At 42.3% G+C, this 144179-nt stretch overlaps 1 protein-coding gene, 1 non-coding gene and 1 pseudogene across 2 annotated transcripts; 1 reads left to right on the top strand and 2 right to left on the bottom strand.

Moving 5' to 3' along the window:
* Positions 1-10266: 10266 nt before the first annotated feature.
* LOC122126821 lies at positions 10267-18460 on the bottom strand (annotated as a pseudogene).
* A 3000-nt stretch (positions 18461-21460) lies between these two features.
* On the bottom strand, positions 21461-21567 carry LOC122126898. The gene has a single exon (XR_006151033.1). It is a non-coding gene; the product is annotated as a U6 spliceosomal RNA (small nuclear RNA).
* A 37995-nt stretch (positions 21568-59562) lies between these two features.
* On the top strand, positions 59563-131261 carry Cacul1 (CDK2 associated cullin domain 1). The gene is made up of 9 exons (XM_042701347.1): positions 59563-60189; positions 86454-86580; positions 87446-87548; positions 109911-110006; positions 111043-111145; positions 116903-116992; positions 121516-121654; positions 126098-126141; positions 126515-131261. The coding sequence occupies exons 1-9, from the start codon at positions 59802-59804 to the stop codon at positions 126553-126555; spliced, it is 1131 nt and encodes a 376-aa protein (XP_042557281.1). The 5' UTR covers positions 59563-59801; the 3' UTR covers positions 126556-131261.
* Positions 131262-144179: the final 12918 nt, after the last annotated feature.

The following is a 144179-nucleotide window of genomic DNA, read 5'->3' as shown; positions in this document are numbered from 1 at the left end:
ATAATATGAAAAGAAATTACCTATACTTGTATCTTCCAGTGTTTTCCCTGTTTTCTTGAGTGGTTTCAAAGTTTCAGATCTTACAATTAAGATCTTGGATCCATTCTGAACTGGTTTTTATGTAGGGTAAAAGGGAATAGTTTCAATCTCTACAGGTAGATATCCAGTTTTCCCAGCACCATTCATTGAAGTGGCTGTTTTTTCTCCAATATGGATTTTTGGCACTTTTGCAAGAATCAAATGGGTGTAGCTCTGTGGGTTAATTTTTGGGCCTTGTATTCTGTTCTACAGGTCTTCATGTCTGTTTTCTCTACCAGTACCATGCTGTTTTTGTTACTATTGATCTGTAGTAGAATTTGAAACCAGACATTGTGATACTTCTAGCATTTATTACTCTTTTTGGTTTGAATTGCATTGGTCATTCTGGGTGTCATATGAATTTTAGGATTGTTTTTTCTAGTTCTGCAATGAATGCCATTGGAGTTTTTATGGGGATTACATTGAACCTGTAGATGGCTTTCATAACTGACCATTTTCAAAATTCTGCCAATGCACCGACATGGAAGTCTTTCTATCGCCTAGTGTCTTAATTTCTTCTTGAAGTTTTTATAGTTTGTATTACAGAGATCTTTCACCTGCTTAGTTTATTGCTAGGTATTTAATTTTATTTTTTGAGGTTGTTTACTAGATTTCTTGCCCAGCCTGGTCACTGTTGGCATGCAGAAAAAATTATTGATTTTTGTATGTTAATTGTATATCCTGTTTCACTACCAAAAGTGAAGAGTGTAAAGCCTTTTAATTATAAGATCATATAATCTGAAAATAAAGATACTTTAACTTCTTCCTTCCTTATTTAAATTTCTTACATTGGAAGTGGAAGTATGGTTCAAATGATTGAGAGTAAGCCTGTAGCAAAAAGCCAAATGAAAGCATGAGGACTTGAGTTCAAGCCCCAGTGTTGGCACACACTCTCACAATAATGCAATTCATCTTTTCTATTTCTTTCTCTTGCTGGATTGCTCTGGCTGGGAATTCTGGTATTACACTGAATAAGTGTAAGTACAGTGGTTACTGTGGTCTCATTTCTCTCATTTAGAGAAAACAATTTCAGTTTTTTTTTCCTTTTTAGTACAATGTTAGTTATGGGTTTGTCATATATAATCTTTATTATGTTGAGGTATGTTCCTTATAGTCTTAGTTTCTTCAGAACTTTTGGTCATGAAAGGTTGCTGAATTTTGTCAAAGTTTTTTTTCCCTGCATCTTTCCAGGTGGTCATGTGATTTTTGCCCTTGATTCTGCTTATGTGCTGTTCATTGAGTTTCAGATATTGAACCATCCTTGCATTTCTAGCATGAAACTGACTTGATCTTGATCATGATATATAATCTTAATATGTTTCTGAATTTGGTTTGCAGTTATTTACTTGAGAATTTTTGTATCTGTTAATCAAAGGTTCTTTCTTTTTTGGTATGTGTCCCTATTAGGACAAGTACATTCACTCTAGAGGTCCCCAGTTTATGTGCCCAGGGAAGGCAAATGTCCAAGTTGAAAGGCACTGGCTCAGTGTTGCTGGAGACTGGAGGAGACTGGAGGGGGCGCACACACCCTGAGTTCTGCCTTGTAGGAGGAGAACTGAGGAAACCTGACTCTAGGTTGGTCTCACTGCTGTCAGACCCCGCCCAGCTAGTGGGAGAAAGCTGTGGAAATGAAGTGATCCGTAGGACATGGGCTTAGAACTAGTTTTTCACCAGACAGAGAACTAAATGTAACAAGAAGCAATCACCACGTACAAATTTGGAGCTCTCAATATTCCTCAAGTGATTGGACTTACTCCTTGTTTCAGAAACTAGACTACTGACCACTATGCCCTCTACAGCCTTAAACTTCACAGCAGGCCTGTGTCTTCTTCTCCCTCTCCATGACTGCCTCTCATGGCCATCTTCCACTTCAACACTGTGGCATGGTGTCCTTAGACTCCTTAACTTGTGATTGTTTTTTGTTTTCAGGTTCCTCTCAGGATAGTGTTTGGCCTTAGCCCTGTAATATGGAGAGCAATGCAGTAGATTTTGTTTCCAATGCCAGTCTCATTACAGGAGAAGTCTCTGCCACAGCAGAATCTCTGCAATGCAGGGAGCATGTGGGTTTGTCCTGCCAGTCTGTGGTTACCCACAGCTGCCTGCTTACTTGGAGTTGCATCTTTGGCTCACCACCTCTCAGATGCTGTTGGAGCTACATACCTTCCTACTTTTTCTCTGTGACACTTTTCTGTTTTTCTTTCTGCTTTGTAGCTCTCCTGTCACTTCTTTCCTAATTACTGATGTTGTTTCTCTCTTTCTTTACAATTTCACCTGTCATTCATTATCTTCTCACCCACAGAGCCACATGGAGGAAACTTCTAGTCCATCAACTCACCCCAGAAGCCTTTGGTTACTCTGGATTGGTTTTGACTGCTTGATTCTTTTTCTTTTCTTTTCTTTTTTAAATAATTTTATTGTAAAGATGCTATACAGAGGGGTTACGGTTATTTAATCTCTTTCTTGACAGTCACAATTGTCTGCTTCTTTGCTTTCTTCATGGTGTTCAGTTTCATGTCAGATGTTATGGCTTTTACAATGCTGTATGTTGGATTTTTTAAATTCTTGAGCTTCACTTTAGGTCATAGTTAAATTTCTCTTTAACCTATTGGGTAAGTAGGAGCAGAGTAGTCCAAAATCTTGGGATGGCTTATCAGAATTCTGTTCAGCATCTGTTTCCCAGACAATCATGTTTTATCAATAGGAAATTACAGACATGAATAGAAACTTTCTCCTTACAAGAAGGCGCTGTAACCCTTCTGTAGACATGAGGTGCTAGTAGGTGCCTATACCTGCACACTATTTATCAAACATACTGCAGCCAGATAGCCAGAGAAAATGGAACAAACACAAAGTGCAGTTAGAGACCTGGCTATTAGCTGTATTCAGCAGCCTCTACTCTCAAAACTCCTTATCTGTATAACGGGGCAATAATAAGACCCACTTGAAAGAATGTCAATAGAGTGCATTATGGACCAGGTATACAGTAAGTGTCTCATAAGGGACAGGGCTTATTATTGTTGATTTGGCTTTCTATGATGTGATGTGGAGGGCTTATTACAAGGCATCCCAGGTCCACTGATACCCCAAGTTTCTGATTCAATGGGCCTGGAGTGGGCCAAGCATTTTCACAAGTTTCTGATAAATGTACCTGGTGCATTTACTTGGAAAACTACTGGCTTTGTCATTGTTTGTATTTAAAAAATTCAATTAGGCCATACATTAGTGTCATCTTGGCAGTCTTGTCAAGCTCTGTGGTAGTCCCCTTTCTCTCTAGGCTATTTAGCTTGAGATCTTTGCAGATTATGGCTCAGGTGTGGGCTTTTTGTTGTTGTTGTTCCAGTGCTGGTGCTTGAACTGAAGGCCTGGATGTTGTTCCTGAGCTTTTATATTCAAGGCTAGTCCTTTCCCACTTGAGCCATAGCTCTACTTTGACTTTTTGATGGCTTATTAGAGATAAGAATCCAATGGAATTTTCTGCCTTGGCAGGCTTTGAATGCAATTCTTAGATCTTTATCTCCTGAGTAGCTAGGATTACAGGCATGAGCTACCAACACCCAGCTTTGGGTGATGTTTTGAAAACTCCCTGGGTGATTTCAAGGAGGGGAGGCAATCTGAGCGCTTGGCTGACAGTCCTTCCCGAGTAGACACATGACATGATGTGGGCTCTGTTGTTTGGAGCTTTAGGACCTAACACCACTGTACATGGCTTCCTCTGATACCTTGTTAACCTGCGGCTGAAGGCCCAGCTTAGTGACTATGTCTTCCATAAGCCCAGCTACATTGCCTTTCCTCCCAGAATTATTTTTTTGTGTAGAGCCAAGGTTGAGCCCCTATCATCGGTTCTTATTTCATTTCACTTTTTCTCAAGGGATCCTTGTTTATGTATCAGCATCCCCCCTTCCTGCCAACCTCTGGGTTCTTCATGCAGGGACTGAATCTTAACTTCATGTTTTCCTAAACAGACCAGTTCATTGCTGACTCAAAGCGGTGACATTTTAGTTTCTGTCGAGATGAAATAAAATTCAGTGAATCACAGTCTTTCCAATCTCTGGTCCCGTATTCTATTTATACCATGAAAAAATGAAGAACTATGAACAAAGAGCTAAGTAATCCAGGCTTCAATACCACTTAATGGAAACACGAACACAGGTTTAATTTGTCTGGAGTTTTGCTTCCAGCCCTTGTTTTGATGTGGAGCCGCACCCCACTGTTAGCTAGGGAGCACAAGCTCTGCATGTCACGGTGGTAACTGAAGCCACTTAGAAATAACTCTACCGTGATATTTAGCAAATTATTTTTAATCTGATGGGTAAACTTACATTAGTGCAGCTGTTCATGTCAAAGAAAAAGGAACAGAGTAAGGGGTGTTTCGGATGCCTGCTGGGCTTGCTTTATAAAAGAAGTCTTGTTATCTTACATTCTGTCTCCGGTCCTGCTATTTCTGCTAGGGTAAGCTGTCACTGACTTGTCGCTGGAGGTAATGCAGTAACAAAATAACTTGAAGAATGGGGAACTGTCCTAATTCATTGAGAAGGCCCTGGCTATACAAGGAGGTGGTTCTCAGGTGAAAGAGCGTCCTGGCTCTGATCTTGTCTTCCAAAACCACATTCGTGGTCCCTTCTCTAGTGTGTTTTCTTTCTTTTGGGCAGCATGGGATGTGATCTCAGGGCCTCAAGCTGGTTACACCTCCAGTCTACATTCTGTTTTTCTTCTGGAAAGCTCTTTTCCAAGGCTGAGAGTATCAGGTACCTCTTTCTTTGGCCAGTTTGGTTCACGTGCCCATGGAACTAACGTCTTCCAACAGGGTTGTTGCAATGGGGTCTAATCAGAATCAGAGCTGTCATGATTGTTTTCTCTCGTCTGGAGACAGGCTACCCCCAGGCACATGCATGTCTGTCATCTCACAGATCAAGCCTCAAAGGTCACCTCTTCAGAGAAGTGCTTCCAGGTTACCCGCCTGAAGCACCACCCCCCAGCCTACAGGCAGTTCCACTGCCAACCACTTGAGGGAGCTATTGAAGATGTCTGGCTCACTCAGCCCTTCGCATGGCTGCCACTGCAGGGGTCACCGACTACTAGGACACCAAGTGAGAGCTGCCTGGCAGAGCTGGTCCTCCTGGAACCATGAGAGATACTGTTGTAGGCTGTTGCAAGTCATGGACTGTTAGCTAATTTTACCATCCCAACAACCTAGGAACAGTCATTTTACATCCTTCAGAGAGGAAGGAGTGAGAGACCCACAGGGAAACGAATTAGTTCCTAGGATGATGCCATGAAGTGTTAATATACCAATTTTACAAATGGTAAGCTGAGATTGTAACAGTGAGAAAATCTGCGTGGTTCTGGATTCCAAGCCAGTGGCTGTGGAGTTGATAGGAGGCCCAAAGGGCCTGAGCTGTTGCCCCCTCCTCGCTGTGGCTTCTGAACACTCTGCCTAGCAAGTGGGCTCTTTCCTAGCTGTGCTTCCCCATTTCCCATCAAACTGGCCCTTTCCAGAGAGTTCCATTCTCCTCAAACTCTGCCAGAGGCTAACATTTTGTCAGCAAAGAACAGTTCTGGCTGAAGATAAATTCCAGATGGAGCAGAGAGTAAAACAAAACAAGAGAACTAGAATAGAATAATATTTGCAGAAAATATAAGAGAGTATTTTTTTTTGTCATCTTGGGGATGTAAGCCTTCTTTAGCAAGGCACAAAACCCAGATGCTAAAAACAATTGCCTAAAAGCAGAAAGACAGAAAGCACTGCAAGCAGAGAGAGGCAAAACCACAGCCTTATGTCTAACAAAGAACTGATGTGTTTAATGAGGAAAAAGTCAAAGTAAAACCTAACTTAAAATAATGAGTAAAAGAGGACACCAGATCTGAGGTCCTAGATCTGCTGTGGCTACAGGGAGAACTTTTTCTCCCACCTGAATGAAGCGAGGAGTTCTGTTTCTTAGAAACCTCGGTTTTGGAAAGCCTGGTTTACCTCCAGAGACATTGTGAGACCAACCAAGAAATTTTAATGAGATGTCTATCACACAAAGTTTATCCAGCCCACTGTCTGCAAGAGTAGCCATAGGACTTGACTTACCAATTCCCAAAGACAGTGTAGGTAGCCTTTTATTTCCAGTTGTAGATGAAAAGTAATGAGAGAAAAGCCAAGAGGTTTTACATTTAAACACAAAACATCTGAGCAAGCTGTTGCAAGACAATGTACCATCCTATGAGAAAATCTTAGGGTGTTTGCCTATTTCAGAAATGTGGCCTAGGAAGAATTCAAGGACCGTGGTGTGGAGGAAATATTCGTGTGATCCTACACATCCAGGGGGCCCTTTGTCTGCACTGCAGACACTATTCTGACACGATATGCTTTAGATACCAGAGGACCCACAAAACTTCTACAAGATCCAGACAGATCTTGCCATCTGCCTTTCAGTTGTGGGGGAGCAGCAGTTTTTCACTTAAAGACCATTGTTCATAGTGTTCAGTGACTAGATAGTCTTTCTCATTTCTTTGTCAGGTTAATTCTTTGTGTTAGCCACTCCTTAGCCCTCTACCCAGTACCAATGTAAAGTCAGTTCCTCCCCATTACCAAAAATCTATCTACTTTCTTTTCATAATGGTCTTCACAGTATGTGGATTATATGTATTCATAAGTGTAAGTCTTTGTGTGTTTATATTTATGAAACCACTGGATCCAAGCCCAAGCAGACAGGAGTTGTACCTGTTTACTCAACATTGTCTTTCTTGCCCAAGACTTGGCATGCAGTAAGTGCTCAGGAAATGTTTGGATGCATGAAAAAACAAATCAAACCTTTTGTGCTTTTATATTGCAGAGGAAGAAAGAGTAGAAAGCCATAAAGAGGAGGGGGAGAAAGAGGTAAGATTAGGAGAGGGAGATAGAAAAGGAGTCTGGCTGAGTAGTGGACAGATGTATCTGTCGTTATTGAGTGTGCTGATTGCCCAGGCCTTAGAAGCACTGATGGCAGATGGATGTGCTTTATCAACTATCCCTTATATGTAATGCAGGCAGAATCTTCCCCATAACAAAATTCTGCCAGCATTAGGTATAATGGCATATATAAAATATATGCCAAGCAGACCTGAATACTCTGAAATTGTAAGTATGTATGTCCATGTGTATGTGTAATGTCTTTGTCCTGGCAGATCCTGATTTGAGCATTTTAAAATGGCAGAAAAGCTACCTGAAAATGGAGTCAAATTGCACTTGAAAGAAAACAATACTGTTTTCCTGCTTGACTTGCGGATCAAGGTGCTCAGGCAATACTTGGTTGCACTGAAGACTGAGTCTGCCCCGAACATACAAGTGGCCCAGTTATGATGTCTACTTGATTGCAGTGAGATGGTTGTGGTTTTAAAGGTATGGGTGTTCATGTAGTCATGACTCAGGCATTAACCTGATTTGATATCTGTATCTATATATGGGTGTGTACACATATGTGCACATACATGCATACACATGTGTGTACCTACATGTGTACTTATGTATATATGCGTGTGTGTCTGTGTGTTACTCCCAGGTGTGAAGCCATATCCCTGTAACTCCAGCACATAGGAGCTAAGACCAAAAGACAGTTTGCCTCCCTCAGAAGATCTTGTCTCAAGAACAATTTCAGTGTTACTACATACAGATAATATGAGTTTTCTTACCTATTCCATTGTGTTTCCTAGCTTGTGATAATACATAAGGTACTCTCTGGTTTGCCTTGCTACACACAATAAAATAAGCCCTTCAATTAAAAAAAAACAACAGGTAAAGGATGTAACTAGCACAATTGGCAAAATAGAGGTTGCCATTGTTAACTGATCTATAAACATGAACTTGGCCATTTCCTTGTGATCAGGAAAAGGCAAACTAAAGCAGAAATTCTATTAGAAACTTAGGTTGACAATTTTTCCTTATGAAAATAAGTTACTTAGAGCTCTTTTGTTTGGGAAATGTTAGAGGTTGAACTCAGAGCTTTGTGTTTGCTACGTATGTCCTTAAGTTGAACCACACCCCAGGCCCTTCTGGCTTTATTTATTTTTAAAAATAGGGCCTGCTATTTGCAGGGAAATGGATGGAGCTAGAAGAAATCATGTTGAGCGAGGTAAGCCAAGAGCAAAGAGACAAACGGTACATGGTCTCCCTGATAAGTGGATGTTAAATCCAAAATGTTAGGTGATACGACAAAATGAACAGGACTTAAGAACAAAGAACTTCCACTTATCTGGTCGAATCACTACTAAATAACCCCATGCTGCTGATCACATGTATAGTATATATGTGTACACCGGAGGGGAACCAGGAAGATGACACAGAACTAGAGGGAATCAGGGAAAAACATATAACAGCAGGACCCATCAGCTGCACTGGACATTGACCAAAATGAACTAGGCAACTCAATGGCAGCGATGGGAGGGAGGGAACAAGTGGGAAAGAGGGAACAGCTGATGCTATGCAAAACAAAAGAAATGTACATACCACCCAATGTGGAAGAAATAACTATCAAAAAGTTCATAGAATTCATAAATGTTATAGACAATTTGCTCCAGGAAAGTTAGAATGTGTGACTTTAACTGAGCATCACTATCACACAATACTGTGAAATTTGGGAAATTATGTAACCACTTAATCACAATAAAAAATTTGAAAAAATAAAAATAAATTCAATTGTAACCAAAAATAGGGCCTGCTGTTCTGTAGTTCTGCAACTGTGGAATACAAGGTCAGAAAACACCTGTAATCCTAGCTACTCAGGAGGCTGAGACTTGAGGATTGTGGTTCAAAACCAGCCAGGGCAGGAAAGTCCATGAGACTCTTCGCTTCAATTTTCCACCAGAAAAGCCAGAAGTGGAGGTATGGCTCAAGTGGTAGAGCGTTCGCCATGAGCAAAAAAAGCTCAGGGACAGCCCTCAAACCCTGAGTTCAAACCTTAATACTGCCCCCCCCCCTCAAAATATAGGACATATAGAACATAGGAGCTCAAGTCAAAAATTCTACTATCCCTTGAGGCAGTGGTACCATTTCCACCAGGTTTATATGACCTGACAAGTTTCTCAGGGCACAAGTTCGTTTGTGGAATGTGGTGGCAGTGGTTGTGTCCTAATTCTTTCTTAGGGTTTGTCAGTGTTTGGTCAGATGCCCTTATTCAGGGCTAGGGGAGGCTAGCGCTGAGCCCTGGGCCTTCCTTAGGTGCTACAGCCACTCCAGTCCTGGACCACTAGGAGATGGCTGGCCTTGCTCAGAGACACTAGCTCAGTAACCTAGGAGTAGAAGTGTGGAAGGACTACCAGCTTCAGAGGATCGAGTCCACAGTTTATCCCACAACTGATATAGTAGATTTTTTTTAGAGCTTTGCCGAGATTCCCAACTTTTAAAAACAAACATATGAAACATTTATTTGCCAGACACTGGTGGCTCATGCCACCTAACCTCACTACTCAGGAAGCTGAGATCTGAGGATTGTGGCTCAACACCAGCCAGGGCTGGAAGTCTCATGGACTCATCTCCAGTGAACCACCAGAAAACCAGAAGTGGAGCTATCGCTCCAAGTGATAAAGCTCTAGCCTTGAGCAGAAAAGCCCAGGAATAGCATCCAGACCCTGAATTCAAGACCCATGACCAACCAAAAAAATTATTGAAAAATGTTTTAAACATTATTTGTAAGTAGTTGTATGAAGTGTTTTTGACTTTTGTTGTTATTGGTGGTGGTGGTGAGGCTTGAACTCTGGGCTTGGGTGCTGTCCCTCAGCTCTTCAGCTCAAGGCTAGTGCTCTACCATTTGAGCCACAGTGCCACTTCCCATTTGGTGGTTTATTGGAGATAAGTGTCTCATGGACTTTCCTGCCCGGGCTAGGTTCGAACCAGGATCCTTATCTCTCAGCCTCCCGAGTAGCTAGGATTACAGGCATGAGCCACTGATGCCCCGCTTGACTTACATTTCTTTTAGATTTCCTTGTGTTTGTCTCAAAAAAAAAGTGACCAAGTAGACAATTATTATATCTGCAGTTGTTCTGGAATTCAAAAGCTGCAGGTAGGTCTTGACACTGAATGCCTTTACACCATCCAGCTGGGGCTTTTGTGTAGACAGACGCATTGCACTGATGATGACAGACTCCAGCTTAGTTGGTGGGCAGCAGCCAGTTCCAGATCCTTAGTCTGAGAAAAACCCTAAGGTGACTTTGAATTTTACCTCCTCTTGATTAGAATGTTACAGACGATCTCAACATTTTGATAATTCCCATTAGGGCCCCAGAGCTCTGCCTTCTTTCAAGAACATCTCTTGCAGCTGCCATTAACTTTTGAGGATCTCTAAATGCTTCTTCAAATGATGCTATTTTTGAAGTAATCAGAGTTGAACTTGAGCCCAGTCTTGGAAACACATCCTTGCTGTTCTGATGTTTTGTCATATGAACGGTCTCTGGGACAGGCCACCTTTCTTCAAGTCTGGTGGGTTGGGGAAGAGGCAAATCCAAGAAAACTATGCTTTCTTGATTATGAAACTTTCTCAAGGTAGTCTCTTCCTGCTCTTATCTTCTGTGCATTCAGGAGAATTTGGCTTCAGTTTTGTCTTGACCTCAGCAGGTGCTTGGGTCAGTTTTTCACTTGAGTGAGGGCCTGTGGAAGAATTGCATCCTAATTTCACAGTGTACTAGAAGCACGTCACAAGCTCTTAGAATCCTGAAGCAGAAATTTCACTGATGTAAAATCCACTTTGTTATTAGTAGTGGGTAGATTTTCATATAGGTGCTAAGTAGTTCAAAGCAACTTTTCCCTAACGAATCCAAATACAGGCAAGCACCAATTTTGTTTTGTTTTTGTGCCTATACTGGGGCTTGACCTCAGTGCCTGGGAACTTTACCTTAGCTTTTCTTCTAAAGGCTGATGCTCTACCACTTGAGCCATGCCTCCACTACCAACTTTTTGGTGGTTAATTGGAGATAAGAGTCTTCTAGACTTTTCTTGCCTGGCCTGTCTTTGAACTATGTTTCTCAGATTTCAGTCTGCTGAGTAGGTAGGCTTATAGTTGAGTCACGGGTACCTGGCTCAACTGCTGTTTTTTAAAGTATTATATGTAATAAATGAGGTAGAGTCGAGGGCAGTTTCAAGTACATCTCCATCCAACTATTTCCCAAAGCAATTTTCATTTCTATTTCTAATACAAAGATGAAACTTCCAAATGTGTACGTGTAGAATGGACAGTCTGGAATCTGCTGACTCTTCTGAGAGTTTTCTTCTATGAGTGTTGCTTCTACTTTACTGTTGCCTAGAAATAGAAGGCTGATAGCACATACCTGTGTTTACAGATGTTTAATAGCTCTGCACTCTTTTTTCCTTTTGTGGTACTAGGGTTTGGACACAGGGTCTTGTGCTTGCTAAGCAAAATGTAGTAACACTTGGGCTACACCTCGGACCTTTGTGCTTTCGTTATTTTTCAGCTAGGGTCTGTGCTTCCTGTTTAGCTTCAATTTACAGGCATAGGCTACATGTCTAGTTTGTTATTTGAGGTAAAATCATGTTAATTTTTTTCTTCTTTTTTTTTGCATGGCCTAGCCCTGAACTGTGATTCTCCTATTTCTGTTTACCAAGTAGCTGGGATTATACCTGTCCCCTTACCTAATCTTTACTGAATAATATCACACTACTTGTTAGGCCTTTGTTTTATTTTTATTTCAGTCCTGGGGCTTGAACTCATGACCTGGGTGCTGTCCCAGAGTTGTTGTTTTTTCTCAAGGCTAGTGCTCTACCACTTGAGCCATTTCTGGCTTTTTGTGGTTAATTGAAGATAATAATCTCATGGACTTTCCTACTATGAGCTGGCTTTGAGGACCTGAGATCCTCAGATCTCAGCTCCTACGTATCTAGGATTACCAGCTCCCAGCTTAAGCCTTTGCATATGTGCACAGTAAAACAAGAGAACAATAAGAATAATTCTTGTTACTAAAGACAGCAGTTTATTCTAGATCATCATTGTTATCAGCACTCTTTACTTGAGATGAAGTTTGTTGATCTGACAGCTTTCTCCCTTGATTTCTGAGATTGTCATTGATGAAGTGAGTTGTTGATATAGCTTTGTGCTAGACATGTCTTCATTGTTTTCCTGCCTTCATACAATCTATCTCTTGTATAAGAAGCCAGGGAATTAACACAAGTCTGACAAAGCCTGGTATTTCTGCTGTCTTCAAGATTCTAACAAAACTTGAAGTGATTCATCAGAATAGTCATGGTAATTACAATCAGAAGTTGTTTGTCTGAAGTAGTACTTGCAGAAGAAAAATGTCACATATCTTCTACCAAGTCCAAGTCTACTCTCATGAACTCTGCAGAGGAGATAAGAGCTGGAACTCCAGGTAAAAACACACCTTTACCCACAGCTGCAGCAGGAAGCTCTTCCACCTCTGTCTCCTGATCGTCATCTGAGCTTCAAAAATGTCCAGGTGACCCTGAGGAAAATGAACTTCAAAATTCTGTAAAGTTTTCCTTTGAATTTGAGCCAGTTTTTCCTCCTCTTCCCCTCCTCCTTCTTCCCCTCCCATCCTCTCATTCCTTCTTCTCCTTCTTCCTCTTCTTCATTTTCTGGGACTGAGATTTGAACTCAAGATCTGATGCTTTTGCTCACAGGCTGGTGCTGAGCCCTGCCTCCAGGCCCTGTGCTGCCTTATTATTATTATTATTTTTATGCTTATTACCATCTTTCTTTTCCGCTCACAGGCAGTGTGCTTATGTGTGGAATCTGAATCCAAGTGTTCTGTTTTGTGCTGGTCAAATGTAATAAAACGGGGGAGGCTTCCAGATATTCTCCCTCCCCTACCTGCCCCACCCCCACCCCCCAGGTTTAGTCTTTTGACTCATTAGACTCTAAATTGAAGACACTGCTTCTGTAGGCTTCTGGTGGGCATTACAGGATTTTATTGGGATTTAGAAGCTCATCTTCCTTCTGGATTCAAAAGTTCCTGTAATTATCTTGTTGAAATCATTATCCTTAGAAGATTGATTTTTTTGGTGCATTCCTCTGAGACACATTCTTTAGCTTTGTCTCAAAATTTATTATTCTTATCTTTCTTGGTTTCTTTCATCTTTTACTCTGAGTGAGTAAATGAAATCTCATACCTGACCTTTGGCTTTTGCTTTGGCATCTTTGGAAGTTTTAGGACTGTTAAGGATTTGAATTCCATAGTCAAGCATACTCCTACCATTTGCCAATTTAATATCTTTACTATCTCTTTGAGTTCCATTTGAAGAAGCACTTTTGAAGTAATTTGATTATCATTTGAGTATGATACTTCTTGGCATTTAATAGGTACTTGGGATGAGGAATTGATTTTTGGTCTCTCTGGGCAAGTCAATTTTTTCACTTGATCATTTTAGGCCTTGCCTTCTTTTTCTATGGCAGTGACAGAATTAGACTAACAATTTTTTAGAGATTGATTTCTAGCAGTGCTGAGAAGGCAGGAGAAAAGACCTTCTCATGCTTGCTGGACTTGGAAGCAGGTGCTGATGGCCATGGAATGCTTTGTTTTTAGGATGTAACATTTTCCCACTGACCTTCTAGTACTTGCCACATGTAGCTACTGAGCATGGAAATGTGGCCAATCTGACTGAGGGTTTCTGTGAGTGCTAAATGTAACTAAAGAATGGATAATCAATCTGGACATTTTATTGAGCAATCAGCCATAGGCATTACAAGAAATCTTCAGAAGTTAGCATTGGGATCCAGGTCCCTGGAAACCAAGGATTGCATGTAGCTTTTTTGATCTTTAGCAACTGAGAACAAGCAGAAGAAGAAAGACATAGAGCCTGAGTTTAGAAATGAGACCAGAGAGTAAAAAGAAAAAGAAGAAGAAAACCAAGTTTATGGTCACCCTCTGAGGAGCCAGGATGCCTTCATGTCACCCGGAAGTACTTCTTCTCCAAAGGTCCAAGGCTAAGGGCTTTGCTCTATTTGCTCAGGTATGGGAGCAAGGAATACATTTGAGGATGATAGCCACTAAAGATGCCCTGTCCTATGTGCAAACAAAAAGGACACTGGAAGTGGGAGTTAGGGTGAGGTTCAGAAGGGCAACTAGTAGCCATGTCTGACCGAAGCTGCCAATGACTCTTTATAGCCCCTAGCCAAGACCATCCACACGGGAGGGGCAGAGCCCTGCTTAACTCTGCATGTTTGGCAAACCTGAGTCTTAATCATCACAGGGACCATCTTTTCAGCTTTTCTCTCATGTCTTGGACCCTTATCTTCTGTGATGGGAGTTGTGGGAAGTTCTCCAAAGTGGAGATTTTTCTCCTCTCCTGTGCCTGAGAAGACATTGCTGGTCATGCCTGAATGTCTGACCTCCCCCATCAGTTGGGTCAAATTTTTCTACAAAATCTGGGATCCACTATTGATTTTTCACCCTGACCATGCAGGGAAATAAAAAGGGAGCAGTGGAATGAGGACATATACTCTGGGCCCTGCCCACCACCACTGCACCCAAGGGCGAATTTCCCATGTCGTCTATATTATTGGAGTCTCCCTGGTGCTCTAGAAAGTAGTCATTTGCTTTCTCCTTCAATCCTTGTACTTAGTTTTGCATTTCAAGGACTTTGGGAGTTTTGTTATCTTAGCCAGCACTAGCTAGAACGTACCATTCTGTAACTCTTAGACTCCTGTGTGACCAAGGGAGGGAAATAGTATGAAAGGGCCTTTTGAGAAAATCCAAACAGCAGTAAAGTACAAAACCCGAAGGAAACAAGAACCTTATAGTTTACCAGTAGGTGGATAGGCAATACAAGTTTGTTTCAGTCTGCCAGATAAGTGTAGTTTAAATTCAGTTCTGTGTGTCTCTCTGTGTTTGTCTCTCACTCTAGTTGTACTAGGCAAACACTCTACCACTTGAACCATGTCTCCAGTCCTTTTTGCTTTAGGTTCCTTTTCATATAGAGCCATATGTTTTTGCCCTGACTGGCCTGTGACCATGATCTTCCTAGTTATGCCTTCCACATAGCAGGGAATTGAAATGTGAACCATCATACCTGGGTTATTTGTTGAGATAGATTCTTGCCGACTGAGTTTTTCTCAGATTAGTTTTAAACTACTTCTTGAGCTCTGCCTTCTGAATAGCTTGAGTTACAGGTATGAACTACTGCACCAGCCAAGATTCGGCTCTCTTTTGATAAGTTTTGACTTTATTTTGTTATGTTGCTCTGTCTTATGATTATATCTTCAGTACAGAGAATATTGTTATCTTAAGGAAGGAAACAAGGTAAAGGAACCAGTAAGTAGGAGATAAAGCTTACTTGCTTTCTTATATATATTCTTATACTTCCCCCTCAAGTCTTTTTCATGCTGCTATTACATTCCCTCCTCCAACTCTCTTTTCTTCTCTTGGACATGTATCAAGGAAAGGACACTTCTAGTTTCTGCCTGTTAATCCTACAGTTAAACAGGCAACAGGTCTCCCAGGGTGATGGCATCTGTGAACTGCAGAGTGAGGGTAGTGTGCTTTATTATTCATCCTGTCCTTACAAATCAAATATTGGTCTGATTTTCAAAACCATTTTCATGACAGTGATGTTCCATTTAATCCCTGGAGCTAACAATATGTGATCAGTTTCCCTTAACAAATGACCTTCTTTAACTCCATTAGCTCGTAATTAATTTGCTAGTATGTAACCAAGATAATTAACACTCCTGATTAGAGACAGGCAAAAGAAGAACTTCTTTTTTCATGGTCAAGGCAAACATTGATTAAAATTGGAGCTGTTTTCTAATTTTCTTTACGATTTTATCCAGTGACAGTGGTGCGTGGTGATTTGTGGTGGTTGTTTAAACAATTAATTTGTAGGTGAGATGGATGTATCTTGCCATCAAGCACTTTATTACTGATATGTTGCATGACTTGGATTTCTTTTCCTCAGAAACAAGATTATAAAGCATAAGAATCATAGCCATGTTTAATGGAGACTTCAAGTACCTAGAGCTGCTTTCAACTTGTGAATAGCAAGATTGGGCTAGGAAGGGGAGAATGAACTCTCTAGTAGCAACCGTTACCATGAGTATTATCTTTTTGGCGGTCTGCCCCATCATAGTTTACAAAACCCTTTCATTCTGTATCTTGTTTAGTCCTCATTGCTCTGTATTGCAGATGGCGATGAAAGACCAACCTATCAGCTTTCAGATGAGAGCGAAGCCCCCAGAGAAGTGTCATAAGTTGAGAGAATTATTGATGATGCCATGCTGACTGAGCCCTGTTTCTAGCTACTTTTTCTAGAGGCTGATGACAATGTCAGATGATTCAGGGCTTCTTGCATCTTTCAAGAACATTTTCACTCATTACAAGAACAGGGTTGAGACTAAAGTAGGCAAGGTACCTTAAGGCACAAAGTTGAAGGAGCCTTGCCTTAGATTTTGTGCCCTGGGAAACCCAGGCCCTGTACCACAGCTGGCTAACATCTACTGGGAGTTAAAGCCTGCCCATCTGCCTGCTAAGCATTTGCTGTATTATCTCATTTCTTTCCTCCCCCACTTCCCTCCACCCCACCCCTCCCCACGCCCGCCACAGTCCGGTGATGTGGGTATTATTAACATCTTCATTTTTTTTCCCTGAGAGGGAGGAGAGGCTTGTCCAGAACCACAAGGCTAAAGGTGGAAGCTTGGTTGGGATGCTTGGCCATCTGGCCCCCGGGACAGTGCTGTGTTCTGGATGATTCTTTCATTTCCCAGATAAAGAAATGCCCTACTTGGTGTTTCTCAGAGAGGGTTTGGGGGAGGCAGAGAAAGCCCAGTGTCTTGTGTGGCCCTGGGAATGTAACTGCTGTGGGGAGTGGGTGGAGAGGACAGAGGACACAGGAGTCTTCCTCCGTCCCTGTCCCCCCTCTTCCCCTGGGGAGAACCCTGCTGATAACTGGCCTTTACAGCCTCCCTATTTTAAAGACAAATTGTTCTTCTCTTCCCACTGTCTTCTGAGGTGGAGGATGAAGCAGGCAAGCTCAGCAGTGGTAAGGGTGGGGCTCAAGTGTAGCTAGGGCTAAGCCTTGGGGGCTTTTAGGAGGATCATTGCCAGGGAGCCCTTCCAGAGAATCTCTTTAACCCCAGCCTGGGAAGCATTTGCTCTTTGGGAGCAGGAGAGAGGCACGGCATGGGGGAAGGGCCCCCAGGACCATGAGCAGCGCCCTGAAGAAAATAGCCTAGATCCCTGCATGCCGGTGGGCAAAATCTAGAATAGCAACTGATTGGAGAGGCTATGATCTATAATTTACACGCAGCTCCTTCCAGAAAGGACTGGAGGCTGTCTTCCAGGGGATTTGTAACTGCCGGTTTTGCTTTGATGAAACTAAAAGGATTTCAGGTGGCCCCTTGTGTGAAGTGTTACAGAATTCAGAGCATCTGTGAAGCAGCTTCTCACGTGGTAACTTCTTTTATCCCTCAGCTCCCATGGACCAGATGGATAAACTGAGGCTCCGAGGGTGAAGTAACTTGTCCAAAAGCCTGTCCTTGGGGAAAGGCAGGATTTAAACCCAAGTCTACTTGGTTGGTGCAGCATCCAAGACTGCGTCCAGGGAGGCAGATGGTGATACCATTGCACAATGGTACCACATCTCCTTGGGGCTACAGCCATTTTAGGCATGACCTAGTTCTGCAAATTACCCAGATGGTGGTAACCACCCACCACATACTGGACCATATTTCTATTCAAAACTTGGGTCTTGGCTACGCCTGAATGGAATGTCCCTGTTATATAGAAGGAGGGGGAAAGGGGTAAAATCTGACCATCTGTACACTTTGTACCGACTTACTCATAGGACACATATTCCCTATCTCTGTAATGAAAGTGTTGACTTGTAGGTGCTGAGGCCCTTAAGAATATGTCTCTGGAGCCTGATTGTTTGGTTCAAATACTGGTTGTGCCATTGGGCAATGGAGTAGTCAGTTTGGGCTGTTATGATAAATACCACAGACTGGGTGGCTTGAATGATAGACATTTTCACCTCACAGTTTTGGAAGCTGGATATCTAAGATCCCGACTGGTTCCTTCTGAGGTCTCACCTTGGTTTACAGATGGCTGCCTTCTTGTTGTGATCTTTATGAGGATAGCTTGCTGTCTCTTCCACTTTTAATAAGGACACCAGTCATATTGGAGTTCCACCCTTATGCTCTTATTTAACCATGATTAGGTCCTAAAGATCCTGTCTTGAATTGCAGTCACGTTGGAACTTGGAGCAATAACATAAATTTTGAGCAGTGAGTGGCAGGGGCCCCCGCCACTCACTTAGCTTAGCCAAGAGCGTCCCTAACTCTCAGTTGCGTCATCTCTTCCAGGAGGATGATAAAAATAACTGGCTTATAGTTTTAAGTGGAATTAAGAGAGATAATACTTGAATACCAACATACGGCAAGGATGGTGTGATAGCCATCGCCATCGTTGCTGTCAGTCTCCTCTTCCTCATCACTCCCACCATGAGGTTATTTTTTCAGTTTGAAGAGAAATAACCAGGACCCAGATAGCTGCTGGCTTTTTATTTATTTCTAATCTCTGTAGTCACAAATCAAAGCTGCAAAGATCTTGACCTTGACACACAATACTGATTTTGAAAATGAAGAATCTGAGGCCCAGAGCTAGTGTCTCAGCTGGAGTCAGAGTCTCTCATCTTCCTGTTCCATTGTTTCATGCCATGTTTGGCTTTTTTGAGCCATTTTAATGATCAGTAAGGCCCAGGAGATGGTTCCCCTCTCTAGCAGGACCACACATGGACTCCGTGGAGAATTTGTTTTTTCCCTTCATGTTTTATGGGCTGCTTTTCTTGTGTCTTAGCAGAGTTCCTGTCACATAGTGAATGATTCAGTCATTAATTACAAATTCCCTATCCATGGGGTCCCAGCCTACCTCCTCTCCACAGACAGCCTCCCAGCTCTGGCTGAGATGATAGCATACCCTTCCAAGGGCAGCCTAACATTTCCTTGCCTTATCCCATCCGTGCATCTGTGTCTCCCTGGGAATTTGGACAGAAGCATTAATCCACCAAGCTTCACTCAGAAGGGCACAATGACTCACTTGTTTTGACAGTGCAATATCTAGTTAAAAATATGCAGAAGCTAAGAAACCAAAAATCCCAATGTAACTCAATTGTTTCCCACTCTAATAGCATTCCCACCATCTTCCTTCCAACTATGCTTAGTGGGGTGGGCACAGTGTGTTTGGAGAAGGGGTGTGGACTTCTGGCTCATATGTCTTCTCTCTACCAAAGATGGCTTTTGCGATGGGCATGTCACCTAGTTCTGGCCAGTAGGAATTGAGGGAAGATTTCCTGGGATTTTATCTAGATGACAAGATCTCCTCCACCCTCATATTAAGGATGTAAGACTTTGGGGCGGGGAGACATTTGCAGCACCAATCTTAACACCAGGAGGGGTAGGCCAACATGAGATACTTCTGGAGGATATGCCCCAAAGCTCCACCTCAAACCTCCTACCTGCAGACTTTTTGTTCTACAAGATGACAGCCTGTACTTTTTTGTTTTTTTGATAGGTCGTGGGGCTTGAGCTCTGGGCCTGGGCACTGTCCTTGAGTTCTTCAGCTCAAGGTGAGCACTCTATCACTTGAGCCACAGCACCACTTCCGGTTTTCTGGTGGTTAATTGGTGATCAGAGTCCCACAGACTTTCCTGCCTGGGGTGGCTTTGAACTGAGATCCTCAGATTTCAACACTCAGATTTTTCCTCAGATTTTCACACTCCTAGCTCCTAAGTAGCTAAGAATGTGAGCCACTGGTGCCTGGCTGACAGCCTCCACTATTTAAGCTAGGTTTTTGTGGTGTTACTTGCAGTGAAATGCCATCTCAACTAGAACTATCCAAACAAAGACAACCAAGTGTAATATCTACTAGTTATGCCTGGAATCCCAGAAATTCAGGACAATGGACAGATTCAGAAGGGACCGAGGGCTGGTCTCATGGTTCTGTACTAATCTGATCACTCCTTTTGAAGACCATGGAAAGAATGGTCCTTGGGTTCTCTTGATCTGAATTTTTTTTAAAAACAAGTCTCAAAGTTTAAAAAAAAATTCTCTTTTTTTATTATTATGAAAATACCGTACAGAGGAGTTACAATTACACGGGCAAGATAACGAGTACATTTCTGATCAAGCATTGTTGCCTTCTCCTTTGTTTCCCCTTCCCATCCCTTCCCATCTCTCTCCCCCGCCCCACCATTGTTGCTATGGGTCCACCTGTATTCCCATTTAAACGATTTGTTTTTTCCCTTCCCCTCCACAAATTATACCAACATCAAATACAATGAAAGCAGGGGTTATATTGTGGGGCAGGGACATACAAAGCAACAAGGAAATAATCTTTTTTTTTTTTGTTTTGTTTTGTTTTTTTGTCGGTCGTGGGGCTTGAAGGAAATAATCTTATAACTATGTTAGAAACAATGGCATGAAAGAAAAAAAACATTTGAATCCTTATCTTGGGGTTCATTTCACCTAACATCAACTTATCCGACGTTTTCTGCTTGTCTCAGACATATACTAGTTATTGCAAATAAGGGAAACCATGAGGCCTATGTTTCTTTGGGCCTGGCTTACTTCACTTAATATAATTTTTTCCAAGTCTTTCCATTTCCTAACAAATGGAGCAATGTCATTCTTTCTGATGGAGACATAGAATTCCATTGTGTATATATACCACCTTTTCTTGATCCATTCATCTACTGAGGGGTATCTGAGTTGGTTCCATATCTTAGCTATGGTAAATAATGCTGCAATAAACATAGTTGTGCTGGTAGCTTTAGTATGGTCTTGTTTGTGATCATTTGGGTAAATGCCCAAAAGTGGGATTGCTGGGTCATAGGAAAACGCTATGTGGAGTCTTTTGAGGAACCTCCATACTACTTTCCAAAGTGGTTGAACAAGTTTACACTCCCACCAACAATGCAGTAAGGTTCCCTTCTTTCCACATCCCCTCCAGCATCTGTTGTTATTAGAGTTCTTGATTATAGCCATTCTAACTGGGGTGAGGTGGTATCTCAATGTTGTTTTGATTTGCATTTCTTTTATGGCTAGGGAGGTTGAGCATTTCTTCATGTGTCTATTGGCCATCCTTCTTTCCTCTTCAGAGAAGTTTATCTGTAAGTCTTTAGCCAACTTATTTATTGGGCAGTTGTTTCTTTGACAATTTGTTGTTGGGGGATTTAATTTTTTGAGTTCCAAGTATATTTTAGATATGAGGCACTTGTCTGTTGTATGGCTAGTGAAGATCTTCTCCCAATCCCTGGGCTTTCTATTGATCTTGCTAGCTAAGTTCTTTGCCATGCAGAAGCTCTGTAATTTCATGCAATCCCATTTGTCCAACCTTTCTTTGATTCGTTGTGTTTCTGGGTCTCTATTAAGAAAATTTCGCCTGTGCCAAGGAGACCTAGGGTTTAAAAAATAAGGGAAGCTTCACGAATTTGCGTGTCATCCTTGTGCAGGGGCCATGCTAATCTTCTCGGTATGGTTCCAATTTTTGTATATGTGCTGCTGAAGCGGATACTTGTTTTTGTTTTTGAGAATAACATATTGTTGAGGTCTAACGAAGTGAACTTTGGGAGAAAAGTGCTCAGATTAAGTGTACAGCTAGGTTCATCTTTACGTACCCAAAGGACTCCCTGCTGTTAGCAGTGTTCCCAGCAGGCCAACCCTGCCTCTTTCTAGCCAGTACGCCACAGTAGCTCCATCCGCATCTATCCCTTTGCCCCACTGATGAGTCTTAACCTCCTTTTATGCTGGTGAGATTTATCCCTGCTGTTCTATATATCAGTGATTCTTTCTTAGCTCTGAGTAGCATTCCACGATGGAATTATTCCATGAGTGTATCCCACTGTTGATGGACATTTGGGTTGTATCCAGCTTTGGCCATTCTAAGTGACCTGCTAAGAACATTCTCATATAGGTTTTTCAGTGGAAGGTTTTTTGAAATACTACTTTGAACCTAGACTTTACTGAGACAACTGAATTGGTTAAGAATGGATGGATCCATGTTGGAGAATCAAATATGTTCACAGCATTAACTCAATTCTGTCACAGGAGTTTTAACTGACAACAAGTATGTCTCCATAAGGTCTTGCATTTAGTCACTGACTCTTCCTGCCAGGTTGGTGGTGAGGTTCTTGGCAGGTGCAGCAATGGGAAGGCATCTTATTTCCAGTCAGGGTGGAGATTGTAAGATCACTTGGATATAGTTCTCAGGCTTGTTTCACTCTGTGACATGAGTCAGATGGTTTTTCCATATCACTTTCCTTTCTGGGGACCCTTGCCTTTGTGTCACTGACCCGGGGGTGCAGCCTGAGAAACAAGGTGCTGTGGCTTGGATCCAGCCTTCTCAAGAGTTCCCTCCTCATCGGCTCTGACCATTGCCAATCTCTGCCTACCCCACAGCTGTTTCTCCACACCCATCTCCATCTCTCAGCTGGATTCTTCATTTCCATTTCAGGTGCAGATCCTGTAAATGGCCACTGAAGACTAAAATGGGCCATGCCACAGATGTGCTGCCTCGGATGTTTCCATGGTCATGACCAACATGTGACATATGGTACCAGCTGGGTATGTGGCCGACATGTTTCCCAGGTGAGGAAGGTAGAGCTGTGGGAGGTACATGACTGGCTCCAAGGCCATGTGACCAGGTTTCTAGCCAGGCTGCCTCTTCCATCTAGTTTGTCCAAGGTGAGGACAGACTGGGAAATACTGAGTAGGCAGTGTGGGGCTATGGCTTGACCTAGGCCCCAGAGCCCACCTAGTACTTGCTCATGGCCTGCGTCACACTAGGGAGTGACTAGAGCCTAGTACAAACCAGGGGACAGGGGACAGGTACTGAGTTGATCACAGCTGGGAGCTTCAGATGCAGTCCCCCTTTGGACTCTTTTCTGCAAACAATTAGTGTAGGAGATGCTGAGTGATACCCTGAGATATCAGGATGGCCACAGAGCAGCTTGGGGCCTGGGAAGACCAAGTAGGGTCCTGAGAATGGGGAGGAGACTTAGCATGGCTCAAGTTGGCAGTGGGAATCTGTCCAAGACTGATCCTTTCCAGGCCTCTTTTGCTAGGCCAGTTCTGGGAAGTGGTACGCACGGGCAGGTCCAGGCTCCATATAAGATGTCATGACTTAGCCCTTCCCTAACATTTTCATGGAGCCTGCATTTTGTGGGCTCTGCTCTGGAGGAAGCCACCAGTGGCTTCTCTGCTGCCTTCCTTACCCAGGAGATTGAAGTCCAGGCCTCAACAAACTACCCTCCGCCATTTGCTTTTGTATTGCGTATGGACCGAGAAAGGTTTTCACATCGTTAAATGACTGCATGTGAAATACTTGCACAAATACACAATATAACACATTTTGGCTTTTGTCCTGAAAGCCTGAAATATTTATTACCAAGTTCTTGGTGTGTTTTTTTTCAGAGACTAGTCAAGGGGCAGCAGACAAGCTGTGGAGAGACCTGGCTTTGTCCACATCTTGTCTGCTCTCTTGGATATCTTCTGTAGGGTGGGCAGGTTGTGGGGTTACCTGATCTCAGGCTCTCTCATGAGATCCCTCACACAGAGAGGGCCTCTGAAGTCTGAATCTCACCCCCTTAGAGCAAGCCCACCATTTTGGCCTCTCCACCAGTCTTCCCAGGGCCACTGGCACTTCTGTGGTCACTCCTGTTGGTAGCAGGTGTGTTCCTGTCAACCCAGCAGCATCTTGTGGATGAAATCTAATGAGCTGCATTTAACAACAACACGGGCCTGCCATGTGGCTTCCTCTCGGGGCGGCCCATCTGTCAGGCCGGGGAGGCCACTCTCCGTGCAGCTGGAAGCCTCCCTAGCCATCGAATCAGGGAAGGGCTGAGCTCCCTCAAGCCAGGCCCAGCACACAGGCCCCGCAGTCTCCATGCTCAGCCAGCGCCAGCTCCTGGCGACCCTCCAGGCTTCCAGTGATACTACCAGATGGTGCCTAACGGAGGGTGAAAACGTTCTCAAGAAGGGCTGGGCACAGGGCTGTGGGGAGAGGCCTGCCAGGCAGAAGGCACCCTTATCGTGGCTGTGGGGGGGACTCCAGGTGTGCTCTGCCTTGACTTGGGCCAACCAGCTTTTAATCTTGACTCCTTGCCAACTGCCCTTCCTTTCCTCTCCTGTCACTGTCCCTAGAGACCTGCCAGCTAGATTCTTACTATTGCAGGAGACCAATAAAGGTGAGTTGTTGGTAGGGAGTTTGGCTGCACTTTGGCCATCTTGCCTGCACATATCCAGAAGAGGCATCTCTAGCTCAGGTCAACCTTCAGCCTTTTTCCTTTCCTGGTATTAGAAGTGGTTCACAGCCTAGGCTCAGTGGTCCATAGTCCAGGCTGGGCTGTGGGCCACAGGTAGGCTGTTCAGGTTCACTGTTCACCCTCACGTGAGAACTGTGATGGATGATCTCTTAGTCATTAATGGCTTCAAGCACATTGAGAGGTCAGCTTTACAAATGATGGCTAGCCTTCTTCTCCTCCTCCAGCCTCTGAGCTCCACTCAGGTAGAGGAGCAGGAGGACAGGGTAGTTGAGAGAGTCCAGCAGGACCAGGGCAGATCCAGCTTCACTCCCTGGCTAGGCAATCATTGTCTAAGTCGATTGGAATGTGCCAGTCTGTTTAGGGACAATGGGTGGCTTGCTTCATGTCTGAATGAGGAAATCTTTGTGTGTGTGTGTGTGTGTGTGTGTGTGTGTGTGCATCTGTATGTGTTCATGTGTGAGCACATGTTCATGTGTGTTGGTAGACTGCACAAATGGTGCACCGTAAAGAAAGTGCCATTGTGCAAGCAAAGAGACCTCCGACTTTCTGATGGTTGGAGTTGGAGAGCGTGCAGTGACTCGACATAATGAAATGGGTACTTGAGGTTGTGAGGGGCCCACAACCAAAGAGAAGGTAGAAGCTTGGTGCACACAGGCACTGGTGGGCACTGGTGGAGGTACTGTTTTGAAAGCAGATGCCCCTGAGATTTAATTTTAAACTCGTCTAAGATCCCTCTGCCTTCCTGATAAGGCCTGGCATGGGTTTTGCCAGCCCAGGGGCAGCCTGCACACAGGCGAGGGCCAGGTAAACACAAACTGGGGACTGTAAAAATGTAATGTTGAGACAAAGCCTGGGTTGGTCTGTGGGAGGAGGTCAGAGGCCTCCTTGTCTAAATCTTCAGGGCAGGGAGATGATACCTCAGGGCATGGTTGGGTTTATCTATTCTAGACAGGAGCCTTGGGCCCCTTGAGCTAGCTGTGGCTGGGGATGAAGGCTTGCCTGCAGAGGTTGACCCATGTTCCTGCTGGGTTCTTGGCTAACTCCAGTGTCTGTCTCACTGGCATTTAAAGCGATGAGCCCACAGACTGGGTCTCTCTCTGTCTCTGATGAGGCAGAGAGCTTTCAGAAAAGCATTCTCCTAGGTTCCAGAGAAGGAGCTGAGCATGGGAATGTGTCTTTTGTTCTGGTTATAACATCTCAGCAGAAGGGGAGTGAGGGCAGGAAATTTTAAATAATTGCTGTAGCTTTGGTTCATGTAAGCTTTCTCCCACGGTGGTGCCTTCTTGTTTGGGAATTCTTGCCCAGCTCTGTTAGGAAATGACTGGCCACCTGGGACATGCCTTCTTCTCTCCACAGTGGAAAAATAGATTCCAGCACTTACTTTGCACTATGGCTTTCTCTTTGGCTTCCTGAGACTGGCCCCTATGAGCCTGTAGACTTATGTGAAGATGAGATACATCCCCAAGCATAAGAGAGAACCGTGGCAGTGGGACGAAACTGTGCTGTAGAGCATGGAGCTTTTGGAGGTGATGGAAGCTGAGAAATAACATCAACATCTTTATAGTTTTAGCCTTCATCATGTACCAGGCACAATCCTACAGGGTTGACAAATTTTACTATATTGGTTAAAGCAGCTCTATAGGAAGAGTATCATGTTCCAGAGATTCAGAAGAGTCCAAAGGATTTATGGGCTGGGTGTGTGTGTGGGTGTGCGTGTGCATGTGTGTGTGTGTGTGTGTGTGTGTGTACCCAAGTCCTTGGGCTTTAACTCAGGGCTTGGGCACTATCCCTGAGCTTTTTTGCTCACAGCTAGTGCTGTACCATAACTCTGCTTCTGGCTTTTTGTTGGTTAATTGAAGATAAAAGTCTCATGGCCTTTCCTGCCTGCATTGGCTTTGAATTGCAATCCTCAGATCTCAGCTCCTGAGTAGCTAGGATTACAGGTGTAAGCCATCAGCACCCAGCTTAGATGTGGTTGTAAACAAATGAACCTAACTCCAAGGTTTGACCTGGGATTATTGGAAGAGGGGCCTTGACAATTATGTTATGGGGGGAGCCCAATAGGGAAGAAAGTTTAATGGGTGGTGGCATCTCCAGAAGATTCACCCCACTTACTTCTCAGGACCCCTCTTTCCCTGGGCACCATACTCAACTGGACTGTTGCAGCCTGGGACCCACCCCGCGGTTCCCCGGGGAGCTGTATCATTCTCAACCCTGTAGGTACCACTTGTAGAATGGGCACAGGGATAAAGAGCTGAGGCAATGTTGATGTGGAAATGATGCTTGGCTCCACACAGACAAGGACATGGAGCGTTCTCTGCCTTGCTGACTCCTGCAGGTGGGTTCTTCAAGGGGCTGGTCCGGCTTGATTCTGCACCACATTTTCTCTCCTCTCTGCATCCACTGTGTGCTGACAGTGGAAAAGAGGTAGAAAAGGGGTAGACGGGTGGCTAGTGAAGAAGAAAATGGGTATTGTGGGGCTTCTCTCTGGTTGGGGTCACATCCTGTGAGGAGCCTGCATTCCTCACTGAGGGGAAAGCTCTGAAATGCTCCCAGTAAGCAGACTCCCATTAGAGCAGGCTCAGAATCTCTGCAGTTCCTGTTGCCATGGCAATCAGCCATTCATGAAGAGCCAAGCAGATCATTCCAGAATTCCGCCCCACAGCTTACCCTGTGACCCAGCACAACAAAGAAGCTGAGCCTCTAACTTAAACCTGAGCGGTACTGGCCTCACCTTTGAAGGGTGCGTGGCCCATAGTTCTGTTTCCTATCTGGAAATAGCTGTGCCCTCATCTCCTTGTTCTGAAAGAATGCGCAGTGTTGGAGGCTGTCAGTCCCGCAGCCCCAGAAAGAATGCATCTTCTTCCTGCCCACAAGCCTGATTCCTTTGAACTGACATTGAACACCACTCATGGTGATTTGGCTAGGGGCTTCCCTCTGAGCCTGACAGGTCCCCAGCAACTGTGCTCCAGTAATTGTTTTGTTGGCCATCCAGAATGCCTGTTTCCTGGCTACTGGGTAGATAGAATGAGGTATAGTATATATCAAGGGTCTAGCACAGGGAGGGCCTGGTCCAGGTAGGTGCAAAATGCATACCTCTTCCTGTTCCTTATCTCTGTTTCCCTCTCCCAAGCGCACCTCTCTCTGTTGTTTTCACTCCTCAAAATGAATCAGAAATGTGAAAGCCGAGCAGGCTTCCTGGAGAGTGTGTTCTTTTACTCAAAGTAGGATGGCTCTATTTCTGAACTGTTTACTGCATGCCAGGCACAGTTTGCTTGCTGGGTTACTCTTGCATAGCAGTGACCAAATACCAGACAGAAACAACTTCAGGGAGGAAGGATTTCTTTTCATGGTTTTAGAGGATTCAGTTTCTGGTCACTTAGCCCCGCTGATTCTGAACCCTTTGTAAAGCAGTACAACACATTGGTGGGAGCATGTAATGGAGGAGGCTGCTCCCTTCTGGTGAGCAGGAAGCTAAAGGAGGGAATATGGGAAGGGCCAGAGCAAGACGCAGCCCCCAAGTGACCTACTTCCTCTAACCAGGCCTCTGTAATGCCATCAGATTACGAATCCATCAGAGGATTAATCCATTCATTAAGTCAGAGTCCTCAGGATCTAATTATCTCTGAAAAAGGCCCCTACCAACACAACCAGAGGTATGTTTTACTAATCCCCTAGGCATTTCTCAATCCAATAAAGTTGACAAGATTAACCATCACTAGTCCGTCCCTCATCTTCTATACCTGCCAACTCATCTCTGTAAACCACATATCCCGCCCCTTCCACAAAGCTCCTGTCCATCTCACAGCACAGAAGATGTTTAGTGCTTCGCCACATTCCCCACGGTTCCAACAGTGTTTGAAAGTCTAAATTAACATCTCCTCAGAGGCTCTGGGCAAACTCAATGACACAGAGTAAACATTCCCACTTCAAAAGGGAGAAACAGGAGCATATCAAGATCAGACCAGAGCAAGACCGAAACCCAGCAGTGCAAACACTAAATGTGATGACTCCACATCTAGATCTGGGTGGGGGGATTTTCTGATGGGCTTGAGCGGCCTCACCCCCATGACCTTGACAGTGGCTGCCCATACATCCTGCCTAGTGATCTGCCTCCACTTGTCTGTAGCTTTCCTGGGCAGGCAGGCCACAATCCTGGCTTCTCCTGCATCCTAGCTTCTTCACTGCAGCTGAGCCTTCGTGCTCACTGCTCCATGGGTCACCCTCTCAGGGGCTGCCTGCAAGGATCAGTCCCTACCTCAAGCCCAAGTTGGGAGCACCAGTTCATGGCTCTCCAGTGCTACCCAGATACACGCAGTATGTCCAGCCTCCCACAGGGGACCGCTGCAGGGTAGGAGGGACAGAGGAGGAAGCGACATCATCTGCATGGTTTCTTGAGAGCTGAGAAGCTCCTCTTCCTGATCTGTCCTCCTAAGCAAGAGGTGGTGGCTCCGCCCTAGAAACAGGAAGGCTCAGAGTGGCCAGCTCCCCTGCCCCTGTACCTCAGAAGCCTGCTCCCTACACCCTACCACAGCCTGATGTGAATGCCTATGCATGATGTGTCGCTTTCAAATGGAGAGACTGACCAGTAGGAACAAAACAAAACAAAAAACACTTGGGGATGGGGAGGTCCTAACGCTGGTGGCTCTGCCTGGCTCCTGCCTGCCATTATTCCCTGTAGTCACTTGTTTTCATCTTCTGGCTTCATCATATCTAATGACCACTGGCTGCCTGCACTGGCAGAGAGAAGATGGCAGTCACCCAGGCAGGTGCACGATGCAGCGGTGTCAACCGTGGCCAACAGGGGCAAGCATGGCAGTTGCAGAGCTGAGAGCCAGTCCACGTGCTGAGGGGGGATGGGCACCCCGTCCAGTCCTCTCATGGTGCAGCTGCCACCCAGGTCTCCTTGTCTTTTCCTCATCACCTGGTGCCTGGAAGCCAGGACCACCTGCTGCTGAAGGAGGGGCACTGTAGCCTCTCCTACAGCAATGCTGATTCCTCAGTTACAGCCCCTGTGGGTGTGAGGCCAGGCCCCCCCAGCCTTGGGTGACCCTGTGTGCTTGGTCCTCACCTTCTGCTGTAGCCACCAGCTTTGGAGGAGGGAGAGCAGGTGACTGTGTGAAGAGTCACTGACTCCCCTGGGACCTTGGAGAGGGAGAACTCCTCCGCGTGGAGTGGAGGAGCAAAGCGCTGAGCAGAGGGGGCTCCTGCGCGTGGGCCTGAGCCTGAGGCTGCCAGCCTCCTACTCCGAGCCTCTCCAGGAAGGCAGCTTGGCAGTGGGTCAAGGGTGGCTCCTGGGGACAAGGAACTGTTTTTCACTGTCCCCCTACTTGGAGTCCCACTGTGAAGGGCCACATTCTTAGAACCAGTATGCTTGGAACCTGGGCTTGGCCCTGGGAATAGCATTTCCTCTATCCCGTGAGATGCTGGCAGAGACGGAAGAGCTAAACTGAGCAACACTGTCAAGTTCAAGAGTGGGGATGAGGCGCCAGGAGGGAGGTCAGGGGCTCAGAAAGTGAAAAAGTCAGGCTGTGGGGGCCAGGAGAATGGGACAGGAAAGGCCAGGTGCACGGCCTGGCTGGTCATGACAATCGCCTCTTCACATACAACGGCACACTGGACTTGCTAGAACACAGATAACCAGCCACTGACGTGTCACCTGCCCTGTCCCCTCAGTCAGGCAGAGTGAAGAGAAGGATCAGGTGGGCCGGCAGCAGGAGGCAGAGCAGTGCTATCACGAAACTCCACAAACTGGGTGACTTTATAAGCCACACAAGTTTATTTCTCATACTGTGGAGGTGGGGGCAGCCAACAGCAAGGTACTGGCAGATCCGTACCTGTACTACTTCCTGTTCACAGATGGCTGTCTTTTCTGTGTCCTTCCATGCAGCAAGAGACAAGGTGTCTTTCTTCGACCTGTTTTCACAGGACAATAATCCTGTTCATGAGTGCTTGGCCTCTCAATCGAATCGTTTCCCTAAGGCCCACCTCTCACTGCCAGCATACAATTACTGAGGGGGCACACGCATCTAGACCAGAGTGTCTGCTCCTCATTTTCACTTTGGTTTCCCTGGTATTGGGCAACAGTAGTATGAAGCACTTATTTAGTGCTTAGTATATAGCAGACATTGTTCTAAGAAGTTCGAAACAGCTTTATCGAGATAAAATTCACATGCTATTCAACTGACCAATTTGAAGTGTATGATTCAATGACTTTTAGTCTATTTACAGAATGATACAGACAGCACAATGAATTTTACAATGTTCTCTCCCCCCAACCCCCCCCACCCCCCACAAGGGACATGCAGCTGACTCCATCCCTGTTGCTCCAGTCCCATCCATCACTAATTTACTTCCTGTCTCTAGCTTTCCCTGTTCCAGACATTTCCCACAAATGATTCATACTCGAGTGGTCCTCTGTGAGTGGCGGCCTTCACTTAGCGTAATGTTTTCAAGGCTCATCCATGCAGCATGTATCATTACTTTGTTTACTTTTATTGCCCAATAACATTCTACTGTGTGGACATATCACATTTTATTTATCCATCCATGAGCTGATAGCATTTGGGTTGTTTTGATTTTTTTGGCTATGATAAATATCCATGAGTTTTTGTATGGATATATGTTTTCATTTCTTATTCTCAGAAATGTGGATTTATGAGCTACTTAATCCTCAGAAACTGTAGGAGGTAGGCAAAGGTATTGCCATGAAGGCTCGGGGAGATGCCCGAGAGTACAGAGCTTGTAAGTGGTAGAGCTAAGCAGGAAGCCAGGCACTCGTGCTGGTCTGTTGCCCTCCTGTATCCCTGGGAAGGTTTCCTGGCACATTAGAAGGGCCATGCTCTCGAGAGACCTAGAACATGGGGGCCTTCTTGGGGACAGGCTCCTCTAATGAACGGCCACCCTACTGTGTGTATGGCTGGAAACAGGGAGAAGTGAAGGTTGACAGGGAGAGGCTATTCGAGAGTTGGATGTGGGTGGTGCTGGCTGTGGCAATGAGCACTTTCAGCTGGGAATGAGACCGTAGGGGAGAGAAGAGTCAGTACTGGGGCTTAAGACATTGGAGAAGTTACAGAAAATCTCTGCAGGGAGGAGTCTTGGAGTTGGAGCTCAAGGTTTTTAGTTTGATAAGCAAATGCTTATCAAACTCCTGCTTGAGTGATGCCCCTCCAGCCCTGTTTTGCTCTTATTTTTCTTTCATTATTTTAGGCTTCCTATGGATGTTTCCGCGGGAGTTGGAATGACAGGCATGTGCCATTATGCCCAGCCTTCTCTATTGAGATGGGATCTCCTGAGTTTTCCTTCCCAAGCTTGCCTGGAACCACTGTCCTCCTGACCTCAGCTTCCAAGTAGCTAGAATTATAGACACAAGCCACTGTTCTATTTTATTATTATTTTTTAATCTAGTGACATTGAAGCTGCTTTGTCTGCCTGGACTGCCTACCCTTTGTACTGTCCTTTCAATGTTATCGTCATTTGATGACGTGGACGGCCAATTCAGAGGGCTGGGACTCTGGGGGCAGCTGATCTTCTTCATCTGGAGAAATATCTAGAGTGGCAGTCACCAAGCTAGGAGGCCAGGGAATGAGGGGGGGGGGTGTTGGAGCTGATGCTCAGTGATGAGCGAGGCCCCTGTCAGATGCCAATAAACTATCTCAAGTCCAACCTATAGGCCTGCTGGTGACAAGGGATCATGTGGATGCTTTTGTCTGCCCTTCACAATGGCTCACCAATGGCCAGGTGGCCTAGTGGACTTTGTGATTAATTGGGTGCAAATACAAGTTCACGATGGGGGAAATTTCCAATACAAAGACTTCCCAACTTGAGCTAACAATAAGGAGGGTCCTGAAGTGATGAGAGATGCAGGGTTAGGGAGGACCTAATCCTACCAGCAGAGGTTGGTGTGTCTCTTTTCTTCATCCCTCCCTCCCTTGCTTCCTTCCCTTTCTCCCTGCCTTCCTTCTTTCCTTCTAGTCCTCTGGGGTTCAAACTAGAATTTTAGTTGTGAGCCATTGGTGGTCAATGCTTCCTATTACTTCTTTAAAAGCAATACCTGCACACATGATTATAAGAATAAGAACAATATAGAAAGATCTAGTAAAAAGACCAGAAGTGTCCCTCCCGCTCCAGATTCCTAATTGCCTGCCACTGGGAAAGTTACAGGAAGTATGTTCTCAGTCTGCAGAGCTCTGATCCTTGTTTTGATCTCTGCAGAGTGGTCTTACAGGTTATGGACAAAAGTTAATTTGGCCAATTGAAAGTCACTTAAATTGTTCCCAGCCCTTTGATGTTACAGACACTTGATACTTTTTTCTCTTCCTCCTCTTCCTCCTCCTCTTCCCTTCCTCTTTTTGTAATACTGGTTTACCCTTTTTGCTTTGCTTTTCAGATAGGGTCTCACACTTTTTGTCCTTAGACTGAGATCCTGCTAGCCCTGGCTCTCATGCAGCTTGGATCACAGACAGGCACCACCACACCCTGCTTATTTGTGTGGCTTATTTGTTGTCTACTTTCCCCACTCCTGAGACTTCTCCTCCACATTCTGTCCTTCAGCTTACAACCTTAGGCAGTCACACAGTCCATCTTTGTGGGATAAATGACAGCATCTGGAATGAAGGCCAAACCAAGGGAAAGGAAGTCGTTGGTGGAGACTTTTAGTGAAAGTGAATCCCTTCACCAACCAGCACCAGAGAGGAATGTCTTCTTCTGGGGTTGGGGGAAGAGGCCACACCACTGCTGCCATCTCACAGGGGGCCAAGGGAGCTCCAAGCCTCTCTTAGCAGCTGAGAAGGGAAAAGGCACTGCCTGGGGTGAGGTTGCCAGGAAATGATAGCACAGAGCAGAAGTCCACCTAGTTGGGTGAGTCAGCTCTCTGCCGCTGTAACACATGACTGAGACAATCATTTTATAAAAAAGAAAGGTTAGAGGTTCCTGTCCATGATGGATTGGCCCCAGTGCTTTTGGGCCTGTGATGAAGCAGCACACCACAGCGAGGAGTGTGATGAAAAAGGTCACTCGCTTTGTAGCCAGGAAGCAAAAAAGAAAAAGTGAAAAGGGTTCTATGATCCCCTCCAAGGACTCACTCCCAATGACCCAAAGACCTCTCACAAGGTCCTTCTTAAAATTTCCATCACTTCCAAAGTTTTTTAAAAAAAACACATCACTTGGAAAAAATTTCTATCACTTCCCAGTTGCTCCATGGGCTGGGACTAAGTCTTTCACATGTAGACCTTTGGGGGACACTTATCCAAATATATTAGCCCCTAATGTTTGGTTGCAAGCATGGGATACGTCCTCGCTGCTATCCCTAAATCTGCGTTTCCTATGTTCTTACAGTTGTCCTGCACCTGCTCTGCCTTCATCTCAGTCAGGAGTTCATCTTCCTGTGGCCAGCAGCTTGACCAGCATTGGCTCTTGGGGTGAAGAAAAGAAATTCATAATTGAAGGATAAAACTTACAAGTTATTTCCAATCAGCCATTGCTTTGAACAGTGATTCTTATTCAACTCCACTAAGCAGACTCTTCTGGGTTGCTTTTCTCAGTAAATTTCTAGGTCTCCTTAGGTACAGAAAAGCTCCTCTCAGGCTTCATGCTCCTTGGTGTTAGATATTCACAAGGAGACAGTGTCATTTCAAGTCTGGCTAGTTTAGATGTGGACCTGGGACCAGTGGTCTCCACACACTCTGGAACTAGTAAGAAAAGCAAAACAAAAAACGAAACAGAAACCTCTCAGGTGCCTCTGAATGTCTAAGTCACAGCCTGCATATTGAACACACTGAACCCCAGTGGTCCCTTTGTACGTGGAAGGGGAAGCAGAGCCATGAATGCAGTCCCTCTGGCTACAAGTGCTCTGGACCTGTGGCAAAGTGTCCCAGCCAGCACAGGCCTGAGGCCTCTGCTCTATGCCAGGATCTCGTACATGAGCTCATACCTGCCTCCGTGCAAGCCCGAGGCAGGGCAATCATGACCCCTATTTCTAGATTCACATGTTATAGGTGAGCTGAGCATTTGCTTAACAAGCAGAGCTCCATGGCTGAGGGCTCCCAGCTCCCTGGAGACAGAACTTGATGGCTCATCAGGTTGGCCTGACGTCAGCCCCTCTCCTGCAGCAGTGCCTCAGGGAGTACAAGGCAGAATTGGAGAGGAATGGACTTTTGAACTAGGCACTGCTGGGTGAGAATGTTTCCAGGCTGTTAGCCAGAGAGAGATGTTTCAGGAGATAAAGGAGTCCTGGAGGTGGCCCCAACGTGGGAGAAAGTTGGGCAAGTCGGAAGGGTGGCCTGAGATTTAGTTGTCTTTAAACATCTTGCTAGGAACTATTGGCTCAAGTCTTCTCATCCTAGCTACTGAGGAGGTGGAGATGGGGAAGATAACAGTTTGAGGTCAATCCAGGCCCAAAGTCAACAAGACCTTCTCTTAACCAAAAGCTCAATATGGTAGCACATGTCTGTCCTTTCAGCTACACAGGAGGTGTAAATAGGAGAACCACGATCCAGGCCAACCTGAACATGACACACTATCCTAAAAACAATGAAAGCCAAAAAGGGCTGGGAGCATGATTCAGTTGGTAAATACCTGCCTGGCAGGACAAAGTCTCGAGTGTAATTCCCAGTACTACAATAACACAACACACACATACACATACACACATCCCCTAGGTTTCATTTCTTTGTTCTATTGAAGATGCACTCTAGCAAAATGTAACGAGCTTGGCATGAGCTTGTTTCTGCTGAGCACAGGGTAGGGGGTTAATCAAGTTAGTAAATGATCAGTAAGTTTAGATGAAATCTAATGGTATTTTAATGTGTTTTCTAAAGGTGCTGGTTACTGAAGTGAGATGTAGAACACCAGGGAAAGATGTTCATTGTGCTGAAGAAATAGTCTTATTGAAGACTGAATTTGCTTTTTTATTGGGTAGTACTAAGCTTTAGACTCTGGGCCTTCTGTTTGCTAGGCAGGTGATCTGCTGCTGGGCCATGCCACTAGTCCTTTTTTGCACTGGTTACTTTTGAGATAGTTTTTCTTTTTTTCTTTTTGTCGGTGGTGAGGCTTGAACTCTGGGCCTGGGCACTGTCCTTCAGCTCTTCATCTCAAGGTGAGTACTCTACCACTTGAGTCATAGCATCACTTTTGGTTTTCTGGTAGTTAATTGGAGATAAGAGTCTCATGGGGACTTTCCTGCCCAGGCTGGCTTTGAACCGCAATGCTCAGGTCTCAGCTTCCTGAGTAGTTAGGATTACTACAGGTGTGAACCACTGGCTCCTGGCTGAGGATTTGCTTCTTGCCCATGCCTGTGCATAGACCACAATCCTCCTAGTTTATGGTTTTCACTATAACTGGGACGACAGATGTGTGCCACTATGCCCAACTTCTTTTGTTGCTTTTTAAAAACTATAATGGGCACTGGTGGCTCATGCCTATAGTCTTAGCTACTCAGGAAGCTGAGATCTGAGGATCACAGTTCTAAGCCAGCCTGAGCAGGAAAGTCTGAGAGAGTCTTATCACCCAAAAACCAGATGTGGCTCTGTGGCTCAAAGTGGTAGAGTGTCCTGAGCCCAAAAGCTCAGGGACAGCGCCCAGGCACCAAGATCAACAACAAACAAACAAACAAACAAACAAAAACCCCAAACCCACCAAACTGCATTTTAACTATTCAAAGCCCTTCTTTAGTATATAAAAGAATCTGAGTATACACACACACACATGCACACACACATGTGTGTGTATGTGTGTGTGTGCACATGCACGTGTGTGTATAGATTGCAGAGGGTCTTAGAAGCAGACTTTCCTGGCTCTCTGTGCCCCCACATCTGCTGTTGAGTTAACATCATATAGGGGTGGCAGTTTCCGCAGAGCTAATTACTCCCGTTTCCCTTCTCCCCTTCTTGCAAATCAATGTGTATGGTCTGTATTGAGGAAATGAAAGAAAATCTCTCAAACGAGAGCAGACACACTGTTCCTTTAGAGCAGGACTCAAAGGCGTGGGGGTGGGGAAGCTTGTGTGGGAAGAGGACTTCCTTGGGGGAGCTCCAATGGAGGTGGGGCAGGGCCCAGGAAAGCTGCATGTGAGAAAACCAGAAGCGGGTCAGGTCCTGTGCTGGGTCTCAAGTTGGAAAAAGGGGTAAAAAAAGTCACTAGCCACAGACTGTGGCCTTCCTGGCAGGCTGCTATGGATAAGAGATCTCTGTCCGCTCAGGTCTGGCAATGGTCTGTTTGCCTTTCAAGAAATACCAGAGAGGGCTGGGAAGGTGGCTCAGTGGTAGAGCGCTTGCCTTGCATGCTCAAGGCCCTGGGTTCGATTCCTCAGCACCACATAAGCAAAAAGCCGGAAGTGGTGCTGTGGCTCAAGTGGTCCGTGCTAGCCTTGAGCTGAAGAGCTGAGGGACAGCGTCCAGGCCCAGAGTTAAGGCCCCACGACTGGACCCAAAAAAAAAAAATGTTCCTAATCTATAACTTCAGAAAAGAAATACCAGAGAAAGCCCTGGTCCCTGGAGTAGCAGTGTTCCTGACCCGCCTCCTCTCACCACCATCTAGGGTGGAGGGCAGGAAGAAGCCCCTTCAATGGCCTTTAGAAGGCCCCTTCAAAGCCCCAAGCATTCCCTTCTCCCCTAGAACAGGTGTACGGCGAATACTCTGCCTCAGCAAGCCTTCTGAGAGGAAGCATGATGTGCAGAGAAGCTCGCATGGTCTGGGGAGAGGAGTCCAGGCTGGCCCCACCTCACACGTGAAAACTGCAGGAACTACGTGTGCAGTGCATGGAAAGGTGACCTTCCAAACCTTTGAAGGTGACCCGAGGTAGAAATACTGTTTTGGTAGATGCAATTGAAGATTATGATATGAGGTGATCATCCTGGTCACCCAGGTGGGACTGAAGTCCAATGACAGGTGTCACGGTAAAGGGCACACAGGAAGACCACAGGCAAATGGAGGGACAGGCAACGCGAGGGCAGGCGGAGCATCCTAAACCAAGGGCCGCTGACAGCAGTGGAGGCAGGGAGGCCAGGAACTTCCTTCTTTGGAGCCTGAGGGGGGAGCAGAGCACTGCCTTGCCCTGCCCTGCCATGTTTTAACCTCAGACTTCTGGTTTGAGGTTTTATTCTGTGACAGAATACCATTTTGATAGTCTTATACTGCCCAATTTATGGTAATTTGCTAGGGCAGCTATAGGAAGATAACAGAATATAAGACCAAAATACTAAAAGCCATTCCATGGTTGGGGGTGAAGGAGGGAGAGAGAACTGAGAAAGTTCTCCTCAAGGGTCACCAGCAAACAGCCACTATATCATAAACTTCCACTTTTACATAAGACCAAATCCTGCGGAGCAGACAATTATAAATAACACAGGACAGAAGGGATTGCTTTACATTTTGGGGGGGCGGGGGTCGGTCGTGGGGCTTGAACTCTGGGTTTGGGCGCTGTCCCTGCGCTCTTCAGGGTAAGGTGAGTGCTCTACCGCTTGAGCCACAGCGCCAATTCCAGTTTTCTAGTGGTTTATTGGAGATAAGAGTCTCATGGACTTTCCTGCCTGGGCTGGCTTTGAACCGTGATCCTCAGATCTTAGCTTCCTGAGTAGCCAGGATTACAGGCGTGAGCCAACAGCTTTGCTTTACATTTTGATATGTGCATAATCTATTTGCCAGTCCTGGGGCTTGAACTCAGGGCCTGGGTGCTGTCCCTGAGCTTCTTTTTGCACAAGGCTAGGCATTCTACCACTTCAGCCACAGTGCCACTTCCAGCGTTTTCTGTGTATGTGGTGCTGGGGAATCTAACCCAGGGCTTCATGCATGCTAGGCAAGCACTCTACCACTGAGCTACCTTCCCAGCCCCAAACTGCATAAGTTTTTAAAAATCAGTTGTGGGGCTTGAACTTAGGGAGCCATCCCTGAGCATTTTTGCTCAAGGCTAGCACTCTACCACTTTGAACCACAGCGCCACTTCCATAAACGGCATAATTGTTGACAAAGACAGTCTGTGGTCACCTGCGCTTGTTATTTTGTGACAGGGTCTCACTTCTTCCCTCCATTGCTGGGATGACAGGTGTGCTCCACCTCACCTTGCTTCTTCCTTTGAGATGGAGTCTTGTTAAACACAATCCATAGGGCTGTGAGAAAAGTATTGAAACCTTGGGGCTAAACAATAAGGAAGCAATTATGCTTTCCTAATCCTTTAAGATTCCGATTGGTACTAGCAACTTCCTACAGTGCACCGTGGAGCGGGCTCTCAGTTACCTGTGGTACGCGCGTGCCATGGACTGCTCTGTGGTGTTGGATAAGGGCGGCAAACTTTCTCCTCAGCCCTTGCCTCAATGCCCAAGAGAATTTGAATACTGCTCTCCAAATGCGCTGCTCTCCAGAAATCAGATTTACAAACACACAATCTAGGTTTAACTAAGCTGATCATTATGCATTGGAAAAAACAAAAAAAAAAAGTTTTATAAAAACAGGTCTTCATAAGCCAGGCGCTGGTGGCTCACGCCTGTAATCCTAGCTACTCAGGAGGCTGAGATCTGAGGATTGCAGTTCAAAGCCAGCCCAGGCAGGAAAGTCCATGAAACTCTTATCTCCAATAAACTACCCGAAAACCAGAAGTGGTGCTGTAGCTCAAGTGGTAGAGCGCTTGCTTTGAGCTGAAGAGTGCAGGGAAAGCGCTCAGGCCCAGTGTTCAAGCCCCACAACCGACAAAAAAACAAAAACAAACCCCCCCCCCCAAAAAAAAAAAACAGGTCTTCACAAAGAACTGAAGATTAAATACAGTAGGATAAGTCTCAGAAAACAACAAGAAATGAGCAGAGCAGAGGTGTTTGATAGGAGCTGTGTGTGTGAGGTACTACCCAGTTCTGGCCAGCCTGAAGAAGGCTGTAAGAATGATCCAGACTGTCCATAGAGTTGTAAGGAAAGTAGGAACATACATTGCTTGAAGCCAATAACTCCGTCTAAGATTAGACAGTCTAAGATCTAAGGCCACGTTTAAATGTGCTGGAGCTTATACAGTGGACAGTAGTCAGGTGGGAGAACTTTCTAGTGAGCCCAGCTTTGTTACTTGTTCTTGCTGAGCTTAGAAAGGCATCTAGCATGTGGTAGATGTTTAAAGACATTTGAACGAGGGCTGGTAGAGTGCTTGCCTACCATGCACGAAGCCCTGGGTTTGATTCCTTAGTGCCACCTTAAACAGAAAAAGGCGGAAATGGCACTGTGGTTCAAGTGGTAGAGTGCTAGCCTTGAACAAAAGAAGCTTAGGGACAGTGCTCAGGCCCTGAGTTCAAGCCCCAGGACTAGCAAAAAAAAAGAAAAAGGCATTTGAACAAAAAAGATAAATCATAGCAAAACACACATTGAACAAGTGCTTTTACAGCAATTATTTTAGCTGACCTTTGAGGTAAGTACTATGATTATCAGAGGGCAACTGTGGCTTAGGGAAATTATTTGCCAAACATAACCACTGCAAACTGCCGAGTGGGGATTTGATCCTTCCCATACTTCCTTGAAGTCGCTTGGGAACACCGCCACACCTATTCTAGCCCGGCTGTCATTCCATATGAGATCAAATTCTACACACAGAATGTTGCTCCCGTTGTCCTTGGCCACCAGTCCCTCCGTGGTCAGAGTGGTGGTTGGGGTTTGCGCTCCTCATTCCTGGATCTGGGGTCCTCATGGTGGTAGCAGCTGTGGACCCAGCTTGATCGGGAAGAGGTCACCAATGGAGGTCGTCAGGATGAAAATGCCCAGCCAGAAGCTGATTGCTTCAGATGCCAGTACCTGGGAGGAGAGCCAGGGTGCTGCTCCAGTTTGGGCTCAGTGAGAACTAATTGATGCCAGTTGTAGTCCCTGGGACCCAGGTGGTGCCCATTACGCAAAGGAACAAAGCCAGCACGGTGGAGGGCTTGTGCCAGGCAGGACCTCTGTGGCCAATTGCTTTGTTGGTACTAGTGTGAGTGTGAGTGTGTGTGTGTGTGTGTGTGTGTGTGTGTGTGTGTGTGTGTGAGAGAGAGAGAGAGAGAGAGAGAGATCCTGCCGTCTGTTCATGCTCAGGTGGACGGAGGCAGCTGGACAGAATGAATCTATATACAAGCTGCATGTTGGGCCACTGGGTGTGGTGAATGGTGAGCTCCTGTCAGAGCTGGCTGCTTAGAGAGGAGGGCTGACGCTCCTGGCAATGAGGGGTGTGCCTGGAGCTTTACATGAGGTTACCCTCTCAGTCCTCCTCGCTCCCAGTACCTCTCACTGTTCGCCATTCCATTGTGCTTTGTGTTGTCTCCCTCCTTCCATCCCCCTCCCTCCCTTCCTTCTTTCCTTTCTTTCTTTCTCTCCTTCCTTCTTCCTTTTTCTTTCTTCTTTTCTTTTCTTTTCCTTTCCTTTTCTTTCTTCCTTCCTTTCTTCCTGTCTTTCTCTTTCTTTTCTTCCTACCTTCCTTCCTTCCTTCCTTCCTTTCTCTCCTCGTTCTCCCTCTCTATCCCTCCCTACTTCCTTCCTTCCTTTCTTTCTTTCCTTCCTTCTCTTTTCTTTCCTTCTCTTTTTTCTCCCTCTCTCTCCTTCCTTCCTTCTTTCCTTTCCTTCTTTCCTTCTTTCTCTTTATTTCCTTCTCTTTCTTTCTCCCTCTCTCTCCTTCCTTCCTTCCTTTCTTTCCTTCTTTCTTTCTTTTTTCTTTCCTTCTCTTTCTCCTTCCCTCCCTCCTTCCTTCCTTCCTTTCTTTCTTTCATTCTTTCTTTCTTTCCTTCTCTTCCTTCCTTCCTTTCTTCCTGTCTTTCTCTTTCTTTTCTTCCTACCTTCCTTCCTTCCTTCCTTCCTTCCTTCCTTTCTCTCCTCGTTCTCCCTCTCTATCCCTCCCTACTTCCTTCCTTCCTTTCTTTCCTTCCTTCTCTTTTCTTTCCTTCTCTTTTTTCTCCCTCTCTCTCCTTCCTTCCTTCTTTCCTTCCTTTCCTTCTTTCCTTCTTTCTCTTTCTTTATTTCCTTCTCTTTCTTTCTCCCTCTCTCTCCTTCCTTCCTTCCTTCCTTTCTTTCCTTCTTTCTTTCTTTTTTCTTTCCTTCTCTTTCTCCTTCCCTCCCTCCTTCCTTCCTTCCTTTCTTTCTTTCATTCTTTCTTTCTTTCCTTCTCTTTCTTTCTCCCTCTCCCTCCTTTCTTTCCCTCCCTCCCTCCCTCCCTTCCTTCCTTCTCTGGAGGGCTTGAGGTACCTACAGGAAGAGCTGGCACTCTACTTTGATCAGCTAGGTCTTAGGCCCTGGGTACACTCCATGATGATCATCACAGAGCTAGGGGTGAGAGGGATGGGGCAAAAAGAAGAAAAGGCAAGGTGGATGTGGGGGCAGGCCACTGCCCCAGGTCTCCAGGCTCCATGGTGGGAGGCTGTTGACTCCAGGTGAAAGAACTCCTAGGACCAACAGTCCCAGTAGATGGAGCAGCTGGGTGGGGGCTGGGGGTGGAGGGAATGAAAGATAGCTCAGGTGGGTGAGACCATTCACATCAGGGGAGGAGGTGAGGGAGACCCCTTCGATCCAGGTGAATTTATGTCTTCTGCCCACAAGATGCCAACATCTGGAAGGGTTAGCAGGCAAGCATATCCCAGGAGACCCCGTTTTTCCCAGCCCCCATGGCCAAGAAGCTGGAAAAGAGAGAATAGCCACAAAGGCAAAGACCCCTGTATTCCCAGGTCAGAAAGGAGCAAAGTGGACCACCTGACTCCATGTAAGTCCTTGGAGCCCCAAGCCAACTGTGGGTGATTGCGGTCCCCTTGGCCCCAGGTAGAGATGGATTCTAGCCCAGGTGGGCTGTTTCTGAGAGGAAAGAAGCCAGTAGCTCTGCCCAGGCTCTGCTGAGATGGCTGGAAGGGGAGAGCTGAGACAGGGTCCTCTGCTGTTCACTCCGTGTGCTCTCCACCCCTGTATGTCAGGCACCAGCGGGTGCACAGTAGTGCACTTAGTGAGAAAGACCAAAAATGCAAAGCAAACAACTCAGGGTATAGTAAAAGAGCTGTGGAGGACTGGTGGGGGAGGGGTTGGTGGAGGAGATTGCCTCCTCTCTGGGGAGGATCATTGAGCAAGGGGTGTGTGTGTGTGTGATTCCTAGGACCACTCGGGGAAGACTATTTTAGGAGAGGATTGGTAGTTTCTCTCCCCCTTCTCTCCTCCTGAGGTGGCTCTAGAGGTCTCCCTGAGGATGCCAAAACCCAGTGATCATGAGAATCTCAGATTCTAAGCTCAGACACCTGAGATTCTGGTCCTGTGGCCTGGCAGAGGGGCCAGGAACCTTCCCTAAAACAAGTTATCTGGGCCTGACGACCTCAATGTCTGAGATCTGTAGACTGACCCATCAATCATATCTAGTACTACTCACCAAGCACCTGCTAGACCAAGATGGGGTCAGAGCACAGGGATTGAGTGCTCACTCAATGTCTCAGGGGCCCACTTTGCCTGTGTTTTTGAAAATTTAATTTATCTAGGTCCTGGGGCTTGAACTCAGGGCCTGAGCACTGTTCCTGTGCTTCCCCCTCAATGCTAATGCTCTACCTCTTGAGCTACACCTCCACTTTCAGATTTTTGGTAGTTTATTGGAGATAGAGTGTCTCACAGACATTCCTGCCTGGGCTGGCTTCAAACTGCAATCCTCAGAGCTCCACCTCCTGAGTGGCTAGGATTATGGATTATAGGGGTGAGTCACTAGTGCCCAGCAAGCCTGTGCTATCTTTTCAAAAAATATATAATCCTTACAAGAATAGAGTTGCTGAGGTGGGATACTGTTATTCCACCCATGTTATAGGGGAGGAAATAGAGGCTCAGTGACATTAACTTGCTTACGATGACAAGGTGCCACGTGGGGGAACCTCTTTGCACTGAGACAAGCCACATGGGACAAGGGGGTATAGGAGTCAAATGGAGAAGGACTTGTGCCCAAGTTAGGCTTTCAGAGAAAGGTGACTGAGGTCTGGAGATGGGGTGTGAGAGCTGGGCTGTGTGTAGTGGAGAAACAGGCCCAGCAGGGAGAAGCTTGGAGAAGATGATGGCTTCATGCAGAACATGAATCCATTGTCCAGGCAGAAGCGGACATGAGAGATCGCATAGACCTGAATCAGGGAGTGGAGCTCTCTGGCTCTCTGTGGCAGGACAGGAGAATTATTCCATGGCAGAGAAAAGGACATGGAACCTGAGGACCAGAATTTGTACGGACATAGCAGACCAGAGATTTCAAGTTTAGCATAACTAAAGATAGCAGCTTAAGCAAAACTAAAATAGTAAAGGTTCTCTCCTTCTGTCTTTGTGGCACCCCATTGACTGGCACTTGTGTCTCCTCCACCTTCCCTCTTTGCTCTGCCTGGTAGCTTGCAGGAGGCTCAGAAGGACTTCCTTTGCTGTCACAAAGGTTATTGAGATCTTGGAAGCCTTAAACACCTTTTTGGCTTTGGCTAGTTTATTTCTGCTTCTGGTAACCCACAGATCCTGTCTAAAGTGGAAACGATGAACCTCCTTTTGGTTGTAAGTAAGTGGATATGTGTGGGTGGACCGCACACATAAAACAATACGAAGAAGCTGGGAATTCAGAGGGAAGGTAAGGGTTGTAGTAGTTAATACCTGTGGTTGGGACCTCAGTGGCTTAACACAGTATGCACAGGCTTATGTCTTGTTTACACCATGGTGCCTGGCAGCTCTTGGTTGGACAGTCCTCATCTAAGTGGACACCAATCTCCCACTTCATGGCTCCTCCCTCCTGTGCATCCTTGGGGTGCTCAGCAGTCTAATATGAGTAGTCTGTGAATGCCACTTACCTGCCACTTGGGAGAGCTAGTTATGCCAAAGGACATTGGGGAAAACAGTATAGTTATTCTTGGCAGTTTTGAACCAGCAGGGCACAGGGGTACATGCCTAAAACTTGAGCAGGTTCAGAGGTTGAGGTAGGAGGATCTCAAGTGTGAATCCAGTATGAGCTAGTCCTTATCTCAGAAAGTCAGTTACTATCTGACCCAGCAATCCTACTTCTAGACATGTATCCCCAAGTGTAAAGACAGCTATTCAAACAAATCTTTGGACATAGATTTTTGTAATGGCATTATCTACCAATAGCGCCGCCCCCCCCCCCGCCCCTCCCCCCCAAGCAGCAATAGTCCAAATGCACTGCCATGGATAAGTGAATAAACCAGTTGTAATATATCCATTCAATACAGTGTTATTCAGCCATCAAAAGGAATGAAATGTGGATTCAAGCTACAATGTGGGCAAACACAGAAGACATGGTTAGTGAAAAAATTCAGACTCTGCAGGACAGAAGCCACATGAGGAATGAGAAATATGCAGAAAAGATAAATTCATAGAGATGGAAAGCAGGAGCTGGTTGGAGGGAGGAAAGGGGAGTAATTGTAATAGATAGAGGATCTTTCTCCTGGTGTGTTGTGTTTTAGAACTTGATGTAGGGAATGTCTGGCTACCTAATGTTGTGAATGTAAGACATATTCCTTAATGATACACTTTAAAATGGTACTTCTATGTGGTGTGAATTACTGGTAGGAAAAAATGCAAGGGAGCTGGTACTTGATTAGTAGATACAACCATATACTATGGAACTGGGACTGTGTGCGCACATGTGTGTGTGTGTGTGTGTGTGTGTGTGAGAGAGAGAGAGAGAGAGAGAGAGAGAGAGAGAGAGAGAATCGTATGTGGTCCCTGGGGCTTGAACTCAAGACTAGCACTTCACCACTTGAGCCACAGCTCCACTTCCAGCGTTTTGGTTAATTAGAGGAGCTAGGAGCTAGGATTACAGGAGTAAGCCGCCAGCGTTTAGGACATGTGCACACTTTTGCTAGCTCTCCCTCCACTCCCCCGGTATACACACCCCTCCCCCATCCACCTCCCTATCAGTGGACGTGCAGTCCACTCTAGAGTTTGGATGCAGCTTCTCTTGCTTTGATGACATAAACTACATCTGTCTCACACATCCCAGTACCCAGAGGAGGAGCAGAAACTGTAGGACAACAACAGAAACTACTGAGAAGGGAAGAAGAGCCAGCAGAAGCCACGAAGGCCAGCAGTCTAAGATCCTGCTGGGCAGAAGCACAAAAGGTGTGTACACACCCTCCAGCCCTCCAGGAGATGCCTCCTCTGACTTCTGGGAGGAGTTCACAGGGTTCATTCGTCTTTAAGGCCCCGACTCCACTGGTTGGGTTGTTCCCATCTTGCTCAGCATCTCCATCTAAAGCAAGCACTGAGGAGCTGGCCTTACTTAGAGGCTGTGTGAGCTGACTTGCGCAAGCCAACTTCCCCCTTGCACAATCTTGGGGCCCAGGGTTGTTTAATGCATGAGTAGTTGATATCTTCCCCGGGTTAGGCTCCTTAATTCTCTGGCTATGAAATTCCCTCAGAAATGTAGTGAGCTACTTACTCGACACCAAAACACAGGTACTGCATTATTTAGTTATATGACCAGGAACAGGCAAAATGATCCATGATTCTACTTTGTATAATGTCAAGTACTTTTCTCCCCAAATCCTTCTGGTTTGGAATCTGACAGATAAGAAGACACTCCAAAGGACTAAGTGATTGGCTTAAAGTGACTCGCACAGCCAGTGTGAGCAGAGGCAGGACTAGAACCTAGATCTCCAACTTTGTAGTCCCAGGAGCACTCATCCAGTTCCAAGAGGGAAGCAACAGATCCAGCAGTTACCAGCATAGCTTTTCCTTTCTATGCTTTCAATTAGCATATATGAAATACACTGCCAATCTAATTTAATTATAATTAGGTAACCAGAAGGCTGATTATGTTGTAAATTTAGATTAAAGAGCTGTTGTTTTCAATTAGTCTTGATTGTAAAGTGCTTTGACACTTCTCCCAGCCTCCAGGAAAGTTCCTTATATGTGTAACTTCCTGCTTTCTTACTTTCATTTTGCTCATAGCCCTGGGATGGCAGTTACTGGACTTACCTCTGTCTGGTGCTGAGTTGAACTTGGTAGGGATCCTTTTGTTAGCAAAGGCTGCTGGGGTTTTCAGCTGTCTACTAGAGGGTCCAGATGAAAATGACTCAGATCCTAAGAGGGCTTGAACTCTCACACAATAGGAAGCTCAAGAGGTCAGGCAGTCCCACTGTGAGTTCATTTGGTATCAGCACATCCATAGGTATTCAGACTCATTCTGTCTCCCTGCCAACTTAGATTACTGACTTTGGACCTCAGGCCTGTCCCTAACTGGTTGTATAATGGTTGCTGGGGGGCCCAAGCTTTCTTATTCCTCCAGAAGAGAACAATTCTTCCTCAAATCCCTTGGCCACCAGTAGACTTCTCATGACTGTTTGGCCAGGATCACATACCAGACTGTAAGTCAATGTTCCTAAGGAAGCACCCATTGGCTTTGGGCAAGCCAACATTCATCCTACAGGGCTCTCCTTAGAGACCACGGTTACCTGCCAGCAAATGTGTACAGGCTATAGAAACAGTGTGGTGCTGACTCAGCTATCAATAGTCCCCTCTTGGCCTCAGTGTGGTCACATCTAGCTGGCCCTAAGCTGAAATATGACCACCAAAGAAATCCAGTTACTTCCTCACTCTCTACTGAATATGTGCCATCTCTATATTTGTCCCCTCTCCCCTTTGGCAGCACTAGGGCTTGAACTCAGGGCTTTGTACTTTCTAGGAAGCTGCTCTATCCCTTGGGCCACACCCTCTAACCCTTTATGCTTTAGTTATTTTTACGACAGGGTCTCACTTAGATCTCGATCTCCATATTTGTAACTCTTGCATAGATACAGTAACAGACATACGTCACCATAAACAGCTTTTGTGCCTTTTTTTTTTTTTTTTTTTAATGAAGCACAGTTAGGTAGGGAAAGGAGGATGAAAAAGGGGGGGAGAGAACCTTCTAGATGATGATGGAGGAGAGCTGACTAGAAGGAAAGTATTATGATGTGGGAGTGGCCAGGTCATCTTGTTATCCCTGGGGAGAATGGGAAGACTGCTTCTTGGAATGAAGGTGTTGGAAAAGAAGGGACTGGCTCTAAGTACCTTAAGTAACTCAGATGTCTCTGAGGTCAGAAGCTTCTATCTGACTTGAAGCGTTATTCCGTTGCATAAGGCTGCCTTCTACAGTGACGGTCTTCTGCTGGCCAGCTACTCAAGACTTCCCCAGAGCTTTGGCCAGCCCAGCTTCCCTCTGCTGCCAGGATGGCCCACTTCTGGAATGGAGCATGGTGAACAAGTGCATGGGGTCAGGCTTCCTGTGCTTATACTCCAGCTCCTCTCCGGACCTTGGAGATTTCATCATACTCTCTCAGCCTCAGTGTCACCAGCCATGTGCACTATACCTGTCCCTGGGGTGCTTTTTTGTGTGCTAGTCCTGGGGTGTGGATGCTGTCCTGGGCTTTGTTGCTCAAGGTTAGCCCTCTACCACTTGAACCACAGCTCCTCTTCTGGATTTTTTTTCTAGTGCTTACTTGGAGATAAGCGTCTCATGGACTTTCCTGCCCAGAGTGTCTTTGAACTGCTGTAATCCTCAGATCTCAGCCTCCTAAGTAGCTAGGAATACAGGCTTGAGCCATTGGTACCTGGCTACCTCTGATGGTTTTTGTGAGGATTAAATAAGATAATGAACAGAAAGTACTTACTTAGCACAGTGAGGCATGGCATTAGCACACAATGGATGTTTGCTATTATTATTGTTGTTATTATTATTACCTTTAGTAGCCTTGACATTGTTAATGTGTTATCTTTGGTATTCTGGAGATGCTGGCTAATGTTCCCACTATCATAACCCCAAGGTTTCCCCTTCCTCCTCCCTTCCCTCTCCCTATCTGACTTGATAGGTCCTTGGGCTTAAACTCTGGCTTGGATGTCGTCCCTGAGTTTTTGCTTAAGGCTGGTGTTCTACCACTTGAACCACATCTCCACTTCTGGCTCTTGGGTGGTTAATTGCATTTGAGTCTCATGGACTTTCCTGGTCAGGCTGGTTTTGAACTGCAATCCTCAGATCTCAGCTTCCTGAGTAGCTAGGGTTACAGGCAGGAGCCACCATTGCCTGACTTGAACTTAATTTTTATTCTTTGCAATTAGACACAAGCTACTGGCTAAATTCCAGTGAATAAGTAAGGGATTAAGTCCCTGCTTGCCACATTTCTAGTGGTCCCTGTATCTAGAGTATCTAAAATTAATCACTAGCATCAGCTCATCCAATTTTCCATTTTCTGCACATTTTTACAAAATCCATGAAGTAGAATAGGCAATGTTTATGAACATATACTAACATGCAGATAACAGAAGATAACAGGGAAGCTGCCCAAGCTGACCCATGGTAGCAGGAAGCAGCATTGCCAGATCTGTAACATGGGAGTTAGAATGTATGGTGCTATTTGAGATAGGATGTATAAACTACCATTTGTGTATGAAACAGACTTAAGTTAATATTCATTTGTATCTACCTCTTCTTAAGTATGATCAGATATAAACCAACTCTTCTGATAACCGGTAAAACTATAAAAGGCATGTTGGCCCCTACGTTCGTGAAGCATTGGTCCAATCATCTGGTGTGCCAGTGAGAATTGCTTGGATTGAATGGCCATGAAAAACCAGGTGTCTTGCTCTCACTGATGCCAACATGGATACCATGGCACCTGCTGACTCTGGCTGATGGTGGCAAGCCAGTTCTGAGTCTCAGCTCTAGCATGTCCTTGCAGGCTACAGCTGAACGGTGTTAGGCCCATTTATCCTCTTCCTTGGGAAGGCGCCATTGGGACTGAATGCACTGGATCCCACAATGGTGTTTCAGCACCCCAAGTACAAGCAATGACTTTTACTAAATCTCTGAACTTCTCTGTAATTATCTGCCACAGTCTGTTGTCTTCTCTTGATTCATGATCAGCATATTTTCTCTCTTTTTCCCCCCAATATTCCATCCAGGTCCTTGCTTCAATCTGAACTTATTTGTGTGGCAGACTTAGTTTTCATACCCCATGTTTCTCCAACAGAGAGATGGTGATGGTGTGGCTCTGTTCCTGTGACTGTCTCCATTCCATTGCATCCCATCCCAGGCGCAGACCACTGGGTTTCCAAGCTACCTCCTCAGAGTTACTGTCTCCTGGTCTCCTGGTCATTGCCACCCCTCTCTCTTTCGTGGCTGGGTTACCATTTGCTTTATATCAACCCTTGCTTCCATTCTCACGAGCGAAATTGCAATACCCATGCAGACAGTCTTTCTGATCCTATGGCCTCTTATTTCCCCGGTTGCCTCACCAGGTCTAATTCTAACAATGAAAGCAAGAATTCCTGAGGATCATCATCTGGATGTCCAAAGTTTTCCATATTATACATTTGGACACATCCTATTCTCCTTCCTTGATCAATATACTTGTAGATTATGACAGAATAAAAACGTGGTATTTATGGTAAAATACTAAAGATGACTGGATTTAACTATTATTGAGTATGTCTGAGTGCTCTTTTGATGGGCTAGATAAGTAATAAAAAGTCATACATAATTCATAAATTATATTTACCTCATGAAAGTTAATTTTCTTGCCTTCTCTTAAGTAAATTACTAATTATGTTGTTATAATCAAGACTTTCATATAATTTGTGTTCTATTGAGAGTAATGACAAATTAGACAACCTTTCTCAGGACATCATGGTTCTTAGGGTGTTTTTTACTAATCTCAAAAATGGAGAAACTATGTTTTGCTGAGATCGGAGTGACTGGAATTGCCAATTAAATTATTAAAGCAAGACCGAGATTGGAAATGAACCATAAATTTAATAATCATGCTTGTTTTAGCCCATTTTCTGTTACTATAATAAACTACCGGAGGCTGAGTACTTTATGAAGAATAAGGAGTTGTTTTAGGTGATAATTTTAGAGTCTAAGATTTTTGCTGTAGCTGCTGTTCAGCTTTGGCGAAGTTCCCAGGGTGCATCATGATGTGGTGAATGGCACCATAATAGGGATGTGTGTGTGCACGGGTGCATGTGTATGTGCATGGGGGGGGGCAGAAGAGAGAGAACATGGAGAGATGGGTTCAGCCTTTCTCTTTTGATAATGACTCATTCTTTAGAGATGGGGTCCTGTGAGAACCCCTTTAATCCTGTCAGATGGCTGTGTCTTATGTCCAGCTTAGGACAGCTAAACTTCCAGCCCATGAAGCTCTGGAGGACAGACCTACACCACTCCCAAGCCATATAGCATTCCTCAGACAGTTTGTTTGATGGGGTGAGGTTGCATATGATCAATTATTGTTACAGAAAATAATACAAAACATCTTAATGTAATTTATAAGTCCCTATGTAAGTTACACAGTGAGTTCCACCATCTCTTTAATCAACTCACATTAATTGAACGGATTAATGGGTTTCTCTGTGATACATATCAGTGATTTTTAGAGCCACTTTGACATACATATACTTAAATGTATTTCCTTTAAGGCTCTAAGAAGAAAGGTGATAGGTTATTTATTTCTGAAGTTATTTAATTTGTTAAAAATTTCTCTGAACATTGCCGGGCACTGGTGGCTCATGCCTGTAATCCTAGCTACTCAGGAGGCTGAGATCTGAGGATTGCAGTTCAAAGCCAGCCCAGGCAGGAAAGTCTGTGAGACTCTTATCTCCAATAAACCACTAGAAAACCGAAGTGGCGCTGTGGCTCAAGCAATATAGCGCTTGCCTTGAGCTGAAGAGTGCAGGGACAGCGCCCAAGCCCTGAGTTCAAGCCCCATAACCGACCAAAAAAAAAAAAAAAACCCAAAAATTTCTCTGAACATCACATCTCAATGTATAGTGCCCCAAAAATGGTATCCACAGAAATTCAAGACAAATTTGAGAAAATTGTATAGGTATCTTCTTCAGTAGTGCAAATTTGTTTTTTTTTTGAAAATTAAAATTTTAATCCTTTAAAAGATGAACTAAACAAAACTTACCTTTTTTTTTTTTGGTAAGAAATAGTTCACACCAAATAACTGTGGGCCGTGTAAGTACTAAAGTAATTTCCTTTTTCACTAAAGACCACAATCTATTCACATGAAAGGATCTTCTATTGTTTTTGCTTAACTTTTCCAGTATATCTCATCTATCTTGTCTAAATTAAATCGAATTGCTTTAACACACTGAGTAGTTCCAGGACCATGAATTAGAACACAAAATTGGACACTTGGCACAACTGGGAAATATTTCGTTATGCAAAAATCTATCACATTAATGCCAAGTGGAAAGGATTTGAAAAGTTAATTAATTTGTTTGCTCTCTTCGTTAAGTGCTTCTGTTGCTTAGCTCCTTCCTGGACGCTCAGTCTTTGTCTCTGGGGTAGTCACCACCCAGAAGCCTGTCTGGTGTCTGGATGTGCCTGCTTTATGTTGGGGTGTAGAAAGGCACTGACGAGGAGCTGAGTGGTGTTGCTTGCGAAAGCAGCTGTGGAGTGTTGTGCTTCGGTCCAGCTGAGCATTGGATTCTAAGTGCACAAGTGCCTGTCAGGCCTCTGTAAATTTTATGTGCAACGCTGCACATGCTCATGTATGAGTGTGTGTGATACAGAGCTCTTGAAACTCTGAGGCCCAGAGCAATGGACTCTTTTAGGGTGAGGTTTCCTCACTTTCTAGGGACTTATGCTTCCTTTCCATGCTGGTTAATCCCACAGCCTTGCTGCACGTGTATTTTTGGTTAAACAGATAGAAACTAACTGTTTAACTAAGGTAGAAGAGGAATTGATTAGAAGGGCACTGAGTTGCTCAAAGAAGCAATAAGAAAGCTAGGGAACATGCAAGCAAACACCAAGTAAAATTGGAAGCTGGGCACAAACAATACTGGGTCACGCCCACAGGGCAGGTGGTTAAATATATGGCCTCTAGTGCTGCCTTTGCTGCGAGTCTTGGATTTGCAGATGTTGTGAATCATGTCCAGTGATTTCTTTGGCTTGTGCTGCTGTCTCCAGGCCCTTGGTAGAAGGTTCCACTTGGCCAAGCAGTTTTTGTGCTCTTGCTCTGGAGGAAAGTGTGTGGGGAGAGGGAATGTCTCCTTTGGCTTCCTGCACAGCAGAAAGTAGGGCCTTGCCTCTCACTAAGCATTTAAAATGTCAATGCATATGCAGGAAGGAAATCAAGTATTTGAAAGCGAAACAACAAAGAACAATGACAAATGTCTATGTACGCAGTAGACCTGTTTGCCAGGAGCTTCTTGCTTACATCCCTCGCAACAGTTCTTCACTATTATGGAGTGAAGAGAGAGCTTTCTTAGGAGAGCTCTTCACTCTCATCCATAGACAACTCCACCTTCTCTCTAGTCCTCTGCTCCATCTACCTTTACTTTCTGGCCCAGTTCAGAGTCCATGTAAACTTTCACCACTCATGGAGCTCTCCTCTATTGCCTGCAGCTAGTGAGACACCAGTCAGTTTTGGGTAGAATGTGAGCATTTATCCAGGTCCACTGCAGAGAACAAACACTGCTGAGTGAACTATCCTTGAAACCTTTCTTTCCCTTACCCTCATTACTTGACCCATCAAGACTTGTCCATTCTCATGTTAAAATAAATCTGCAGTCTACGTTTTTCTTTGTCCACAACCACCCTCCCTGTACATACCAGCCATCATCTGTTACCTAGAGTTTTGTCATGGCTCCCTGATTGGTCCAGGTTCACTCTTTTCCTTTCATATAGGCCACTCCCCTCAGGACAGTTACATACATATGCCTTCTATTTTTCATTCCCATTCAAATGGAGACAGGTTTTTCAATAGGACTTCCAAGAATTTGCCACAATCCAGCCCTACCCATCTTTCTGCTATATGCCCTGACCCTTTCCCTCTTTTTTTTTTTTGCTGTCATGGGGCCTGAACTCAGGGCCTGGGCTCTGTCCCTCAGCTCTTCAGCTCAAGGCTAGCACTCTACCACTTGAGCCATAGCGCCACTTCTGGCTTTTTCTGCTTATGTGGTGCTGAGGAATCGAACCCAGGGCCTCATGCATTCAAGGCAAGCGCTCTACCACTGAGCTACCTTCCCAGCCCCTCTCTTTCCCTCTCTTCCCTCTATGTGGTTCTACTGCTTTTCTTCAATGCCTACACAGTGCCAGAAGTTTTCTGCCATTCTTCTACCTGGAATATTCGCTTCCTGACTTATTATGCAGCTAACTTTTCGTTCATCCTTAATGCCCGTTTTTGTTTGTTTTTGTGCTACTCTGGGGGTCTTGAACGTAAGTGCCTATCATTTATTAGCCTTTTCTGTTCAAGTCTGGCACTCTTCCACTTAACATCTCTACTTTGATATTTTACTGGTTAATTGGAGATAAGAATCTTATAAACTTTCCTGCCTGGGCTGGCTTTGAACCACAATCTTCAGATCTCAACCTCCTTCTACTCCTAGCTAGGATTAGAAGCGTGAGCCACTGGTGTCCAGCTCCTGATGTGCTAAATTTAACCTTAGCAGAAATATTTTCAGAGAGGTAAGTTTTCTTTGATTCCCTAAAGCAACATGATTTTCTCTGTGGCACCCTCTTGTAATGTTTTCCTCCCTAGTGCCTGTCATGTTTTGGCTTCTGACACCTGGATGGAAGCTCTGGAAGGGGCAGTGCACTTTTTTTTTTTAATAGCCCCTTGTTTTTATAGCCTCAGCACAATTCTGAGCCCAGAAATATTCATGTATAACCAAGTGCAACAGGCCCACAGCAGGGTGCTGAAGAGAACTCTTGTGTTTGCTATAGCCTAAAGTCACTGTCATCCATTCCTAAATCCATCAGGTCACAAGAGAACATGCATTATTACCTCGATTCCTCTGCTATGATGGAGTTCAGGACTTTTGTAAAAGGAAAAAAATCCAACATAAAAATAGGAGCAGAGAGGACTCCCCCGAGTGGCTCTACATCTGCACTGTAAGTAGTCATCTCAGTGAGCAGCTAGAGACTTGAATTATTTATGTGTCTCTGATCCACTTTCATTTTTTTTAAGTGAAAGTGATAGGAAAGTTTATTAGGAAGGAATACATTTTCAATAGAGGGAAAGCAGGTCATATCTAGGGTAAGAAAGACTTCGAATCCTCTTACCTTTTAATCAAGATCATTCCAGTTAGCTTTGCACTGTACTGCACTGTACATCACAAATTATTTGTCAACACTGTATTGTTACAATAATCACCACCTAGGGATTAAAGCAATATTCATTCTTTATGCTAATATAGTTTTATCTCTGCCAAAATTACATTTTAAGTTCTCCATGCTAATTCCTTCATATAATTTATAGTAGACCCAGAATGGCAATGAAAAGAAATCATTAAGCTGGGCGCCGGTGGCTCACATCTGTAATCCTAGCTACTCAGCAGGCGGAGGTCTCTGTTCAAAGTCAATCCAGGCAGGAAAATCTATGAGACTCTTATCTTCAATTAACCACCAAAAAGCTTGAAGTGGAGTTGTGGCTCAAGTGGTAGAGCACTAGCCTTGAGCACAAAAGCTTAGGGACAGTGCCTAGGCCCTGAGTGAACCACCCTCCCCCCCCAGCACACAAACACACACACACACACACACACACACACACACACACAATCAAGATGTATGTTGTATATAGTCTTCTCCGCCTCAGTTTTAACTTCACTACGTAGAATAAGCCTTTACACTGGTGGGTTTTTTTTCATAATTTTTTTTCTACTCATCTTTCTTCTTACTGATAACTTCTGAGCAATTTCATCCTTCACTAACAATGCAGGAATTAGGTTGATAGGACAGATAAAAAAGATGTAAAAATGGTAATACCAAGCTTTACTTTCACATAGGAAAACGTTCCCCATTATACAGTTGACTAAAGAAAAATGAATGGCACTGTCATTCATGTACTTATGAGGCCTGGGTTATGGCAGGCATTTAAAATTTTTTTTATTGTTATTATAAATGTGATAGACAAAGGGACTATAGTTACAGCAGTCAGGAAAGAGTACACTTCTTTTTGAACAATGTCACCCATTCCCCCACTCTCTCTGTTCCCCTGCCCCCCATCTCTACCCGTAAGTTGTATAGTTTATTTTCAGCCTAGTGTCTAATGAGTACCACTGGTGCATTTGTTCACCCTTTGTCCTTCCATTTCTGGCCCCCACTTAACTCCCCAAAGACAGATAAGTGAACAAAGAGAAGAAAACAAAACAACAAAGAAAAAAAAGCCCTTATTTCCATTTCCTGGAGTTCAATAAACACTATTTTATATGATCAGATGCATCTAGGCATTGTGCCTTTGTGTTCCTCTCCTGAGTATTCCCTTGGGTCTCACTGTGTGTGAATGCAGTCATTTTTGTGATACTTGGAGGATGGAGCTTGTAAAATAAAGAGGGGGACCAAGGCCACAGCAGGGAGCAGAGCTCTAGGCCTTGCTTTTGCTATTCCAGGCTTGATCTGTTAGCTAAATAAGTATTTTGTTTTCTTTCTTTTTTTTTCTTCTTTCTTTTGGTCGGTCGTGGAGCCTGAACTCTGGGCCTGGGTGCTGTCCATCAGCTCTTCAGTTCAAGGCTAGTGCTCTTACCACTTGAACCATAGTGCCATTTCTGGCTTTTTCTGCTTATGTGGTGCTGAGGAATCAAACCCAGGGCCTCATGCATGCAAGGCAAGCACTCTACCACTGAGCCACCTTCCTAGCACCAGTATTTTGTTTTCTAAGTAATTTTTGCGCTCTTGCTTGGCTTTTCTGTTCAAGGCTGGTGTCCTACCACTTGAGCCATACATCCACTTTTAGCTTTTTGGTGGTTAACTGGAGATGAGTCTCTGGGATTTATCTGCCGGGGCTGACTTTAAACCATGATCCTCAGAGATCATAGCCTCTTGAGTAGCTAGGATTACAGGTCTGAGCTACCAGCACCTGACTTGACATATTTTTCTGATCATAAAAAACAAAACACATTCATTGCACAGAGCAAAGAAACTGAAAGACACAAAAAAGATTAAAACCCTCTATAATCCTATTGTCCCTGGAGAATTGCCATGGATGATGTTAATGTATACAAATTTACAAATATATTTTACATGTATATAAGGCAATACAAACAACCCAAATAGATGAATATCTTGAAGTATGTATTAATTAATAACCTGGGTCAACTGTTGGTTTAGAATCACTAACAATGTTTTTCTCTCCAAATACCAGAACAGATCATCAAAAATTTTAAGTTTATAAAGCATAATGCATTCTAACGTATAATCTAATAATGTCGCATAATGTCCATAAAGGCAAGCATTTATTAACAGGTTCATGTGGTTCCCTTTCATTAAGCATTCCTTATCCATAAGTTGTACTCTTTCAGTGACTTCTTTGGCCCAACTAGATTTTGCTATAATTTTTTTTTTTTTTTGTTTAATCGATGAAAGTGAAACAGCTGTCTTACATGGGTTTTGACAGTATGCACATGAAACTCTTCATGTTCACCATGTTGCTGGGGAAAGCTGGGGAACACTCCAGGAGCTGGGCCTTCTTAGACCAATCTCTTCGGTTCTAAATGCTATCTAATTTTCATTATGATTTTCTTTTTTTTGTTTTTGTTTTTGGGTCCGGTCGTGGGGCCTGAACTCTGGGCCTAGACGCCGTCGCTCAGCTCTTCAGCTCAAGGCTAGCGCTCTACCACTTGAGCCACAGCACCACTTCCGGCTTTTTTCTTATGTGGTGCTGAGGAATCAAACCCAGGGCCTCATGCATGCAAGGCAAGCACTCTACCACTGAGCCACTTTCCCAGCCCCTTCATTATGATTTTCTGACCCATGAGTTGATTCAAATTGAGATATGGAGCTTACTAGCTATCATGTATCAGTTTCTAACTTAGCTACCACGTAGTGGTCAGAGAATGTGGTTGCTATGATACTAATCTTTAGATATGTAGAGACTTGCTTTAGGGCTCAAGATGCTTGATTTTTGTAGGTATTTCACTTATTTTTTGTAAGGAATGCATATGCTGCAGCATTGAAGCAATCTTCTGTACTTACTTAACTTGGTAATTCTTGTTTTTCAACCCTAGTCCCTTAAAGACTTAAAAAAAATCCCTTTGATCAATGTATGAGTTCCTGCTGTAACAAATTATCATGGGCGACTGGCCTAAAACAATGGAAATATGTATTCTCTTACAAGTTTCAGAAGTTAGAAGTCTGAAATGTTGTCCAGAGGTTCCGCCTTTTCCAGTGTAGTATGACTGTCCACATTCCTTAACTTGTTGCCACATCACTCTGATCTGTTTTTATGGTTGCATTATGTTTTCCTCTTCATTATGTTCTGTCTCAGATCTCCTTTTTTAAAATAAATTTAAACAAGGACATTTGTCATTGGATTTATGGTCCACTTGAAAAGTCTTAGGTGACTGTCTCATCTTTGTATCTTCTACTACATGTACAAAGACTCTTTTTCCAAGTAATGGTCACATTCATAGCTCTAGGGATTAGGGCATGGGAGACCATGTCTAACTCATTGCAATCAATAAGATATGTGTATGTGACAAATCACCAAAGTTTTTGCTTCCTGCATTTTGTATTACATTTTTAGGTAGTCTACCTAGAGTATTTTGGTAATAAATTATCAATTGTCTGACAAAAAAATTGTCTTCTTTCCATCTTTTTTGATGGACTTGGGATTCTAAGGTTATATATACTTTCCCCTTTATTAGTTCATGTAATTATTTTAGGTAAAAATAAAATTTGTATTCCCAAACATCCTAGAGTTGAAAATTAAAGTTAAGTGTGCTGATTAAAAAACAAAAACAAAAACTTCTTATTATGGGGTATCATTGTCTGAAGTTAAAATTATTCCAAGTGACTAGTAAAATGTCCACAGAACAATTGCGAAAATATGTAAGAGAAATAGAAATAAATATGGGTACTGAAGTCAATCAGAAGTTAACAATTTCCCAGTGCCTGAAAACATTTTTTCCTTTATGCTAATTACTGTTTATTTATTGTCAGTCATAAGGCTTGAACTCTGGACCTGGGCATTGTCCCTGAGCTCTTCGGCTCAAGGCTAGCACTCTACCACTTTGAGCCACAATGCCACTTCTAGTTTTGAGGTGGTTAATTGGAGATAAGAATCTCACAGACCCTTTCCCTGCCTGGGCTGGCTTTGAACTGCAATCTTCAGATCTCAGCCTCCTGAGTAGCTAGGATTACAGGCGTGAGCCACTGGTGCCTGGCTTAATTACTTATGGGAATAAAAGTTCATTATCTGCTAGGTGCTGGTGGCTCATGTCTGTGAATAGCAACTCAGGAGGCTTAGATGGCAGAAAAGTCTGTGAGATTCTTATTCCCAGTTAACCAGCAAAAAGCTAGAAGTGGAGATATGGCTCAAGTGGTAGAGTGCCAGCCTTGAGTGAAAAGCTAAGCCCTAGTTCTGGCACACATACACACAATTCATTATCACCTTACTTAAATGAACAGTTTTTCTAGACAAATTCATCACTGTTAGCCAGATTGAGTTCCAAAGAAACAAAAACTATTAGAACACATTCGATTACATGATTGCTAGAACTTAAGAATGTAAATTTCTCTGAGGAATAAAAAGAACTAGAATGACTTCTTTTTATCCTAGGCGCCCCCCCCCCCCCACACCTTCAACTTGTTGGCAGATTTTGAAATTGTTGGCAGCTTGACTTAAGCATGTCAAATAGTTAAACTTAAGAAAATATCCACAGGAGGCAGAGGCCGTAGTTCCGTTGCAAAAGCGCTGGCTTAGCATAGGCACGGCCTGCGTTCAATCTCCAGGAACGTTTAAAAGAAATCCCAAGAATATCTCAGACGTATTCATCTTTTTCGGCTAACCTGTTATTATTCCAAGAGCGGAGGAACGGACCACCAGCAGTTAGTGGAGGGCGATCGACCCACTTATAATCTGCCACCCCCAGGCCTTCTGCGGGCCCCATGCCTGGCAAGGCGAAGGCCGGGGCAGTGAGGTGTCCCGAGACTCCGGGACACTGCGATCTGTGGGGGGCGGGTAAAAAAAATCAAGTCCCGAGAGACAACCCGGATCACAGCATCCTCTGTCCGGCTTTAGCGCCATCCTCAGGCACCGCCCAGCGCCTGCCCAGCTCCCCGTCGTCATAGTAACCTGCGTGCGCAGCCCAAACTCCCTTATCACGTGAGGCTGGGAGGGGCGGGGCAGGCACGCGTCGCTCCACCCCTCTCAGCATCTGGCCAGCGGAGGCGGGGCGAACCTCTGCCCTTAGGAGCAGAGGGCGGATCACAACTCCCGCCCCCTTTTCTCGGAGCCTCTCCGGGCGCTCCCTTCGTACCACGTGCTTCCCTGGCCGGGCCCCTCAGCACCCTTTTCAACCGCTTGCTGGGAACTGCCGTAAAGTGTCGTGACGTGACCTGCCGCTTTCCGGCCGTCTCTCAGAACGAGATCCCGGGAGCACCCTCCTCAGTCAGCTGTGTCTGTCGGACAGCCGGCCGGACAGGAGTCGGAAGCTCGGCGCGCCGCCGCCCTCCTCGCCGCGTCCGTCCCGGGCCTCGGCGATGTGAGCCCGAGGAGGCCGCGGTGCCCCCCTGGCCCGGGGGTTGAGGCGGTGAGCAGGTGCCTGCCCGTGAGGCGGGCGGGCGCCGGGAGCCGGCAGGATGGAGGAATGCATGGAAGAGGAGGAGGCGCTCACCTACGAGGCGATGATGGACGACCAGAACCACAACAACTGGGAGGCCGCGGTGGACGGCTTCCGGCCGCCCCCGGCGCCCCCCTTGTCGGCCTCGGTCGGGGCCCGGGAGCCCCCGGGGGGCCAGCTGCTGGCGGTGCCCGCGCTCTCGGTGGACAGGAAAGGCCCCAAGGAGGGGCCGCCGGGGCCTCCGCCGCCGCCGCCGCCACCGCCGCCGCCGCCGCCGCCGCTGCCGGAGACCAACGGGGTGATCATGATGCTGAAGAGCTGCGACGCGGCGGCCGCCGCCGTCAAGGCCGCCCCGGCCCCCGCCCCCAGCTCCGCCATCAACATCAACACCTCCACCTCCAAGTTCCGTGAGTCCCGCCGCCCCGGCCCCCTTCGCGGGCCCCTCCCCGCTCGGAGCTAGCCCCGCCGCCTTTGTTTTCAGGCCCGGGGCTCTCCCTTCGCTTCTCTCCCGCTCCTTCCCTCCCGCCGTCGCCGCTCCCGCTTCTCCCCGCCCCTCCCCTCCCCCTCGCTCGGTGTCGGCGGCCAGCGCCCGAGCGGCCCAGGCTTCTTGGGTTACCTGGCCCCGGGAAGCAGCCTGGTACGCACGCCGCCCCGAGCGCCTCCACCCGCCCGATCCTTATCGCCACTGGCTGTTTCTCAGCCCCAGGAAGTTCTTTTCTCGTCTGTCCCCCACTGAGTTCTCACTCGCCCAGGGTGAGGGGAAAATAAAGACTTGAGTTTCTCTACGGGAGAAACCGTTTGTGTTTTTACGTCTTTGTATGTTTGCAGCCAGAGGGGGAGGGGTGGGTGGGAAGGAATTTGGCGATTGGTGTTCCTGTGCCTTTTAGTCTAGTGAAACAAGTCAAGAATCGGAAAGTTGGCGTGTTCTTTTCACCTCCGTATACTTTTGCCTCCCGTAAGGGAAATGTGATTTGTTTCCTCGTGCAGCGGTAGCTGCGACAGCCTTTTTGTTTAAAGTCACTTTTCAGACAAGCGCGCTCAGCATGTGTCCAAACACGAGCCTGTTGCGTGTTGAACTTTTTTTTTGCTAGTGATCTGCCCCATTCAGTGGCAAGCTGAAAGATTTTAGGCCAAAAGGAATCCAAACAGTCCCCAGCCAGGATGTATATTTACTTCTATAGCTAGGGAGAAAAATGTGTTTTTGCTTTGCTCACTTTCTTGGTGTGGTGTAGCTGTGGTGTTTTTACAGGTTCTGGAAAATAAGGGATAGGGTGAGAATGAGCAAAATCTTGGTCCTAAAACTGGATAAATAATAACGAACAAATAACAAATAAAAATGGATAAGAAGACACTAGATATCTTTTTCACTTATTAGAGGGTTTTCTCCTGTTAATTCATTCCAAGTTTAAAATGGCATTAGTAAAGTAACTGGATATTTCACTTCTAGTCAATTTTACCATGTTGTACTGTTACTAGTCTGCTTAGATATGCCCAGATACAGATAACTAGTCACATCCTTACACGTGTGTGTGTGTGTGTGTGAAAATAGCACAGAACCTTATTTGCCTGTAAATACTGCTCTAGCTAAAGATGATGTGTAGGTGTGCTTGGTAAGATTTGTATATGCTTCCCCCCCCATTATCTGTTCCGGAGAATAGAATTTATATGGTGTGGTTTGGCATTGTATTTATATTATGTATTGAGGGTTACATTGTGAAACTAGACCTTGTAAAAAGTGGCAGGGTGATTTATCTAAGTGGGGAAGCACCTGGCTTTAGAGCTCAAGTTCCTTTGATGATTTCACAGATCAGTGCACAGAGCAGAAATCAGTGAAGTTGAGAACAAGGGGAAGATTTACCAAACCAAAAGATTGTTCCTTGCAAAGGTGAATAAGCTAGGTGGCTTTTTGATAAGATTGAACAAGAAAAAGAAAGATGCAGAGATATTAAAAATGAAAAATGGAAAACCTATCAGATTTAAACACTTTAAATTACTGTTTGGCAATGAATTTGGAAACTTACATGAAAGTATAATTATTAGGAAATAGTTAACAGTGAAAGTATCAGAAGAAAGTTTAAACTGACATTTAATAAATTGAAGTAGTGATGTAAGACCTTACCTTTCAAAAACTTTGGATCCAAATGTCCTTGTAAGTGAACTCCTCAAACTTAAATACCACATAATTTTCTTTACAAGTTCTGAAAAATAAGAAGAAAAAAAGCCAAGTCATTTTATGGGCTAGTAAAATCTTGGTTCTAACACTAGAGAAGACTATAGGTCTGTTTCACTGAGTAGCATAGAAATAAGTCCTGTACTAGCTCATCAGATCCATTCATGTATTTTTTTTTAAAAAACCCATGATTAATACGCTTTGTCCTAGGAATGTTAACATGCCTCAGCATCTGTATGTCAATATTATTTATCTTACTAATTGAATAAAGAAAGACAGTTGTTGACATAAAACCATTTGATTAGATCCAGTATCTATTTATGATGAAAACCTATCAGCAAGCTAAGAGTACAAGATAAAGTTATTACCAAAAACCCTCAGCAAATAATGACAGGATAAAATGTCTTGGTGAGCAGGCGCCAGCGGCTCATGCCTGTAATCCTAGCTATTCAGGAGCCTTGATCTGAGCGAGCATTGAAGTTCCAAGCTAGGCTGAGCAGAAAAGTTTATCTCCAATACACTAAAAAAAAGTTGAAGGGGTGGGCTTAAGTGATAGAGCACTAGCCTTAAACACAAAGAGATTCAGGGATAGAGCTCAGGCCCTGAATTCAAATTCCAGAGCTGGCAAAAAAAAAAAAAAATGTCATGGAGACATTTTAGATACAGTCACTCCCAAGGTGGTAACAAGATTAGGATGGCCTCTCTGTTACTGTTTAAACAAGTTCCTGGCTAACAGTGTAAGAGGGAAAAAGGTATAAAGACAGGAAGGGAAGAAATAATGCTAAAAATTTACAGACACATGGCTACTTAACCAAGAACCATTGAACCAAGAAAGAAACTCTTAAACTAGTATGAACAACGTAAAAAGTTTAACAACAGGGCTGGGAAGGTGGTTCAGTGGTAGAGCAGTTGCCTTGCATGCATGAGGCCCTGGGTTCGATTCCTCAGCACCACATAAGCAAAAAGAAAAAAAGCTAGAAGTGGCGCTGTGGCTCAAGTGGTAGAGTGCTAGCCTTGAGCTGAAGAGCTGAGGGACAGGGACCAGGCCCAGAGTTCAGGCCCCACAACCGGACCCCCCCCCAAAAAAAAAAAAAGTTTAACAACAGCATCAAATTTATTTTAACAAACTTAGTAACCTAAATCTAAAATTTATATGGTAGGTAGAATGACGTTTGTGAGTCTTAATTTGTTTTGGGAATGGCTTGCTTTATTAGAAGTTAACATTTCATGTCTGTGGTATTAATGGGTATGAATGGAAGTACAAAAAACAAAGTTAAGGGCAAATTAGAGCAGGGAATTACTTACATCTGTTTGGGAACTTAAAGGTGATTCTGATCCCTGAAAACATCATAGGTAGAGTGGCTTACAAATATGACACTATAAACAGAATAGACTGAATGAACTAAAGACTTAACTTTGAAACAAAACAAAGTTAGCAGAAAAGGTTAAAAGTTTTTTCCATAGAAGACTTTCCCCATCTCACCTCCCCCATACTGAGGCCTGAACTCAGAATTTTGTGCTCCTGCTTGTTTATTCACTCATTCATAGCTAGTGTTTGACCCCTTGAGCCACACCTCCACTTCCGATTTTTAACTGTTTGGAGATGAGAGTAGGTAGCCATGAGATACTGACACCCAGTGGGAATAACTTCTTAAAGAGAAAAGCTTTAATTATATAAAATTTGATTTATAAAAATTAAGAATTTCCATTCATCAAAACAGATTGAAGAATGAAGGAAGGTATTTTATAGTGTTTAAACTGACCAGGAATTTTATTATTATTTTTTAATGCTGGATCTGAGGCATGTTGCTGTCCCTGAGCTTTTTTGCTCAAGGCGAGCACTCTTACCACTTGTCTCACAGCTCTCTTCTTCTGGCTTTTGTGTGGTTAATTGGAGATAAGAGTCTTAAAAGACTTTGCTGCTTGGGCGGCCTTCAAACCACAATCCTCAGAATCTCAGCCTCCTGAATATCAGTAGGATTACAGGTGTGAGCCTCTGGTACCTGGCTTCACCAGAAACTTTTGGCTAGAATAGAGGCCTACACAACAACAATAAAGGGACAGCAGCTTTTTTAGAAAAATAGGCAAAAAATAGTTTACCACAAAACAGTAAATTTATAACTAGATGTTATTAATTAGAGTCGTATGGATTAAAACTATTGGAATGACTTTTTTTGTTCTTGCCTGGGGCTTGAACTCAGGGCCTGGGCACTGTCTCTAAGCTGCGTTTGCTCAAGGCTGCCACTCTACCACTTGAACCATAGCGCCACTTCCCGCTTTTTATGTTTATGTGATACTGAGAATCGAACCCAGGACTTCGTGCATGCTAGGCAAGCACTCTACCACTCAGCCACATTCTCAGCCCCTGGAATATCTTTTTGTGTTTAGATTGATAATAATTATTATTATTAGAAAGCTGATTAGTGCTAGTGTAGGTGAGAATATGTAGAGATAAGAATCATTTGTTGGTGGGAATTGCAGGGCAGTGGATTGGAGTGTTGTTGAAATGCTCAAAGTCTGTGGAGCAGATAATGAAATAGAGCTAGAGTGCTGCTGCGTCCTGAGCCAAGACAGTAAAGGTATGTTCTAAGGTAAAGAAGCTTTTTGGTAGTCTGCTTTTGAGGGAGAGAAAACTTGTTGGATCTTAGTAACCAGATATATTTTTCTATATCTGGAACAGCAGCTATAATCAGTCACCACAAATACAATTTACGAACATCCAGTCATTCTCTTAAGACCTATGGTCTCTTTTCTTTGAAGCCGGTAGCATTCTTTGTAATTCTAGCTAGAGTTGTGCTATTCATTGCACTGGGTTTGATATTTTGGTAGAGACTTTTAGGGGGACTTCACTTGGTTCTCCTAAGTTACAGCCATGCTTCCATTGGTCAGGGAACTACTTCCTTTGTGTTCAGGAAAGTGGTAAATATTAAGGTGGGATCTTGGATTTTCTGGACTCACTGTGAGAGCGATTGGGGATAAAGCACCATTTATCATGAGATCCCGAAGCCTGTTATCTGACTGGTTTCCCTCAGTGACATTCTGGTCTCTAATAGTATCAGTTTAAGAGCCAGTGTTGGGTAATGATAAAAAAAAATCTCATTTCCCACTTTCTCAAATGAGCTATCTAGAGCTGCATGTTTTATTGGACAAGGCTAATAGGAAGACTTTTTATTGGTGGTACTGAGGTTTTAACTTATGGTCTTGTGCTTGTGCACTAGCACCCAAAGCCATGTCCCCAGCCTTTTAAGTATGTTCCTGAAGCAGTTTTTGAACCCATCTTCTGTGTCCTGGCAATACTGTGTCTGAACAGACTCAATTTGGGTATTAGGTGGGGATTTGTGGCCTCTGGTATAAAAAGATTTTTTCATTCTTATTCTTCCCTGCTCCCATTATACAGGTCAAGTACTATGTTTAGTATCTTGCTAGTCTTTTTTTCTGAGGACATCATAACTAGCCACCACCAGAGATCTAAGCCCATCCTGATCATGGCCCGCTGCTGGCCCTCCTGTCTAATAGTCATGCTTACTTATATCTCACAATTGTCACTCTGGAAATTGAACTATCCCATTGAAGTCAGCCCCTTTTAATGGCAGTGTTACCTATCTTTAATGCAGAACCACACAGAACAACTGCCATAGCATTTTTTTTCTAGGGTAATAGTGCATCCCTTACCAAAAACTTCTTGCTTGGCAAAGGGCCTTCTTAGAGCACACAGTTTAAGGGCCTTCTCAGTGCACAGTTTAGGGTGTGTGTGTATGTATGTGTGTGTATACACAGGCATACGCATGCATGTATCTGTGCCTGTGGGTTGTTGGTTTAAGTATGCTAAACTCTTATCTTTTCTGCTGTCATAAATCTAGATTCATTCTTCTACATACTAAGGAGTCCCAACTTCCTCCTCTTTCTTTCCTCTTTAGCTCTTCCTCATCCATTTCCTTCTTTCTTTTATACTTCTTGTTTTCTTTCTTCTCCATATTTTAGGTGTACAGTGTGATAAGTTTTCATCATGTAACTGGTCTGAGGTCTGATTTTCCCATGTTTGCATGATAAAAGCCTAGCCTTGTACTGTTACTTTTGGGTGTTGATAGAGCTAGGGGTACTCCTGGGTCAGAAACAAAGGAATGAATTACTTTATAGCACAACAAACAATGTAAGAGTCACTATAGTTAAAAAAGTGAACTATGAAGCTTGAGGGGAAGCCAAGAGGGGAAAATGAGGGAGAAGGAAGGAGTGACATTGACTAAGAAGCATTGTACTCATAACCTGACTTACGGAATTGTAACCCCTTTGTATAACTATGTGATAATGACAGTAAAAAAATCACCATAGTTTTGTAAGTTCCTGTTCCTCTCAAATCCTACAAGAGAAGGCATGCTGTGGTAAGATGGATGTTTACTTAGTGGTGTGTGTTGCAGGTGAAGGATGGTGAGTTGGAGAATCTGCTACCTTTTTTTTTTTTTTGGCCAGTTGTGAGGTTTGAACTCTGGACCTGAGTGCTGTCCCTGAGCTCTTCAGCTCAAGGCTAGCACTCTACCACTTGAGCCACAGCACCACTTCAGGTTTTCTGATAGTTTATTGGAGTTAAGAGTTTCACAGACTTTACTGCTTGGGCTGATTTTGAACTGCTGTCCTCAGATCTCAGTCTCCTGAGTAGCTAGGATTACAGGCATTAGCCACGAGTACCTGGCTAAGGGAATCTGCTACTTTTATAGACTATAATAAGCCATTCTGCTCTTTCTTAATAATGTCTTCTGAAGAGCAGATGTTTTGAATTTTGATATAATTAGTTTTTTCTTTTTTTTCAGATAGGAAACTGAATATTTAAATTGGAAATGAAATCAAATCAATGATTTTTTTTATTGTGAAAATAATGTATAGAGGGGTTACAATTACATGGGCAAGATAATGAGTACATTTCTTATCAAGCATTCTTGCCTCCTCCTTTGTTTCCCTTTCCCATCCCTTCTCATCTCCTATCCACCCCCCACAATCAGTTTTGTCTTATGCTTTTTGTATTCTAAGAATACAGAGATTTTTGTCTGTATTTTGATTTGAATTCTGTGTTGCTACTTGTGCACAGTGTTGAGCTAAGATTGGTAGTTCCTTTTTCTGTGTAGATGTCCAGCTGTGCCAGCACTGTGTGTTGAAAGACTTCCGTCCTTACTGAAGTCTTTTGGAAACTTGGTAAGAAAATAACTAACCATATGGATTTAAATTCTGTTCCATAAATCCCTTACTTTGTATATCATATTTAGAATTGTTGTTTGTTGATGGTCTGTTTTATTATGATGGAATGTCTAGTCTTTACCCTGAAGACTACTTTCCAGGATTTTCAGGATTATTATCTGTGTGATATTTCTTTTCAGATTAGGGTGCATTTCTTTTTGTGTGTATGCTGGTCCTGGGACTTGAACTCAAGATCTTGGCCCTGTCGCTGAGCATTTTTGCTCAAGGCTAGTGCTCTACTACTTGAGACACAGTTCTATTTTTTGGTAGTTAATTGGAGATAAGACTCTCTCGGACTTTGCTGCCTGGGCTGGCTTTGAACAGTGATCCTCATCTCTCAGCCTCCTGAGTAGCTAGGATTACAACTGTGAGCACTGGTGCTCATTAGGACACATCTTGGAGACAGCATATAATTAGAGCCAGTCTGGCAACTTCTGCCTATTATTGGGGTTTGATCTCAAGGCCTCATACTGCTAGGCAAGTGTTCTACCACTTTAGCCATGTCCTCAGCCGTTTTTGCTTTGGCTATTTTGAGAGAGGGACTTTTTTCCTTGGACCAGCCTCTTAATGCTTCCTGTGTAGTTAGGTGCCACCACACTCAATTTTTTTGTTAATTTAGGAGAAGGGAATATCATGAACTTTTTGCCTAAGCTGGTTTTTTGTTTTTTGTTTTGGTCTGGTTGTGGGGCCTGAACTCTGGGCCTGGGCCCTGTCCCTCAACTCTTCAGCTCAAGGCTAGCGCTCTACCACTTGAGCTACAGCGCCACTTCCGGCTTTTTTCTTTTTCTTTTTTGCTTATGTGGTGCTGAGGAATCGAACCCAGGGCCTCAGGCATGCAAGGCAAGCGCTCTACCACTGAGCCATCTTCCCAGCCTCCTAAGCTGGTTTTGAGTTCTGCCTCTGGACTAGATGGCTTAGGTATGGCACTACTAATTTTTTTTGCCTTTTTTTTTTGCTAGGACTAGAGTGAATTAGCTAAGGGTCTTGAACTCACTCAGCTTGCTTATATTCAGCTGGTGCTTTACTACTTGAACAAAGCCTTCAGCCCAGGCTTTTTGGTGGTTGTTTTGGAGTTGAAGTCTTTTACCTTTGGCTGGCTTTGACCTATGATTTTTTGGATCTAAGCATCCTGGGTAGCTAGATTATAGTTGTGAGCCACCAGTGTGCCTAGCTTAATTTCTGCCTTTTAATAGTCATATTGAGACCTTTCATATTTAATGTATTTTTTTTAGTTAATCAGTTTTGCCATTTATTTTTCCCTTCAATTATTATTTATAATTTTATTGTGTGTCAGATTTGACTTATTAGCATGTTCTCTTGCCCTTTGGCAGTTATTCTAGAATTTGCACTATAAAACTTTGAACAGTCTGCTTTCAAATAGTGTAAAAAAGTGTAATAGCTACATGCTTCCTTTCGTTCTGTCCTTTGTGCTGTTTTTGCCACACATAGGTCTCATATACTTTACTTCTGTTTGGGCATAACTTTCAATATACACGTTTTTATTTATTTTTGTTGGTTGTGGGCTAGAACTCAGGGCCTAGGTGCTGTCCCTGAGCTTTTTTTCTTAAGGCTAGCGTTCTCCCATTTTTTAGCCACAGTTATACTTCTGGTGTTTTGGATGGCTAATTGGAGCATCTCATGGACTTTACTGCCCTCCTGGCTTCAAACCAGGATCCTCAGATTTAGCCTCCTGAGTAGCTAGGATTACAGGTATGAGCTACCAGCCCCTGGCCAATGTCATTTATTAATCTTGCTTTAAACAGCTCTTTATCTTTTTCCATGTGAAGTGACATTCATGGAACAGAAAAATTAACCATTTTAGAATGAATACTTCAGTGACATTTAGTACATTCAGTATTGTACAATTAGTCTACCTCATTCCAGAACATTTTTATTATCCCATAAGCATTTGTGCCCATTAGGCATTTATTCTCCATTCCTTTCTCCTTCAGTTCCTAGAATCATCCAGTCTGCTTTGTGTCTATGGGCTTACCCATTTTTTTTTTTTTATAAGAATGGATCAAAAGATAAGAAATTTAAGGTTGAGCATGGTGACTCATAATCCTAACTACTCTGGAGGTAGAGGTAGGGAGGATCACAATTCAAGGCTACCCTGGGCAAAAAAGTTAGCAATCAATCAGAAAGCCCAGTGTGGTGGCCTGTACCTGTGATTCCAGCTACTCAGTAGGCAAAAGCTAGGAGAATCATGGTCTGAGGCCACGCTGGGAAAAACCCTAAAAATAACTAAAATAAAAAAAGGTTTGGGTATGGTGTATATAATAGAATGCCTACATGGCATCTGTGATAATAAAAAACTGTAGATAGGCACCAGTGGCTTACACCTGTAATCTTAACTACTCACGAGGCTGAGATCTGAGGATCATAGTTTGAAGTCCACACTTCAGCCTTGACTTGCCTGTTTTACTCTTCCCATTGGAGCTGGGGTGATGGATGGCATATGCCACAGTATCCAGTTTCTGTTGAGTTGTGTCTCCTGGACTTTTCTGCCAAGAGGGCTGGAACTGTGATCCCCCTGATCTCAGCCTCCTACGTAGTGGGGGTGACAGGCACATGCCACTGCACTCAGCTAACACTAATTGAGAGATGGGTCTTGTATGAATGTCTGGGCTGGCCTAGAACTGCTATCCTTCCATTCTCAGCCTTCCAGGTAGCCAAGCTTACAGACTTGAGCTCCCATGCCCAGCAAAGAGGGATTTAATAATGGGAATTAGATGTCTTATAAATCTTTGGAAAAATTGGAAGGCTGGAGGATAGTAAGGATTTGTCTCTATAATTGTGTTCCAGAGATCAAGCAGGGTGTTGTTCTGTTTCCACTTCCACACTGCTGCCATTTCCCTCCTTCCCCCCTTCCTTGAGATTAATGACTTGGCAACAGAACTTGGAGTTCTCTACAGAACTACCAGCAACAATAATGGGTCCTTTACTTCAGTTTGGCCTTCCAAATCTCAGATGCCTTTCCTTATTGGAACATAATTTACAAAGTATAAGTTTTGCTCAACTTTCCATTCACCATTAGCCTTGTATGAAAATAACCTCCAAATTTTAGGAGCTTATATAGCAGCAAGGGTTAAGTTAGTGGCTGTGGCTCTTTATATGCCATCTCTTTGTGAAGATCAGGAAGCTCTTTGGATTCTGAAAGAGATGAAAAATACACATTGACTTTTTAAAGTTTCTGCTCAGATGAGCAGATCAGTGCATCAAAATTTCACATCTGCTCATACTCCAAGAGTACTAAGTAGGATAGTTTTCTGAATGTGGTAAAGAGGGCGTGCAGCACTGTGGCAATGAGAATAAAATAACAATGAATGAATGAATGAATGATGGTAATAAACCACAACTTGAGGAGACCTAGTATCCCAGTGTATTTTTTATTAATTAATAAAAAATTTTTAGTATTAATTTTTTTTCATCCCAGATTAAAAAAACTTCACAGTATTTTAAGTTGAACTAAATAAAATCCTGTTTTTAACATTGATGCAAAAATTTGTTAAAAATTGACTTTTGCATTGACTAAAGTTAACTGATTTTGTAAGACCTGAATTGTCCTTCAGTTAACCAAGGCCTACTTGCCGTTTTGCAGATGGGCTGACTCTTCCAGGTGGATCCCTTAATGTAAGATACCTACTGTGATGCTTCTGTGATGGTGGTCTTCCAGCTTTGTTGGGAGCTGTGCTGCAGCACACACTCCTCCAGTACTCATCCATGGGCCTAACCTCAGGCCCTTACTGGAACTCTTACTTTGCCTCTTTTTTAAAAAAAAAATTAATTTACTTTATTGACATTATAGTGGTGATGTACAGAGGGATTACAACTACATGAGTTAGGTAATGAGTACATTTCCTTTCCTATAGGATCTTCTGTTTTCTCACTGTCTCCCAGTCCCTTTCTCCCATCTACACTTGAGATGTTCAGTTCACTTTCATTAATGTCTAATGAGCTCCACTGCTGCCCTTTTCCCCTTGCATTCTGTGCCCTCCCCCCACCTACCCGAAGATACACATGTGGACATACCATATATAAGGTAAAGAAGACAGAATCATCAAAAAAGTTGTTTCCATATGTTGGAGTTTTTTTCAGTATGTATATCACTTTATATAAATATGAAGAGGCATTTAGGCATTGTACCTTTGTGTTTCTCTCCTAAGAATATTCTCTTAGTCTCACTGTGAGTATCTAGAATCCTGTATAATTTGTCATATTCCAGTACACGTTAGATCTAACTTCCACATATCAGAGAATGTGTGCTATTTGTCTCTCTGTGCTTGGCTTACCTCACTTAACACGATTTGTTCTAGTTCCAACCATTTCCCTGAAAATGGCAACATTTTATTCTTTCTAATGGCTGTGTAACATTCATATGTATAGGTACCACCTTTTTTGGATCCACTCATCTGTCGTGGGGCATCACACTATTGTGAATAATGTGGCAGCAAACATGGATGTGCAGGTGTCCTTATCATATCCTGGTTCATGATGCTAAGGGTAGATCCCTAGGAGTGGTATGGCTGGGTTGTAGGGAAGGTCTATGTTTAGGTTTTGAGGAACTTCCAGAATGCTGTCTAGAATGGTTGTACTAGTTTACAGGTAATGCTGTTTTTTGTTATACCTCTTTAGTAGAGTTTCTGGCCTGGCATTGTGATACTACCTACATGTTTTTTTTTTTTTTCCTAGGATGGCTTTGCCTATTCTAGGTCTTTTGTTATTCCAAGTGAGTTTTTGGATTGTTTTCTCTAACTCAGTAAAGACCATCATTGAGATTTTGATGTGGATTACTTTGAATTTGTATGTCATTTTTGGCAGTATGGCCATTTTCACAGTATTGATTCTACCTATCTATGAACATGGAAGGTCTTTCCATTTCCGATGTCCTCTTTGATTTCTGTCTTCAGATTTTTATAGTTTTTGCTAAAAGATCTTTTGAATCTTTGGTTAATTCCTAGGATTTTTTGTTTTTGAGACTATTGCAAATGGAGTTGTTTTCATGATTTCCCTTTCTGCTTGTATATTGTAGGCACACAGAAAGGCTACTGATTTTTGTGGGTTAATTTTTTATCCTACTTTGCCATAGATGATCAGTTCTAGGAGCTTGTGGATAGAGTTTATTAGGTCTTTTAGGTATAAAATTATGTCATCTGTAAATAGGGATAGTTTGATTTCTTCTTTCTCTATGTGAATCCCTTTTATGTCTTTTTCTCTGGATTGGAATTCTAGAACTATATTGAAGAAGAGTGGAGAGAGTGGACATCCTTACCTTGTTCCTAATTTTAGGGGAAATGATTCCCCCATTCAGTATGATATTGGCTGTTGGTCGGTCATATATAGCCTTTATTATTTTAAGGAAGGTTCCTTCTGTTTCTAGCTTCTCCAAAGCTTTTAACATGAATGGATGTTGTATTTTGTTGAAGGCTTTTTTTTGCAATTATTGAAAGGTAGTACTTGTAGTACTTGTCTTTGGCTCTATTGATGTGGTGAATTACATTTATTGATTTTCGTATGTTAAACCATTCTTAAATCTGTGGTATGAGGCCTACTTGGTCATAATATCTGATTTTTTTTTTTTAAATTTGTTTCTGGATTCATTGGCTAGTATTTTATTGAAGAGTTTGAAAATTGTCCTCAGAGAAATTTGACTCTAATTCTCTTTTCTTGTTTCTATTTCAGTGAAAGGCTTGAAAAGTATTGATGTTAGTTCATCTTTAAAAGTCTTATAGAATTCTGTAGTGAATCCATCCAGGCCTGGGCTTTTCCTGTTGAAAGCCTCCTGATTGCTTCTTCAGTTTCACTGCATAGTTATTGGCCTGTTTAACTGGTTTATTATATCTTCTTGATTGAGTTTAGACAGTTTGTGTGTCTTTAGAAATTTGTCAATTTCTGTTATGTTTTCCTTCTTTTTTGTAGTCCTTTATAATTGTTTGGATTTCTTGAACATTGTAATGTCTATGGCATCTCTGATTTTATTGACTTGAATCTCATTTCTTCTTCATCAATCTCGCAAGTGGTCTGTCAATTTTATTATTTTGTCTTAGAAAACTAGCCTTTTGTTTCATTGATTTTATGTATAGCTTTTTAAAAATTTCATTAATTTCTGTCCTAATCTTTGCTAACTCTGTCCATCTAGTATTGAGTTTGGTTTGTTCCTGTTTTTGTTTGTTTGTCTGTTTGTTTTAGCAGTTTTAGTTGCTTCATGAAGTTTTTTTACTTGGACTGTTTGATGTATACGCGTAGAGCTATAAACCTTTCTCTCAGCACTGCTTTTATTGTATCCCAAAGGTGATGTTTTCATTTTTATTGAATTGTAAAAATTTCCTAATTTTCTTATTTCTTCTGTGACCGAGGTGTTATTCAGTAGTGTGTTATTCAATCTCCATGTGTTTCTGCAGTATGTTTTTGTTGTTGAGAACTAGTTTGATTCTACTGTGGTCAGATAGGATGCAAGGAGTTATCTCAGTCCTCTTGTATTTGATTTAGGTTCTTTGTGTGTCCTATGATATGATTAATTTTGGAGAATGTGCCGTGGGCTGCTGAGAAGAAGGGTGGAATACTGTAGATCAGGTAAGTCCATTTGGGTTATGGTGTCATTTAATTCAGAGGCTTCTTTGCTTATCTTTTGTTTGGTTGACTGGTCCTTTGCTCAGTGTGAAGTATTAAAATCTCCTGCTATTATTGTGTTGGGGTCTATCGTGTTCTGTAAGTCCAAAAGTGTTTCTTTAACATATTTAGGTGCTCCATTGTTTAGTCTATAAATATTGGCCAGCGTGATTTCCTTTTCATGGATCATTCTCTTTAATTCTTTTTTTTTTTGGGTCCAGTTGTGGGGCTTGAACTCTGGGCCTGGGCGCTGTCCCTCAGCTTTTCAGCTCAAGGCTAGCGCTCTACCATTTGAGCCACCTTCCCAGCCCCAGATCATTCTCTTTATTAATATGTAATAACCTTCTTTTTCTCTTCATACTGATTTTAATGAAAAATCTATTTTATTAAGTACCAATATGACTGCCTTCTTGCATTATATATTTGTATGAAAGATCTTTTCCAATCCTTTCATTCAGAATTTGTTTTTATCATTGGCTGTGAGATGGGTCTCTTGGAAACAGCAAATGGATGGATCTTGTTTTTTGATCTAGTCTGTTGCTCTACTTCTTTTGATTAGGGAATTGAGTTATTACAGGAATTTGTGTCATGTTTCCTGCCATCTTCTTGTTTTCCTGTATTTTGCTTCTTTCCTGTGTTTAACTAGACTAGTCTTAAGAGTGATTTTTGTCCAATGCGTTCCCTTGGTTTTGATTTTTTTCTTCAGATTTTGTGCTTCCCTTTAGTATTCTTTGTGTAATGCTGGTTTAGTGTTCATGAATTCCTTTAATTTTTATTTGTCATGGAAGGTTTTAGTTTTCACCCTCAAATGTAAATAATAGCTTTGTTGAGTACACCAGTTTGAGTTGGCAGTTGTTGATCTTCAGGACTTGAATTATACCATTCCAGGCTCTCTTTGCCTTGAGAGTTTGTGTGAGAGATCTGCAGTGATTCTGATCTTCTTTCTGTTGTAATATAGCTTCTTCTTTGATTTTGCTACATTTAAAATTAATTCCTTTTCTTTTCTTTTTTTTTTTTGGTCAGTCGTGGGGTCTGAATGCTGGGCCTAGGCGATGCTCAAGGCTATTACTCTACCACTTGAGCCACAGTGCCACTTCCAGCTTTTTTTCTGCTTATGTGGTGCTGAGGAATCAAACCCAGGGCCTCATGCATGCAAGGCAAGCAATCTACCACTGAGCCACCTTTCCAGCCCTAATTACTTGTTTTTAAGTCCAGTGTTTTCACTATGATGTGTTTAGAAGTGTTTGTTCATATCTACTGGGAGTTCTGTATGCATCTGTCTGGTGGGTGAGATCTCGGTGAAGATTGGGGAAGTTTTCTGTTATTTTCATTGAATAGGTTTTCAGTATCTTTAGTTTTGAATTCTTACCTCTTATTGATCCTAACTGTGGAAATTCAATCTTTCAGCCAAGTGCCAATTCTTGGATTTCCCTTTGTTATGTTCTGAGTGTTTTTTCCATGCTCTTCACTTCTTTTGGTCTGGTCCCCTGTTTTATCCTCAACTCTTTATACTGTTTTCCAGTTCATTTATTCTGCTGCCTGGGCATTCCAGCTGTGGTTTGCAATAGAGAAATTGAACCTTTTATGTTTCCACGTTCTTTGTTGAGGTCAGTTTTGATGGTGTTATTTCATCTTTACTATTTTTCTGTATGTTCTTTGTCATTTCCTCCTTGCATTCCTCTGTTTTTGGATATCCCTTTTTATTTCATCAGCCAGTTCTCTCATCATTTCTTTGATGGTTCTTTTGTCCTTCATTTCTTCTCCACGTTCACTAGGGTCCTTCCCTGGATTGTTGCTGGCTTTGGGACTTGGTTTGTTGTCTTGGATGTTAGGAAATTTGTAATCTCTTGTTGTGATTTATACATTTGGCTTCAGGTTGTGGTAAGGGTGGTGGGTGAAGTGGGGTTCTCTGGATATGGCTCTGTGGTGGGCAGGGTGGTCTGGCCTAGGTTTAGGCTCGGTGGTGTGTTCCCATTATGTGGTACACAACAGTCTAGTGTCTAGGCCCAGTCTGTGTCTGGGGTAGGTAGATTCCTGCTAGTCATAGTGGGGGCTCGGTCTGGCCCGAGGCCTGGACTGGTGTCTACATTAGAGGAGCTGGGAGCAGTGTTCCAGCACTTGGATCTTCTTTGAGCCCTGTGGGGGCCGGAGAGGGAATGCAGGTTCCCACTGTGTGCTTTAATGTTAGGTTGTCTCTGCCTGGGTCCTGGATTGGGACAAATGTGGGCCTTGGAGGGGGTTCCCACAGGGCAGCGCTAGAGACTACCCCCACTTGTATCCTAGGCTGGCACCTTCTTGGTCCTGGACTGGTGTCTACTTCTCATGGAATGAGGGGCGATAGCCTTGTACTGGTGAGGTTCTTGCCCTGGGTTGGCTTGCTGGCACCCAGAGGGTTGCCTACACTTGGCCCTGGGCTAGCTCGCAATGGGTGGACAGACCACACTGCCCCCCAGGCTGGTAAGCTTTCCTCAGTTGGCAGGTGCTTGATCTGGTCTGGGGTGGGGGCTGGGGATTCAGACCTCTGGGGTGGGTGGATGTGAGCTTCGGAAGGAATGGGCTCCCACAAATTGTCCCACTGTCTTTTAGTAGATCAGGTTTTTCATTTTGTCGGTCGTGGGGCTTGAACTCTGGGCCTGGATGCTGTCCCTGAGCTCTTCCGCTCAAGGTGCCACTTCGTTTTCTGGTGATTAATTAGAGCTAAGAGTCTCATGGACTTTCCTTCCTTTGAACTGTGATTCTCAGCTCTCAGCCTCCTGAGTAGCTAGGATTACAGGCTTGAGCCACTGGTGCCCTAGATCGGGTTTTTCTGCAGTGGTTGCAGAGCCCAACCAGTGTGAGTCCTTGTAGTCTTCCCACTGGAAGCGGACTGCAGGGGTGGGTGAGGGGGAGAGGGGGGCAATGAGGGAGGGCTCTGGCCTCCTTGCCCTCTTTAAGTGTGATGTCCCTTCTTGGGCAGAAGGGTGGTCTGAGCCAAGCACTGTGGGTCACCACCAGTGCTGGTCTACTGCGGGAGGGGTCCCCAGCAGGTAAAGTTGATGGCCTTGGTTCTGGGCTGACTGGGGGTGTTGTGAAAGCCTTCTGCATATGGATGCCGTGGTCTTGTGTTGCTGCTGTGTGCTGCTGTGTGCGCTGGTTAGGTGCTGGTGCAGCCATGGGACCTCTCGAGGCTTAGCCACACTGCAGGTGCCAGATGGGGGGCAGGGGGAAGATACTTTGCAGTTTTCCATCCTTGTGTGTTAGGTATAAGTTCCTCTTCATTCCTGTGATTCTCTGTTCATATTTTTCTTGTTGTTGATCTCTTAGGGTGAAGTGTGTTAGGACCCTAAATCTCTGATTAGAGAGAGTTAGGGTTGATTCCCTATTGCTTTACCACCATTTGACCAGACACCCTGCCCTTTAAAAAAATTACATCATATGTCACTGATGAAGCTGTCAAAGCCATTATGATATTTATTATAGGGCCAATCCTAGATCTCTAATGAAAATCAGTGCTATTTACTTGTTTTAAACTGCAACAGGATGCTGTAGACCATATGTGGTCATTCTATGAACTGTTAGGCACTAGGCAAAAATTTGTTCATCTGCCTTTGTGGCATATCTTGGCAGGGAAAATTGGACTTCTATAGTTCTTCCTATGTTGTTGAACATTGACTTAACCTCTGCAGATAGGTAGGTTAGGCAGTAGGTGTGTTGATTAGGTTACCTGAGTGGCATTTTATTTAAGTGATAATTTATTTAGTGTACATCAAGGTGGTATTTTGGCATCTGATAATGAATGAGACAGAAGGTTAGCAATATAGAATGGTGGTACATGATTAGATGCTATAATAAAGTATGTATATATTTAGTCACAATCTTGATAGCATATCCTTATGAATTGGAAGAAAAGTTTCCCAGGATGGTGGGATTTGGGGAAGAATAGTCTACAGTTGTGCTTGCTAGGTTTTACCATGTGTGCCCCTCCTCCTGTGTGTGTGTGTGTGTATGTGTGTGCGTGCACGCGTGCGCTCGCACGCCACGCTGTCCCTGAGCTTTTTTGCTTAAGGCTGATGTTCCCCCACTTGAGTTACAACTCCACTATTAGCTTTTTAGTGTGATCACAAACTTTTCCTGCCTGCCCTGGCTTTGAAAAGGATTTCTTAGATCTCTTCAATACTGTTACAGATGTGAGCCACTGCCTTCCAGCTTCCTCTAGTCCTCTTTGATTTCAGTTATTGTTCAGATAACTAGGGCGGATCTTGAACTGTGATCCTCCTGTCTTCCCTTCAGTCTAGCTGGAATTATAGGCATGTACAACCATGCCTAGATAGTGCCTGGGAGCTTATAAAGTGATAACTCCGTTGACTTAGAACTTGCGTGGTACAATTCACTGAATGGAGAAGTCAAATGCTATTTTAATTCTCTTTCTTTGCCTTGAGAAAGCTTCTGGGATACTTTCTTATATTAATGTGTTAGCATTCCCCTTTCTTTGCAATTTCTCTGTTATTCCTCTTTTCTTGAATTATTGGTAGTCAATCATACATTGAATTTCCTGTTTAGATAAGCTAAGTCTGTTAACTGTATTTTGCTATATTCTATTTCTCTTAATTTTCTGGAGAGTTTCTTGGTGTGTCCTTCATTTTTCTATTGCGTTTTTAACATTGGCTATATTTTTAATTTTTAGAGCACTTGGATTGCTTTTCTCAAGACTGTTTTTCAATCTGGATGGTAATAGTTTTTTCAATTCTCTTGAAGCTGCTATTCTCTTACCTTTGTTTTTAGCTCATCAATTTTTGTTTGTTTTGATTTTCACTGAGATTTTTTGCAAATTTTGGTAATCCTTAGCTGTGGTAGTCATATTTAAAATGGAAAAGACAATTTGGTAGTTCTGTTTATAGGAGCCTTTGTCAAATTTTAAGTTATTGGGCCTCAGTTTAAACTAATTGGATGCAGAGTGGCTATTTTCTTGAGGAACTGCCAAATGTAGTGTGTGAATATCTTCTCTGGGACTGTTCTGTGTCTGTAGAGAAGGCTTTTTCATTAAGAAAAGGTAGGGGTGGGTAAATGGAGCAGGAAACAAGTGTATTTCTCTTAGTCAGTGGCACTAAATTAAAGAGAAGGAGCCAGGGTAGTTAGGCATTTATGATACTGACTTTTAACTTTTGTTTAATATATGAGTCCTGAGCTTTTTCTAGGACTCTTAAGTCCTGAAAATTTGTCTTTGTGTTTGTCCAGGGACGTAATCTTTTGCAACTAGTCTCCACCCTCTTCCCCCCATTTCTAGCTCTCTACCTGTAACTCACATGTTCGTTCTATCCTCAATTCTTAAACTTCTCCAGGTCTTGTAGGGCAGGATTAATTTCCTGATTGTTGGGATGCATTTCAGCATCTGCATTTCACTACTGCTACTACAGAGTTCAAATGTCCTTGGGCTTACTGCCAAGGAGAGACCAATCTATTTAAATCTTGGAAGACAGTGAAGATTTTGTTTCTTTGTTTTATTTGCTGGTCTAGGGCTTGAAATCGGCCTGAGAGCCTCTCTGTGCTCAATGATAGCACTCTATCACTTGAGCTGCAGTGCCATTTCTGGTTTTTTCTGTTTATGTGGTATTGAGGAATTGGACCCAGGGCTTCATGTATGCTAGGCAAGCACTCTACCACTAAGCCACATTTCCAGCCCCCAGTGAAGAAATTTTAAACTATTGTAGGTCTGTAATTAGGATAGTTTATATAAGTATAATCTCAGTTGAGCAAATACTTTCTATTTTGAATTTTGGATTTTGTGAGAGTTTGGATTTGGTGGAATTAGTACCATAACTCATGTCTTGATTCCTCTCATATTCCAGATGAGATCTCTCACTTGTAGTTGTAGAATGGTGTTGTGCAGTAACTTTATAAGGAAATAGAAATGTCAGTTGTGCTAGTAGCCACCACACTAGAATTTGTTTTTTTCTTTTCTTTTTTCTCTACCACTTGAGCCACAGCACCACTTCCTAGAATTTTTTTTTTTTAAGATAGTACTGATGGAAGAAACTTCCTTTTTCTGTTGTATTTCCTCAAGTTACAACTTTTATAAAGTTTTTGGACACTTCATGTGAAGTAAGACAAAGTAGCCTGTGTAGCTTCTGATGGTTGGTATGTTACAACTTTATCTGGCCCAAGGTGTTTTTTTGGGGGATGGGTAGCAGCATAGAACCCTTAAAGAATATATTACTGATAGCTGGGCGCTGGTGGCTCATGCCTGTAATCCTAGCTACTCAGGAGGCTGAGATATGAGGATAGTGGTTCAAAGCCAGCTCGGGCAGGAAAGTCCATGAGACTCTTATCTCCAATAAACCATCAGAAAACTGGAAGTGGCACTGTAGCTCAAGCGGTAGAGCACTTGCCTTGAGCTCAAGAGCTGAGGGACAGTACCCAAGCCCAGAGTTCAAGCCCCATGACTGACCAAAAAAAAAAAAAAAAGTATGTTACTGAGGCTAGATGCTGGTGGCTTTCACCTACAATCAGAGCTACTCAGGAGGCTGAGATCTGAGGATGACAGTTTAAAGCCAGCCACTGCAGACAAATTTGAGAGACCATTATTTCTAACTAACCAGCAAAAGCTAGAAGTGGAGGTATGGCTAAAGTGGTAATGTGCTAGCCATGAATGCTTGTTTAGCCATAAAGCTAAACAAGAGCCACAGGGCCAAAGTTCAAGTCCCAATACCTCAGGGAAAAAGTGTTACTGAGGACTTAAATTAAAACAGAACATCGATGGTTATGTGTTTGAATGTAAATTCATGTTTACCTTCATGTACTCTTAGGAAGGATAACTTCCTAATATGCACAGAGACATTTTCAATGTCCATAGTGCTTACATTGAATTCTGAAAACCAGGAAACTTCAAACTTAGAAACTTCCCCCAGACACCATTTAAAAGAATTTAGTTTACTGTAGAAAGTTACTTCTTTAGAACTTAACCTTAACTTCTCTCTTCTGGCAAATAGAAACAAACCTGAGTAGGAGGTATAGCTTTTGTTTTTTCTCCTCATAAAGCAGAGTATTTAATGTATTTGCTTATTACTTTTTAATACTTTTTAAACTGATTTAACTTAGTTGTTCCTAAAAGAGCAACTCAGTACCATTGTTGACTTCATAGCAAGTTATTTTTCTTTTGAAAAAACAGCTGGGATTTTCTTTTTAAAACACTGATGATCCTTCTTACCTCCCACCTAGTTCTGATTCTGAGTATCCTCCTCCACTTCCAAGGGCTTCCTCCCTCCCATTCCTAAGGTTTTGTTCTTGGCCTTCAGCTCCTCTTTGTCTAATACTTGAGAGTGTAGTCATCCCTTGTGCTAGAAGGAGCAGGACATTCTGCCCAGTGCTGATGTTTTGTATAACATAGATTAACTACATTGTTACTGATAGAAGAACAGGAATACTGATAGCAACCTAAATTCCTCCTTTAGAAAACACACATTAGGTAGGCTTAGGTAATTTTGCTCTTTTCTCCTAGTTCCTTCTTGACTAATTGGTTGTAATTACAGTTAATCCACACAGTTATATCTCAGATATAATTTAGCCTGTTAAACTTGGATTATTTTATAATTGACGTGATCATAGTGCTAATGCTTTTTTATTTTTATTTTTTGCTAGTGTGAGAGTTTGAGTTCAGGCCCTTGCCACTCAGGCTCAGTTGGTGCTCTACTACTTGACGCATACCTCTAGCTAACTTTCTGCTGGTTATTTTGAATATAGAGTCTCTTGAACTTTACCACCCAGGCTGGCATTGAATCACAGTCTTCTGGGAACTAGAATTACAGGCCTGAGCCACAGGTACCCAGCTAGGGAGTCAGTTCCAAGTAAGGGGTTCTTGAGGATACATAGTAAAATGTGAATCCTCGATATAAAAATAATTCCTAGATATAATCTTAACATTTTCTTATATTTACTCCTTTATTTGACTCTCCACGTTGTTGATGACAGAGAACCCCTTACTAGCAATTGTAATAAGATGGATATAGTTGCCTTGCTGTCCACACAGTAGCATTAGGCAGTGGCTTTCAAACTCAGCAGCCTTGAGGATCACTGGAGGTGGGTATGTTAAACAGATTCCAAGGTCCCACCCATCTACCCACCCATCACAGATGGTTCCCAACCAGTCTATTTGGGTTGGGTTCTGACAGTTTGCATTTGCAATAATTTTGAAGATGCTCTCTGGCTGTCAGTTTTACAGCCACTGATAGAAGGTAATGATTAGTTTGTGCAGTAGACCAAAGTAGTGCCTGCTGTGTAGACCTTGCATTTGAGTTTGTAGTATTCTCCCACCTCCCTTTCTTTCCTCCCTACCCTCCCTTTCTCCCTCCCTCCTTCCTGAAATGATTTTGCTAGGTTATCTAGACTGGTCTCCTCACTTCTGGGCTCAGGTCTTAGTCTCCCAAGGTAGCTGGGACTACAGACATGTGATATTGTGTCCAGCTTCAATAGTGCCTGGTCTTTCTAAAATAGCTTAAAAAGTAGTTCTTTATTTTCAATTGGAAAATTTAACCTAGATAACAATTAGTAATTTAGTAGTGAGTTCATTTGTTTAGATACCATTCTTTATTTGCTTCTATTTAATGATACTGCATTAAAAGTTCCACAAAAGAATTGTAAAAGGTAGACTGCTTTAACTTTCTAGAAATCTGTATTTAACCACATGTAATGTCTATTGAAAAAGAGACTGATGTTATATACCAGTGTATTGGTGGTAGAATTATGAATGAATTTTACATTTTCTACTTGCAGCCTTTCTCTTAAACTGTCAGCCTATACCATCCCATGTCCCATGTAGCCTTTATAAGTTGGTAATCTATTTCCTATACATTGCATGAATTTTGGTTACTGTTTCTTGTGGTCAGTTTGAACCTTTGAATGGTCAGAGAGTTAAAGTGATTTCATTTCTGTAGCAAAAGGCTATAATTCAGAATTACCACCCCTCCACACACACTCATTTGTTAAAATTGCTAGTAAACTGAACAGACTACTAATTTTTTTAACCAGGGATTGGATTGGGATAAGGAAATAACACTGAAAAAATTTCCTGGGCTGGGAAGGTGGCTCAGTGGTAGAGCGCTTGCCTTGCATGCCTGAGTCCCTGGGTTTGATTCCTCAGCACCACATAAGCAAAAAGAAAAAGCCGGAAATGGCGCTGTGGCTCAAGTGGTAGAGCGCTAGCCTTGAGCTGAAGAGCTGAGGGACAGCGCCCAGGCCCAGAGTTCAGGCCCCATGACCGGACCCCCTCCCCCCAAAAAAAAAAAAAAATTCCTGGCTTGTCATTGTAAGTGTGGGCTGCAGGCAATGTGAAGAGACTTTGCACCAACTCTTGATTGTTCCTCAGGCTGTCTCTGGCTTTGTAGATGCTTGTCTGAGCTCTGTTCTCTTATTCTGTGGTGGGATTGGCCAGTCTTCTAAGAAGAGGTAACAGTTTTTAAAAATCTTTCTGATTACATAAGAGAAGGTAGTATTTCACAAGCTTGTAACACTTTTTATAACATTTGCCAATCTCCCTTTTTAACAGGGCAAGTAAATTTCAGGCTCAAGATATTTAGCAGGCAGCAGAATTTTTCTTTTTTTCTCTCTCTCTCAAGGCTAGCCACAGCTCTGCTTCTGGCTTTTGGGTGGTTAATTGGAGATAAGAGTCTCATGGAATTTCCTCCCTGGGCTGGCTTCTAACAGAAATTCTCAGATCTCAGGATTCCAGGTTTGAGCCATCAGCACCAGCTATATTTTTTTAGTCATTTTTTCACACACAAATAGTTTCAAGCATAAGGGAGTGGCCCTTGGAAGCACCTGTAGAGAAGTTGGGGAAATGAGACAGAAGGAAAGGAAGCAGATGAGTTATTACCACAGTAGAAATTTGGGAAACTGGGGCTTCAATGTAGCATATGTGCCTCTCACTGACAGCAGCGGAAGCTACTGGGGTAATCACCCTGATTCTGCAGTAGTCATGGTTGCAGGCAGCTCTGGGAGTGCCTACGACTCTCTATCCTGAAGAAAAGGCATATAGTTGTAGATATTGATGGGGTGAGTGGGTTGGGACACCAACAATATTTGCTATGTCCTTAGACCAGTATAGTAATTGTATTGTAGTAATTGTTAGCTCCTGTTTCTAGGGTGTTTTTTTTTTTTTTTTTAATCATCTGGGAATACAGCCAATCCCATCTTTTGTTGTTCAGGTAAAACGATTTTGGAGTCATTGACCCACTTCTCATATATCTGATCCATCCCATTAGTCAATCTTACTTGGTTCTACCTTAATACATTCAGAATCGGACTTCCCCCTATCCTCAAGGCTCCCCCTGCCCCAGTACACCAGTATACCTCCCGTAACTCACAGCCTTCTAGTTAGTTTGCTCTCAACACTGTTCTTGTGTCACTACTGTGTTTCAAACTCTCCAAGGGCCCATCTCACAGTTAACAGCACCTTTAGAGCAGCATAAAGCAGGCCTCATAGGCCCCATGTGCTCTTGTCTTCCTTGTGTGTGTGGAAATGGTTTGCACATAGTATGCATGTACATGTTGAATTCTTTATGTATTTAGCTTTCTATCCAGTCAAAACATTCTTCTTATTTTATATATTGTAGATTCTGTGATTTGTTTTAAAAGTAGATACCCTTGTCATAGTTTGCATCCCATCTTTTCCACGATAGCCTTGTTAATTTTAACTTGATATACTGTAAATTCACTTTATTATGTACAGTTCCATTGTTTTTCATAAATGTGTACAATGGCATATCCACTATCCCAGTCCCACAAAAAGCATCTCATTGCCCTAAACATCCCCATATTAGCTCTTAAATTTCATCTTAACTAACCAACCAAACAAAAATTTATCCATTTTTTTGCTAGACTAAAGTTGGAACCTGGGCCTTCTTTTTGCTAGATTAGCTCTCTCTACCGTCAAGTTACATCACCAGCCTTAGCATAAGGCTGTATTTAAGATTATGCCATGTTTTGTGAATCTTTAAATCATTCCTCTTATGCCCTTTATTTTACCATAAGGGTGATGTACAGAGAAGTTACAGTTATGTAAGTAAGGTGGTAATGAGTAAATTTCTTGTTCAATATTGTTACCCCCTCCCTCATTTTTCCCACTTTCCTTCCCCAACTCCCCACTCCCCTCACATGCCCTTTAAAATTAAGTAAAGATGAAAATGCGTTGATTTCAACAAAATACTGAATAAAAACAGTAGATGGTATACTCTGAAAAATACCTGGAATTTCAATGACTATGTTTAGAAGTTAATAGTGACAATACTCAGGCAAATACCTTTTCCTGGTACTTCTGCTAGTGGTTAGCCATGTATTCTGGAGGAAGCCACTTTACTCCTCCCCCTCCCCTTCTGGTAGCATAAACATTATTATTATTATTATTTAGTAGTTGTTAGCTCCTGTCTCCATGGTAAAGATATTGTTTGGGCAACTTTCCTCCCCCCCCCCATTCTCTTTTGTTTGTTTGTTTCTTTTAATGATACTGGGGTTTAAACTTAGAGCCTTATGCTTGCCAGGCAAATTCTTTTACTTTTTGCCCAGGGACATGCCTGGGTGCGGTTTGACTATATTAGGTTTCTCTCGGTATCTAGGATAACAGGTGCATACCACCATGTCCAGCTCTCCATTGAGGAGGAGGCTTGGAAACTTATCTTCCTAGGCTGGCCTCAAACCTTGTCTTCCATGTCTAAGCCTCCCAAGTAGGATTATAGGCATGCTCTTCCAGCCTTCCCTCCCCACCCCCCACCTTTTTTTTTTTTTTAAAGAAAACAGTACTTCATTGTTGTGAAGTAACTGTCACCCTAGATTTCAAAGTTGTAGGGAAACTTTAAATAATTATAAGATGCATAGTGAAAGAATGAACCTGTCAGTAGGAAAGATCCAGGCCATTGGCTTGTTTTGGGTTAGAATAATCTAATTCCAGATAGAGCCTGAGTTAGAGCTGTGGTGGTGTAGTGGTGATATCCAAGAGCTTGGCAGGTTTTCTGGAAACCTGTTTTGAGACTATAGCCACCTAGACTTTAGTCCTTATAGTCCTGTCATTAGGTAGATTTTCCCAGGAATGTTTCCAGGGTTGACTGTTGCTGTCCATAGTTTCCTAGAACCTTTTTGTGGTGTGTTGGTAGGCCATTTTGCCACATTACTGACACTGTATTGAGGGTCATGTCATGTTTGAGAATAACTCTGCTAGTGAGCAAAGCTTATAAAAAAACTGGAAAGGATGGGCTGGGAAGGTGGCTCAGTGGTAGAGCGCTTGCCTTGCAAGCCAGAGGCCCTGGGTTCGATTCTTCAGCACTACATAAGCAAAAAGATAAAAGCCGGAAGTGGCACTATGGCTCAAGTGGTAGAGCACTAGCCTTGAGCTGAAGAGCTGAGGGACAGCGCCCAGGCCCAGAGTTCAGGGCCCACGACCGGACCCCCCCAAAAAAAAAAAAACTGGAAAGGAAACCAATGATATTTGCTTGTTTTGTTATTCTTAAAGATGGACAGTCTCATGATAGTTTCTGTTAAATTCATGATTAGCATCACTGACCAGGATCTCTCTTTGCCCCTCCCCTTAATTACAATGGGATAAGAAATGGAAGGAAGAATTTGGCTGAGAGTACACAGTTGCTATGAGTTGCATTTACTATACATGTGGCACATAGTAACATTCACTTTACTTTTTACTTGTAGTAATGAATGTTATAACTATTGAAGATTATAAGAGCACATACTGGCCAAAATTGGACGGTGCCATAGATCAGCTTTTAACCCAGAGTCCTGGTGACTATATCCCCATATCCTATGAACAGATATACAGGTAAGTCAAGATTTAATTTGCCTGAGTTTGAAATGACATACTGAGGTTTAGGTCAGTTTGAGTTATGACAGTGTGCATACATGTATGTAAAATATGAAATTCTAGGTATGTCTTTGGATTCAAAAGTGGTTTTCAAATCAAGAGAGGGAAAATTGGGTCCCTAAAAGATTTCCATGTCAGCTTGCCACTATGAGTAGCACAGAAACTGCTCTGGGCTGTGAAAAAAAGCAAGAATGATGGACGTATGTCATGTAAAACTAGGATTTGTAGTCCCACAAGAAGGCCTTGGTTTAATCCTTTCATATTTGACACAATTCAAACTTATTTCCCAGCTTCTGGTAAATGGAAGCAACAAATTAGGAACTAGGTTGGGATATGAGATGAACACAGTGACAGGAGGAAGAAGTAGCAGCTTTGTCCATACAGCTGATATACAGAGATGGTATTGTAAACATTTTTGTGAATTAGAAACTTTTTCTTTACTGATTATCACACACTTCCTTATTTTGGCATTTATGAAACAAAGGTTTATAAGGAGTTGTCATATTCAGACCCCAGACCTCAATAATAGATTGTCTAGATTAATAGATTTTTATTTATTTTATTTTTATTGTAAAGATGCTATTTTATTTATTAATAGATTTTCTAGTGCTGACCAAATGTATACTGTACTGCTGAGATTATTTGTAGCTAGTGGTGATACTTTTCCTGTCTGAACACTGACTAGGGGAGGGGAGATTTTTATTAGAAGTTTTGGTTCGTCCTTTGCGTTAATGATGAATTATTTGATCAGTGATTGAAAGTATGCTTTAGCTTTACACCGAACTAAGTGCTTCTTTAACTTGGTTTTTCTTTCTTTTTGCAGTTGTGTGTATAAGTGTGTATGCCAGCAGCACTCAGAACAGATGTATAGTGACCTGATTAAGAAGATAACTAATCACTTAGAGAGAGTTTCAAAGGAGCTGCAGGTAAACAACCAATTGTATTGATTTTTGTCTCTTTAGGTTTCTCCATGTGGTTGGAATTTGGTTGTTTAATATACGTTTGGAATCCTGTTCATTTGATTATGATACAAAGTTATGAATATTTTCTAGATGAATATTGATCAAATTATCTGATTTTGTTAGTTTGAAATTTGACATAAACTATGAAAAATTTAATTGAATATATTTTATATCTCAGCTAATTTACTACCTTGTCAACATTTATTTAAAACCCTATGTTTTTCTGTTACCCTAAATACTCATTTTGTAATACAAAAACAGATACACAATGTACTTTAGTTTTGTATTATTTAGTTTTGTATTGTCATCTCTAAAGAGCAGTTTGTCCACTAGTTTCTAACATTTCCCAGTATGCGTATTAGAAGTCAACAGTTAAATCTGGGCAAATGGTAGGAAATCCTCCGCTTAAGGGGGAATTTGGTTACTGGTTCCCAGCTCTCCCTTACAGGCCTGCCTCAGTGAAGTAACCAGTGCCTAGATGTCAGATACTAGCTTTATGCCAGGGCTAGATGTCAATTGAGTTCTGGTGTCAGAAAACTCACCCAGAAAGAGATGACCAGGGCTACCATTCTGGAATAACCACACTTCCTAGAAAGTGCTGAGGCATGCCTTATGCTTGGACCTTGCTCCTCATTTGCCTTGTGGCTTGAGATGTCTTATTCTTGTTCATACCAGATAGTTGTTGCACTAAGTAGCTTTTTAAAACAATTAATTTAACCAGAGTTAAATTTTATCAGTATATATTTACCTTTCCTTTTTTTTTTTTTTGTCGGTCGTGGGGCTTGAACTCTGGGCCTGGGCGCTGTCCCTCAGCTCTTCAGCTCAAGGCGAGCGCTCTACCACTTGAGCTACAGCGTCACTTCCGGTTTTCTGGTGGTTTATTGGAGATAGGAGTCTCACGGTCTCTCCTGCCCAGGCTGGCTTTGAACCACAATCCTCAGATCTCAGCCTCCTGAGTAGCTAGGATTACAGGCGTGAGCCACCAGCTCCCGGCACTATATATTTACCTTTTCTATTGTTAGGACAAATTGTTTTCTTTGTCTTTTTGCTTTTAAACACAAAACACTGATTTAAAACACTGATTTAGTGCTTGGGCACTAAATATACGTTGTAGATAAAATCCAAGAACCATGCCTTGTAGCTTTTAGTGATTTCCCCCCCCTAATTCTTTATGTGTGTGTGTATGTCTGTGTGTGTGTCTGTGTGTACATGTGTGTACGTATGTACGCACACATGACAGTACTAAAGCTTGAAGCCAGAGCCTCCTGCTCTCATTTAGCTATTTCTCTCAAGGCTGGCACCCTACCACTTGAGTCACACCTTCACTCCTGGCCTTTTGCTGGTTAAAGAGTCTCTTGTGTTTGCTGAGACTGGCTTTGGACTGTGAGTCTTAGATCTCAAGTCTCCTGAGGAGCTAGGATTATAGGTATGAGCCAACCAGCTCCCAACTTTTTAATTTTCAACTCCATTCTTTCCCTGAATTTTCACCGGAGTACAACTTATTGCCAAATCCCATTTACTTCCTGCCCCTCTCTAGCCCTTCTGTACACTCACCAGTTCCCTGATTTCTGTCCCACTATCTCTCACATATCATTTCTTAAATCCTCATCTCCCTGGGTTGCTCTACTTACTTTACTGTTGTGTCTTTGATTGGTGGGTATTTAGGTTGCTTTTTTTAATTTTTAATTTTAATTTGTCAAGGTGATATACATAGGGTTACAGTTACATGAGTAAGGTAGTGAGTACATTTCTTGTAGAACTTGTTACCTCCTCCCTCATTTTTCTCCCATTTTCCTTACCCACCAATCCCTCCCCCAGGTTGTACAGATCATTTCCAACATATTGTTGTGTATCACTGTTGTATCACTTTGTCCTTTATCTCATTTAGATTGCTTTTAATCTTTGTTACTTATAATACCGCAGTGAATCATCAGTCTTGTAAGTAATGTCTTGCAATTCAATTTGGCTGTGCCAAATTACAAGCCAGGTGAAATAAATTTTACTGGAATGATTCTTTACAGGAATGATTCTTGATAAAATTAAAGCTAGATTAAGAAGAGTGTCTCAGGGCTGGGAAGGTAGCTCAGTGGTAGAGTGCTTGCCTTGCATGCATGAGACCTTGGGTTCGATTCCTCAGCACCACATAAGCAGAAAAATCTGGAAGTGGCGCTGTGGCTCAAGTGCTGGGTCCTAGCCTTGAGCTGAAGAGCTGAGGGACAGCACCCAGGCCTAGAGTTCAGGCCCCACAACCAGCAAAAAACAAAAAACAGTGTCTCTTTTAATGTTAGTATGTCAAAAACTATCAGTAATTGTAAAGAATGTATAAAGATAGATATAAAACCAGAGACTTTTATTTATTTTTTATTTTTTTATTTTTGGTCGGTTGTGGGGCTTGAACTCTGGGCTTGGGTGCTATCCCTTTGCTCTTCAGCTCAAGGCGAGCGTTGTACTGCTTGAGCCACAGCACCATTTCCAGTTTTCTAGTGGCTAATTGGAGATAAGAGTCTCATGGACTTTTCTGCCCTGGCTGGCTTTGAACCATGATCCTCAGATCTCAGCCTCCTGAGTAGCTAGGATTACAGGCATGAGTCACTGGTACCCGGTGAAAGTTTATTTTTATAGTCAGTACATGTCCCACTTTGAGTTTAGCACTATGGTCCTATAAAAAACAATAACTATCTTGTTTCTTTAAAAAAAATGCCTTGCTTCAGAATGATCTCTATTTCTGTCTTGATTGCTTGCTTTTTTCTTTTTTTTTCCTGTGATTCTCAGAGCTGAACTCAGACCCTTTATGCTTTAGGCAAGTACTCTGCTACTGAACTACAACTTCCTCAGCCCTAGTTTTTGTTTTTTTTTTTTTTGTTTGTTTGTTGAGACAGGATCTCAAGACTAGCCTTGAACTTTTGAATCTCCTGTTTCTACCTTCTAAATGGTGGGATTACAGGTGTGTATCATTTCTTTTTTCTTTTTGGGGGGGGGGGGGTCCAGTCATGGGGCTTGTATTCTGGGCCTGGGCGCTGTCCCTCAGCTCTTCAGCTCAAGGCTAGTGCTCTACCACTTGAGCCACAGCGCCATTTCCGGCTTTTTTCTTTTTGCTTATGTGGTGCTGAGGAATCGAACCCAGGGCCTCAGTCATGCATGGCAAGCGCTCTACCACTGAGCCACCTTCCCAGCCCAAGGTGTGTATCATTTCAACCAGCTTCAAATGGTTATATTTTAGAAGAGTGCTATTTAATAATAGCTATAAACTTTACAGTGAAGAGTGACAAAATAATTAAGAGCGAAGGAATCTATTGTCTCAGCTTTGCCATTCCGCAGTTATATGCCTCTTGACTAAATATTTTGACATCACTTTTTAGAGTTGTACAACATTCTCATGGATTGGCTTTCCTGTAATATCTGTGAGCTGGGTGGCTGGCTCACACTTGTAATCTAGCTACACAGGAGGCTGAGATCTGAGGATTGAGGTTTGAAGAAGTCAACCCATTCAGGAAACACGAGGGGACTCTTATTTCTTTTTTTTTTTTCAGCTTAAAAATGAGTGGTTTATTTTTTTTAAATCTGTCTTCCAGAAGATAAAATACTTATAAAATATAATCCTGAAAGTGCTGCTTCTTTTTTTTTAATTTAATTTAATTTTATTTGTGAACATACTGTACAGAGGAGTTACAGTTACATGGGCAGGATAATGCGTACATTTCTTACCAAGCATTGCAGCCTCCTCCTTTGTTTACCCTTCACATCCCTTCCCAGCCTCCCCCCTCCCCCCCTAATCCCAATCCTTCCCCCCCCCCCCCCCCCCCCCCCCCCCCCGGGGACTCTTATTTCTAGTTAAGCAGCAAAAAAGCTAGAAATGGAGCTATGGCTCAAGTGGTAGAGTGCTAGTCTTGAGCAGAAAAGCTCAGGGACAGTGTCCAGGCCCTGCATTCAAACATCAGTATGCGTGCACATGCGCATGCGTAAAATATATGTGATTCTTTTACATCAAGTTTTTTCTTTCTTCCCTCTTCTTCTTCCTGCTTGGCAAAAACCTCTTCCTTCTTTCTCTCTTAGTATTAAACCTATGTCCACCTGTGGAAAGCTTTCCTGGAACTTCTGTACTCTCTTCATGATAGAACAGAATGAAACAGAACAAACTGTTGGCATTCTTTTGTTTATGGATCCATAGTCTCTTGGCAGTAACACCTATTAAGGCAATAGTTGTGTTAACTGTTTTTGTGTTAATATCTTCACTGGACCTCCTTTGAGGACTGTGACTTGTCTTTTTATTCTAAATGTCTTATGCATCTGTAACTGAGTGAATGCCGAGTTATCTTGAGTGAATGCTCAGCAGCTAAATCTGTACCATTGAAAGAGTAGCATCAGTGGCATCGTATGACTGCTTTATTTTTTAAATGCTTAGGCATTTTGTTTGTGTAATCTTTACTTTGTAGAGTTCTCAAGGAAGTTGTCATGGAGGACAGAACAAGAGTATATGCTAACTCGTGAGCCAGAATAGAGCATTTGAACGGAGCATTTTGTTTGCATCCTGATTTTTCATAATACATTTTTTGAAATTATCTTTAGTTGTATTAAATGGTTATCATTTAACATGTTAGTTTATGTGTACTGCATCTTGATTAATATCACCCTTTTCATCATTCTTCCCTATACCAACCCTACCTTGCCCCTCAGTTTTTGTAGTTTCATAGGATATGCATTGAATGTTATGACTGCATTCTTCCTCCCTCTTTCCTCTCTTTGTAGAAATTTTTGACCCAAAATATCAGCTTGGGTTAAGTTTCATTTGGCAGATAATCAGAGATTATGTGCTGGACTTGATAAATCAATGAGATGGATCTACAGGGCATCAGCTTCTATCAAGGGCATCTTAAGATAGCTCGTAGCTTGTGTAGTTTGTCATATCCTGTTGGAAACTTTGAAAAGTACTGTATGAAATAATGTTCTGTATTCCCCAGTGTTTTTCAGAATTGCCTTTTACTGTTTAATTATTTTCACTTATTGAACCTAAATATTTTTATATAAAAGCACAATCTTGTATAGCTTTAAAAAAGCATTTTTTTTCATTTTGGAAACAATTTTCTACCCCTTTTATAACTTTTTGTTGTTGTTTTTGAATTAGCAAAACTACCTAATAACTAGCTAAACCCACTCGATCATATTTTACTGAGTGCCTGCCTATCAGTACTCTTTTATTCCCTGATGAATTATGTAAAATTGTGATGGTATATTTTGCCTTTATTTTAAAATACACCCTCCTCAACATCTCTCCTTTTTTTTTTTTTTTTTTTTTTGGTCGGTCGTGGGGCTTGAACTCTGGGCTTGGGCGCTGTCCCTGTGCTCTTCAGCTCAAGGCGAGCGCTCTACTGCTTGAACCACAGCGCCACTTCCCGTTTTCTGGTGGTTTATTGGAGATAAGAGTCTCATGGACTTTCCTGCCTGGCCTGGCTTTGAACCGAGATCCTCAGATCTCAGCCTCCTGAGTAGCTAGGATTACAGGTGTGAGCCACCGGCACCCAGCTTTTGATGTTTTATTATACAAATGGAGTAGTTAACTTTACCAATTGGTTTACCAATTTAGTACATAATATTTGATTAGTTTTGGAAAGTTCTGTTGAGGTTGTTCAGTATTAGACCAGGACCTCCACTTGCCTATTGAACTTGTTTTACTTCTAATAGATACCTCATATTTGTGACTAAATCTAAATTCTTCTTCACCCAAATCAGTTACTTTTCAGACTTGAGGGTTCATATTCCTCTCTGATTCCTTTGTTATTATTATTATTTTTTTGGGTCCAGTCGTGGGGCCTAAACTCTGGGCTTGGGAGCTGTACCTCAGCTCTTCAGCTCAAGGCTAGCACTCTACCACTTGAGCCACAGTGCCACTTCCGGCTTTTTTCTTTTTGTTTATGTGGTGCTGAGGAATCGAACCCAGGGCCTCATGTATGCAAGGCAAGCGCTCTACCACTGAGCCACCTTCCCAGCCCTCCTTTGTTATTTTTGACTACTTGTTTGCAGGTGATTGAGAGAGGTGGTATGATACTGTTCTGCTTCATGTTCCAAGTGAGAAAGATGATGTGATACTATACTGCCTCTCACACCTCTTTTATTGCTATTACCATCCTTTTCTTTGTCTTTACTGGCTGATGTTGCATTAATGCAGTATTCTCTTAATTGCTTGCCTCTTTAGTCTCTTCCTTTGGGCAAATGGCCTCCTAAAATACCTAATTTTATGGGCATATAATCTTGTTCAGAATCCTACAGTCTCCCTATTATACATCTGAATTAATCACAGTTGATTTCTTGGTTGTCTTCTCTCAGGATCCTAATTTATTCTGGAAGAGGAGGAGATTAATAGACAAGTTTATTAGAGCTTTGATACAGTAGTTGAGGGTACAGGGATTAACATTGAAAGCAAAGTCCATCCAACAGAAGGACTGTATTCCAAGACTAGTAAGAATAGAAGGGCTTGCCTTCTTGGTAACAAAAGCTATATTCTGCTTTGATTAAATTGGTCTAGATTTGCTAGCATGTCTGCTTACTTACCTGACTGAATTTTTTTCTGAAGAAAGATAATATCCTGGGTATGTAATTATTGTATTTTTTTCATAAACTCTCTGGCACTGAATCAGAAATAACTAACCATAGTAGGATATTTAGATGATCATAAAGTCAGAAGAAATGGTAAAATACAGTTTTAGACAAGGATTGAGAAAATTCATCATCTTAAAAAAATATCAACTTAAAAAATATTCTTTAAGTAGATATTTCTAGGTGAAAACTGACATTCAGGAAGAAATGAAGAACAACAAAACAGCGTGAGTATAGATCATTAATGGTAATTTCTTAGGAGGTATAAAAATATATAATCGGGGTTGGGAAGGTGGCTCAGTGGTAGAGTGCTTGCCTTACTTGCATGAAGCCCTGGGTTCGATTCCTCAGCATCACATAAGCAGGAAAAGTTGAAAGTGGTGCTGTGGCTCAACTGGTAGAGCACTAGCCTTGAGCTAAAGAGCTGAGGGACAGCGCTCAGGCCCAGAGTTTAGGCACCATGACTGGCAAAAAAAATACATAAATAAAATAAAAAATATATATAAAAGAATCAGAATTCATAATAATAGAGTGTGCATGCTTGGGAACTAATTTATTATGTTCTCAGGCCTTTTTGGAAACCTCTACTTTTCATTGACTGCCCATGGCCTCAGCCTGTATTGATAATTTTGATGGCTCTCAAGTGATGGTACAAATATCCAAATGGCCTTTGACAGAAAAAAGGTTTTCTACCCCTGTTTTAGAGGGGTGGTAGGGGCTGGGAAGGTGGCTCAGTGGTAGAGCGCTTGTCTTGCATGCATGAGGCCCTGGGTTTAATTCCTTAGCACCACATAAGCAAAAAGAAAAAAAGCCGGAAGTGGTACTGTGGCTCAAGTGATAGAGCGCTAGCTTTGAGCTGAAGAGCTGAGGTACAGCACCCAAGCCCAGAGTTCAGGCCCCAGGACCGGACCCCCAAAAAATAAATAAATAAAAAATAAAAATAAAGGGATGGTAAAGGACCATGAATAAAATGAGAAAATTTTTAAAAGTAACCAAATAAAAAAGGATGGAAAAAGATATAGACAAATAGAAAGCAAATCATAGGATGATAATCTAAACATCAATACATCTATGACATGAAATGCTGAAGAATTACTGTATTTATAAAAAGTAAAATGGAACTTGGATAGTGGATCACAACTGTTATCCTAGCTACGTGGGAGGTAGATATCAGAAGGATCACGCTTTGATATCAGCCTCTGAAAAAAAGTTACTAGAAAACAGAAATGTGAGATCTCAGTACTTAAGAAGACAGAACAAGTGAACAACAACAGAGATAGAGAATATTTGAATAATCAAGTAAACATGACTTATTTAATTGTAGAGGGAGCACACCTTGGTGTTCAAGGTAGCCTAGATTATTTACAAAAATGATTATATATGCTCCTCATAATGTGGTGCCTAACATTTGAAAGACCTTAAATCATAAAAGTATGTTCTGTGATTTAAATTACAAGTCAATAGCAAAAAGATAACTAAAGCACATTTTGTATGTTTGAAATTTTAAGACTGTGCTCTCATAAATTCCTGGAAATGAGCAATTTGGAACCAAATGTTAGTGAATAGTAATGTTAATACTACATTATCATGCCTTGGATTTAAACCAAAATCTTTTAAGGAAAATTTAACTTTTAAAATATATGTTAGAAAATAATAAAGTTATAAAATCACTGGCTTTAGCATTTATCTCAGAGAATTAGAAAGAATAACAAGTGGAAGCCAAAGACAAGTAAATCCCACCCTCTGCCCATAAACCCTGGAAGGATAGGAACTATCAAGGGAGCTGTGGTACAGAGCAGTATGAGGGAAGTGCTGAATGTGGCGGATGATCCAGCCAGGTGGAGTAGGGAAGAGAGGACCTGACTGATCACCACAAGCAGAGGCTGCTTCCTTGGGTGGTGAGCAGAGTTGAAGATAGAGTGGACCATAGTAAAGTAGGATTGGGAGAGCAAGGCTGGAGAGGGCAGATTGCACCCAAATTTTTAAAGCTCTTAAACCCCAGGAACTGCATCTTGGTGTGGGTAGAATAAAGATGTGAGATGGATTAGAATAAGAAGGAATGAACTGTGGGGAAATGGTGATTGTGCTGTAGGGTAAGTGAATTACACGTCATCTATTATTCTAAGATTAAAAAGAAAATCTTTCAAACAGTATCTTCATAAATTTGAATCCAAAACTCATGTGGTAGTAAAACTTGATCTAAGCTCATGTGAGAAACCTAATGGGAACAATCCTATATTTTTTCCCAGAAATCGTCCCAGTCTCTACTGGGTCTCCCATGATATATGATATATGTTCTATAATACCTTCTAAATTTGAAAGGTTATAAATTCTGGTGCACATCTGGCCCCAGGAAGCTTGAGCAGAACCTGTACCTGTTGGTAATGAAAAGGAAGAAAGATATGTCAGGGACACATGATAGGGTTAAGAGAAACAATATGAGACTCACTTCCTCAGTAGTAACCTACCTTCTATGGTTGGAAGAGAGGTGGAGCAAGTTACAGAATTCAAAGATCATACTGGTTTCGAAAAATACTGAGTTCATTAGAGGGGACTTGAAAGAGCAGAATAATATGGATGTTAGAATGTTTAATTCTGTGTACAGAAAAATTGTCAATTTGGCTTATAAGGGAAATGTGCAGTGATTTTTCAGTACACTGGAATATAATGAATGATATTCTAAGAGTATAAGATGTTTAGTTACAAGTCTTGCTGATTTCTTCACTGTGAAGTGTCTAATTTACTCCTGCCACCTCTCAAAAGTTCAAGTTCTCATGAGTGCTTGCTGAAACAATAGATTACACCTTTACCTTTTACGTTTATCTTTATACCCTGGACCTTTCCCCAGTCTGTTTTGTTTATTTTTCCCTAGGGTGACTTACCATGTCATGCATTTTCTTGACCTTTTGACTCTTCATTTATCTAAAGAGCAAAGGCATGCTCCCCTAACAAATTTTTCACACCTGGAACTCACCAAAGTAACACCACAACGGTATGACTGTCTTTTCATCTTTGTGTTTTCCCATTTGGTTTCTTTTCTAGTACTTTTCCTCTGTCCTTTTTGCAACCTAGACCTTCTATTTGCCTGTTAAATGTTTGCTCAGCTGTTAATTTCAGTGTCTGGGGATTATGTCTCTTCTTCTATAGCACTTAATGCTACTGCTGTAGCTCTTAGTTTAGCAGTTTGTAGTGTATTTAATTACCAGTTGGGATATCACCTTTGTAATAGTGGGAGCTACTTGACAACAGGATGCTGATTAAGCATAGTCTTGAATTAAGTTTCAGTATTCATTAGATAAATGTGCCTGTCATGCTGCTGTTGACCAGATGGTTCCAGTTCCCTGACTTCTGGATACATGGTAGAATTGTATTTGTCCATCCTATTGAAGTTAGATTTGGCCAAGTGAATTTCTTTGGCACACAAATTGTTAGTGAAAATAGTATGTACACTACTTTTACACTGCAAGTAAAACCCTTAAGATTGGCTTTGCAAACAATGCTCGATAGGAAATGTACTCATTACTCATATAACTGTAACCCTTCTGTACAATGTTTTTAACGATAAAAAACATAAGAAAAAAAAGATTGGCTTTCTAGTTCCCCAGTGTTGCCCTAGAGGGATACCACAGAGTTCAGATGATGGAGGCTTACTTAATCTGGTCCCCTGGTGAGGATAATATGATACAGATGGTATGTAACATGAGCAAGAAAGAAAACTTTGCTGTGTCTTGGTTATGTTAGCTTTTTGTTGTTAATTTTTTTCTAAACAGTCTTTAAGTAGTGCAGGTTGTCCTTGAACTTGTGATCCTCCTGCCTCTGCTTACCCCGGTACTGGAATTATAAGCATGTCTTACTTTAATCTATTTTAAAATTTATTTCTTTTGGAGTAGGCAGTCCTGGGACTTGAATTCAGGGCCTGGGTGCTGTCCCCTGAGCTTTTTTCAAAGCTGGTGCTCTGCCACTTGGGTCACAGCTCCACTTCTGGCCTTTTGGTGGGTATTTTGGAGATTAGAACTTTTCTGCCTGGGCTGACTTCAAACTGTGATCTTAGATCTCAGCCTCCTGAGTAGCTAGGATTACAGGCATGAGCCACCAACACCTGGCTAAAGTTTATTTTTTATTGAAATGAAATCCATGTACCCTAATATCTACCCTTTTAACAGTTTAGTCATTTTTTTTAGTGTAGTCATATACTTGTACAGACATTACCATTGATCTTAGAACATTTTTAGTCACACAAAAAAAGAAATCTAGTACCCATTAGGAATCAATCCTCCTCTTTTCCCTTAGTCCCAGGTGACCATTAATCTGCTTGTGGATTTGCCTGTTCTGGACAGTTTGTACAAATGGGATAACTTAGAAGTGTTTTCAATGTTCAGTCATGCTGTTGCATAGTTAACACTTAATTTCTTTGTTGCTGAATGCTGTTCCACCATGTGGATGTACCACTGTAGTTTAAACTTCATTTAAAATTTTTAGGTTTCAAAGCCGGGCGCTGGTAGCTCACGCCTATAATCCTAGCTACTCAGGAGGCTGAGATCTGAGGATCTCGGTTCAAAGCCAGCCCGGGCAGAAAAGACCGTGAGATTCCTATCTCCAATAAACCACCAGAAAACTGGAAATGCGCTGTAGCTCAAGTGGTAGAGGGCTCGCCTTAAGCTGAAGAGCTGAGGGACAGCACCTATGCCCAGAGTTCAAGCCCCATGACAGACCAAAAAAAAAAAAAAAAAAAATTAGGTTTTGAGCTTTATTCTTTTTCTTTGGATCTTTGGATGTATTATGTTATTTATTGTATCTATTTATTTATGTTGGTTGTGGGGCTTGAACTTAGGGCCTGGGTGCTGTCCCCGAGCTTTTTTTCCACTCAAGGCTAGCGCTTTATCACTTTGAACCACAGCATCACTTCTAGTTTTCTTGGTTATTTGGAAATAGAAGTCTCACAGGCACTCATGGACTTTCCTACCCAGGTTGGCTTTGAACCATAACCCTCAGACCTCAGCCTCCTGGGTAGCTAGGATTACAAGCACCTGGCATCTAGCTTGGATATATTATATTAAATGAAGTTTTGAAAGAATGTTTTTCCTTTTCACCAAATAAATATTGGGATTTTTGATAAAAGTAGTGTTATAGTCAGTAATGATTAGTTAATTGGTATCTTTTTCAGTGAATCTTATCCCCAGTAAACTGTGTGACAGAATTGGTTCCTGAGCCAGGCCATGACAGTAAGTTCCAGTGTTAATATCAGCATAGAGAATACTTTAGGAGGAAGGGTGAAAATGTTGCTGGTTTTTAATTCTTGAATAGGATGGGTTTACAGTAGTTTAAAAAGTGGTATACATCAACTGTTTTGCTTTTTTTTGAGACACTGTTTGAATGCCCTGACAGGCCTCCAAGTTGTAATCTTCTTGCCTGCCTCTGCCTCCCCCAGTGTTATCAGCTGTTTAAAAGGAAGTTAACTAATTACATTTAAACTATCTTAATATTTAGAGTAATTTTCATGTCTTTTAAGGTAAATATAGTTTGGTTTTCAAGCTAAATATGATTTGACTAAGTCAATAATGGAAATTAATACAAAGTAAGCCAGAATTTAGTCAACATTGCTTAACTGATTCCATGTAAAGGTTTTTTTGCTATCCTGCTTATAAATGGAGCCAAGTTTTCTGGTGTTTAAAATCAGGGTAATGGTTGCTTTGCTATTTGTTGTCCAGTGGGTGGCAGTATAGTTCAGTTGGTTGTTTTATGGGCTTTGAAATTTTATGGCTTTTTAAAGGCTTTACTGTTTGAACTACAAAGTTTTTGTTTTTGTTTTTTAATCACATTTCTTCCCAAAATACACTATATTTTTCACTAGAGTGAAGAAGCGTTTAGATAAGAAAATTGCCAGGTACCCTTTTTTCATAGATTGCAAATAAAACTACTACTGCCAGTTAGTAATACTAGTCATTACTAGATAGTAATTACTTATCAGTAATAATATATAAGTGTTCCACTGAATGTTTTTCTAAGTTACTTAAAGATCTGTTTTTAAATCCAAATCCAAAATGGAATGTTGACCGTTGTTATAACAAAGTTCTTATCCTAGAGAAGTTGACTTTGTGTAGTTGGAGTCCTAAGTGAAATGATAAATGTATTCTTTCTTATGTAGAAGACTATGTTAGACTCAGTTGTACTTTATTGTAACTGTTAGTTAAAAACAATTCTTTCAGCTTAATTAGAAGCATGTTATGTCTCTTGTAAGTTGAAGTTTCGTTTTGTTCTTTAAATAGTATTGGGTTTGAAATAAGGACCTTATTCTTGGCTGGAGCTCTACCACTTGATCCATGCCTTCATTCCTGCTTTTTTGCTGGAGATAGAGTCTCACGGGCTTTTCTTCTTGGGCTGACTTGGAACCACAATGTGCAGATCTCAGCTTCCTGAGTAGCTACAAGCTAGAGCAGAGCTATCAGCATCTGGCTCAGTTGTAAGCTTTTAATTGCTTCTAAAGTTCACTCATTTTTCATCTGTAACTTTTATGTTCTATGTTGTTCTTTGGAAATATTATCTGTAAGGTATCGTTGGTACTAATGGTGTTGCCTCTGGAGCTTTAACTCATCTGCCTATGGTAGTATGTTACTGTTCTAGAAAGTCATAGAATAAATTAAACTAAGAGTACATTGCATAAAGGTTGGAGGCTTGGCTTAATTGGTAGAGTGCTAGCCAATGAGTAAGTGGCAGGTACCAGGTTTGAATCCCAGTCTAGGACCTAAAAAAAAAAAAAAGTATATTACATACTAGTTGTCTTTGTCAAAAGTAGTCATGTAGAAGCAGATACATTTTTTAAAAGAAATTCCTATTGCTTTAAAAATAATAATATGGGTATTTGAGATTACATTCAGGTCCTTCTGTTAAGGTATTCAAAATACCGAAGCTGTTCTTGGTAATGTAGACAGCAATAGCAAGAGATGATGAAGAAACAGTCCAACAAAAGTTTACCCAGCCTAGAGGTGTGGCTTAAGTGGTAGAGCACCACGGCCCTAGAAAGAAGCTGAGAGAGAGTGCATGGCAGAGTTCAAAATTCCTAGGACAAAATAAAAGAGGAAAAGGAAATAATTTCCACTTGTTTCCTAAATCTCTAACATTTTGTGCATGTTGTTTAGAGTAAGTCATTGTGTCCATGAATAAATCATAGTTACTTTAAAGGCTTTATACAGAAGTTTGTCATATAGGCCCTGTCTGCATCTGGGCTGTTGAATGTTTAATTCTTAAGGGTGGTTAATTTTTTTTTTTTTTGGTATTTGTTAGGATTTGATTGAATGTGAGACATTGTATATAAAAAAGCAGAGATGATGTTTTCTTCTGTCCTTCCTTGTCCTCTTTGGAGTTGTTCGTGTGGTTGGACATAGCAGATGGGAGACAAGAAAACCTTAGGTGTGATTATTGCTGGGTGCTGGTGGCTCATGCCTGTAATCCTAGCTACTCAGGAGGCTGAGATCTGAGGATCGTGGTTCAAAGCCAGCCCAGGCAAGAAAGTCCATGAGACTCTTATCTCCCAATTAACCACAGAAAACCAGAAGTGATGCTGTGGCTCAAGTGGTAGAGTGCTATTCTTGAGCTGAAGACTTCAGGGACAGTGCCCAGGCCCAGAGTTTAAGCCTCATGACTGACACCCCCCCAAAAAAAATTATGTTAACCAACTTTTTCTGATTAAAAATCAAGTGGGATGATGTTCTCTTGGTACTTTAAGCTGAGATAAAACTTAAAGGTTTCATGGTAGTATTTGTTATCTCTGAATTTGATACTAGTTAAGAAGCTGTTACATTTAAAAGAAAATTGACCTGTAGTGTAACTCTAGTGTTTTTTTTTTTGTTTTCTGATCATAGTTGCAGTGCAGTCTTCTCTTCTGGTATAGTAGCTGTTGTGTTGCATGGATAGTCGCTACTCAGCCCTCCCTTGAATCCCAAACTTCTGTCCTGAACAGTCCTGTTACTCCTTTGAAGAGGTCTAAGGTCGAGGTTTCTAAATGTTTATTAACAGCTGCTGACTTAGCTGTTTATTGAACCTCCGGAACCCCCTGAGATTCTTATTACAAATGTGTACTTTTAGAAAGTTTCTGAGTCAAGGCCTAGAAAAGAATCAGCTGCTTCTAAGCCCTTCAGCTGATTTGGTGAGCCACTTCCCACTGGTGTGTGGAACTGTTTTTTGTTCCTAAACTTGGTCTTCTCTTGTGAAGCAGAAAGTGCAAAGTACCTCTTGTTGAAGTGCCAAGATTGTGTTGTTTTGAGGCCAGAAATACCTTCTGGAATGTTCGTCTAAATCCCTGCAGACTTTGGTAACAAACTGGAAAGCCCAGCGTAGGTGTCCAGCAGAAAGAAACTGATGACATGTCCAAGTCATTATTACAGTTGTGCTGCAGAAAGGAATTTGACCTGAGTGACATGATAAATAGTGATCAAAGCAGGCTATGAAGTACCTACCCATGTTTGTTGAAACAGACAAGGTAGACACATGTGCAAGAGAAAAACAGGGAAAGATTCCAAAATGTCAATGGTAGTATCTCCAGTGTGGACAACTGAGTATTTTTCTATAACTGCATTTTTTAATTTTTAGAAAAATTTTAGTACTATCTTCTTGAAGATTTTTTATTAGTGGCCTTGTTAGGTTTTGTTAGTTCTTTCCCCTTTATCCTTTCTTCTTTCTTTTTAACTTGGAAAAGTCATTTATTTGAAGACTGGTTTGTGAAGATAAAAAACACTAGCACAGTAATTTTTTAATGTTTCACTTTAGTGGGAAGTGGATGGGGGGGTAGTTAGGAGGAAGATAAATATGATTATTTAGAATTTTACATCCACAGTATCTAGTCAATCACTATTAAAATCGTATTAAAAAAAAAGTTTGGGCACTGGGAAGGTGGCTCTGTGGTAGAGTGCTTGCCTTGCATGCATGAGGCCCTGGGTTCGATTCCTCAGTACCACATAAGCAGAAAAAGCTGGAAGTGGGGCTTAGGCTCAAGTGGTAGAGCGTTGGTCTACAGCTGAAGAACTGGGGGACAGCGCACTGGCCCAGATTTCAGACCCCACAACCAAAAAAAAAAAAAGTTTGTTCCCTCAGTTTCATTAAATACATTTCAAGTGCTTAGCAATCACACGTGACTAGTGACCACTAGACTGAACAATGGGCGGTACTGACCTAGATCATAGTAAGTCTATTGGCTAGTAAAATTGTTTAAACAAATCCGCTTCAAACTAATATACATTTAAATAGAGGATTTGACCCCCTCCTAACTTTCTTATTTAATTCTATTAAAGATGATAAGTTTTAACATTTACCTTCCTGTAAATGTACATTGATCAATCTTGCTTTAAGATGTTTCTCACATTTACTGTAGATGTATATATTTTTAGAGGTCATTGATTGAGTAAAAGTAGACACCCAAATTACTTTCTTTTTATATAATGAGGGTATGAGATTATCATTCTTTCCTTAAGGTATGAGACTGGGACTTGAACTGGGTAACTGACGCTTTCACTCATTGGCTTGTACTCTACCAACTGAGCCATGCCTCCACCCCTAGTACTAATTTTTTAATTTAAATTTTTTTTGAAAATTGCTATTTACATGCTAACATCTGTATGAAATTTTTCATTGTTATATTACCCATGGTAATGAAAATTGAGCTATCAATACATGAACTGATTAAATAGTACACTCAGATACTGTTTTCAAGAGTCGACATTGTTAAATGTTGTCCTAGGATCCTTTAAAGCCTTTTCAGAGGATCTTCATAATCAAAACTGGCTTTCTACTCCTATTAGGACGTCTACTGACCCCTTTCACTGTGTTGACATTGACTCTGGGGTACAGAAGCATCAGTTGATGAAACTGAAGAGTCTTAGTATAAATCTTAATTATCACATATATGATTAAAGAATGAGAATGTCCTAGGAGCAGTGAAAGTTAATTTTGTTCACCTGTGATTTCCAGCTGTGACTTATTTTTTGTGAGGAAGTTTTAAGTTGTACCCCAAAGTACAGTGGTAGTTTTGAGAATGAGCACTGAGGGTGTGTATGAGTTTTGAGAAAGCCAGCTTTTGACCCCCCTACAGAGCTCCATTTGTACTTGAAAGAGTGAGTATGTGGGTACTGGCAACTCACTTTTATAATCTTAGCTTCTCAGAAGGTTGCTATCTAGAGAGGATCATGGCTTGAAGGTAGTAGCCCAGACAGAGAAGTCTGGGAGATTCCATTTAATCAGCAAAAGCCAGACTGGAGGTGTTGTGCAAGTGTAAAGTGACAGGCTGTGCAAGCTCAAGATTCAAATCCTAGCGGCAAAGAAAGAAAGAAGTGACTGAGCTTAGCTGTTCAGAGTTAGGCATTTGATCAACATTTTCTCAAAAATGAGTAAAGTCCATACAGGGGAAAGAACTGGCAGTATTTGTTTGCCAGTGTTAGAACTGTGGGAAATAGAGCTACCACTGTGACTTTAATAGCTTCCCATTTCTTTTTATTTTTATTTTTTTGGTCGGTTGTGGGGCTTGAACTCTGGGCCTGGGCGTTGTCTCTGTGCTGTTCAGCTCAAGGCAAGTGCTCTGCTGCTTGAGCTACAATGCCACTTGCGGTTTTCTAGTGGTTTATTGGAGGTAAGAGTCTCATGGACTTTCCTGCCTGGGCTGGCTTTGAACTGTGATCCTCAGATCTCAGCCTCCTGAGTAGCTTGGATTACAGGTGTGACCCACTGGCACCCTGCTGCTTCCCATTTCTTAACACAAGACTCTTTGGACCAGATAGGTGGCTTTACTAAAAATGTATTTTCTTTTAGTGTACAGTGAGGATGTGACTTGGTGAATTAGTATTTTCCAGATGATCAGTATGAGATGTTAGAAATATATGCTTTAAAGTAGAAGATAAACCAGAGGATTGTAATATAATTGGGAATAAAATACATTGGTAGCTTCAGAGTTCAGAATTCACTTTGCAACTAACCTTTAAGAAACTACTTGTCAAGTTTCAGGGGAAAATATCTGTAATTGCCTGAAAAGGCTAATAAATATACTTCCTTTACCATCTACATATCTTGTGTGAAGGTAATTTTTTTTCATTTACTTCAAAACATGTCACAGTTGCTGCAGTACTGAAGTAGATATGAGAATCCAGCTGTCTTCTATTAAGCCAGGCTCGAAAGCGACTTGCAGAAATGTCAAAATAATGCCACTCTTGCTAAATTTTCATTTTATGTAGGAAAACGTAGTTGTTGGGATTTTTTTCATAAAAAATGTTAAGATCTTTTCCTTTTTCATCCTCTTTCTTTCAGATAATCTCTTGCTATTTCCTGGGCTGGTATTGAATTCCTAAGCTCAAGTGATCCTCTCTTCAGTCTCAGATGTGTGTGTGTGTGTGTGTGCATACACGTGTGCGTGCATGCGTGCACGCACACTTGAGCGCATGAGCGCACACGTGTGCATGCATGTGTATGTGCTTGTAAGCTTTTTGGAATATTTATTTTTAATAGTAAAAAGTGGTGTCAGAGACCAAATGTTTGCTAATCATCAGACTAAAACCAATCTCAAGATACATGTTAGGAAAAATGAAGATCATAGTGTTTATATGGAGGCATTTGTGCAAAACCAGCTATAAATGCTTTATATGCAAATTTTTTCTGGAAAGATATAAGTGAATTAAGTGCTAGTTGCTTCAAAGAAAGAGTAAAAGTGGGACTCTAAACACATTTGAACTCATTTGAATTCTAAAGCACAGAATGCATTTATTCATCACATACACACAAATAGTGAGTGAGACGGGGAGGGAGAGAGGATTTTAGAGAACAGTGTATTATGAAAGCCACAAGTGTGGTGCAGTGGTAGTGATGTCTTGCAGAGCCAGGGGAAATTGTCATTGAGGTAATCAACATACATAGCTTGCATAGCTTGCGTAAGGTCTGGGGCTCCATGCCAGCATTACCAAAAATAAGTAAATCAGTCAATAAATAAATAGAGGTTGGAATGAGTTTCTGGTGATTGCTATTGTTTTTCTGGCTTCTGGCCAGAGAAAAATTTTGTTTAATGTGGAAGCCAAATAGGATAAAATAATATAAATCAACTAGATAGCATTTTCCCAATGGAGCCCAAAGTATTCTGAATGTGAGTTCTTCAGAAAGAACATTTGATTAGATTTTTCAAAATGGCATTTGTTTCCAGCTTCCTAGAAAAGACTGTGTTTATTTTAGAAGACTGTTTATAACTTATAGTCTTGTCATTTAAAAGGTTTTGAGTAAGTGCTGTATGAAAGTAAAAAAGTTAAGCGTTCTGACATTTGATTCAGTACAAAAAGTACTCTTAATACTTACAATCTTTGAGGGCTTGGGTATACTTGAAAGGCGTAATAAAGGAATGCAATTTTATTTATTCTCTTTGCTGTTAAATGTACCTTTTGATCAGCATTCACATTTTTAACTTGGATAAAGTGTTTTTTTATGAAAAGAGAAAATTATTTTAATGCAGCAGCTTTTAAGGTTTTCTTTACTCACAATACCTGTACAACTTGTTTGAATGCTGATATATCATTTCCAGAGTTCTTTGAAGCAGCTTAAAAGATGATATTGTATGTGATTGTGTTTATTAATGGTAGTTAAAAGTTTGCCTGTGATGTGGAACCATTTTCTCCATGTTCTTGAGAATGCTTTAAAAAATGTTGGAGTTTTCTAGATTAAATGAAATGTAGCTAATTCAAAAAGAAAACTCTGACTAATTCTACACATATGAAAAACATGATGTTTTTCACAACACTTCTACATTATTTTCTTTGACTCTCAGCACATCCTCATAGTAGCACAGTTGGGTATTTTTTCCTAATTTAGTATAGAGATTGAAATTCACAGTGATAAATGAATTGGCCATTGCATATAGCTTTATTAATAGTAAGATAGAAATTTACATTAAAAGATAGATTAGATTTAGATTGAACATTTAGGTTTCAAAAATACTTCATCCTTAGAGAATATATTTATCCCTCTGTCTGTCCTGTGTTACAGGAGCTCTGGTTAGATTGGAGGTGAACAGGAGAGACAGCTCTTGTCCTCTAAGGATTTGCAGTCAGTGGCAGAGCCCACTCACTGAGAGCAGTGAGTGAGTTGCTCCCTTGAAGGGCCCAGGGGCTTCAGATAGTTTTGAAGAAGTGGCATAAATTGTAAAGAAGGTCTGAGGGCAAGTGGAGTGGTGTTAGGCAGAAAGAATAGTCCAGGCCTGAAGCTGCACATGGATGTTGTTTGCAGCCTGTTAGTAGTTCCATGTTGTAAGCTGCTCTTGAAGAGAGCCAGAGTTTTAACAGAACTGAAAACTGTGAACTTAAGATGCAAAAAAGGAAGGGAATACTTGAAAAGGGTGGGGTGGGGTCAAGGAGAAAAGAGTAGATGAATGAAGAGGAGGAGAGGAGGAGAATGCAGTCAAGAATTCAATGTATAGCCATCAAAATTCAGAGGAGGGAAGGGGTGAGTGGTGAGTCGGGAAGCATGATTGAGCATGTTGAAGGTAGTGGCGCGGATCAAGGTGCATTGCATTCATAAACTATTAAGTGGCAACTCCTTCGTAAATACTTAAGGATAATAAAAAAATAAAATCTGAAAAAAGAGGGGTTCAGGGTAACAAAACGGAATTTTAATACTGTAGGGCTCAGTTTGACCAAGGAAGAAAAATGGAACTGGTGTACTTAGCATGCATCAGACTTGTAGTTGCTCGTTAATAGAAGATAAATTTGAGCCATGAAGACAGCTCCCCAGACAAATTCTAAGCTTCTAAGTAGAACTGAAAAAAAAATGTAATTTTACTTTAAAATAGTAGGAGACTATTCAGATATTTCTAAAGTAGCTTGGGAATGGCTTCATAATTTTGCATTATTAAACCTAATTAGGTTTAATAATGTTAAACATGATCTATTTTCTATAGAGTCTTAACATAATTAGATTTAATAATGCAAAGTTAGGATTTAGTGTGGCATTTCTTAATGTCTTGTTTAAATGCAAGACATTGTGTTTAAGATATGGTGGTCAGATCCTGAGTCTTTCACATGAATACATTTTGTTTGGTGTTTTGTATCATGCCCATTCCACCACATCCTGACCCACGAATGAATTTTCAGTTGAATACCTAGATCTATCATTTGTTAATTCCTTAAGCAAATTACTGTCCTGCTTAAGTTTCTTCAACATTAAAATTAATTAGAGCTGGGCACCAGTGTCTCATGCCTGTAATCCTAGCTATTCAGGAGGCTGAGATCTGAGGATCGCGGTTCAAAGCCAGCCTGGGCAGGAATGTCTGAGACTCTTATCTCCAATAAATCACCAGTAAACTGGAAATGTTGCTGTGGCTGACATGGTAGAGTGCTAGCCTCGAGCTGAAGAGCTCAGGGCCAGTTCCCAGGGCTCGAGTTCAAACCCCATGACCGACAAAAACAAAACAAACAAAAATAATTAGTAAAATAAAATGACATATCGATCGATGTGCTTTTGTGGAAATACAATGTCTCGGCTTGGTCTGCTACCAAAAAATAATCAAGTAAAAATACTAGAGTGAGTGACTTAAAACAAGGTCAGTTGTTTTTATAGTTCTGAAGGTTGAGAGGCCCAAGATGAAGAGGGCAGCTGTTTCAGTTCTGATGAGAGCTGTCCTCCTGACTTAGAGGTGCTGCTATGAGCTGCTCACTGGAGCCCTCATACAGCCTTTATTCCCTGAGCCGCATTGTGAGGGTAAGGGTTGGGGTGTGTATATGAGTAAGCTCTTTGGATCTCTTTATAAGCACAGTATCCTTATGGATCAGAACCCTACCCTTTATGACATCATACTTCCTCCAAATATAGCTGCACTAGAGATTGGGACTTTAGTTTTAGGAGGACAAATACATTAAATCAGCAGCACACAATAAAACTGAAGTTGTTTTCTTGATAGCTTTGTGATCTAGTATTTTGATATTTTGTAGTGGATTTATTATATAGGAGGTGCATTATTCTAAACTCTAGAGCTGCCAATATTTGTGGATTATTTGTGTCCTTGATTTCTAGCTAGCATTGTTTGTATTGTTTAGCCACAAAGCTATTTATAACCAAGCTCACTTAGAACTCTATATGTTACTGAATCTAAGATGATTGTAAAAAATCATTAGCCATTCTAATAGTATGTTTGACTTGTACCACTTCCTTGAATCCTCCCAATATAGTCTGGTTCTTATAGAAAGTATCTGCAAACATCAGTGATTTTTTTTTTTAATCATACTTGCTGTCTTTTTTTTGCCAGTCCTGGGGCTTGAACTCAGGGCCTGGGTGCTATTCTGAAGCTTTTTTTATTCTACTAATTGAGCCACTGCTCCACTTCCATCTTTTTAGTGATTAATTGGAGATGAGTCTCAAGGACTTTCCTGTGCTAGCTGACTTTGAAACATGATCCTCCAATCTCAGCCTTCTGAGTAGCTACCATTACAGGCATGAGCCACCAGCACCCCACCTCTTACCTTTATTTTTAATGTTCATCTTTACTCATTAGGAGAACAAGCCTTTTAATTAATACATTCAGGTTGTACAGTTTTTAAAATGGCTAAACCAAAACTTTGAAACAAAGAAGTCTTCAGAGTATAAATCTCTTTTCTTTAATGTAAACTTTCACATGAATTTTGTGTTACTTCTAAATCTGTTTGCATTTCAGTTTGTGCTGGAAGGACTTGCATTTCAGTTTGTGCTGGTTTCCCCAAATGATCACATTTATGTTCTGTCTCACAGGCCAGCCCGCCAGATCTCTATATTGAAAGATTTAATATAGCTCTTGGACAGTATATGGGAGCACTGCAGAGCATTGTGCCTCTTTTCATATATATGGTGAGTTAGAACTGTTGGCTCTTTTTCAAAAAATTATAAGCATGTTCTATTTTCCATAGGTCAAAATATAATCAGCTAATTGTAAAAAATAAAGCAGGAGAGATTCAAAGTGATCTAAATAAATAAGGAAAAATACTATGTCCTGTAACAGAACACAGGAGGGAGGCAGTCTCCATGATGGTTTGAATCTCTGGTTCTTTTTTAATGACCACATTGTTCACCTTGTCCTCAGTTATGAAATGCCCGAAAAAGCTTGCTCTTAGTTGATTAGGTTGTGATGGGTGTCAACCTTAGAGCAAAGATGGTCCCTGTGCAATGCCACAAGCCAAAAGAGTCAACTGAGTGTTGAATAGAGTGTGTATTGACTAGTGATCAGTACATATGCATAGCCTACACTTAGCCCAAATAGTGAAAAATGGTACCTTTCACAAGTGTGTCCCAGAGTTGTCTTTAGGTGCTGATATATTTAAAAGTTATATCACCCATGTGGTGCCATACTGTCTCTACATTCCTATCAGGTTAATATTTAAGATCTTGCAGTGTTCTTTTTTTTTCTTTCTTTCTTTTTTTTTTGTTTTGTTTTGTCAGTCGTGGGGCTTGAGCTCTGGGCCTGGGCACTATCCCAGAGCTCTTCAGCTCAAGGCAAGGGCTCTACCACTTGAGTCACAGCACCACTTCCAGTTTTCTGAGTGGTTTATTGGAGAGTCTCAGGGACTGGCTTTGAACAGCAATCCTCAGATCTCAGCCTTCTGAGTAGCTAGGATTACAGGTGTGAGCCATCGGCACTTGACTCTTGGCATTGTTCTTTTGGAGATAGTATGCCTCATAGTTTTTTTTTTTTGTTTTTTGTTTTAATTCTTCAACTTTATGCAGAAAGACATGCAACATAGTAGTGGGACTTTTGTTTGATAATATATGTTTTTAAAATTGGTGTCTTTATTAATTGATGCTTAACACTGTATTTAATGTTTTAGTTCATGAGATGAATTATTTTTCCTAATTGGTACACTGGAAATAATCTTCTTCCCTTTTTCAGAATAAGTTTTACATTGAAACCAAGCTTAACAGAGACTTAAAAGATGACCTTATAAAGCTGTTTACTGAACACGTTGCAGAAAAGCACATTTACAGCCTAATGCGTAAGTAATTGAATTTATTATAGGGTGTGAGACCACTGGCCATAATGTCCGTTTCTCTTCTCCACTCCCTTGTCTGAAAGTATTGTGGTATAAACTCCAAAGTTGACATATTTTGAGCCAGGTAGCAAGAAGTCTTGAGGCCCACTTTATTCTATAGAGATAAATGCTGGGAAGTTGGAAAATGTGGTTTGAAGATCACTCAGTGAGCTGGTTTGCTAGATCATTGGACAGTATTTTTTGCCTAGCATGATACTTGCTGCCTTTTGCCCTTTCCCCCTTCCCCCTACATGCAACTAAGGGGAAATATTCTTAGGAATTTCTCTCCTCACTTAATGCCACTGGCTCTGAAAGGAGTGCATGTTACACCTGTGAAGTGGCAGCATGGAATTCTCTAGTTTTTTACTTGTTAATTCAGAAACACTTCTTCACTGTGGTATAACTTTGTGCTAAGCTTCTTAGCTTCTTGTGGCTGTGAATTTTTCTCTTTTCTGACCTAAGATTTGTGAACTGTTTAATATGCCCATGTAGATGGTTGAATAAGGAGATCAAAAACTTAGTTGTCAGCTTTTCCTCTCTCCCCGTTCCCAGGTTGCCTGCTCTTTGCAGAATGTAGCATACCATCCTATCTTCCCTGGAAGAATAACCTCTCCTCTCCAAGTGGAGTTCAGGGCCCTGGCTCTCTGCTACCTTTAAGAGCTCCTACTTTATGCAGCTCCTAGCAAGACATGTTTTAACAAATGGCATATATTTGGATTTGCAATATGTATTTTCTTGTTTTACTGTTACTGTTCATTACTGTCACAATGAACTTCTACCAGAATATACAGGAGGATTGTTCCAAATTTGACCAAGAACTTTTCCATTTGAAATTTAAAAAAGGAATTGTTAAACTTGGGGTCACTTTTAGAAAAGGTCACATTTTCAAACAGTAGTGGATGGAGAGGATCTATGCTTCCTTACTATGTTCACAGAGATTTCAGAGTCTAGAATGGAGGTCCAGACATACATTTAAAAAAAAAGACTACAAAGTTGTTTACAAACATTTCTGAACATTATCTCATGAGGTTTTTCAGTTACTGATTTTGACCATCTAAGTATTTCTTCTGATGTTGACATTGTCTTGGTCTTTTGTTGTAAAATGCAGCACATTTTTTCCTTGTGAAAATTCTATAGAGGAATGTTAACACTCTGGTAAAAATGCCTATTTCCTTTTTTTGATTTTTTTTTTTATTGTGAAAATACTGTACAGAGGGGTTACAATTACATGGGCAAGATAGTGAGTACATTTCTTATCAAGCATTGTAGCCTCCTCCTTTGTTTACCCTTCCCATCCCTTCCCATCCTCCCTCCCCCCTCCCAATCCCCCCCCCAAGTTGTAAAGTTCATTTTCATCATGACAACTTGTACTTCTCATTGTTGCAACAGGTCCACCTGTATCCTTATTTAAACGACTTGTTTTTCCCCTTCCCCTCCACAAATTATACTGACATCAAATACAGTGAAAGCAGGGGTTATACTGTGGGGGGAGGGACATACCAAAAAAATGCCTATTTCCTTTAAGAATATTTTTATATCTGGTATGATTTGAAAGTCAACTTTATTGGGCATATGGAAAGAGGATACTCAAAAGAGAATATCATACTCCCTTCAGAGGAAGAAAAACATGAATGGATACCTCTTGTACATCATGTAGCCTGATTTTCCATAGAGATGACATTTAAAGATAAACCTTTTGCTTCTTAAGTTTAAAATTCTATATAAGTTGTATAAAACAATTTATGAGGTATTACAGAGGTATTACAGGGAATTGTACTTAGAATAATGGATGGAGAAAAACAAAGAGGGGGTAACAATGTTCAACAAGAAATGTACTCATTGCCTTTCTTTAAAGTTACCACTTGTCCCATTGGTTTGGGGTCCAAGGGACTCTAAATGTTTAACAATGTTGTGTGGAGGATTGTTACCAAGATTTTTTTCCAGCACACACGCACAACACACACACACACACACACACACACGCACGCACGCACGCACGCACACGCACGCACACACACACACACACGGTATTACCTATTCTAGGTCTCTTTCAAATAGTAACTTAATTCTCATAGCCCTATAGAATAGTAGTTACTACTAGAGAAACAGGCAGAGATCAATATTAATTGAAAGCACAGTAACACAGTCTTTACAGAATGTTTTTCTCTTGTTACACATTTTCTATCATCCCCTTAATACAGCAAGTATTCACTTTCTGTGATTTTTCTAAAGTCTCATTTGATCAGTAATTTTCTTCTTTGGACATCAGATACATTTGGAAATGCTAGTATTCCATTTATTATTGCTGTGTAACAAATCATCTGGAAAAAAATTGCTAGCATAAAACAGCAGCAGTCTTTTACTTTGCTCTGCAATTTAGGAAGGGCCTGGTGAGAGAGTTTATCTCCTCTGTTCAGTGTTGGTTGATGAGGCTCAAATGGAGTTTTCAGTGTGACTCAGTCACATGGCTGGTGAGTAAGTTGGTGTGGCTTTTGTTTCTTTTGTGTTACTTCTGTGAGTGAATGTCTTAAGATAGGAAACAGCAACTCCTGGGCAGAGAAAATTACCATGTCATTCTGTTGGGTGAGCAGTGATAGGAGCTCGGACTCATGGTGAGAGAATGTGTATGTGTCTCTTGATGGGCAGTGTCCTTTCTCAAGTTACTATATCAAGGCCAAAAGAACAGCTTGTATGCTTTAAAAAAAGTAATATTCAGTGTTCCATGTTATTTATAAATAGGGACTTCCATAAACAAAGTCTTGACTTCTCACTGGTTTTCTGTCAGCTTCATGGTGTGATCATTTTCATCTAGTGGTGGTATAGTGGTGTGGTGTGGTGTGCACACATGTGACAATAAACATGGGGGGGTCAGGTAAATGGTAGAAATTTGCAGTGAAAATGTAGTATGCGGAAGTTGGAAGTCAACAGATTTATAGTTCAGTGTGCAGACTTTTTTATTTTTTTTTTTTGGGTCCGGTCGTGGGGCCTGAACTCTGGGCCTGGGCGCTGTCCCTCAGCTCTTCAGCTCAAGGCTAGCACTCTACCACTTGAGCCACAGCGCCACTTCCGGCTTTTTTCTTTTTGCTTATGTGGTGCTGAGGAATCGAACCCAGGGCCTCAGGCATGCAAGGCAAGCGCTCTACCACTGAGCCACCTTCCCAGCCCAAGTGTGCAGACTTTTAAGTAATTACATTTTTGTTAGTTTCCTTAGGAAATTTTAGTTCAGACCCTTATAATTTGGAAGTTTTGAGGTTATGTATTTTGGTTTTAGTTTTCATTTTTATAGTAATCAAATAGAAGCCTGAAGCTCTGAGGAGTATTTGGAATAGCAGAGGAGCTCCTGACCCAGCAAGACACTGGAGACTTTCACATTATAACCCAGCAATAGAGAGAGTAGGACTAGGAGCTCCTCAATCTTCTCTAGTTTTAAAAATATAATTTATTAATTAATGCCTACGGATAATAGATTTTAACATACAATTTTAAGAAGATCCTTACTAGTGTCAGTGCTTATAAAAGCAGTGTGTCTGTGGGCCCTGTGGAGAACTCAAAGCGGGAATATGTGTTTTGGACCTCTTCAGTTGACATCTTGCCCTGTGATTATCTGGGAAGGTTTTTCTTTTGTTTTTATGCTCAGTTTACTCATCTTTTTTTTTTTTTTAATAGATGTAGAGAATGATGAGGCCTTTGAGACATTAAATCCTATATTAAATAAAATTTATGAGGTGTGTAAAGTAACTAGCACCTGTTAACATGCTCGTAAAAATTTCCTTTCTACTTCCTCAACTTTTCTCCTTAAAAAGGAAGATTAGAAAATGATTTAAGTTACAATTTTCTTCCAAAGTTTAGGCAAGAAAAGATTATAGTGATATATTGCAATTTCTCAATTTTAATGTTATTCTTGATTGTCATTTTTTCAGTTAATTCATCCCAAATTAATGATATTCATTAAGATATCATTCAGGATTTACTTTTGTTACCTCTTTGCAGCTATCAGCTGACACAGGGTGTTTATAACAGGGCATTTTGGAGAAGGGGGGCAGAGAGAGAGAGAAACAGAGACTGAGAGACTGAGAGAGACAGAGCCCAACCATATAAGTATGTTGTTGAACTTGGAAGAGGGGAAGTCAGTGATGGTGAAAACTAGGAGTGTGGATTTGTAAAGAGTGAGAGTTTGGATTTGTGATACATGTTAAAATTAAAGAGATCCTTAAGTACTCACAAACAGCTTTACGTTTAGAATTTCCATTTTTAGACATTGTATTTTAGAGAAATATGATTTTTCTGAACATAATTAACATTTGTCATCTTTAAAAATGTTGAAATCTACTTATGCTGGTCAAAATTGTCATGTTGCTGCTGAATGGGAAGGATGAAATTCAACAGTGCACCTCTTACGGCCTCATTATATCAATTTCAGTGAAATTCGTACTGTGCCTTGGCCAAATAACATGATGTTTCCATTTTTAGAAAGATATGGATAGAGGAAATCAGTTTGTCCATTACAAATGTGGCTTAGAGTAAAATTATGCCATTTAAAATTTTTGTTGTTAATGAAGTTTTTCGCTAGCAAATTGTTTTGAGAGATAAGTTAAAAGTGAACTCTTTTAGGTCACTGGCATTCATTCTGTCTGCTAGCCAATAGGATTTCTGTTACTGATGCTACCTAGAGGAATTACTCCTATTTGTTAAAACACTTTTTTTTTTTTTTTTAAAGAAAATGTTGTGTGGCTATAGGTAAGTTAAGCAAACTTCTTTTGTTCTCATGTTGAGAGCCAGGGTTATGTTGTTACCAAAATGGTTCAAATGGAGAAAGTATGTAGTCAGCTCTGACCCTTGCCATTAGGAAGAAAAAGTAGATAAAACTATCATCTGGCAAAGTGAATTCTGTCCCTGATCACTTAATAAAATTACTGCAGGTTTTTGGGCACCAGTGGCAGTGGCTCATGCCTTAAATCCTAGCTTCTCAGGAGCTGAGATCTTGGGATCAAAGTTCAGAGCCAGTCTGGGTAAGAAAGTCCTTGAGACTCTTCAACTAGCAAAAAGCTGGAAGTGGAGCTGTGGCTCAAATGTAGAAAGCGCTAGGTAGCCTTGAGTGAAAAAAACCCAAGGATAGTATCTAGCCCCTGAATTCAAGCCCCTCAGGACTTGGCACCCACACAAAAAAATATTACTACTAGTTAAGCATCCCTAGTCCAGTAATTCAGAATTCACAGTGCTTTGACTGTGACTTTTGGAGCATGACAGATTTTGGACCACTTCACATTTTCACATTAGGATTAGTAAAAATCTATGCAAATCATGAAATTCAAAACACTTCTGATCCGAAGCAATGCAGATAAGAGGTACTTAACCTATAAAATGGGAAGAGCCTCAGATCTAGTGTTTTGAGGGGACAAGAGATGATGGCGAAGAGTGTATTGTGTGTCCTTTTATTCCTCACATGTAATAGGTGCACTTTGAGTTCACTAAGTGCCACAGTACTTGCACTTAGAAAGCCTCACTCCTCTGAGAATGCTTGGCCCAGCCTGGTCCATTAGTGCCCCTGAAGTCTTGGGGTTTTGTTTTCAGTCTTAGTATTTCAATTTGTGTTTTGTCCTCTTGAGCTGTTCCTTGTACTTTTGTGTATGTTTTAGTCTTAGGAATAATAATAGAGAATTTTGATGTCACTTAGCAGGTGTTACATGTTTTGTAAAAACCAGTTTTCTCTTCTTATTCCAGCTTTACTATTAGAAGCCCAGTCAACACCATTTCAGGTCACACCTTCAACTATGGCAAATATTGTGAAAGGCCTGTATACTCTCAGACCAGGTAAACATCTGTCATTTCTGCTGGGATTAGACTTATTTATTATAGCCTTATCCAACAGACATTGGTTCTCTATGTGTTGTATGTGGCCTATGTCAAAGAAAGAAAAGCCAAGTTTGAGGCACTGGGTAGGGTAGGGGGGGCATGATGGTGTAGATATTCGTTAGTATGAAATGTAAACTCAAAACTCATTTGGAACTCTAGTGGAAAACAACTAATTTGGTTTTTGTGACACTGTGAAATGATTTCTAGGACACATTGGGTAAACTTGAATCTTACGAGTGTATATGTCTGTACGAGGCTGAGACAGGAGCATGGCTAGTTTGAGGGTTAAATTGTGAGACTTCAAAAAAACTTTATAATCTCATGTTTTGTTTTATTTCTTGTCTTAATTGTTAGGGTGTTTGTCCTTTTCTTCCTACTCCATACTTCCAAGTATGCATAGGCATACACATTTATAAAAACTCCCATCTTCCTAGCCTAGTACATAGCTGTCAGATACCTAGAAATCTTGGTTACAGTCCCTCATGGAGATGTTTGTGAACAATATATATTCAGAGGAGCAATTTTTTAAAAGTCAAAGATTATTGTATTTAAAGGCATAGTATTAGAGGTATATGCCTGTCTTTAGAATAAAAACTTTTTATAGATTAAAAAAAAATTAAAGGGCAGTGGTTCACACCTGTAATACCAACACTCAAGTGGAGATCAGGGCCAACCACAGGAAAAAAGTTAGGCTCCCATCTTACCCAACAAGTTAGGCTAGGTAGTGTATACCTATCAATCCAGGCTACATGGGAGGTACAGAAGGATTGAGGTCCAGAGTGGCATGAGTTAGAACACCAAACACTACCTGAAAAATAACTAAAGCAGAAATGTGCTGAAGGCATGGTTAAGTATTGAGGAAGTATCATACCCTAAGTTTAAACAACCCAGTCCCACCCCTCCATCCCCAAAAGAAAGAAAAATCCTAAGGTACCCTAATAATTGGTCTCTAATTCTTGAGCCAGAGCCTCCTGTTTTGTCTTGGAGTTATCTAGCTAGTAGTGGAAAAATCACACCCTTGGGAGAGAGATTGCGAAAGTTCTCAGGGTGGAACGTTGTTCTGCAATCTTTAAAAACATTGCACTTGCTAAAAGATTCTTTTGTTGTCCGAAGGTTAAATGAAATAAAACATGATTTATTAGCTTGATAACAATTACGTAAATAATAACTTGTTGCCCTCTCAATTAATGGTTATTTTATATTCATTTTAATTAATTGATGGCTTTTTGGTTAATTAAAAGATATCAGAATTTAGCTTTCTGAGAGGAATTAGGTGAATTCTCTAGTAGCAGATAAGCTGATTTTTTTACATACTTTCTCAGGCTGTTTTAAATAGTGCTTTCCAGAATGTTCAAATTTTTTGTTCCTTAAATGGAATCAGGCCTTGAGCTCTGTATTACAGTTTTTAACAGGAATTGTATGAAGTATTTATTTGCAAAAAGTGCAAAAACATATGCCCAATAAACTGATAGTTTTTTTTTCCCTCAGAACTTTGAATTTCATCTTCCCAGTGTAGTGAAAGTAACTCAGGAAATTGGGGGAGGAGCCTAGATTATGAATGTTTCTTCTTTGCTGTTGGAAGGTTGCAATGTGACAAAAATGTCTGCCTCCTGAATTGGCAGCTTTATCAGAATTACAGAATACACAATTACAGAATTACACAATTACAGAATAAAGCTAATTAGGGGCTGGGAAGGTGGCTCAGTGGTAGAGCGCTTGCCTTGCAATGCATGAGGCCCTGGGTTCGATTCCCCAGCACCACATAAGCAAAAAGAAAAAAGCCGGAAGTGGCGCTGTGGCTCAAGTGGTAGAGCGCTAGCCTTGAGCTGAAGAGCTGAGGGACAGCACCCAGGCCCAGAGTTCAGGCCCCACAACCGGACCCCAAAAAATAAATAAATAAAGCTAATTAGTGTGGGTAGAAAAGAATTATAGATACATGTTTACCTATTTTTTTTTTTTTTTTTGTTCTGTTGTGGGGCTTTGAACTCTGGGCTTGGGTGCCGTCCCTCAGCTCTTCAGCTTAAGGCAAGTGCTCTACCTCTTGAGCCACAGCGCCACTTCCAGTTTTCTGAGTAGTTTATTGGAGATAGGTGTCTCACGGACTTTCCTGCCCAGGTTGGCAGTTGGCTTTGAACCGTGATCCTTAGATCACAGCCTCCTGAGTAGCTAGGATTACAGGCATGAACCACCAGTGCCCAGCACCTAAATGTTATTTTATCCAGGTTGAGTTCTTGTAATATGATGATTCTACTTATGAGGAAAATTCTGTATTTGAGAATTGTCCTTTTCAAATGGTGACTTTTACCACTGATTAACCTTCTATTTCCCTGTGTATTCTCAGAGATACTTTTAAACCCATTTTGACATTTATAGATCTTGGAGGTACCCATTATTTTCCTGGTTTATTAAAGCAGTTCTGTTCACCTGACAGAGTATTTTTCACCTGACTAGACTATTTTAAAACTTAAAGCTAAACATCAGGGTTTCTTCCTTTGCAGGGCTCCTCAGTGGGACTGCATGTGAGTGGCCTGGGAAAGTTTTTAATTCTACATTCCTGGCCCTAAGCCTAAGCCTTGGAGATGGGAGAGTCTGAGGACCTGTCATTGTTGTTGTTTTAACCCATCATTTCAGAAGCAGTCACAGACATCTGACTGTACTTCCTTTTCACCTAACACAGACATTATTTCTTCGTGTTTTTGTTAATGAGCACCTGAAGTTCAGTGAAGTCATTGAAAGATTTGACTGGCACCTCTGGTTCTCCACCTAGTGGTTCTCCAGAGCATTGGAGTGGCTTTCTCTGGAGGCCTTTTAGAGCTGGTAGCTGGCAGGAGGGACACTGTTGACAATGTTTGTTTGGTATAAGCCAGGGCACATGGTAAAGAGTGGCTCAGTTTCATTTGCAGTGTTTGCCTTGTCTTTAACTTAGCTCTTCTCCCATTGGACATTGTTTTTTCCTACTTTTTTTTTCACTCACCAGTAACCCAATGTTAGATGTGATTTTGTCAGATTTACATTATCTACTCAGATTGCAGATTCTAAAGCTCTTGCTTGAAGAGCTTTGGCATTCTTATGGTTTTTGAATCAGCAGCCAAAATGTTTTGCAGAAGGAAAATGTTGAAAGGGCTGGATAAAAACAGCTGAAAAGGGACAGCAGTATTAATTGAAGACCACGAACAAGTGAGAAGAATTCTGGTTTTGCTAGTGAGCACCATTTATTGTATGCTCACTGAGTTAGAGGGATTATTTAGCTTATTTAACTTTAAGAAGGTTACTTTTTTTTCAACCTCTTTATCATTTGTGCAAATATTCTCTTATATAGTAATTTTTGTCATGTCTAATACAAATATTTCTTGTGACTTCCTTTGTCTTTTTGTTTTCTATGGACTTTTTTATCTTAGTAACTCATTAACTTTCTGTATATTTAATTTCATTTTTCTAGTTTAACATGGTCCAGAAAAGATGTTTTCTGGGTTTGAACTCAGGGCCTTGAGCTTGTTAGGAAGGTACTGTACCATTTGAGCCATGCTTCCAGCCCATTCTGCTTTTATTATTACTCAAATGAAGTTTTGCTTTTTGCTTTGGCTGGCCTACAACATGATCTTATTATTCATACTTTCTTTATAGCCAGGATGACAGGCAAATGCTACTGTGCCTAGCTTTATATTAGAGATCATTACTTCTTTTTGCAGGGGCTGGTTTCTAAATACACTGTGATCCTCCTGATCTCTACCCCTCAAATAGCTAGGATTTATAGGCGTGAGCCACCTCTCAAAAAGTACTAACCAGGTATCTCCAGGCCACTTACTAAATACCCAAGTCTCTCCCTTACTCCTCTTTTGTATTGTCTTGTTTTGTATACGTCTATTATTTAGCTCTATAGTAGACTACTTTTGAATCAGTGTATATTGTTTTCGTATTTTTTTTTTTTTTTTTTTACCTTTCCTGGCACTGGGATGTGAAATCAGGGATTCTAACTTGCTCAGTTGACACTCTTATACTTGAGCTACTTTGCAGCCTGGCCTTTTTGGAGATGCCATCTAAAGGACTTTTCTGTCCCTTTGGCTTCAAACCATTATCTTCCAGATGTTGGCCTCCTGAATTACAGGCACAGCAGTTGTTTTAACTAATAGGTAATAGGGTTGGGACTTGGAAAGACAGCTCCCTCCCACTTGGTATTCTCATGGATGTTTCCCTCCATATTTAGGATTACTGACAAGTTCCATTAAAAATTCCCCCTAGAGATTGTCAGTAAGTTTTGTTAAGTCAGTAAAATGTAAAAATGTCTTACTTCCTTCATTATACTCTATTTTTTTTCTAGGAAATTTAAACTTTTGTGTGTTCTTTACTGAAATAGCATTTAATTAATTCTCCTATTTTAAATTTGTTTTATTTTTCATTCTTTAAACAAAAGAAAGCTTCCCCCTTTTCATTGAACTTTGCTTCTTCGAGTTCCTTAAATCAATCTTTTTCTTCCCTCACAGAGTGGGTTCAGATGGCTCCATCTCTATTTTCTAAATTTATTCCAAACATTCTCCCTCCGGCAATGGAATCCGAACTTTCTGAGTATGCTGCTCAAGATCAGAAACTTCAAAGAGAACTTATACAAAATGGTTTTACAAGGCAAGTTGTTTTTCTCCTTTGGTGACAAAATATGTCTGTTTCCTTCGGCTGATTTGACATGGTTAGAAAGGGGAAATTACTGTCCAAGAGCTACTCTGTCTGCACACATTCATCTGAGTCCTGAGCTTTGAAGAAGGGATTTCTCACTGGTGAGCAGTTAGGTAGGGCAACTTTCAAGGTCCCTCCAGCTTTGATTCTGCCATATTAACTCTGAACATTTGGAAAAGCATTGTGTGGAAATGTGATTCTTAGTTATAATGCACTTTTATGATTGAACCAGCAAAGAAGCTTTAAATTCTGTCTTTCATATTTTCAATTTTTTTTGTTTCTCTAAATTCTATTTGCTTATTATTAAGATATAGAGTATATCTATATGTGGAGAAAAATTTACCCTTTGCTCTTACTTTTTGAAAATACTTGCCATTCCTTATTTTGGCCATACCCCAGAGAATCTTACAGAGTACATCTTTTCAATTAGAATAAATTCATACAAAGCTTTTGTGTTTCCTCATAGGAAACTCCCACTTATATCATCACAATATTACCTCACATGTTTGTAAGCTTTACTCTTAGCACTTTGACCTATCTTCTATTTTTCCTGGTGTTAAAGAAAATAGTGGGAAAGAAGACATCAGAATTGGCTTAGTCATCAATGTGTCCACACATAATAGGTTGAGTGTTGACTTAACCTGACTAGGCCTGAAAATGATACTTCTCTTTCAAAGTTCTGAGACTAAATTTACAAAAACCAGTCTTTGGGGCTGGGAAGGTGGCTCAGTGATAGAGTGCTTGCCTTGTATGCATGAGGCCCTGGGTTTGATTCCTCAGCACCACATAAGCAGAAAAAGCCGGAAGTGGTGCTGTGGCTCAAGTGGTAGAGCACTCACCTTGAGCTGAAGAGCTGAGGGACAGCGCCCAGGCTCAGAGTTCAGGCCCCACGACTGACTAAAAAAAAAAAAAGAAAAGAAAACTTTATATAAAAAAAAACCAGTCCTGATGGATTATCAGCATAAATAAGGCAGGTGATTTTTTTTGTTATTTCTGTTCTTCGATAGTCCATGGATTGGCATTTACTCTCTTTGTTTTTTGATTTTTTTTTTTAAACTTAGAGCTTCCAGTATGGGGAGGGAGAGAAAAAGGAGGGAAAAAAAGCCAGTTCAAATTCCTGAATATCAAGCCCAGCAAACTCATCAGTAGTACAACCTGGCCACAACCAAAACTGCTTTCCTTTTGTAGTCCTGGTTACTTGGTGTCTGCTTGCAAGTTCACTTACACTGCTCAGGAAGGACTGTCATGTCAGTAGCTGGTGGACTGCCTGCCTCTGCTCGTGTGCATGGACAGCCATCCTCTGTCCTGTCACATTCAGTGTGTTCTGTGCTGTGACTTTTGTCTAGCTGGGCTTGTTTGGGGAGAAATGGTGCCTGCAGATTAAAAAAAAGAAAAGGTTTTGAGACTAGTATAGGCTAGCCAATAATAATTCTTATTACTGGCTCTTGTAGAGGAGCAAACATTTTATGGTTTTTGCCTCACCAAGCACATGATTCATGCTTAGTGCTGCAAATGACTTTCATTTAAGACATTGTTCCACTTATGTGATTAGACCTCTCAATTGGCAGCACACAGCTTTCATGTGGATGGTGTAGAGGATGTCTTTGAAATGTTTTGAGATAATTTGACAACACATGATACCCTCCTCTACAGTTAGGAGCACATTTTCATCGGAGCTTGAGTTTTTGTGTAATCTTTAGGGGTACAGAAATAGACTTTTCTCAAAGATAGAACTAACATATAAATTCAAGGATCCTTTTTCCCCCCTCTTCTGAGTAATTGAATTGATTAAAGAAGGGCAGCAGTTTGGTGTGTATTGTCAGAAATCACGTTATCGAAGGTATAAATGTAGGTCCTCAGCTGGAGCATCCTTATTCAGACCAACTTGTGGTATCCCCTACAAAAGGTGTTCCAAGTAGCTCGTGAAAACAAACAAAATGTTCTTCCTGAGAAATGGTTACTTAAATTTCAGAACTAAATAGAACCTGGTGGTGGAGGGGTCTTATCTGAAGGGTCACCCCTATATTTGGACTTACTTCTGGGAAGGAGTCTGGTTTTGTGGACAGCTCATAGATTTCCAGACTTGTGGGATTATTGAAAACATATTTGGCATGGATCACATTTATGATGTTCTTCTCCTCTGTGGATGCCCAGTTTTTATTTAACTATTGAGAGAGAGGAATGAACTCTTGGTATATATGGTAAAGCTTAAAAAGCAATGAAGCCACATCTGTTTAGAGCTTTTGAGGCTGTTAGAGACAAGTCCATGGAAAGTGCTGTGCAAGGTTTTCTCTAAATGCACAGCCGCCAGTGATCATGAGGTGCTGTCTCTCTGCCAGCCATGCAGGCTCCTCACCCTGTCTGGCAGAATGTCTGGTGGTCTGCAACCCAGTCAGAGGAAAATGGGAGCGGGAAGAGTTGCATTTCTGGAAGATTCTTCATTATTACAATCTTTCAGAATAAGCATTAGCTTAGTGGCCAGAATATTATGTTTAGTGGTTTGGAAAATTGGAGTGTCAGAGTAGGAAGTAATTGGGCTAGTGAGCATGTTAATAATCTGTGAGATTGAATTATTGACAAAGTATGTAACAAATACGGGTGGTTTATCTCCAGACACTGTTACAGGTACTGGAGTAGACAAGGCAGGAAAAGTTTCTGCCCTCATGAGACTTATACTCTAATGTTGGAGACAAATAGTAAACGAGTAAATAAGTATGATTTCAAATGAAAATTAGTGAAGAAAATTTAAAATAAGCAGCATGAAACCTTGGGTTTCAGTTGACATGGTAAAAATGCCCTCAAGGAGAGGGTGTTGAGCAGGGTGGAAGGGTGAGGAGCAGCTGTGTGGCTGCCTGAGGGATGTTGCAGGCAACACTCAGTACAGATGTGCTGACAAAGCCAGGGTGGCTGAAGCGTTGTGACAGAAGTAGAAGGTGGTGGAAAATGAGGCGGGAACCATGTGAATTGGAAATTGATTTCTTAACTTGGTGGGAAATCGTGAAGGGCTTTCACCAGAGGTGTGAACTAATCTTAAGTGTTTTACATAAGCTCACTGTGACTCTTGTCTAGACTAATAATGAAATTGTACAGTTGTGTGGGGTCAAGATGGTAGTGGTCTGGATTGGGATTGTAGCAGTGGAGTTGGGTGGGAATGGGTGACTGGAGATGATGCAAGGTGAAGTCATAGGGAGATTTCAGAGGGTCTAGGATGTTTTAATGGAGATGAAAAGGGGTTGATGTTGTGTTCTGGCCATGGTAAATTTGCAATGTATATATTGGTGATTAGTTAGTCAGACTTGCATATCCGAAGATACAGAAGAACTCAGAGCTGAACATATGCATCTAGGTGCCACAGGCATGTAGAGAAGATAAAGCCACTAGGCTACTTGATTATTGTCTTAGACTAAAGAAGTGTGTGTAGAAGAAAGAGGACCAAAGATAATTGTTAGGCAGAAAACAGACAAGGAACGGTAAATAGGTGGGAGGAAAATTAGAAGAAGCTAAAGAAAAAGTTTTTCGCTAGGTGCCAATAAATAGCTCATACCTGTAATCTAGCTACTCAGGAGTCTGAGAATATGGACTATTTCAGTTCAAAGCCAGCCTAGACAGAAAAGTTGCTGAGTCTGGAGGCATGGTTCAAGTGGTAAACTAGCAGATAAGCAAGTATGAGTTCAAGCCTCTGTACCATGGGGGAGAAGTGGAAGTGTTTCAGGAAGGGTGATATAAGTTTGTAAGAAAGTGAGAAGCAGCAGAGAATTAATTGTTGTAATTCATAGGTTCTTAAGCATTGTACAGCAGATACTGAGACTCTGGAGAGACAAAAATACAAACAGTATTGGGGGTTGGGGGCGTTAAGGGCCTAAGCAAAATAATGGGTTTTTAACTAGAGTACAACTAGTGTTTGAGAATGGGCTGGTTAATGTACATACAGGGTCATGTTCTTCCACCCCCATTAGTTTTTGTTTTTTTTTTTAATTAGTCTTGGTTTCAGTAGAGCTTTTAAGGGAAGATTTTTAGATTTTTCTCTCATTTCATATTTGAATTGTATGTGCAGGTCACTGGGAGTGGTGATGATAGAATCTGGATTTGTCTTTAGAGGGTATACTTAGTCTGAACCTATTTCTAGAACTCATTGTAAACTTACCCTTATAGATGATCATTTATTAACTTCCTATATTTAAAAGACCACCCGTTAGCTAAGCTACTCAGATTAAAGCTACTCAGATTACAAATGACTCAGTTTATATTTAATGTTCATTTTAAAACAAGTTGTGGGGTTAGAGCCTAAAGATTTACTGTGTTTGCACTATTGGTTACATTGATTCATTTCTGCTGTTTCTGAATATGGAAAAACTAATCAGTTCTGTTGACTGTCTCCTCTTTCTTTACCTCTAGAGGTGACCAGTCCCGGAAGAGAGCTGGGGATGAGTTGGCTTATAGTAAGTATGGTGTTTGGTCTGATCTATCTGTAGTGTTCTGCTGTGTATGTACTGCACTGTGTGTGGTTGGGCTCAGGCTCAGGGCTGTTCTGAAGGCCCGGGTAGCGGGGGGGAGGGGGAGGTCAGGGAGAGAGGGGCATGGTGGTTTTCAGGCAGCTGCCAAGAAGGCCACCAGATTCTTTAGTGTCTGTGAGGATGGGATAGTGACCCAGGGTGCATCTCCTTTCTCAGAATCTTTACTCAAAATCACAAAATTGTAAGAATTTTTAAAAAAAAAAAAATGGACTCTCTTTGGAGAGAAATATGTGTTTAATACCATCTCCAGTGCTGTCTCCTCCTCCTCATGATTGTTCATGGTCTTGCCTTTTTTCAGACAGCTCATCTGCATGTGCAGGTTCCAGGGGCTACAGATAGTGAATGTGTGCAATGACCCGTCCTTCAGAGAGAGGGCGCACTGGAGCTGCAGGGACTGTTGGAGCACAGCGGCCTGTGCCACTCAGGAGCTCCGTCGCAAGGCTGTTCTTGGAAGAGGATGCCAGATTTCTTACTTTTGTTTGTAATTTTAAAAAACAAAAACTTAACAAAAAACAAAGACATAAAAACACAGTTGCTGCTAGACTTGGGGGTGATTTTGAACTGGGACAATCTTAGTGAGTTTATTTCCAAATTCGATGAGGAGCAAGCATCTTGGAAAGTGACTGACCATTGCTAAGTGAAATCCGACAGCCAAAATCAGCAGCTTTCTCCAAAAATATAAGAACAGAAGAATCTTCTTTTTTTTTTTTTTTTTGAGGCACTTGGTTATTTGTGGACTTGGCACTTGAGCATATTTGTTTCACATGTCAAGATTCTTTTGCTTTAAAACCAAATAGTTGATTACAATGCAGTATTTTTCACGCATAACCTAAACAATCTGTTTAAAAATAAGAGTTGGCCTTTGTTTAGCATTAGAAAGTCTTTGAAGGAAGTTGCTAACTCTGCTTTCACTACAGCTTTCCCCATCAGTTCACAACGTTTTTCTACTCTGTGCCTTTAGCTTTGTGCACTTTGCAACTGTGTGATGGTGTTGTCAGACTCCCAAATGATTTCTGGAGAAGTTGGTGGTATCGCAAGGCAACCCATCAAGATGGCAGGTGTGACTTGTCATGGGATGCTATTAATGGGACAACAGAATTGCTTGCACATGGCCCCTGCCATGCCAGGGTGTGCTTCTATTCACATGTGGACTAACTCAGAGCATCTCCATTCCTGCCATCACCCTCACCTCATTTCATAGCCTCTGTAGGCCAGGGGTGGGCAGTGCTGACGCACCAAAGCCCCTTGTAATATTATGGAAAGTGCCCAAGTAGGAGCTGCTTCCTGTGACACTCTAGGGAGCAATATAGCTGTTAAAACCAAATATAATCCACAGTGTGGGGTTCCTGATCCATTTCATTTTAATGGGTGAGACAAGTACTTAAAAAAAAGGTAGAGTCGTCTCTGCATCTTCTTTTTGTGCTTTTGAGCAAACTAGAGAAGGTGCAGTGGTGTTTGAAGGCTTTCTTCCAGCCATGGCAAATTCTTATTTTTTTGTTTTGCCACACCCACAGTGCTGTTTCATAAGTCTCTAAGGCTTTTCTAGTTGTTTTCGAAAGTCAAGAAAAAATAGATGTGGCAAGGAAGAAATTTTTTCTTTTCAGTTTTGCTTGAACATAAATTGAGCATAGGTTTCAGTCTGTCACGTTTCATCAGAGGAATAATATTTACCTCTTTGGAGAACTGGGATGGAGACACCCCAGGGATGCTGCTGCACTTTTGATAGACATGTTTCTCAGCTGCCTTGGCCAGTTCAGCATGTCCTTTGCTTGGAGTGTGATGGTGAAAGAGAAGTGGGATATTGAGACAAAGCATTGCAACTAATGGAAGCCCTTCATTCCTGAGATGTGTGCAAAGCAGTAAAAGGAAAGGTGGTCAGATTTAAGTATTTATCAACTAGATTGGTAAGTTGTTTTCGGAGGTTTTTAATTGGGCTCATTTACTCTCTGAATGTCAGGTTGCAGGGGAGAACACGGGATGACTGCTGGAAAGTGTGCAGTCTGTTACTGTGACTCCCGCACAGCTCCCTGTGTGCCGGCAAAAGTGCCACTCTATCCCAGGCCCAAATGTCACTGCAGTGTTTGTTGCAGGCTTATAAATAACATTCAGAACTGACATCCTCTTGAGTAGTTTTAGCAATATTTCTGAAGGGAATAAAATTCAAACCTTTCTTTAAACAAAGGTGACTTCTTCATTATTCTAAAAATTCACCCAAATCCTTTTCTGGAAGAGAGCATCCTTATTGGCCAGAGACAGAACTTTCCCTATAAAAGCATTATATTTTGATGCAAATTGGCATTAAAATTCCTGGATTTTAATGCTTTTGCATTATTGTTAGTGGAAATGTTTTTTTTTTTTTTTTTTTTTACTTGTGTATGTGTTAAGTAGGCAAAGGAAAATCTAAGTTTCTTAAAGTTTCTTAAAGTTTTTGTAGTGACTGTAGCCAACTGTGGATTGAGACTGTGTTCCATAAAGCTGTCATTAGAAAGCATTGGGGGTACAAACACCTAGTGCATGTGTCCTGGTTCTTAAGTATCTTGGCCCTTTGAGGTGCATTGCAGTTTGAAATTTTTCCTGTTTTAAATTGGATTTGCTTTTTAATTGAAATCCTTAACAGAATTATTCTTAGTTTGCAACATGAAAGGAAAAAAAAATTTGCCCTCCTCCCATTTTGTATAGACGTAAGTACTGTTTGCCAAAAAGTATTCACCTTTCATGATGATTTGTATTCTTCTTCCCATGACATGATAGTTTTTTTCTACCCTAACTAAATACAAGCTTTTATATCAAATCATTGAAAGCAAAAGTAATTGAAGACAGTATTGTTCATGCAGGTTGATCAGTTATATCGATTATTCAACATACACAGATAATTTGGCTAAACTGGCTGGTATATATGTATGGCCTAAAACTAGACCCTTACTAAGGAAGCCAGGTCTTGAAATAATGACATGTCAAAGTAAATAGATGATGGTTGCTTTGAGAAACAGTATATATTTTAAAAGCTGGCTTTAAGCTTTAAGTCTGTGTCACATCTGATGACCTCTGTTGTCACAGTTGCCCCCAGATCCAGCAGGAATTACTCCTTTTTTGTCTTTGGGGCAGAAAGCAAAGCCAGGTGTGAAGCAAGGTCGGTGAGAAGAAGCACCAATTTGGATTGTGTAGAAAGGTTACTGTTTTCCTGCTGCAAATGTAGCAGATGTCCACAGCTCCGCCCCCCCCCCCTCTGCCCCCCCTTTGTTAGGATCAGGCTTATTTGTAGGGAGGTAAGATTGCAGAGAGGTAGATGGATGCTTATTGTCACAAACACTGCACACGTGTCCTCAGTGCTCAGACCTGTCCATCTGCCACTCTCCTTGCTGTATGCCACGTATTCTGTTGGGTTGCAAATTTGCACACATAAGTAATTCCTCAGGAAGAGTTTGTACATGCATCACCTCACAATATTCTGTACTGACCAAGGGATTTAAAGGTTTCAGCACAAAAGAATTAATTCAAAGTGGTCTGTATATTTGCTAGCAAAGGCAATGGTGGTTCAGCAAACAGAATTGGTTTCTGCAGTTATTATGTGAGCAGGAGCTCTTGTATCATAGTATTTAAATAACCTATTGAATCTCCTTGTAGACAGTCTGTGACTCCAAAATTTTGTCATCTTACTGAGGTTGCCTGTGTTTTTCTGGGTTTTTTTTCCCCCCTGTCTTACAGCAGTTAATTATTTCTGTGATTTATGCAAGAGGTATTGCCTTGGAGCTAAAACTCAATTATTAAGCAGCTATTATTAGACTAGCTGAGCATTGTTTTATGAATATACACTAATCTGAGATATTAAAAAACAGCTAAAAGGCAAACAGAAAACCTGCATTGGCTATTTCCAGCCATTGTTTGGATGTTTTAAATTGATTTTTATGGTGTGTCCTTGAGCATTTAGCTTGCAATATTAAGTTTACTTTTATCCAAGTCTAGACTGCTTGAAGGGACTTTAAAATTCAAGGTCAAATGTGAATCCCTTGGCTGACACCTATAAGAGGTCTAGAGGACCTTCTTGGTTGTAATTACTATTTTCAATAAGATTGTGTAACATGAAATCCATTTTTATTAGAAGTTAGAATGGAGGTCATAGGAGTTCATGGAGACATGACTCTCATTACTTTCATTACCCTGTTGAAATTCACCTCATTTTCAGATCACCAGAATACATGAAAGGAGCCCTGTTTTTTCCTAAGGAAAATGACTCATCTTTTGTCCCCTCTCACTTTGAGTAACTGTAGTCATTAACACCTTGCCTCCTCCACTGTCCCAAGACCCTAATTTGAACTGCTTTCCGGAACCCAGTGGCATGAGTAGAAGTTTCTGCTTATTGATGGAGTGGCTATAGGAGAACTGAAGATAACCCTATTCAGATCCTTTCCTATAGGACCATACCTAGCCTATGCCACATCCCTGCTGGTGGGAAGTATCTTCATTTCAGGTTGGACTGCATTGTCTAGAAAATGCTTCTGGAAATTTTGTAGAGTGGCTCTGGGGCTAAGAATTCTGTGGTTTGGAACAAAATAAACATTTTGTATTCTCACATGTCATTTCAATGTTGTGACTGTACTAAATGCATTCAGACTGGCTGTTCTCTTAGAGGGTGTATTTTGTTAAACAGATGGCAGTTTACCTGACTCTCATTAGTCCTACTGTCTATTACATCCTTTAAATGTGAAGTTGTGGGGAGTTGTGGCTAGAAACAGGATTGCGTATACAGAATTTGGAGATCAAATACAGACCAGGGGTTGCCAGCCACCAGCACAGCCAGAGAAAGGATAAGGCAACGAAGTCTTCGACCTGGGGGTGCTTGTTTGTCAGGTGGTGTTCTGCACATCAGCTCATTTGTTAATCCAAGGAGAACAGAGTGGTGGGTAGAACCTGGATCTAAAGCCACTGCCTTTTCCTTTTTCTTTTAACGTGGTGGATTTTGAATCACTCCTTCTGTATTAGGGTATATTTCTATCACTCTATAAAGTATTGTGATTATTGAAATAAATCTTGTACAGATATCCTTGGCCTTATGTTATAATTGTGCACAATGCCCCTGGCCTCAATACCCAGGCACTGGAACTTTGTTACAATACAGAAATTAGATTTTGTTCACAGTGTATTCTAATGCCTCCTGCAGGATGACCATAGCAACAGTCTTTGTCACCACAGTTAAAGCCTGCTGAACACTATTCTTGACCCCTTTATCAGTGGCACAAAACTTGGTATGTAACTATGTACTTCTGTATATACACATACATATACATATTCTGTAGGTTTATATTTAGTATGTCCATGGGTTTATGTGTAGTTTTTAATTGGCATACAATTTCTTTGGGGGACCTTAAATCAAAACTGGCTTGAAGATGGGTGCCAGTGGCTCATGCTTATAATCATGGCTACAGGGGAGGCTGGAATTGAGGGGATCATGGTTCCAGACAAGCCTAGCCAGATTTCCATGGAAGGGATGTGTTAAGTACAAAGACTCAATTTTATCAAGATCTCAACTCTAGTTTCTCAAAATTCATTAGATTCGATTTTCCATGAAAATCCCAAATGGTTTTCATTGTAGAATTTGTCAAACTTATCTAAAATACAAATGAAAAAGCAAAGGGCCAAGGATACTCAAACCTACCTAAAACAGGACAGAATGGGAGGGCAACTAGCAATGTAAGATACAAATTACTACCAAAACAGTGATTACAGCTAATGGAGTAGGGAAGGATTTCATAAACAAGATAGTTTATAATTGACATAATTTGGCTACATTGATAGCAAATAGTTTTGTTTACTGTAGACGTGCCAAAGTGGAAAGCAGCTCAGTCTGCAGTAAGGTGCAGAAATTCACAATATATCACATAGTCAGAGCACCTGCGTGCTGATCTGCAATGAGGACAACTCAGGCAACCATTTCAGGGGAGAAAGAAGTGGCCCCGAGAAGATGGTAACCCTTATTTTCATAATGAGGAAATGCACATTAAAACTAAATAATAGCCAGGTGCCCATGGCTCATGCCTACAATCCTAGCTACTCAAGAGGCTGAGATCTGAGGATTGTGGTTTGAAGCCAGATGAGGTGGAAAGTCCTTGTGAGACTCTTATCTCCAATTAACCACTTAAAAACAGCAAGTGGTACTGTGGCTCAAGTGGTAGAGCTCTAACCTTGAGCACAAAGAGGCTCAGGGTCAATGCCCAGGCCCTGCCTAGGCCCTGAATTCAAGCCACACAACCAAAACAACAACCACAAACTATAGATACTGCCAACAGATACTAGTGGCTCATGCCTGTAATTCTAGCCACTCAGGAGGGTGAGGATTATAGTTTGAAGCCAGCCCAAAGAGGAAAGCCCGTGAGACTCATACCTCCCATTAACTACCAAAAAGCTGGAAGCAGAGATGTGGCTCAAGTGGTAGAGTACTAACCTTGAGTACAAAAGCTCAGGGACTGCTCAGGCCCTGATTCAAGTCTCAGGACCAGCACATGCAAGGAAAAAAAACACCAAAAACATCCCACCTAAATACCACTTTTTTACCACCAAATTTGGCAGAAACTGTAAGGAGTCAGAAAATAGCCACAACTGGAAGGGTTGTGAAGACTGTGCCCTCCTACAGTTGGCACAGAAGTAGGGATCAACCACCACATGGGGAACGTTATTTTTTCCTGGGGAGGAAAGTTAGGTACAAGCATATCTGGTACCCTACTCTATACTTAGAAAACCTTGAGTGTGCATGCCAGGAAACATGCAGGAGTGTTGTTGTATACAAACAGTAATGACCAAAAAGAACGACAGAGCTAGGAGTAGAGTATGTGTAGCGCGGCAACAGTGTTTACAGCCTTGCATGTGAAGAGCCATGGGTTCAGTCCTCAGCACTGAAGAGAGATGGGATGTAAATCCCTATCTGCAGTAAAGAGAGCACATGAGGTGTATTTGTGCAATGGATGTCTGTAGAGCAGTAAGGATTCAGCCAGCTGTGGGAATCAGTGTGGGTGAACCCCAGGAAATTGTCCTGAGTGTGAAACAAGCAACTCAGAAGAGAGCCAGCCAGCATGGATTCCTTTATATAAAGTTCAAAAACAGTATTATGTAGGCATGCCTACACAGTAGTAAGATTGTAAAGGAAAAATTTATAACGTTCAGGGTTATTACAACCTTGGTATAGCGAATGAGAGCTGAGGAGCCCAGGAGCTTCAAAACATTTGATAGTATTTGTTGTAAATATGTCAGTCCCACTGGGTTAATACTTCAGTACAAAGCCAATCAAAAGGCTAAAATACTATAAAAACAACTGTGGGCTTGCTGGTAGATTCCCTCCTTACTCCCCACTATATACTTCTTGGATAGATTGTTGGTACGTGCTGCAAAAAGGGACATATGAGCCGGGGAAGTGCCTTGTTTTCCCTGATGGTCCCCTGTGGGAAGACTTACTGTATGACCTGAGAATGTTAATTTGAAGGTGTGTGGCAGGGACAGTGACATTTCTAGAGTCCCAGATGCACAGGATTATGGAAGAGAATGTTGATTTCTATACAGTATAGCATCGTTTAAAATCATTTAATCTTGGGGAAATGGGACAAAATGAAAAATAGCAAAATACTCAGTGAAAGAAGAAAAACTAGAAGGAACTTGAGGTACCAAAAGAATACAGCAATATATCAATACTTCCTAGGTATTCAGGAAGCTGAAATCTCAAGACTGTGGTTCAAAGCCAGCCTGGGCAAGGAGAGACCAATTAACCATCAAAAGGCCAGAAGTAGAACTGTGGCTCAAGTGGTAGAGGGCTAACCTTGACAAAACAAAACAGAACAAAAAACAGAGAAAGTGCCCAGGCCCTGAATTTATGCAAAGGCCCAGCACACACAAATTTAAAGTGCAAAAATTAACAGTTACACTAGCATACATGTGAATAAGTTAATGGAAAATAATTAGCTTGAATAATTTTGAGAATTTAGAGCACAGTTTATTATTATAAATAGGTACATTTCTTTTTGGACAATGTCACCCTTCCCTTGCACTCAATTTTTCCCTCCTAATTTTTCCTTCCTGTCCCTACCCACAAGTGGTATACTTCATTTGCAGCATAGTGTCTAGTGAGGGCCACCACTACATTTGTTCACCCTTTGTCCTTCCATTTCTGTGTCCCCTTACCTCCCAAAGATAGATAAACAAATAAGACAAAAGGAAAAGAAAAACAACAACAGAGGAAAAAAGTCTTGCTTCCATTTCCTGGAGTTCATTTTGATAATTATTTCATATACTCAACAGGCAGTGGCTTTTAAAAGTCATCCTAGCCATAATGGATTACTACTCAGTGAAAACTGATGGCTTTGCTGGAGAAAATTAAATTGGGTCCTGTCATATCATTCACCAAAAAAATGGACTAAAAACTAGAAGTATGCCATGAAAAATAGACTACAACTTTTCTCATAAGTTTTCTTCTGAGGACAAATGCAATGGGACACGCAGCCCTGTGAAAGCACCATCACCACCGTCCACTGTGCTCCAGTGTGGGACACGATGCCCCTGCACATACGATAGATGAAATAGAAAAAAAAAAAAAGGCTGAGGTGAAAATGTTTTAGACTTTGTGGGGTTTTGGGGGGGTTGTGTGTGTGTTTTAAGGAAAACCATGTGTTTCTCTCTCTGTGTCCACATAGAGACTGAGAGAGGGAGGAGAATGAAATCATTTTCAAGTGCTCTGGTTTTAAGGTAAGTTTATGAGTGGTTCCTTTATAACTGAGAATGTTACTGTGGGTTCAAATGGCTGCTGGTTAAACTCTTCATAATAAAGTTTGCATCCTTCTCAATGTAACTACTCTTGTTGAATAATTCGGAAAGTTGTGTTTTTACTCTCACTGAGAAATGAGTTCAGATCTACTGAACCTTATTTGTAGATTTTGCTTACCAGGTTTAAATGTGTCCTTTTTTTTATGGGTGACAGCTTCTGACAGTAGGTTTTCATAAAACTGGAAACATTCCCAATCATTTCAGAATGCTTCTAGACATGAATTTCTTAGGGAGAAAGTGGTTACTTCTTCATCCTTAGTGTGTCTCCTCCCAGCTTGAAGAGTCAGATGAAGCTTGGTTTTGTTTTTTTGTTTTTGGAAATAACTTTTTATATTTTGTATAACAAACACTTGTTACCCCAGGAATGGTTGGCAAAATTTCAAACATGGCGTGTTGATCAAAAGCAACATTATCTGATGTTGGACAGTATCATGAAAAATGTTGCTATGAATAATGAGCAAAACTTCTCTGGGATTTAAGCTTTCTCATGTAGTTATAAACTGTTGCCAGCATGCTCTTAAGTAAAATGAAGTCAGTACAGCCAGCTGGCTCACACTCTGAGGAGCATTCCAGATAGAATGATGCCTGTCTGTCCTTTGCATTGACCTTGGGGAGTACATACTTAGGTGAGCTGCATGATCCTGTCATGTGCCTATGTATTGGTTGAGATGGGATCTCTCAAAGTTTTTGTTCAGACGGTCCTGGAACTCCCATCCTCCCAATCTCTGCCTCCCAAGTAGCTAGGATTACAAGTGTGAGTAACCTCTCCTAGCTGGTAAGTCTTTATTCTTAAAAACATACATAAACTTGGTTTCCTATTCCACAATGCATTATCTCAGATCACTAGCTTAAGCAGCATGGGTGTGGTTAAGGCCCTGTGGTCAGGCAATTCCAGGATTGGCAGAGAGCAGCTAATTGGCACCCTCAAAGACACTGGCTTCCCAGCTTTCAGCAAGCCAGCCATGGTGAGATGCTTGATCTTATCAACTTGATTGGATTGAGTAGTACCTAAGAAATTAGTAACTCACAGCTGTGTCTGTGAGGCATTTTCAGAGGTTAGGAGGGGGAGAGAGAGAGAGCCTGAATGTGAGCACCCAAACCACAGGCTGGGCTTGGGACACCACTGAATAAAGGGGGAAATTTAGAAGACAGCCTGCAAGCACAGCCCTCGCTGCTTCCTGGCCACCAAGATATGAGCTGCTCTGCTGTGCTGCAGCTCCTCCAGTGTGAGGGACTGAAACCATTGAGATGGATGCAGCAAAATGCTTTCTTAGGTGTTTTATTCGGGGATTTTGTCACAGTAAAGGAATGTGTTTTATTTGCTGGGTCCTCAAATCACTTCCCCTGAAATCATCACTGCTGCCCGATTTGAAAGTGATGAAGAGGCCTCTGCATCTCCATTGAATAGGGAAACGTCCCAGAGCCTATTAACTTAATTCTCTTTCATTCCCGTTGGGCAGATTGGTTTTGGGCTACATGAACATCCCTAAACCAATACTGGGAAGGAGAATGGACCATTTGTGTCTATGTGATATAAATGTTTATCTTAAAGGATCTGAACTTAAAGTTGGTATGTGAGTTCAGCTGTGTTTTGTCCACCATGTTATCTTGCTGCTTTGGACTAGAACATTTCTAGCTTTCCATTAGGCATTGGAGAATTGGACTGGTGTTCCTAGGAGTAACTAGCCAAAATGTCTATGCAGCTGGTCAGGGGAAGATGGGAAGAAGGACATTTGACATACTTGGCAGCTGACTAACGTGGCTGGGGCATTGCCTGAGCACCATAGGACCCTCCTTTCCTTCCAAACTCCTTGCTTATATTCCCTGGGGCTTTTCAACTATGATCTGGTGACTGTCACTCCCTGCCCCCCTCCCCCACTCCATCCCAGGCCTGGAGTTCTGCTTTCTGCTGAAAAATCAGGCTAAATCAGGCTATTCCCCAGTTGCAGTGTGAAGTGGGGAATTGCTTCCAGGCTACGAGTACAGCAAGGAGAAGATGAAAGGAACCACCACATCTGCTAACATAGGAGAGGATATCAAAAGCTTGAAAGTGGGCATGAAAGGAGAGATACCAGCATTTCTGCATGCAGGAAGCCTTGGAAAGAAAATGGGAAGTTCAAAGAGGCAGGTGCTCTGGAGAAGATTGGATGCAAACGCATCTGAAGACATTAGACTGACAAACTCTGGTCACATCCAGTTGGACAGATCATCCAGGTCCAGAATGAGCTCTATGGACAGGAGACGGTACTTAGAGACTCCCCTGATGGAAGGGGTGAGCCCTTGGTGCAGTCGAGACTGGCACTTTTGAGAGGCAGCATATTGCAAGGAATGAATGCCTGCTTCAGATTTCGGTGGTTTTTGGTATCAGCTCCTGGACCTGCCAGGGTGTCTCCTGCCAGGAGATCAGTTCTGAACGAGACTTCTGGCATCCTATGGATTCTCACCTTCCAGGTTCAATCAGCACCACACTGCTACCACTTGCTCTGAGTGTCCACTGCGTGCCCACTGTGTGCCTGCTTGCTGCATGGGCACTCTACCCTAGCCTTTCAGCAAAGCTCACAGGTGACCTACTTGTAACACAACAGCTGCTCTTAATGGTCACGCAATGCCCAGGGTTGATGGCTCAAAGACTGAACTGATGCAGAGTGGTCTCCTGGGTAATGCCCACTTTTTGGAGCATCAGGATGGGTATGCACCAGGACATCTCAGCTGCATGGATGGAATAGATTGCCCGAGGGTCATGAACTCAATGTCTTGGTAACCAAAGCCCTGTACCACTACAGCCTTGGTCCTGGGCCATCTCCAGCAGAGGACAATGTTGGGCAGGGCACCCTGAGTTCTGGGCCCGCTGGCAATGCCATCTGAGTACTTCAGAGTATGGAGTTACAAATGCAGCTCTGGGAGACTCAGGAGCAATACCCCTTAGGGCATTGAAGAGCCAAGATCTCAGGACCAGAGATTTCAAGCTGCAAGGACTGTCCTGTGAGTGAAACCAGAAAACACCATTGAGGACCAGTCACCACCAAGCAGAGAGAGACAGATGCAGGCCAAGATCAAATACACTCCAGGGAGGCTGAACACTTGTAGAAAGAGATGATATTCAACATCTATTAGACTGGGGATCTGGCTCTACCATTAATTCACCAAATGCTGGCCTTATGGGGTTTTTATTTTTGTTTTGTGGTGCTGGGTCAAACCCAGTGTGCTGTGCATGTTAGGTAAACTTTTTCTCAGAACTCTGTTGCTCCTTACATTTTAATGAAAGAACTTGTTTGTGTCTATTCACCTCTGTTTTCCCTTCACATCATTTGCTCGAGAGAACTGTGCAGCTTCTTGTGTGTGTGGCAGGTGGGTTGGGGGCTGGGGAGCAGGGGGAATACAGGTAAAAGTGTCTTGCCTTCTCTCCTGGAGCAGGAGTCTGAAGAAGGCAGGAGCTGGTCCTTCCCAGAGGCACCAGGAGACTGCTGCGTGTCTGCTGCTGAGATGCTGGTCATGTTCGATCTTGGTGGTGGTTGGTGCTTGCCCTCCTGAAGGCTTCAGTTTTGCCTTTGCTCTGGCAACCGGAGCTTTTCCACTCTCCGTGGCTTTTCTACTCTCCATGGCTTTTCCCTCCTCATTTTTATGGGTGAAGATCTATGTTTATTTTCTTGTAGGCCCTGTACCCCAGGACCCCCAGAGAATCTCCTGGGGGCTCTTGCTTTCCATGTAATCCCTTCCCTGTCCATGGGGTCTTTGTTTTGTTTTGTTTGTTAGTCATGGGGCTTGAACTCGGCCTGAGCGCTGTTCCTGAGCTCTTCAGCTCAAGGCTAGTGCTCTGCCACTTGAGCCACAGTGCCTCTTCCAGTTTTCTAGTGTTTAATTGTAGATCAGAGTCTCATGGACTTTCTTGCCCAGGCTGGGTTCAAACTGCCATCCTCAGATCTCAGCCTCTTGAGTAGCTAGGATTACAGGCACAAGCCACCAGCATCCAGCCATGGGCTCTTTGTTTTATCACCTTTAGAGCACTCTTGAAACAAGATGATGAAAAACGAATGAATATATTTAAGACAAGATGATTTGCCAGTCCCTTCCTCTCTATTTTCTCTTTGGGAAATAGAGATACTACCTAAGTTGGTCCCTGTCAGTATTTAGTATTGGTATAACGAAATACCTGAGGCTGGGTAAACTAAGAAGTTTAATTAACTCACTGTTAATAGATCATGTTCAAGATCATGTTATCAGCATGTGCTTAGCTTCTGGTGAGGGTATCTAGGCCATGTCAACTCAGAGATGCTCATGCAGAAAGGGTCGAGCACTTGGGAGTGACCTGCCTTAACAGCAATCCTCTCCCTCAAGAATAAGAATTGAGCCGGGCGCCGGTGGCTCACGCCTGTAATCCTAGCTACTCAGGAGGCTGAGATCTGAGGATCGCAGACAGGAAAGTCCGTGAGACTCTCTATCTCCCATAAACTACCAGAAAACCAGAAGTGGTGCTGTGGTTCAAGTAGTAGAGCATTCAGCTGAGGGACAGCGCCCAGAGTTCAAGCCCTATGACTGACCAAAAAAAAAAAAAAAAAGAATGGAAAAGCCATCAATTCACCTTACTGACTAAATTACCCCTTAAAGTCCTCACCCCCCAATACTGCCACCCTGACATGGGTTACATACAGTACTTCAGCCACAGCAACTCCCAATCCAGGGCAGAGGGCCCACAGGTAACCTTTAGGAACCTGGATACCCACCAGAGAAACTCAAACATCCTCCTCACTCCAGCCCCGCGCAGTCCAAGCCAGCTGTGTAGCCAGGCTGCGGGTAAATGTGTGGCTCTGCCCAGTTGTGGACCTGTCTCTCAAAGTCCTGGTCCACACTGTTTAATGAACTGCCAAACACTTCAGATCATGCCTCTCCACGGGCTGACCATTTGTAAATTGCTTTTGCTCTAGTGCCTGACAAGGTGAAAAATGCATTTCCAACCTCCAGGCAGCAGCAGTGTATGTGTGCTATCACCACAGCAGGGGCTCTCAGGGCAAGTCTACACAGCCTTGGCCCTTGTCCATGGTGCCCGGCCTCCTAGGCTTTGAGAAGAGTGGCCATGTTGTAGAGGATGGGAGTCAGGCTGCCTGAGAGAGGAAGAGTGACAGGCCCCGTTGAGGGATCTGTGTCCCATCCAGTGTGCTCTAATAAAGATCAGAGGTGGCCCACTCGCTGCCAGCCACATAGTATGCTGGGAGGCTGGTGACCCCAGCCTCAGTTGTGAGCAGGATGTAGAAGCCTAGACTCCGCTGAGTGAGCCTTGCTTAGTGCCGAGCACTGTGCTAGACACTCCCTATATTTGACAGGACTCAACACAGTGCTGTGTGCTGTGTCACTCCATTTCCCATGCAAGATCCTGCTGTTGGATCTCCATCATGGCTTTTGACCCCAGAGAGACTTCTGATGGTCTTAAGAGGTCAGGCTTCCTGTTCACCCCAAGGCCCATCATGTTCTGATGCTGCTTCATACATCTGAACCAAGCTGGTATCTGCAGCTATTCCATAGGGACCCTCCCCTTGGATGGGTGCATAGGACCTGCTGTTCTTCCTGCTTGTGACCGAGGAGGGTGAGAAGTAGAGGATGTCAGATCAATGTTGTGCTAGCTAGGAGCATAGGACTCTGAACTCGGTCCCTGCAGAGTTGTGACACTGTCCTTGCTCCCCACCAGTACAGAAAGACACAGCTGCCAGGAACAGAGCTAGATGAGCACTGTGGAAAATGATGGGAGCCATGATTTCAGTGGGCTAAGATAACTTTTTCTCTAAAAGTAAACACTTATCGGTAAGTGTTGGAAGACAAAAATGGCAATTACTGTGCTGTCTTGCCAAAGTCCATTATTCAGGTGCCTTTTAACCTTTTAGAGATTAAAATTATGTTCTTGTTTTCACTCAATAAACAGGCATCTCCATGTATTAGATGATTCCATAGTAATCCCAAGTACCACATCTCTTCTCCATTATACCTAAGTGCAGGATGAACAGATGGCCTTGGGTAAAGCCAGTGGCTCTCACTGAGGGCTTCTGCTGTCAGACTGCACACCAGACCTCTTATGCTCAGTGGTGGCTAATCGCTGGGAGGTTCAGGAGCCAGCTGCTAAGATGTAAGTCTCAGTTTACACATGGAGTTGAGAAGTTCAGTGATATCCAGAGTTCTCCAGTACCTAGAGATGGTGCTGGACCCCACCTGGGTCTGACCCCAGGTCAGGCCTTCTTCTGTGCACCATACTTCAGATCTGGGAATGTGCCATTTCAGCAATTGGGGGACTCGGTGGAAATGGACATTATTGTTGCTCAGCCTGGGCTGCTCCCCTGGGAGTCACATTCCAGACAAAGTGGCCCTGGTTGGACAACTGAGAGCAGGAAAGCCAAGTGTCAGCATCCGACTCAGTATGGGCAGGTGGCCTCATCCCAGCAAATGGCCTAATCCCCGGGCTTAGACTTGGGAGCAGAGCCCCAGTTCATGTTCCACCATCTTCTCTTTGTCCACTCAGAGACTGGGACCTTCCATATATCCTCAGAGTCAGGAGGACCTGAGTACAAATAGCGGGCTGCCCCATCTCAGGCGCTCTCCCCCACCCCCTGAGAAGTAGACACTGATTTTTCCTAGTCTTCTGATAAGCAACTGCAACTTAGACGCAGAGCGCACAGCCAGCAGTTGGCTAAGCCCAGATGGATAGACTCAAGTCAGAATCATGCTTGAAATCTGGCCCTTAACAATGGCTGTGCCTCTTCCTGAAGACCCTCTTGGCTGAGATGCCACTGTGTCGCTGTCCCAAAGAGCTTCCTGCCAGAAGTCAGGGCTCCCCTAACCTGCATCTGTGTTGTGTCACCACCACCCCAAAATCAACATCTGGTCACTGTGCTGCTTCCAATCAGCCATGGCAGCATTTTGCTAGCACAATGTCCCAGGCCCTGGCAACTACCTGGCTAGGGCTGTTGGCCACCCAGTTTGTTTCTTCCCTGGCAGGAAGAGAGGGCTCCTGAGCTCCAGTGTGCAGAGTTGCCACCAAGGGAGGCTGGCTGACACAGTTTCCCTGCGTTGCTGCCTCCTTGAAGTTCTCATTCTTCCTGCAGGTACCTCACTCAGCCCAGCCCAGGGGCATGGAGGGACACAGGTTCCAGCTTCCACATTGTCAGATTGAGCTCGTGTGTGTGTGTGTGTGTGTGTGTGTGTGTGTGTGTGTGTGTGTGTGTGTGTGTGTGTTACTGAGGTTTGATCTCTTGCTAGGCTGATGCTCTACCACTTAAGCCCCACCTCTACTTCTGGCTTTTTGTGGGTTGGTTGGAGATAAGAGGCTCTTGGATTGATCTGCCCAGGTTGGCTTTGAACCATACACGTCAGATTTCACCTTCTGGAGTAGCTAGGATTACAGGTGTGAGCCACTTGGACTTCTGCTCTTGTTCTAGTATCTTATGGCTCTTGCTTGGGCGGGGGCGGGGGGTGGCTGGACTGAGAATGAGTGGCATTTAAGGGGTTCCATTGGCCTCTTGGCATGAGGCCTGGCCTTGTGGGGAAATAAGGTGGGCTAGGGTAGACCTAGGTGCAACTGGTCATCCCAGACTCCTGAGCAGGGAGGGCAGGGCTGAGCCCTAGGGCCCTTTGCATGCTACAAGCAGTGATTCTCGGTCATGGACCCCAGAGATGGCCACTGACCTGGAAGAGACCCTCAGGGAAAGCTGGAGGGCCTGGCGAGGAGGAGGGCAGAGGAGAGGCAGGAGACCCCAGGAGGGGCTCAGCACCTTTCTGGGTGGGGTCTTACCCTGTATTACCCTCCACTCCACCTGCCTTTGGGCTTCCTGTGGCGGCTAGCAAGAGCTAGGGAGGGTAGATGCAGACATGCATGTGCACATGCATGGCTTGGTCCCAGAGGACTGGGCAGGGGCCCTCTGGCCAGCAGAGCACGGGAAGACACCAGGCTGGTCTGTCATGGAGCCAGTACCCAAGGTGGTCCAGTGGGAGTCCATCTTCAAGGCAGGAGGAGTCATGTTCCTCATCATCAAGGCCACCATCTCCTGAGCGCTATGTGAATGGAACTCTCTCTTTCTCTCTCTCTCTCTGACTGCATAATTTCTGCTCATCCTTTCAGAAGCTCAGAGTCCAGGCACAAATCCAGCCTCGCACAACCAGCCGACTTGGACACAAACCATGTGCTCTGGCTCCAGTGCTCCTGCCAATTAAGCTGGGTGTTCAGACAACACTTACTTGCTGTGTGGCAGAGACAAACATCCCTTGACTCCATGGAACGCCATGAAAGAGAGGTTTCCCAAGGCCACCTGTCAGACACAGGTGAGAGCAAATCCCAGCTGCCCTATGGGTATGAGGCACCAGCCCGGGCTGGGAAAGCTAGAGAGGGATGTGTCACCTCCTAGTCAGCGCCCCTGCCTGCCAGCCCAGCGAGGCCCAGCCAGCAGCAGTTCAACTCCAGCTGTAGGACTGAAGTCATTTCAAAGCATAGAAGCACAGGAAATCATTGGATTGGAGCTCTGGAGCTGCACTGCCAGCACTGTGTGAAGATGGGAATGTTCTAGACTGTCCAGTGGGCTAGCCCTGGATGTAGGTTCATGCAGGTCTGGTACTGCAGCTTACATTGTACTTACCGCAGGGACAGCTGGGAGCCCCCGGGTCTGGGTAGCGCAGCCTCAGAGAGAGCAAAGCTCCTGAGAACTGGGGAGGAGATGACACTGCAGTAGACGGAGCCGTGCTCAGGAGCTCAGAGCCTGCCCGATTCCCCTGCTTGTGCTCAGAGGGGCAGAGGTCCTCGCCTGTCCACAGAATGGTAGAAAAGTCATTGCAGCTGCAGCCAGGGTTTGAATTCAGCCATGTGACCTTGGGCAAATTACTCTGCCTCCCTGAGTGGATTTCTTCATCTGCTGAAACGGGACTATTCCTTACACGTGCTCCAAAGTGTTTCAAGGATTAGAATTTGGTAAAAGATCCCTTGAGCCCTAGAAGGGTCTGGGCCCTCAGTCTTCCCATCTTCTACAGTGCTGTGCACAGGTCACCGGTGAGCACTGCATGCCTTCTCCAGAATGTTCCAGGCCCCTTCTCTCATGCCATATAACCCTTAGGCACTCTTGCAGTCCATAGTACCACTTGGCAAGTGAGACAAAAGCAGACAGAGAGGTTAAGTGAGTTGCCTTGGGTCACAT

The sequence above is a fragment of the Dipodomys spectabilis genome, unplaced genomic scaffold (genome assembly GCF_019054845.1).
Source record: "Dipodomys spectabilis isolate Male_0828 unplaced genomic scaffold, ASM1905484v1 ptg000289l, whole genome shotgun sequence".
NCBI classification, from domain to species: domain Eukaryota; kingdom Metazoa; phylum Chordata; class Mammalia; order Rodentia; family Heteromyidae; genus Dipodomys; species Dipodomys spectabilis.
Note: the sequence above shows the minus strand (reverse complement) of the source record. Positions and strands in the feature narration are given on the sequence as shown.

Excerpts from the sequence above, each read along its gene's own strand:
- Cacul1 (XM_042701347.1), top strand. The coding sequence starts at position 59,802 with ATGGAGGAATGCATGGAAGAGGAGGAGGCGCTCACCTACGAGGCGATG. Across the intron at positions 110,007-111,042 it reads TGCCTCTTTTCATATATATG|AATAAGTTTTACATTGAAAC; the intron begins GTGAGTTAGAAC and ends TCCCTTTTTCAG. Across the intron at positions 121,655-126,097 it reads ATACAAAATGGTTTTACAAG|AGGTGACCAGTCCCGGAAGA; the intron begins GCAAGTTGTTTT and ends CTTTACCTCTAG.